The sequence below is a fragment of the Mustela erminea genome, chromosome 3 (genome assembly GCF_009829155.1).
Source record: "Mustela erminea isolate mMusErm1 chromosome 3, mMusErm1.Pri, whole genome shotgun sequence".
NCBI lineage: Eukaryota > Metazoa > Chordata > Mammalia > Carnivora > Mustelidae > Mustela > Mustela erminea.
In genome coordinates this window covers 65,528,011-65,671,197 of record NC_045616.1, presented here as the reverse complement: position 1 = coordinate 65,671,197, position 143,187 = coordinate 65,528,011, and the positions used below count along the sequence as shown (strand labels likewise).

Sequence of the window (143,187 nt, the reverse complement as noted above, 5' to 3'; positions counted from 1 at the left end):
CTGGACGAGCAGGGCGATCCCCAGGGCTGCCCAACGCCGGCCAATTCTCACGAGCGTTCTGCCCAAACCGATCCCGGTTTGGGCAGAACGCTCGTGAGAATTGGCCGGAAAACGCCCGGCGAAGTCACCTCGGGCGCCGCACGTCTGCAGGGCCGCACCCCGGGGCCTGGACGGGCATTGTGAGTGCCTGCACCCGAACCCCGCCAAGAGGCACTCCGTGAGACGGACTAGTGGCGAGGACAATGCTTGCGGATCCTTCGGCCTGCTGGGGATCCCGTCCCTGGCAGCTATACCATGGGTCCGGGTCCCATCACAGAAGCCCGGGCTCGAACGCTTCGCATCGCTTCCCCAGCCTTCTGCTTCCGGGGTCCTGTTCCTCGTGGCCTCCATATCGGGAACCCTGAGTCCCGCAGCCACGCATCGGCCAACGACGCAGGCGCCAACGGCGCCTCCCGGCTCTTCGGACACCCCTCGGAGTGAGATAAACCTGCGTGCCCAAAATGATGGTCATCCCCATTCTTGGGCGCCCCATCTTCCCGAAAGACGGAGGTCGCACGCCCGGCAGCCATCGTTCCCTCAACTCTGCTCCCGGAACGCTACACTGCGGCGGCGCCCCCGCGTGGGCCGGTCTTTTCCAGTGCGATTTCCTTGCGGCCGCAACATGCCCTGGCGATAAAGGGCCCTGGGCCCTGGAGAGCAGGGCGATCCCCAGGGCTGCCCAACGCCGGCCAATTCTCACGAGCGTTCTGCCCAAACCGATCCCGGTTTGGGCAGAACGCTCGTGAGAATTGGCCGGAAAACGCCCGGCGAAGTCACCTCGGGCGCCGCACGTCTGCAGGGACGCCCCCCCGGGGCCTGGCTGGGCATTGTAAGTTCCCGCTCCCGCACCCCGCCAAGTGGCACTCCGTGAGACGGACTGCGGCGAGGACAACGCCTGCGGATACTCGGCCTGCGGGGGTCTCCGTCCCTGGCGCTATACCATGGGTCCGGGCACATAACGAAGCCCGGGCTCGAACGCTCGCTCGCTTCGCCAGCTTTCTGCTTCCGGGGTCCTGTTCCTCGTGTCCTCCATATCGGGTAACCCTGAGTCCTGCAGCCACGCATCTCCCAACCACGCAGGCGCCAACGGCGCCTCCCGGCGCTTCGGACAAGCCTCGGAGTGAGAGAAACCTGCGTGCCCAAAATGAGGTCATCCCCATCCTTGGGCAACCCATCTTTCCGAAAGACGGAGGCGCACGCCCTGGCCGCCATCCGTCCTTCAACTCTGCTCCAGGAACGCTCCACTGTGCCAGCACCCCCGGATGGGCCGCTTCTTTTCCGTGCGATTTCCTGGTGGCCGCAACATGCCCTGGCGAGAAAGGGCCCTGGGCCCTGGAGAGCAGGGCGATCCCCAGGGCTGCCCAACGCCGGCCAATTCTCACGAGCGTTCTGCCCAAACCGATCCCGGTTTGGGCAGAACGCTCGTGAGAATTGGCCGGAAAACGCCCGGCGAAGTCACCTCGGGCGCCGCACGTCTGCAGGGACGCCCCCCCGGGGCCTGGCTGGGCATTGTGAGTGCCCGCTCCCGCACCGCGCCAAGTGGCACTCCGTGAGACGGACTGCGGCGAGGACAACGCCTGCGGATACTCGGCCTGCGGGGGTCCTCGTCCCTGGCGCTATACCATGGGTCCGGGCCCATCACGAAGCCCGGGCTCGAACGCTCGCTCGCTTCCCCAGCCTTCTGCTTCCGGGGTCCTGTTCCTCGTGGCCTCCATATCGGAACCCTGAGTCCCGCAGCCACGCATCTCCCAACCACGCAGGCGCCAACGGCGCCTCCCGGCGCTTCGGACAACCCTCGGAGTGAGAGAAACCTGCGTGCCCAAAATGAGGTCATCCCCATCCTTGGGCGCCCCATCTTTCCCGAAAGACGGAGGCGCACGCCCGGCCGCCATCCGTCCTTCAACTCTGCTCCCGGAACGCTCCACTGCGCCGGCGCACCCCGGGTGGGCCGCGTCTTTTCCGTGCGATTTCCGGGCGGCCGCAACATGCCCTGGGCGAGAAAGGGCCCTGGGCCCTGGAGAGCAGGGCGGTCCGCAGGGCTGCCCAACGCCGGCCAATTCTCACGAGCGTTCTGCCCAAACCGATCCCGGTTTGGGCAGAACGCTCGTGAGAATTGGCCGGAAAACGCCCGGCGAAGTCACCTTCGGGCGCCGCACGTCTGCAGGGCCGCCCCCCGGGGCCTGGCTGGGCATTGTAGTGCCCGCGCCCGCACCCGCCAAGAGGCACTCCGTGAGACGGACTAGTGGCGAGGACAACGCCTGCGGATCTCGGCCTGCGGGGGTCCCGTCCCTGGCGCTATACCATGGGTCCGGGCCCATCACGAAGCCCGGGCTCGAACGCTCGCTCGCTTCCCCAGCCTTCTGCTTCCGGGGTCCTGTTCCTCGTGGCCTCCATATCGGGAACCCTGAGTCCCGCAGCCACGCATCTCCCAACCACGCAGGCGCCAACGGCGCCTCCCGGCGCTTCGGACAACCCTCGGAGTGAGAGAAACCTGCGTGCCCAAAATGAGGTCATCCCCATCCTTGGGCGCCCCATCTTCCCGAAAGACGGAGGCGCACGCCCAGGCCGCCATCCGTCCTTCAACTCTGCTCCAGGAACGCTCCACTGCGCCGGCGCACCCGGGTGGGCCGCATCTTTTCCGTGCCATTTCCTGGGGGCTGCAACATGCCCTGGGCAAGAAAGGGCCCTGGGCCATGGAGAGCAGGGCGGTCCGCAGGGCTGCCCAACTCCGGCCAATTCTCACGAGTGTTCTGCCCAAACCAATCCCGGTTTGGGCAGAACGCTCGTGAGAATTGGCCGGAAAACGCCCGGCGACGTCACATCGGGCACCGCACGTCTGCAGGGAAGCCCCCCCGGGACCTGGCCAGGCATTGTGAGTTCCCGCACCCCAACCCCACCAAACGGCACTCCGCGAGACAGACTGTGGCGAGGCCAATGCCTGCGGATCCTCGGCCTGCGGGGGTCCCATCCCTGGCCCTCTACCATGGGGCTGGGCCCATCACGAAGCCCGGGCTCGAACGCTCGCCTGCTACAACAGCCTTCTGCTTCCGGGGCCCTGTCCCTCGTGGCTTCCATATCGGGCACCCTTAAACCCGCAACCACGCATCTCCCAACCACGCAGGCGCCAATGGCGCCTTCCGGCACTTCTGAGAACCCTCGGAGTGAGGTAAACCTGCGTGCCCAAAATGGGGTCATCACCATCCTTGGGCGCCCCATCTTCCCGACAGACGGAGGCGCAGGTTCGCCCGACACCCGTCTTTCAACTCTGCTCCGGGAATGCTCTACTTCACCGGTGCCGCCGGGTGGGCCGCGTCTCCTCCGTGCGATTTAAGGGCAGCAGCAACATGCCCTGGGCGAGAAACGACCCTGGGCCGTTAAGAGCAGGGTACTCCACAGGGCCGCCAAACGCTGGCCAAATCTCCCGAGCCTTCTGCCCAAACCAATCCCCGTTTGGGCAGAACGCTCCTGAGAATTGGCCCAAAAACACCCGGCGAAGTCTCTTCGGGTGCCACACGTCTGCGTGGCCGCCCTTCCCAGGGCGGGCCGGGAATTGTGAGTGCCCCCACCAGAACCACGCCAAGAGGCACAGGGCAAGACGGACTGCGGCGAGGCCAACGCCTGTGGAACCTCGACCAGCAGGGGTCCCATTCCTGGCGCTCTACCATGGGTCCGGGCCCATCACGAAGCCCGGGCTCGAACGCTCGCTCGCTTCCCAGCCTTCTGCTTCCGGGGTCCTGTTCCTCGTGGCCTCCATATCGGGAACCCTGAGTCCCGCAGCCACGCATCTCCCAACCACGCAGGCGCCAACGGCGCCTTCCGGCGCTTCGGACAACCCTCGGAGTGAGATAAACCTGCGTGCCCAAAATGAGGTCATCCCCATCCTTGGGCGCCCCATCTTCCCGAAAGACGGAGGCGCACGCCCGGCCGCAATCCGTCCTTCAACTCTGCTCCAGGAACGCTCCACTGCGCCGGCCCCCGGGTGGGCCGCGTCTTTTCCGTGCGATTTCCGGTGGCCGCAACATGCCCTGGGCGAGAAAGGGCCCTGGGCCATGGAGAGCAGGGCGGTCCGCAGGGCTGCCCAACGCCGGCCAATTCTCACGAGCGTTCTGCCCAAACCGATCCCGGTTTGGCAGAAGGCTCGTGAGAATTGGCCAGAAAACGCCCGCCGATATCATTCAGGCGCCGCACGTCTGCTGGGCCGCCACCCCACCCTCCCGGGCCTTGAAGGTCATTGTGAGTGCCCGCACCTGATCTCCGCCAAGAGGCACTCCGCGGGATGGACTGCAGGGAGGCCAATGCCTGCGGATCCTCTGACTGCGGGGGTCCCTGCCCTGGCTCTATACTATATGCCCGGGCGATCACAAAGCCCGGGCTCGATCGCTCGCCTGCCTCCGCAGTCTTCTGCTTCCGGGTCCTGTCCCTCGTGGCCCCAATATCGGGAACCCTTAGTCCCGCAACCACGCATCTCCCAACCACGCAGGCACGAACCGAGCCTTCCGGCGCATCGGACAACCCACGGAGTGAGATATACCAGCGTGCCCAAAATGAGGACATCCCCATCCTTGGGCGCCCTACCTTCCCGAAAGACGGAGGCGGACGCCCGACCGAAAGCCGCCCTTCAACTCTGCTCCGGGAAAGCTCCACTGTGCCGGCGCCACCGGGTGGGCCGCGTCATTTTCCGTGCGATTTCCGGGCGGCCGCAACATGCCCTGGGCGAGAAAGGGCCCTGGGCCATGGAGAGCAGGGCGGTCCGCAGGGCTGCCCAACTGCCGGCCCATTCTCACGAGCGTTCTGCCCAAACCGATCCCGGTTTGGGCAGAACGCTCGTGAGAATTGGCCAGAAAACGCCCGGCGAAGTCACCTTCGGGCGCCGCACGTCTGCAGGGCCGCCCCCCGGGGCCTGGCTGGGCATTGTGAGTGCCGCGACCTACCCCGCCAAGAGGCACTCCGTGAGACGGACTGCGGCGAGGACAACGTCTGCGGATCCTCGGCCTGCGGGGGTCCCGTCCCTGGCGCTATACCATGTGTCCGGGCCAATCACGAAGCCCGGGCTTGAACGCTCGCTCACTTCCCAGCTTTCTGCTTCCGGGGTCCTGTTCCTCGTGGCCTCCATATCGGGAACCCTGAGTCCCGGCAGCCACGCATCTCCCAACCACGCAGGCGCCAACGGCGCCTTCCGGCGCTTCGGACAACCCTCGCAGTGAGATAAACGTGCGTGCCCAAAATGAGGTCATCCCCATCCTTGTGCGCCCCATTTTCCCGAAAGACGTGGTCGCACGCCCGGCCGCCATCCTTCCTTCAACTCTGCTCCCAGAACGCTCCTCTGCGTCGGCGCACCTGGGTGGGCCGCGTATTTTCCGTGCGATTTCCCGGCGGCCGCAACATGCCCTGGGCGAGAAAGGGCCCTGGGCCATGGAGAGCAGGGCGGTCCGCAGGGCTGCCCAACGCCGGCCAATTCTCACGAGCGTTCTGCCCAAAACGATCCCGGTTTCGGCAGAACGCTCGTGAGAATTGGCCGGAAAACGCCCGGCGCAGTCACCTCGGGCGACGCACGTCTGCAGGGCCGCCCCCCGGGGCCTGGCTGGGCATTGTGAGTGGCCGCGCCAGAACCACGCCAAGAGGCACAGGGCAAGACGGACTGCGGCGAGGTCAACGCCTGTGGAACCTCGACCAGCAGGGGTCCCATTCCTGGCGCTCTACCATGGGGCCGAGCCCATCACGAAGCCCGGGCTCGAACGCTCGCCTGCTTCCCAGCCTTCTGCTTCCAGGTTCTTATCCCTCGTGGCCTCCATATCGGGAACCCTTAGTCGCGCAGCCACGCATCTCCCTACCACGCAGGCGCGAACGGCGCCTTCCGGCGCTTCGGACAACCCTCGGAGTGAGATATACCTGCGTGCCCAAAATGAGGACATCCCCATCCTTGGGCGCCCCATCTTCCCGAAAGACGTAGGCGGACGCCCGGCCGCAACCCGTCCTTCAACTCTGCTCCGGGAACGCTCCACTGCGCCGGCGCCCCCGGGTGCGCCGCGTTTTTTCCGTGCCATTTCCGGGCTGCAGCAACATGCCCTGGGTGATAAAAGCCCTGGGCCATGGAGAGCAGGGCGATCCCCAGGGCTGCCCAACGCCGGCCAATTCTCACGAGCGTTCTGCCCAAACCGATCCCGGTTTGGGCAGAACGCTCGTGAGAATTGGCCGCAAAACGCCCGGCGATGTCACTTCGGGCGCCGCACGTCTGCTGGTTCGCCGCCCCCCCGGGGCCTGGCTGGGCATTTTGAGTGCCCGCTGCCCGCACCCCACCAAGGGGCACTATGCGAGACGGACAGTGGCGAAGACCACTTCTGCGGATTCTCGGCCTGCGGGGGTCTCCTCCCTGGCTCGATACCATGGGTCCGGGCCCATCACGAAGCCCAGGCTCGAACGCTCGCTCGCTTCCCAAGCCTTCCTACTTCCGGGGTCTTGTTCCTCGTGGCCTCCATATCAGGAACCCTGAGTTCCGCAGCCAGGCATCTCCCAACCAATCAGGCGCCAAAGGCACCTCCCGGCGCTTCGGACAACCCTCGGAGTGAGAGAAACCTGCGTGCCCAAAATGAGGTCATCCCCATCCTTGGGCGCCCCATATTCCCGAAAGACGGAGGCGCACGCCCGGGCGCCATCCGTCCTTCAACTCTGCTCCAGGAACGCTCCACTTCGACGGCGCCCCTGTGTGGGCCGCATCAATTCCGTGCGATTTCCGGGCGGCCGCAACATGCCCTGGCGATAAAGGGCCCTGGGCCCTGGAGAGCAGGGCGATCCGCAGGGCTGCCCAACGCCGGCCAATTCTCACGAGCGTTCTGCCCAAACCGATCCCGGTTTGGGCAGAACGCTCGTGAGAATTGGCCGGAAAACGCCCGGCGAAGTCACCTCGGGCGCCGCACGTCTGCAGGGACGCCCCCCCGGGCCTGGCTGGGCATTGTGAGTGCCCGCTCCCGCACCCGCCAAGAGGCACTCCGTGAGACGGACTGCGGCGAGGACAACGCCTGCGGATACTCGGCCTGCGGGGGTCCTCGTCCCTGGCGCTATACCATGGGTCCGGGCACATAACGAAGCCCGGGCTCGAACGCTCGCTCGCTTCCCCAGCCTTCTGCTTCCGGGGTCCTGTCCCGGTGGCCTCCATATCGGAAACCCTGAGTCCCGGCAGCCACGCATCTCCCAACCACGCAGGCGCCAACGGCGCCTTCCTGGCGCTTCGGACAACCCTCGCAGTGAGATAAACGTGCGTGCCCAAAATGAGGTCATCCCATCCTTGTGCGCCCCATTTTCCCGAAAGACGGAGGTCGCACGCCCGGCCGCCATCCTTCCTTCAACTCTGCTCCCAGAACGCTCCTCTGCGTCGGCGCACCTGGGTGGGCCGCGTATTTTCCGTGCGATTTCCCGGCGGCCGCAACATGCCCTGGGCGAGAAAGGGCCCTGGGCCATGGAGAGCAGGGCGGTCCGCAGGGCTGCCCAACGCCGGCCAATTCTCACGAGCGTTCTGCCCAAAACGATCCCGGTTTCGGCAGAACGCTCGTGAGAATTGGCCGGAAAACGCCCGGCGCAGTCACCTCGGGCGCCGCACGTCTGCAGGGCCGCCCCCCCGGGGCCTGGCTGGGCATTGTGAGTGCCGCGCCCGCACCCCGCCAAGAGGCACTCCGGGAGAAGGACATGTGGCGAGGACAACGCCTGCGGATCCTCGGCCTGCGGGGGTCCCGTCCCTGGCACTATACCATGGGTCCGGGCCCATCACGAAGCCCGGGCTCGAACGCTCGCTCGCTTCCCCAGCCTTCTGCTTCCGGGGTCCTGTTCCTCGTGGCCTCCATATCGGGAACCCTGAGTCCCGCAGCCACGCATCTCCCAACCACGCAGGCGCCAACGGCGCCTCCCGGCGCTTCGGACAACCCTCGGAGTGAGAGAAACCTGCGTGCCCAAAATGAGGTCATCCCCATCCTTGGGCGCCCCATCTTCCCGAAAGACGGAGGCGCACGCCCGGCCGCCATCTGTCCTTCAACTCTGCTCCCGGAACGCTCCATCTGCGCCGGCGCCCCCGGTGGGCCGCGTCTTTTCCGTGCGATTTCCGGGCGGCCGCAACATGCCCTGGGCGAGAAAGGGCCCTGGGCCCTGGAGAGCAGGGCGGATCCGCAGGGCTGCCCAACGCCGGCCAATTCTCACGAGCGTTCTGCCCAAAACGATCCCGGTTTGGGCAGAACGCTCGTGAGAATTGGCCGGAAAACGCCCGGCGATGTCACTTCGGGCGCCGCACGTCTGCTGGTCCGCCCCCCCGGGGACCTGGCTGGGCATTGTGAGTGCCCGTGCCCGCACCCCACCAAGAGGCACTATGCGAGACGGACAGTGGCGAAGGACAACTTCTGCGGATTCTCGGCCTGCGGGGGTCCCCTCCCTGGCTCGATACCATGGGTCCGGGCCCATCACGAAGCCCAGGCTCGAACGCTCGCTCGCTTCCCCAGCCTTCTGATTCCGGGGTCCTTGTTCCTCGTGGCCTCCATATCAGGAACCCTGAGTCCCGCAGCCACGCATCTCCCAACCACGCAGGCGCCAAAGGCACCTCCCGGCGCTTCGGACAACCCTCGGAGTGAGAGAAACCTGCGTGCCCAAAATGAGGTCATCCCCATCCTTGGGCGCCCCATCTTCCCGAAAGACGGAGGCGCACGCCCTGGCCGCCATCCTGTCCTTCAACTCTGCTCCGGAACGCTCCACTGCGCCGGCACCCCCGGATGGGCCGCTTCTTTTCCGTGCCATTTCCTGGGGGCCGCAACATGCCCTGGGCGATAAAGGGCCCTGGGCCCTGGAGAGCAGGGCGGATCCCCAGGGCTGCCCAACGCCGGCCAATTCTCACGAGCGTTCTGCCCAAACCGATCCCGGTTTGGGCAGAACGCTCGTGAGAATTGGCCGGAAAACGCCCGGCGAAGTCACCTCGGGCGCCGCACGTCTGCAGGGACGCCCCCCCGGGGCCTGGATGGGCATTGTGAGTGCCCGCTCCCGCACCCGCACCAAGAGGCACTCCGTGAGACGGACTGCGGCGAGGACAACTTCCTGCGGATACTCGGCCTGCGGGGGTCCCTGTCCCTGGCTCTATACCATGGGTCCGGGCACATAACGAAGCCCGGGCTCGAACGCTCGCTCGCTTCGCCAGCTTTCTGCTTCCGGGGTCCTGTTCCTCGTGTCCTCCATATCGGGTACCCTGAGTCCTGCAGCCACGCATCTCCCAACCACGCAGGCGCCAACGGCGCCTCCCGGCGCTTTCGGACAAGCCTCGGAGTGAGATAAACCTGCGTGCCCAAATGAGGTCATCCACATACTTGGGCGCCCGATCTTCCCGAAAGACGGAGGCGCACGCCAGGCCGCCATCCGTACCTTCAAACTCTGTCCCGGAACGCTCCACTGCACCGGCGCCCCAGGTGGACCGCATCTTCCCGTGTGATTTCAGGGCGATCCGCAACATGCCCTGGGCGAGAAAGTGCCCTGGCCCTGGAGAGCATGGCGGTTCGCAGGGCTGCCCATCGCCGGACAATTCTCATGAGTGTTCTGCCCAATCCGATCCCTGTTGGAAGAACGCTCGTGAGAATTGGCCGGAAAAAGCCCAGCGAACTGACTTCGGGCGCCACACATCTGCATGGCCCCACCCACGGGCCTGGCCCAGCATCTCGTACGCTCACGCACGAACCATGCCAGGAAGCCCTCCACAAGGAAGGCTGTGGTAAGGCCAATGCCTGCTGATCCTTGCCCTGCAGAAGTCCCCTAATTGGCGATGTCCCATGGTGCCGGGTCCGCAACAAGGCCCGGGCTCAAACCCTCGTCTGCTTCCCCAGCCTTCTGCTTCTGGGGTCCTGTCCCTTGTGGCCTCCATATAGGAAACCCTGAATCCCTCGGCCTCGCATTTCCTTTCCACCCCGGTGCCAATGGTGCCTTTTGGCCCTTCAAACAACCCTTGGAGCGAGATAAACCTGTGTGCCCTCACTGAAGTCAGCCCAATCCTTGGGCGCCCCATCTGCCCTAAAAGTCGGAGGTGCACACCAGCTGCCACCGGCCATCAACACTTCTTCGGGAACACTCTCTTGCTCCAGGGACCCCGGTGGGCCGCATCGTTTCTGAGCGTTACCCGGGCTGCTGCCCCATACCCCGGCGAGAAAGGGCCCTGAGCCATGGAGCAGGGTGGTCCGCAGGGCTGCCCAACACCGGACAAATCTCAAGAGTGTTCTGCCCAAACCGAGCCTGGTTTGGGCAGAATGCTTGTGAGAATTGGCCAGAAACACCCGGTGAACTCGCTTCTGGTGCCGCAGGTCTGCACAGCTGCCCCCACGGGCCTGGCCCGGCATCGCGTACGCTCGCACACGAACCACGCCAGGAAGCCCTCCGTGAGGCAGGGTTGGGCAAGGCCGACGCCTCCTGCTCTTTGGACTGCGGGCATCCCCTCCTTGGCGCTGTCCCATTGGGCCGGGCCTGCCCCAAGACCAGGGCTCGAAATTTCGCCTCCTTCCCTGCCTTACGTTTCCGGGGTCCTGTCCCTTGGGGCCTCCATATAGGGAAATCTGAATCACGCGGCCATGCCTCCCCCTCCAACCCCAGCGCAAAGGGTGCCTCCCGGCGCTTCGGACAACCCTCGCAGTGAGAGAAACCTGAGTGCCCAAAATGAGGTCATCTCCATCTTTGGGCGCCCCATCTTCCCGAAAGACGGAGGCGCACGGCCCGGCCGACATCTGTCCATCAACTCTGCTCCCGGAACGCTCCACTGCGCCGGCGCCCCCGGGCTGGGCCGTGTCTTTTCCGTGCCATTTCCGGGCGGCCGCAACATGCCCTGGGCGAGAAAGGGCCCTGGGCCCTGGACAGCAGGGCGATCCCCAGGGCTGCCCAACGCCGGCCAATTCTCACGAGCGTTCTGCCCAAACTGATCCCGGTTTGGGCAGAACGCTCGTGAGAATTGGCCGCAAAACGCCCGGCGATGTCACTTCGGGCGCCGCACGTCTGCTGGTTCGCCGACCCCCCCGGGACCTGGCTGGGCATTTTGAGTGCCCGTGCCCGCACCCCACCAAGGGGCACTATGCGAGACGGACAGTGGCGAAGACAACTTCTGCGGATTCTCGGCCTGCGGGGGTCCCCTCCCTGGCTCGATACCATGGGTCCGGGCCCATCACGAAGCCCAGGCTCGAACGCTACGCTCGCTCCCCAAGCCTTCCTCTTCCGGGGTCTTGTTCCTCGTGGCCTCCATATCAGGAACCCTGAGTTCCGCAGCCAGGCATCTCCCAACCAATCAGGCGCCAAAGGCACCTCCCGGCGCTTCGGACAACCCTCGGAGTGAGAGAAACCTGCGTGCCCCAAATGAGGTCATCCCCATCCTTGAGCAACCCAACTTTCCGAAAGACGGAGGCGCACGCCCTGGCGCCATCCGTCCTTCAACTCTGCTCCAGGAACGCTCCACTGTGCCAGCACCCCCGGATGGGCCCCTTCTTTTCCGTGCGATTTCCTGGTGGCCGCAACATGCCCTGGCGATAAAGGGCCCTGGGCCCTGGAGAGCAGGGCGATCCCCAGGGCTGCCCAACGCCGGCCAATTCTCACGAGCGTTCTGCCCAAACCGATCCCTGTTTGGGCAGAACGCTCGTGAGAATTGGCTGGAAAATGCCCGGCGAACTTGCTTCAGGCGCCGCACATCTGCAAGGCCACCCTCCTGGACCTGGCTCGGCATCGTGGGTGCTCGCGCCCCAACCCCGCCACGAAGCCCTCCGCAGGTCAGGATGTGGCGAGGCGGACAAATGCTGATCCTCGGCCTGTGGGGGTCCCCTTCCTGGCGCTGTCCAATGGGGCCCGGACTGACACAAAGCCCGGGCTTGAACGTTCGCCTACTTCCCCATGCTTCCGCTTCCGTGGTCCTGTCCCACGAGGCCTCCATATCGGGAACCCTCAGTGCCACGGTCACGCACCTCCCTACCACCCCAGCGCTAACAGTGCCTTTTGGAACTTCGGACAACCCTCGGAGAGAGATAAACCTGCGTGCCTAGACTGAGGTAGCCCCATCCATGGGTGCCCCATCCACCCAAAAAGTCGGAGGCACATGCCCAGCTACACACGTCCTTCAACTCTGCTCTGGGAACGCTCCACTGTCGGCCAGCGCCCCCTGGGTGGGCCGCTCTATTTTCGTGCGATTTCCTGGCTAGGCCGCAACATGCCCTGGGCGAGAAAGGACCCTGGGCCTCTGGAGAGCAGGGCGGTCCGCAGAGCTGCCCAACGCCGGGCAATTCTCACGATCGTTCTGCCCTAACCGATCCCGGTTTGGGCAGAACGCTCGTGAGAATTGTCCGGAAAACGCTCCGGCGCAGTCACCTCGGTCGCCGCCACGTCTAGCAGGGCCGCCCCCCGGGGCCTGGCTGGGCATTGTAAGTTCCCGCTCCCGCACCCGCACAAGTGGCACTCCGTGAGACGGACTGCGGCGAGGACAATGCCTGCGGATACTCGGCCTGCGGGGGTCCCGTCCCTGGCGCTATACCATGGGTCCGGGCACATAACGAAGCCCGGGCTGGAACGCTCGCTCGCTTCCCAGCTTTCTGCTTCCGGAGGTCCTGTTCCTCGTGTACTCCATATCGGGAACCCTGAGTCCCTGCAGCCACGCATCTCCCAACCACGCAGGCGCCAACGGCGCCTTCCGGCGCTTCGGACAACCCTCGCAGTGAGATAAACGTGCGTGCCCAAAATGAGGTCATCCCCATCCTTGTGCGCCCCATTTTCCCGAAAGACGTGGTCGCACGCCCGGCCGCCATCCTTCCTTCAACTCTGCTCCCAGATCGATCCTCTGCGTCGGCGCACCTGGGTGGGCCGCGTATTTTCCGTGCGATTTCCCGGCGGCCGCAACATGCCCTGGGCGAGAAAGGGCCCTGGGCCATGGAGAGCAGGGCGGTCCGCAGGGCTGCCCAACGCCGGCCAATTCTCACGAGCGTTCTGCCCAAACCGATCCCGGTTTCGGCAGAACGCTCGTGAGAATTGGCCGGAAAACGCCCGGCGCAGTCACCTCGGGCGACGCACGTCTGCAGGGCCGCCCCCCGGGGCCTGGCTGGGCATTGTGAGTGGCCGCGCCCACACCCGCCAAGAGGCACTCCTGGAGACGGAGTAGTGGCGGGGACAAATCCTGCGCATTCTTGGCCTGCGGGGGTCCCGTCCCTGCGCTATACCATGGGTCTGGGCCCATCACAGGAGCCTGGGATTCGAAAGCTCGCTCGCTTCCCCAGCCTTTTACTTCCGGGGTCCTGTTCCTCGAGGCCTCCATATCGGGAACCCTGAGTCCCGCAGCCACGCATCTCCGAACAACGCAGGCGCCAACGGCGCCTCCCGGCGCTTCGGACAACCCTCGCAGTGAGAGAAACCTGAGTGCCCAAAATGAGGTCATCTCCATCTTTGGGCGCCCCATCTTCCCGAAGACGGAGGCGCACGCCCGGCCGACATCTGTCCATCAACTCTGCTCCCGGAACGCTCCACTGCGCCGGCGCCCCCGGTGGGCCGTGTCTTTTCCGTGCGATTTCCGGGCGGCCGCAACATGCCCTGGGCGAGAAAGGGCCCTGGGCCCTGGACAGCAGGGCGATCCCCAGGGCTGCCCAACGCCGGCCAATTCTCACGAGCGTTCTGCCCAAACCGATCCCGGTTTGGGCAGAACGCTCGTGAGAATTGGCCGCAAAACGCCCGGCGATGTCACTTCGGGCGCCGCACGTCTGCTGGTTCGCCGCCCCCCCGGGACCTGGCTGGGCATTTTGAGTGCCCGTGCCCGCACCCCACCAAGGGGCACTATGCGAGACGGACAGTGGCGAAGACAACTTCTGCGGATTCTCGGCCTGCGGGGGTCCCCTCCCTGGCTCGATACCATGGGTCCGGGCCCATCACGAAGCCCAGGCTCGAACGCTCGCTCGCTTCCCAAGCCTTCCTCTTCCGGGGTCTTGTTCCTCGTGGCCTCCATATCAGGAAACCTGAGTTCCGCAGCCAGGCATCTCCCAACCAATCAGGCGCCAAAGGCACCTCCCGGCGCTTCGGACAACCCTCGGAGTGAGAGAAACCTGCGTGCCCAAAATGAGGTCATCCCCATCCTTGAGCAACCCAACTTTCCGAAAGACGGAGGCGCACGCCCTGGCGCCATCCGTCCTTCAACTCTGCTCCAGGAACGCTCCACTGTGCCAGGCCCCCGAGTGGGCCGCGTCGTTTCCGCGCATTTTCCGGGAGGCCGCCCCATGCCCCGGGCGAGAAAGGGCCCTGGGCCACGGAGAGCAGGGTGGTCCACACGTCTGCCCAACGCCGGCCAATTCTCACGAGCGTTCTGCCCAAACCAATCCCGGTTTGGGCAGAACGCTCGTGAGAATTGGCCGGAAAACGCCCGCCGAAGTCATTCAGGCGCCGCACGTCTGCTGGACCGCGCCCCCCACCTCCCGGGCCTTGAAGGGCTTTGTGAGTGCCCGCACCTGATCTCTGCCAAGAGGCTCTCCGCGAGACGGACTGCGGCGAGGCCAATGCCTGCGGATCCTCTGCCTGCGGGGGTCCCTGCCCTGGCTCTATATTATAGGCCCAGGCCATCACGAAGCCCGGGCTCGAACGCTCGCCTGCTTCCCCAGCCTTCTGCTTCCAGGGTCCTGTCCTTCGTGGCCTGCATATCGGGAACCCTGAGTCTAGCCGTCACCCATCTCCCAACCACCCAGGCGCCAACGGCGCCTTCTGGCGCATCGGAGAACCCTCGGAGTGAGATAAACCTGCGTGCCCAAAATGGGATCATCCCCATCCTTGGGCGCCCCATCTTCCCGACAGACGGAGGCTCTGGTTCGCCCGACACCCGTCTTTCAACTCTGCTCCGGGAATGCTCCATGGCACCGGTGCCCCCAGGTTGGCCGCGTCTCCTCCGTGCGATTTAAGGGCGGCAGCAACATGCCCTGGGCGAGAAAGGGCCCTGGGCCATTGAGAGCAGGGTGGTCCACAGGGCCGCCGAACGCTGGCCAAATCTCCCGAACCTTCTGCCCAAACCAATCCTGGTTTGGGCAGAACGTTCGGGAGAATTGGCCAGAAAACGCCCAGCGAACTTGCTTTGGGTGCCGCTCGTCTGCACGGCCGCCCCCCCAGGCCTGGCCCTGCATCGCGAGTACTCGTGCCTGAACCCTGCCTAGAAGCCCTCCACGAGGCAGGGTGCGGCATGCCAACGCCTGATGATCCTCGGCCAGCGGGGGTCCCGTCCTTGGTGCTATACCATGGGGCCGGGCTCATCACGAAGCCCGGGATTCAACGCTCGCTAGCTTCCCCAGCCTTCTGCTTCCGGGGTCCTGTCCAGGTGGCCTCCATATCGAAAACCCTGAGTCCCGGCGCCACGCATCTCCCAACCACGCAGGCGCCAACGGCGCCTTCCGGCGCTTCGGACAACCCTCGCAGTGAGATAAACGTGCGTGCCCAAAATGAGGTCATCCCCATCCTTGTGCGCCCCATTTTCCCGAAAGACGTGGTCGCACGCCCGGCCGCCATCCTTCCTTCAACTCTGCTCCCAGAACGCTCCTCTGCGTCGGCGCACCTGGGTGGGCCGCGTATTTTCCGTGCGATTTCCCGGCGGCCGCAACATGCCCTGGGCGAGAAAGGGCCCTGGGCCATGGAGAGCAGGGCGGTCCGCAGGGCTGCCCAACGCCGGCCAATTCTCACGAGCGTTCTGCCCAAAACGATCCCGGTTTCGGCAGAACGCTCGTGAGAATTGGCCGGAAAACGCCCGGCGCAGTCACCTCGGGCGACGCACGTCTGCAGGGCCGCCCCCGGGGCCTGGCTGGGCATTGTGAGTGGCCGCGCCCACACCCCGCCAAGAGGCACTCCGGGAGACGGAGATGTGGCGGGGACAAATCCTGCGCATTCTTGGCCTGCGGGGGTCCCGTCCCTGCGCTATACCATGGGTCTGGGCCCATCACAGGAGCCTGGGATTCGAAAGCTCGCTCGCTTCCCCAGCCTTTTACTTCCGGGGTCCTGTTCCTCGAGGCCTCCATATCGGGAACCCTGAGTCCCGCAGCCACGCATCTCCGAACAACGCAGGCGCCAACGGCGCCTCCCGGCGCTTCGGACAACCCTCGCAGTGAGAGAAACCTGAGTGCCCAAAATGAGGTCATCTCCATCTTTGGGCGCCCCATCTTCCCGAAAGACGGAGGCGCACGCCCGGCCGACATCTGTCCATCAACTCTGCTCCCGGAACGCTCCACTGCGCCGGCGCCCCCGGGTGGGCCGTGTCTTTTCCGTGCGATTTCCGGGCGGCCGCAACATGCCCTGGGCGAGAAAGGGCCCTGGGCCCTGGACAGCAGGGCGATCCCCAGGGCTGCCCAACGCCGGCCAATTCTCACGAGCGTTCTGCCCAAACCGATCCCGGTTTGGGCAGAACGCTCGTGAGAATTGGCCGCAAAACGCCCGGCGATGTCACTTCGGGCGCCGCACGTCTGCTGGTTCGCCGCCCCCCCGGGACCTGGCTGGGCATTTTGAGTGCCCGTGCCCGCACCCCACCAAGGGGCACTATGCGAGACGGACAGTGGCGAAGACAACTTCTGCGGATTCTCGGCCTGCGGGGGTCCCCTCCCTGGCTCGATACCATGGGTCCGGGCCCATCACGAAGCCCAGGCTCGAACGCTCGCTCGCTTCCCAAGCCTTCCTAATTCCGGGGTCTTGTTCCTCGTGGCCTCCATATCAGGAACCCTGAGTTCCGCAGCCAGGCATCTCCCAACCAATCAGGCGCCAAAGGCACCTCCCGGCGCTTCGGACAACCCTCGGAGTGAGAGAAACCTGCGTGCCCAAATGAGGTCATCCCCATCCTTGGGCAACCCAACTTTCCCGAAAGACGGAGGCGCACGCCCTGGCGCCATCCGTCCTTCAACTCTGCTCCAGGAACGCTCCACTGTGCCAGCACCCCCGGATGGGCCCTTCTTTTCCGTGCGATTTCCTGGTGGCCGCAACATGCCCTGGCGATAAAGGGCCCTGGGCCCTGGAGAGCAGGGCGATCCCCAGGGCTGCCCAACGCCGGCCAATTCTCACGAGCGTTCTGCCCAAACCGATCCCGGTTTGGGCAGAACGCTCGTGAGAATTGGCCGGAAAACGCCCGGCGAAGTCACCTCGGGCGCCGCACGTCTGCAGGGGCCGCCCCCCGGGGCCTGGCTTGGCATTGTGAGTGGCCGCGCCCACACTCCCGCCAAGAGGCACTCTGGGAGACGGACTGCGGCGAGGCCAACGCCTGATGATCCTCGGCCAGCGGGGGTCCCGTCCTTGGTGCTATACCATGGGGCCGGGCTCATCACGAAGCCCGGGATTCAACGCTCGCTCGCTATCCCCAGCCTTCTGCTTCCGGGGTCCTGTCCCAGGTGGCCTCCATATCGAAAATCCCTGAGTCCCGGCGCCACGCATCTCCCAACCACGCAGGCGCCAACGGCGCCTTCCGGCGCTTCGGACAACCCTCGCAGTGAGATAAACGTGCGTGCCCAAAATGAGGTCATCCCCATCCTTGTGCGCCCCATTTTCCCGAAAGACGTGGTCGCACGCCCGGCCGCCATCCTTCCTTCAACTCTGCTCCCAGACGCTCCTCTGCGTCGGCGCACCTGGGTGGGCCGCGTATTTTCCGTGCGATTTCCCGGCGGCCGCAACATGCCCTGGGCGAGAAAGGGCCCTGGGCCATGGAGAGCAGGGCGGTCCGCAGGGCTGCCCAACGCCGGCCAATTCTCACGAGCGTTCTGCCCAAAACGATCCCGGTTTCGGCAGAACGCTCGTGAGAATTGGCCGGAAAACGCCCGGCGCAGTCACCTCGGGCGACGCACGTCTGCAGGGCCGCCCCCCGGGGCCTGGCTGGGCATTGTGAGTGGCCGCGCCCACACTCCGCCAAGAGGCACTCCTGGGAGACGGAGTGTGGCGGGGACAATCCTGCGCATTCTTGGCCTGCGGGGGTCCCGTCCCTGCGCTATACCATGGGTCTGGGCCCATCACGGAGCCCTGGGTTCGAAAGCTCGCTCGCTTCCCCAGCCTTTTACTTCCGGGGTCCTGTTCCTCGAGGCCTCCATATCGGGAACCCTGAGTCCCGCAGCCACGCATCTCCGAACAACGCAGGCGCCAACGGCGCCTCCCGGCGCTTCGGACAACCCTCGCAGTGAGAGAAACCTGAGTGCCCAAAATGAGGTCATCTCCATCTTTGGGCGCCCCATCTTCCCGAAAGACGGAGGCGCACGCCCTGGCGCCATCCGTCCTTCAACTCTGCTCCCGGAACGCTCCACTGTGACGGAGCTCCCATGTGGGCTGTGTCCGGGCAGCCGCCCCATGCTCCAGGCGAGAAAGGGCCCTGGGCCACGGAGAGCAGCGCGGTCCGCAGGGCTGCCCAACACGGGCCAATTCTCACGAGCGATATACCCAAACTGATCCCATTTTGGACAGAACGCTAGAGAGAATTAGGCGGAAAACGCTCGGCGAACTCGCTTTGGGCATCGCACGTCCGCAGGCCTCCCCCCCACCCTGGGCCTGGCCCGGCATTGCGAGAGCCTGCCCCCGAACCCCGCCAAGGAGCCCTCCGCGAGGCCGGTTGTGAAGAGGCTGACGCCTCCTGATCCCCGGCCTGTGGGGGTCCCATCCCTGGCACTGTACCATGGGGCCGGGCCCGCCACGAAGCCCGAGCTCGAACCCTCGCCTGCTTCCCCAGCCTACTGCTTCCGGGGTCCTGTCCTTCGTGCCCTCCATATCGGGAACCCTGAGTCCCGCAGCCACGCATCTCCGAACAACGCAGGCGCCAACGGCGCCTCCCGGCGCTTCGGACAACCCTCGCAGTGAGAGAAACCTGAGTGCCCAAAATGAGGTCATCTCCATCTTGGCGCCCCATCTTCCCGAAAGACGGAGGCGCACGGCCCGGCCGACATCTGTCCATCAACTCTGCTCCCGGAACGCTCCACTGCGCCGCGCCCCCGGCTGGGCCGTGTCTTTTCCGTGCCATTTCCGGGCGGCCGCAACATGCCCTGGGCGAGAAAGGGCCCTGGGCCCTGGACAGCAGGGCGATCCCCAGGGCTGCCCAACGCCGGCCAATTCTCACGAGCGTTCTGCCCAAACTGATCCCGGTTTGGGCAGAACGCTCGTGAGAATTGGCCGCAAAACGCCCGGCGATGTCACTTCGGGCGCCGCACGTCTGCTGGTTCGCCGACCCCCCCGGGACCTGGCTGGCATTTTGAGTGCCCGTGCCCGCACCCACCAGGAAGCTCTATGTGAGGCAGGCTGCGGTAAGGCCGACGCCTCCTGCTAATCCTAGGCCTGCGGGGGTCCCCTCCCTGGCGCTGTCCCATGGGGCCGGGCCCGCCACGAAGCCCGGACTCGAAATTTCACCTGCTTCCCAGCCTTCCACTTCCAGAGTCCTGTCCCTCGGTACCTCCATCTGGGGAACCCTGAGTCCCGTGGCCACGCCTCCCCCTCCCACCCCAGCGCCAACAGTGCCTTTCGGCGTTTCGGACAAGCCACGGAGCGAGACAAACCTGCATGCCCCAACTGCGGTCAGCCCCATCCTTGGGAGCCCCATGCACCCGAAAGACGGAGGTGTAGGCCCAGCCACCACCCATCCTTCAACTCTGCTCCGGGAACGCTCCCCTGCACCGGGGACCCCGGGTGGTCCACGTCGTTTCTAAGCATTTTCTGGGCAGCCACCCCATGGCCCGGGAGACAAAGGGCCCTGGGCCACGGAGAGCAGGGCAGTCCACAACGCTGCCCAACACCGGCCAATTCTCACGAGTGTTCTGCCCAAACCAGTCCAGGTTTGGGCAGAACGCTCGTGAGAACTGGCCGGAACACGCCCAGCGAACACGCTCGGGCGCCGCACATCTGCAGGGCCGCACCCCCAGGCCTGGCCTGGCATCGGGAGCACTCGCGCCTGAAACCCGCCAGAAACCCCTCCACAAGGCAGGCTGATACAAGGCCAACACCTCCTGCTCCTCGGCTTCCGGGGGTACCCTCCCTGGCGCTGTCTCATGGGGCCCGGCCAGATCCAAAGCCTGGGCTCGAACCCTTGCCTGCTTCCCCAGCCTTCCATTTCTGGGGTCCTGTCCCTCGGGGCCTTCATCTGGGGAACCCTGAGTCCTGCGCCATGCCTTCCCCTCCCACCCCGGTGCCAACGGTGCCTTTCGGCGCTTTGGACAAGCCTCGGAGCGAGAGAAACATTCGTGCCCCCTCTGAGGTCCACCCCATCCTTGGGCGCCCCAGCTGCCCAAAAATTCGGAAGTGCACGCCTGGCCACCACCCGTACCTCAACTCTGCTCCAGGAATGCTCCCCTGCGCTGGCCCCTGGGTGGGCCGCGTGGTCTCGGCGCGTTTTCCGGGCAGCCGCCCAAAGCCCTGGGCAAGAAAGGGCCCTGGGCCACGGGGAGCAGGGCGGTCCGCAGGGCTGCCCAACACCGACCAATTCTCACGAGCATTCTGCCCAAACCAATCCCAGTCCCCTCTCTGGCACTGTCCTATGGGGCCGGGCCCACCCCGAGGCCCGGGCTACAACCCTTTCTGCTACCCCAGCCTTCCGCTTCCGGGGTCCTGTCCCTAGTGCCTCCATCTGTGGTACCCTGAGTCCCGCGCCACGCCTCCCCCTCCCACCCCGGTGCTAACGGTGTCTTTTGGCACTTCGGACAAGCCTCGGAGCAAGAGAAACCTGCGTGCCCCCACTGAGGTTAGCCCCATCCTTGGGCACCCTTATCACCTGAATAGACAGAGTCGCTCGGCCGGCTGCCACCCGTCCCTCAACTCTGCTCCAGGAATGTTCTCCTACCCCTGCATATTGGCCTTTTTTCCTTGTGGATGCCACCTGCCCTGAAATTTAAGTGACCTTGGCCACTGGCGTCACGTTGGTCCTCAGGGCCCCTCAATTCCGGCCAATTCCCACGAGCGTCCTCTCCATGTTGATCCCGAGTTGGAGCAGAACCAGCCTGGTCTCTCTTGTAAACCACCTCTACCCTCGTTGTTTTCCCTGCCCACAAACCCAGATTCTGCCTCACTGCAGGATCCATTTCCTGAAGTCAACCCCAAAGGGAGCCCTCTCGGCACTGGCAGATGGTGCAGCCATTCCCCATGTCCATCACCCTAAACCTAAGTCGTGTTTTCAAGCTTCCTTCGACAGGGGCGTGTCTCGCAAACTCTCTGGCTTGGGAAACCTGAAGTCACACCGTAGGAGTCCGCCAGCCACCTAGCAGGTCACCAGTCTGTTTGGAGATGCACAGGGCCATCAGAGCCAGTGAAAAATGCTGTGTCCCCATGAGTCCTCACCCACGTTCTGCTGCCCCCCGGAGCATGATGCTCCACCTGACCACCATCCTCATCTTGGCTCCTCGAGGATCCAACCTCCAGATCAGCAGTTCGGATATGCAACACCCCTACCTCAGCTCTCTTCAGGGACCCCTGTCAGCTCTAGGCAGACCTGGAACACCCCTGCTTGCCAAAAACTCTGGGTTCCCCTTCCCCTCTCCTTCTTCTCGATGGACATCGGCCCAAGGCTTCCTTGACAAAGGGGGAAGGCTACCTCTTGACTGCTTCACACTTCCTTTCCTCTTCTTCCTTGTTTCTCTCCACTTACTTTTGTACAAGGGCAAACTGCAAGGAACATATCCATGGAACATGGACATGCTCTGACATCTGAAACTTCCTGGCAGCTCTCTGAGGGTGCCTTATGCAAACAGAATCTAGTGGATCGTAACACAGTATGTTTGCTAATGATCATCAAGACAACGAGAGCGAAAATCACTCCATTTTTACCTCCATCTTCATGAAGTAGAACACAGTCTTCTTTCCTTCCTTCACTTCCATTCCAATTCCAATGTGGGGCAACGGGTCACAGTGCTGACTGAGTAGGGGTCTGATTCCAGCAATTCTTACCACCATTCCTGAGCATGGGGAAACAGAGGCTTCAGCTCAACACTCTGTCCAGGAACAACAAGCAGCCGCACCTCATGTTTCCTGCAGCCCCTCACCACTGCTCTCAGAACCAGCAGGCTGCACAGTCAGCTATTCTGGTATGTTGGCCACGGCAGCTCGCCACTGACCCCGCTGGGGGCAAGCAGCATTGCACCCTACCATGCTCCTGGGAACCACAACTCACCACGCCGTCCAGTGGCATGAATCGGTACTGCCGAGCATACCACAGATGCCTAAGGCAGCTCCGAAAAGCCTCTGTAGGTTTAAAACCCCATTGACTCTGTTCCTGCAGATGGGGACTTCGAGGCCAACCCGACCAATCCATAGGCCACCAAAGCGGAACCGGTGAGGTCGACGCCTCCTGCTCCTCGGCCGGCAGGGGTCCCCTCCCTGGTGCTGTCCCATAGGGCCAGGCCCGTCCTGAGGCCCGGGCTCGAAACCTTGCCTGCTTCCCCAGCCTTCCGCTTCCGGGGTCCTGTCCCTCGGGGCCTCCATCTGGGGAACCCTGAGTCCCGCACCACGCCCCCCCCTCCCACCCGGCGCCAACGGTGCCTTTCGGCACTTCGGACAAGTCTGGGAGCAAGAGAAACCTTCGTGCCCCCACTGAGGTGAGCCCCATCCTTGGCCACCCCATTGGCTTGTAAAGTCCTTGTTGGATGCTTGGCCACAACCCCTGCCTCTATTGTGATCCTTAAAAGCTCCTCTACACCATCGTCTTGGTGTGTTATTCTGGTGTACGCCACCTGCCCCGAGTTTGAAAGGAACTCGGCCACCAGAGATAGGGCCGTCCTCAGGGCCGCTCAACTCTTGCCAATTATCACAAGCATTCTCTCCTAGTTGATCCAGATTTTGGAGCGGATGTAACCTGGTCTTTCTTGTAAACCACCCCCACCCTCATTGGTCACCCTGGGCAGAAACCCAGATTCTGCTGTACTGCAGGACCCATTTCCTGAAGTCAATCCTGATGGGAGCCCTCTCGGTGCTGGCAGATTGGAGCAGCCATTCCCCAAAGCCATAACCCTAACCCTATGTTCCGTTCTCAATCTTCCTTCAACAGGGGCCTGTCCCACAATCTTTCTGGCTTGGGAACCCTGAATTCACACTGTAGGAGTCCACCTGCCACCTCATAGGTAACCAGTCTGTTTGGAGCTGCACGGGGCCATCAGAGCCAGTGAAATATTGTGTGTCCCCATGAGTACTCCCCAACGTTTTGCTGCCCCCCGGAGCATGATGTGCCACCTGACCACCATCCTCAACTCAGCTCCTCGGGAATCCAACTTACAGATCAACAGTTCCAGCATGCCACACCCCTACCTCAGCTCTCCTCAGGGACCCCTGTCATCTCTAGGCAGACCTGGAACCCCCTGCTTGTGGAAAAGCTCTGGGATCCCCTCTCCTTCTTCTCGATGGACATCAGCCCAAGGCTTCCTTGACGAAGGGGGAAGGCTACCTCTTCTGCCTTATTTCTCTCCACTTACCTTTGTACCTGGGCAAACTGAAAGGAACATATCCATGAAACATGGACATGCTCTGACATCTGAATCTTCCTGGCAGCTTTCTGAGGGCTCCTTATGCAAACAGAATCTAGTGTTTCATAACACAGTGTGTTTGCAAATGATCATCAAGAGAACAAGAGAGCGAAAATCACTCCATTTTTACCTCCCTCTTCATAAAGTAGAACATGGTCTTCTTCTTTCCTTCCTTCACTTCAATTCCAATTCATTTCCATGCAGTGTTTGTTCCTTTGCTTCAGGGGTAGGATTTCCTTGCCTGCACAGAACACCCAGAGCTCATCACAACGAGTGCCCTCCCTAAGAGCCATTACCCATTGAATCCTTCCCCTCCACACCCCTGCTCTCTAGCTGCCCTCGGTTGGTGTTCTATGTTTGAGTCTCTTTCCTCATTGACCTATCTTTCTCCCCTCACTATGTTTTCTTTCTGAAATTTCACAGAGGTCAAATTATAGGCTATGGGTCATTTCTTACTGATATGGCTTAGCCAAATCCACTCTAAATCCATCCACATCCTTGCAAATGATAAGATTTCATTCTTTCTGAACCTGGATTCTATTCCATTGAGAATATGTGACAGATTAGATATCTACATTCATATATATACATATATAGATAGAAAGATAGATAGATAGATCGTTCATCAGCGAATGGACATTGGGACTCCCTCCATCGATTCGCTATGGTTGAAAATGCTGGTGTCCATATCACGGTGCTTGTACCCCATTGAATGTGCATTTCTGTGCCCTTGAGGGAAATACCTAGGAGGGCAGTTGTTGTATCCTAGGGTTGTTCAGCTTTTAGCATTTGGAGGAACCACCATGCTCTTTCCCAGAGTGGCTGCAAAAACCCGCAAGCCCACCGACAGTTCAGGAAGGTTCCACTGGAAGCAGAACATTCCCTGCCAGCAATTTTCTAAGGAGGAAACAGAAAACCTGGGGGATAACGTGACTCGGACAGCGGCTGGCAAGCAGACCCAGAAATTCACCCCAGAGTTCCTGATGTCATGCCCTGGGAAGCCATCAGAATGCTTCTATCCGGTGGAATTCCCAAAGACTCGCCTTTTGACTTCACCACCCATGAAACTGCAGAGAAAGGATGCCATGGCCAACTCTCTAGAGTGTCCACCGAGTGAAACTAGAAAGTCAAGCTTCCCTTTTCAATCGTCCAAGGCTCCTTGGAATCCTTTTGAACGTTCCCTCTGCCCTCCTCAGAACTCTTTGGATAAAAAAGACAGATCCATTAGGATCCATCCCCTTGGACAAAGGAGAAGCCATACTCCAAGCCTCTCTCTGACCACAAACAGACACCTCACTCTAGATGCTGGCCATTCCACCACAGGCTAGGACTCATGGAATCAACACTTCATCCTTCAATGAAGGAACACTTCCTAGGTCCAAAACACACACTAAGTCCATCTCATCTTCCTTTTCAAATCCAAGGGATTGCCTAGGAAAGAGATTTTCCAAATACCTCTGTGAGCCAGAAACAGGCAGAGAAAATGAGATCCCCTGCCAGGTGCTCCCTGCAAGGAAACTCAGGAACCCTAGCACCCACACTCCATGGCTGACAGCTGCGTTCGTGTGACTTTTTGGCTCCACTGGAGATGAGAGAAAAACCAGTACGTTTGGGGTGAAAGAGAAGTTTTACCTCTCATGCTGGCATGGATGTGCCACTGTGCCCCACAGGCCTGCTGTTCTCTCTGAATGCTGACGTCCTGGGACAAGCTGCATGACAGATTCAGAAGCTGATTTCCAAACTTCAGGTCTCGTGGAGCCAGAGCGAAGATGGGTTGTCAGGTGCAGATAAGAAGGCTCCTCCCACCTAAAGCCTACACACCTGCTCCGATTCCTGGGTGAAGGAGAGACACATGCTTGTTTCTTAAGTGGTCATTCACTTCCTTCTCAAGCTGGCCAATGCCCTTGCCCTTTTTGGAGAAGCAAATAGACTCTTCCAAACAGAAACTCAACTCCTCGGTTCCAAAGGCACCATGAGTTGAGTTGGGTTTCTCCGGGAATGAAAGTTTTGTTCCCCCACCAGGAGGACAATCCTGAACCATCCTAACAGCACATTCCCATCCAACCTGGGGCAACAGGGCCCAGTGCTGACTGAATGGGGGCCTTGCTCCAGCAATTCTTACCACCACTCTTGAGCCTGGGGAAACAGAGTCTTCAGCTCTGTCCTGGAAAAATAAGCTGCAGTGCCTCAGGTTTCTGGGTCTCTCACCCAGCACCTCACCACTGCTCTCAAAGCCAGCGGGGCTGCACAGACTCTTCTTCTGGTGTGTTTGCCACAGCAGCTCACCGCTGCCTCCAGTGTGGCAAGCAGCATTGCACCATACCATGCTCTTGCTCACCACAGCTCACCACGCCCTCCAGTGGCATGAATCTGCACTGCCGAGCCTTCCAAAACAATGCAGCTCCCAAACCCTCCACAGCTCTAAAGCCACACTGACACTGTCCCTCCAGATTGGGACATCTAGGCCAACCCCACCAGTCCACAGGCCACCCAAGTGGAAATGGTGCGGAATACCCTCAGAGCGAGAGAAACCTTAGTACCTCCACTGAGGTCAGCCCAAACTATCCACGCCCCAGCAGCACGAAAAGTGGGAGGCAGATGCCCAGCCACAACCCCTCCCTCAACTCTGCTCCGGGAAATTTCCTATGTGCCAGGTGGGCGACGTCGTCTCGGCGTGTTTTCCAGGTGGCCACAACATGCCCCAAGCGTAAAAGGGCCCTCGGCCACGGGGGACAGGTCAGTCACAGGGCTGCCCAACGCCGGCCAATTCTCAAGAGCATTCTGCCAAATCCATCCCGATTTGGGGAGAACGCTCATGAGAATTGGCTGGAAAACGTCCAGCAATCTCGCTTCAGGCGCCCACCTCCTGGGCCTGGCCAGGGATCGAGAGGGGTCGTGGCTGAACCCCACCAGAAAGCCCTCTGGGAGTCAGGCTCCAGCGAGGCCAACGCCTCCTGCTCCTCAGCCTCTGGGGGTCCCCTCCCTGGCACTGGCCGATGGGGCCCAGCCCGCCCAGAGGCCCAGGCATGAACCCTCGCCTACTGTGTCAGCCTTCTGTTTCCAGGGTCCTGTCCCTTGGGGCCTATCATTGGGGAACCCTGAGTCCCGCGCCACGAGTCCCCCTACCACTCTGGCACATAGGGTGCCTTTCCGAGCAGGGGAAAATCCTCAGAGCAAGAATAACCTTTGTGCCCACTCTGAGGCCAGCCCCATCCTTGGGCATCCCAGCACCCCAAAAAGTTGGAGGCAGACGGCCAGCCACAACCCCTCCCTCAACTCTGCCCCAGGAAAGCTCCCCTATGCCAGGGCACCCGGCTGGGCTGCATCATTTCGGCGCATTTTCCGGCCGTCCATGACATGCCCCAAGAGAGAAAGGGCCCTTGGTCACGGGGCACAGGGCAGTCTGCAGGGCTTTCCAATGCTGGCCAATTCTCCTGAGCGTGTCCCACACGTGTCCCGCACGTGTCCCACACGTGTCCAAGGAGAATCACTGTAATGACCTGGAATGCAGGCCTGACCTCTCCCCACACACAACTCCTAAAATTATCTTGCCATGAAGCACTCACCTTATCCAAAGAAGGGTCATAATTTAAAATGTTTGTATAATACTAGCTAAATGAAAAGGAGATAGAACAAAAGACTGAGAGACAGAGCAGGAAAAAACGAGTGGCAAATGAAGTACACTCACCAGAAATATCTCTCCATGGAACAGACGCAAAATGGGACCAAATATAAAATCACAAATTTAAACATTTCCGGAAGGACTTACTCCAGAAAACAAGAACGGAATGAGGACAAGCAAGAGCTCATGGTAAGGCTAGTAAGAAAGTAAGACATGAAAGATGAGCTGGCAGAGAAGAGATGAGCTGAGAAGAGAATTGGAATGAGTCACTGTAGGGAATGTTGAGGCCCAGCATGGGCAACGGGGGGCAAATAAAATGAAATTATTATTCGTGGCAGAGGTCAGTCATGTAAATTTATACCTAGGCTCAGCCTTATGAACTCTGGCTTGCTTTATTTGGATCCCAGCATGGCTGGTCTATGTCTTCTGTCTTTTGTCCTTTAGTGCAGTTTCATACTACTGTATCCTATTGGCTGACTGCTGGCCTAGTTCCTCTTCAGTTTTGATAGCGGGTATCTTCTGCTTCTGTTTTGCTTCCCTCTCTCTGCAGCTTGTCTCATCTCATCATTCAGCAAATATTTTCTGAGTACCTGCCATGGGACCGCCAGGTACTTGGCCAGGCACCGGGGACTTGGCAGTAAACAATTTAGACATTTCCCTGCTATCATGGTCCTTACAGTCTGATAAGGCACACGAATCCCCAAAACAAATAAATACACATTCGTGCAGTGAAGAGGGTGCTCATAAAGGAAAACTTAATTTCATTTTAAAGAGAGAAGGTGCTAAGTTACCAGTGCTTCTCAGTTTAAAGGGAATAAGCGCATCACCTAGCGGTGGACCTTCTTCATTCTGGAAAAATCTCCTGAGAAGCCTCACTCAACTATAAACCAAAAGGCCGAAAGACACCCTCTTCCTGGGAGAAGGTGTCACAGGAACTTGGCTGTGTTGTAATAGCCAGTCCACTTAAACCGTTGGAATGCAGAGCCCTGAGGGCTCCGGGAAGAGGGTGAGCAAACACGCATGAAGACCAAGGAGACATTCTCTCCTGCCACTAAAGAGAGCTCTGCCAGGAGTAACTGCTCAAAGGATTTGTAAAAACTACCCTCTTGTTTACTGGAGAGTTGACATGTGAAATAGATTTTAAAAAAACAACTAAAAAAATTAAGCGGATGTTCAAAACTTTCCTCATACATTTAAATAGAAAGGACTTGCATTTATGGCATGTTATAAATATTGACATTTTAAAATAAAGCCTATGTCATTTTTAAGGATGCCTAATGGGATAGAAATACATTAGCGTTCCGACATTCACTGCTAGACATTTGTACTTGACCTTCAAATTCTGCAGCCCAAGTGTAATATTGTGCTACTTGGGTTAAACTATAACCAGGTCAGCAAGAATTTCTAAACTACAGAGCCTGGGCAGTCGGCTAACATTGGGAAGGTCACAGGCCTGGGGCCTCTACCTGTCCTCCTCATTTCAATCCATCCCTGGGGTGCTGCTAATTAGCATAAAGTTCTGCAGAGGAAATGGGGGCCTGGGAACTCAGGCGAGTGCAGCTGCAGGCTGACTTTCAAGGGATTAGGGGTATTTAAGACGTGGGTTGTCAACAAGATTTTTGAGGTACTATCCCTCACCCTCATAGGACTCAGGGGATCAGTTTCCCTGCAGGGAGGGCACCATTGGCTCATCACATCCCCTCACAGGCCAGTCAGCAGCCATGGATGGGACAAAGCTGTCCAGTGGTCCGGTGCCTATTGAGTGCTGGAGAACCCGCACTCAGCAATGTCGCGGTGCTGACTCCACTCAGGTCAAGGTCATCACTCACGCTCATGGGACAGGGCAGCTGTATAAATGGCTTTGTGCCTATTTGTTAATAATGTTTAATAAGCGTCTGTATATCCAGTAGAATTGATCTGAGATATTTGAGACATTTGCTTTCCCCCCGTTAGCGAGACCATGTGGGAGTCACTAGGCTTCAGTTAATGCAGACATCTTTGGTAGCTATGGAAAACAATCTAGGCAGTGGGATATGACTAATTTGGTTTAGCTTAGTTCATGACATGACCATCATCTACTTTTTTTTAATTAGCCAGCTTTTTAAAAAAAAATGGTAATACACTTTACGTATTTTTATTGTAAATTTCCTCTCCATAGGATTTTTTTTAAAAAAAACATTTTATTTATTTATTGGTCAGAGAAAGAGAGTACAAGCAGTGAGAGTGGTAGGTAGAGGGAAAAGAAAGCTCCCTGCTGAGCAAGGAGTCTGATGCGGGGCTCGATCCCAGGACCCCGGAAAGTGACCTGAGCAGAAGGCAGAGGCTCAAGTGACCATGCCACCGAGGTGCTCCCTTCCCCAGAAAATTTTATCCTGATGTAATATTTTTATGCAAAAGCATTTCTTATTAATCACCTTATTATACTTCTTTGAGATGCATATATCTTGCTTGCAAGAAAATATGCACATACGTAACTTTTTTAGTTTCCTATAACCATAGGTATTAAAATGATTTTTGATTGGATTATCAGTACAGTTATTATTAGCACTAATTGATCAGATATGAAATATTAGAAGTATTGGTAACCATTCAATGCAAAAGCAAACTATTACTAGAAATAATAGCTCTACCTTGAACCTGACAGAGTTTGGGGGAGGGGTTTGTGCTGTAAAAAAGTGTGGGAGGGGGTTCCAGAGGGAAAGAATTTGAAGTATATATAAAAAGGTCCCATTGTAGCCCAGAGGATCATGGACTGGGGAAGGTGGTAACACTATGGGGTAAGGCGAGCTCAGAGCCATCAGGGACCCTCCTGCTTGGATCCCTCTCAGCATTATCCTTGTCCAGGTTAACTGAGCATAACCAGAGAAAATAGTACAGGGTCAAGAGCTTAGGGCAGAATAAGCCAACTACAGCCTACGGAAAAAATTTGGTTGCCTCCTATTCTTGTGTAACTCATGAAGTAAGCATAATTTTTATACTTTAAGTGATTGAAAAAAATTTAAAGAAGAATACTTTGTGACACGTGAAAATTGTATGACATTCAAGTTTCAGTGTCCATATGCCAAGTTTTATACAAACGGAGCCAAACTCATTTGTTTAAGTATTGTCTGTGTCTAAGGCTGCTTTCTTGCTCTGACAGCGGGCCTGAGAGGGTTGTAATAGAGTTCAAATGTCCTGCAGGCCAAAATCACTTATTATCTAGCCCTTTACAGAATATATTTACCAACTATATTTTAAACCTTGGGAGGGCAGCAGAATAAGACACTCCAAAATGTGCCGATTTGGCAGTTATTTTGAGCTGTGGGCACTTGAAAACCAGCAAACATAGAGAGAGGTTTTCTCTGAACTCCTCTTGTCTGCCTGAAGTTGGGTTCTCCAAAAGGATCTCAACTGTCATAAGTGCTCTCCCTGGGGGGTCTCATCAACCAGGGAAGATCAACTCTTAACCACAGGAGAGCAGGCTGGAAACTGACACAGAAGTTGATATCACATCTAGACTTTGTCAGAAAATATTATACCTCCCTCGGATCTTCAAGGACCCATTCATCTTTCCTAAAAATCACTTACTCTCCTGAAGAGGTCACCATCCTTCACGTTGTTTCCCTATTTAGATGATATGTTAAGCCTGAATTCTAGGCCACGGTGTAGAGTTACTCATTTTCCCATGGGTATCTCCCAGGTATACGAGGTTATCCATGTTAGTAAGTTTCTGTTTCTCTCTGGTTAATTTGTCTCGTACTGAAAGATTTCAGTCAAGAATTCAGAAAGGTAGAGGGAAAATTCTATCCTCTCCTACACCTTGGAGATGGATGGAAGTGGTTCTGACTTGGGCCTTTGGCATAAAGTCTGGGAACCCTCCAGGAAGAGTTTGCCATAAAGGAAGAGAGCCTGGAATGGTGGCATGGGTCCAGTATCAGGGCAAAGTCACGGTAAAAGGAAAACTGGCTTTGGCACAGCAGGAGGCTACGACTGGAAGCTGCCTGATTAGGCCTAGAAACCATTAGGTTTTGGGAGTTAAGACTTCAAGAGAAAATTAAAGAATGATAAGCCAGGGACCGGAGCCAGGGGCATGAGAGGTGGAGCACACTTGGCCTAGGATTGCTTTCACTTGAAAAGCCATGCTGGCCAGGCAGGGATTAGACCCATCAGTGGTGCCACTACCGCCAAGGACAGGGCTCACTGGGCTTTGGGCCACCTGCCGAAACAGTCATATGGAAAGTGAGTTGGGGAGCAAAACTGCCTCGGGTTGCTGGGCACAGCTGAGGGCCCTTCAGTTTGAGGACACTGATCTATGTAGACAGTGGTTGACCCTGTGGTCCTGTCTTACCAGCAGCATGCGGCCACCACGGTACAGGCTGAGAAAGGGAAGCAAAGGCAGCATTGCCAGATGTGGGGACGAAAAGACACAGCCTTGGAATTTAGGGAATCAGAGAGAATGCCACCACATGCATAGGCTGGGGAGTCTGCGCTATGCAAGGAAGACGTGAAAAGAGGGGAAGAGTGTGGACTGCAGCAAGCCAAGGGTCCGGGGGGAGTGAAGGATGGTGCAGCTACAGTGGTGGGTGGGGCACGTGGCAGGAAGGAGATGCTCCAGCTCCTTACGCTTTTGCAGGATGATGTTTCAGATCATCACAGGTCAAGCGTGAGCTGCAAGGAGGCATCAGCAGAGGTGGACAGGAGCAGAAGGTCTGGATGTCGCCTGGGTCATCGCTGTGAGAATGAAGGCACCTGGGATTAAGTAAGGCAGGATTTGAAATGGAAGAGACCTGAGCCCCACAGCCCGAACCTGAGCTGGGCGGTGAGAGGTCTGGGAGGTCCAGGATCACAGCAACAAGAAGGGCAGAGGGTGGCAGAGTGGTGTAAAAGACAAAGGGTGGGGGAGGTGGGGTCTCACAGGGATCACTAATTACACTTGTGGCAAGTGCCCTGAAGGAAACATACCAGGGACTTTGAAAATCACCAGGCAGTGTGTGAATGGGGGAGGGGGGTGGTTGATTCAGATCCAGGGGCTCTCCGGGGAAATAACTTTCAATTTGAGAATTAAAAAAGGAAGGGGAGTTTGTTAGCTTGACCCCTGGGGACTCAAGACTGACATGGAAAAAGAGCCAAAGCCACCTCCCATCAGCAGTGAAAAAAGCTACTGTGGGCAGAGCTTCAGGCTCCTATAGGAGAAGAGACAAGTATGGTGCTTCCTGGCAGGCTGAGGTCCGAGCTGCTCACCCCCTCTTTGCATGTGTAAAATGGGGAACAACAATAGTCATGCCCAGGGCTTTTATGCAGTGCAAGTGAGTAAGAGGAGTGCCTTGTCGTTGTCGCTCTAAACACAGAGCGTGCTTTATGTAGGAGTTAGCAATTATTATTATTGAGAGAAATTATTTCTTCTGGAATGGCATCCAAGCACAAATTACAGCAGGTTTTTCTGTACTCATTTAATCCCTTCAATAACCCTGTGAGATAGGTTCACATGAAAAAAACCCCGCAGAGCAGTTTTCTTTTCCTTCTTTCTGAATCAACACCGCCTTCAGCCCCAGCTTTACCTGCATTCTGGGGCTACAACAAGGGGCCTTTTGTTAAAATCTGGGGCATTTTGGAGGTGGCTTCCTGCCAAACTGCCTTTTAAATGATCAGATGCCGAGCTCTCAGGTGTTCAGATTCTTACGGCTTCAGTTTCTAGGCCAGCAGCTGCTATGGGAGAAGCCAAGTGTTCAAGTGTGTGTCCGTGAGGGGACCACCTGGGAAGACGGTCCCTGCCTGCGGGGCCCCTGCTGGGTGCCAGGGTCCCCACGGAGAGCACCTTGGCCGTCAGATGGCCCCTCCCAGCGGTCTGGTTGGACTCTGCTGAGAGTCACCTCCAGTGTCTCAGAGAAGTGTCCCCATAGGATCATAAACAGCTAAGATCCCCGTATGGATAATGGCAAAGGGACTCCCCCCTGTCCCCTGTACATCACCACAAGCTGTTGGAATGAGGCAGGAAGGACAGCCAGCCTTTTCTTCTTTCTTTCATCTCCTCCTTTGTTTTCAGATTTACTTCACTGGCTGTATTTTTGGAGCACTGTAATCTGAACTGACTCCCTTTTGGAATCATCAGTGGCAAGCCGGAAGTGGAGGGCTAAAACTAAGGGGCTAGTGAGGGAGTGGAAATGGGCATGTAGAACCCTGGACCCTGGCTACTGGGAAATTGTGCTGGAGTGAAGCTGGAAGTGGCTCAGACCATTGCAAGTGAGCAAGAGAAGTCATAGTGCCTCAGTTTCCTCTTGCACAGCATTCCAACCTCCCCCCTCATCCATCCCTTTACCTTCCCCATGGTTGGGTCAGATCAGCCTTGCTCAAGACTGTGGGCCAGGAAGGAGGCACAAATGGAAGACAAGGTGACCAGCTGCAAATACATTGATTGGTGGCCCACCATGTGCCAGAAATTTATTCTTCAAGACATTCTTGGCGGTAGGTCTGCTTATTCCCATTTTATAGATGAGGATACTGAGGCGCAGAAAATTTGCTTACCTGCCCAAGGTCACACCGCTACTAGGTGGCAAAGCCAGGATCTCAACTGCTATCCATTTATGCCGTTTTTACATACTGGGTAGAAATGCTTTGTTCTTTGCAACTCAGTCATGCGCTGATGGCAGCAAAGCAAGCCTCCAGGAGACTGATGTTTCCAGTAAACTCTTGCTGTCTCTGCACTGGTGTCTCCTCGAGCCACCTGCCACCACTGTTGAACTGCCCTCTCTCTCTCTCTGGCAAGGTGGAGGCCTCTGCCAAGACCACGGCAAATCCTCACTCACTCTCTCTGAAACAACTCCCCACATTCCTAGCCCTGGTTCCGGTTCGCTGCACACAAGCCAAGTAGTTATCACTGGTGCGAAATCAGCAGGATCGTTCCAGGCGATCAAATGATTCTGCACAACACCCGTCTTGCGCTGGGGGTCAGCTAAGGGGCCCGGTACAAACCCTCCACTCAAGCTTGCCAAGTCAGCCAATCCCACCCATCCTATCTCTAATGCCTGGGTGGAGTCCAACACTGGGGACGTGGAGCAGGAAAATGTCGTAGGACACTCTGCCTCTCCCCACCACCACGGCCTTCACGGGGGGGAGGCAGCTGGATGGCACCCACCTAGGTTCAGAGCTGGGAAATGAGGGCCCATGATCAAGCACTCAAGAGCAAATTCCCGCACCCCAGCCTCAGCAGAGTCCCAGGAAACATCAGGAATTGGAAAGAGGGATGCATGCTTCTGGGCGCTGAAGTTACTTTGAGGCAGAACCAGAGAGAGACCAAATAAGGAAAGAGAAACGAGAAGGTGGCACACTTGGTTACTTAATTGTCTTGCCCTAGTCTTGTGAATCCTGAAAGGGTTAACACTGAGCTCTACAGGCCAATCCATACCACTGGCCCCCAGGCACTTCTCAGCGTGGCAGAGCTCCCAGTGTCACTGTAGCCTGTCCGCTGGTAGGGAGGATCCATGCTCCTTAGGGCCCTGCTCTGGGAACAGAGCAGCAGAAGCCCCTGCAGCAGCAGAAACTCATCCCTCCTAGCCACAATGGCCACTTACTGTCTCCTGCCCCCTGGAAATGTCAGAAATCCCTGCATCCCAGAGCACCCGCCTGCCCACTGCTTTGTGCCTGCTGGGAGCCCTCCGCGGCACCGATCGCTACAATGCGGGCATAGCCACGTCTACATGTAAACTCTTCCCAATGGGGGGCCTGGGCTTCTTGATTCTGTAGCAACCAGACCTGCCAGAGTACAGGAACGTATTCTTCCCAGAACTCCCTAACGCCAGGCCCTGATGTCCCATTGCCTACTCACCTTCTCGAGTTGGATGGAGAGAGAGACATCTCAAAGTTATCGTGCCCCAAAGCTTCCCTCTCAGTCTTGTCCTGCCTTCCTTCTCCCCCATTCTGAGCAGTGCCAGAACCATCCTTCCAGTTCCTCAGGCCAAAAACCTTCACGTCCAAACCCATATCCTGTCCAAGGACTCTCTCTCCGAGATATACATAGAGTCCCACTGCTTTCTTGCCTCTGAACGCAAGCCACAGCCATTTCTCCCCAGGGTTACTGTAATAGCCTCCTGAGTGTCTCGCTCCCACCCTTCCCCCTCCTCAGACTATTCTCACCTGGAAGCCACTGCTGCCTTAAAAAGTGTAAGTCAGGCCACATCACACTCAGCTAAAACAACAACAACAAAACAACCTTCCAACGTCTCCTTATCTCCACTCAGAGTACTTACAACGGCTCATGAAGCTCTAGGTAATCTGGTACATGTGGCCCCACACACCCCTTTCCTCTCTGACCTCCTCTCCTTATTTACCATCCCCTTGCTCACCCAGTCATCCCGGCCTCTTGTTCGTCCTTGAATAGCCATCCCTGCTTCTGCCTCAGGGCCTTCGCACCTTTGCGCTTGCTATTTCCTTGGTCTGAAGGGCCCTTCCCTTCCTCCCCAAAGTATCACTATGGTTCTACCATAAGCTCACCCGCTCTTTGACAGTCTCCCCCTTCAGGAGGTGGGGCGTAATTTCCCTCCCCTTGACTTCGTGACCCAAGTCTAAGGAAGAGAATCAAGTAGAGGGTTGGGATATGGGACTTCAGGGACTGCATCCTCGAAGGCTCTGCCTCTCCCCGCTCAGGTGCTCTCTCTTGGATCATTCACTCGAGGGCAAGTCAGCTTCCGCATCATGAGGACAATCAGGAAAGAGAGGCCTCCTATCCCGAGTCGCTGGAGGGAGCCACCAGGGAGGCAGGCCCTCCTGCTCCAGGCAGGCCTTCAGGGTCTGTGGCCCCAGCCATCAGCTGGACGGTGGCCTCATGAGAGATCCCAAGCCGGAACCACCTGGCTAAGCTGCTCTGAAATTCCTGACCCTCAGAAACTGCAAGAGATAATAAATCTTTGTTGCTTTAAGCTTCTAAGTTTGGGGGTCCTTTGTTATGCAATCACAGATAATCAATAAGCCTGCTTCCTCATCCCCTTCAAGCTTTTGCTGCGGTGTCCCGTTCACAGAAAAGCCTTCCTTTTTTCTTTTGTTTTCATTTATTTATTTATTTTTATTAAAGATTTTTATATACTTGACAGAGATCACAAGTAGGCAGAGAGACAGGAAGAGAGAGAGGAGGAAGCAGGCTCCCTGCTGGGCAGAGAGCCTGATGCGGGACTCGATCCCAGGACCTGGGATCATGACCTGAGCCGGTGGCAGACAGAGCTTCACTGACTGAGCTACCCAGGTGACCCAAGATTCATACATTTTTAAAACCTTGTTCTGATGCTGTAAAGGATTCTGTCTGGTCTTATCTTTTTTTCATGACCACACAGGCTGGAAAAGGCCACTGGGTTTTAGAGAGGGAGGAGGTCGCCCAGCCTCTCTCCTCAAAATAGGTCTGCCCCCAAGTTGAGCACCTTGAAGGCTGGTGGTTTTGTCTTTCATATTTGTCTGATGATCAATTTCCAAGGATTTTAGTTTAGTCAAACAGGCTCCACTAGACAAACAGTCCAAGCAGCTGATATCCCGAGCTGAGGCTAATCTGTCCTTAGTGTCTGCACATTTAAGGCCGTCATGTGTGGCCAGCCTGCAGTCATGTGGCCCCAAAGGGCAGCTGTGTCCACAGGCCCCTTGCAGGTCCCACTGCACTCCGTATCAGAGATCGAGTTTCAGATACGGGAGAAGGAAAGCATGAGGGCCCAGAGGAGATGGAAAGCTCTTGAACGAGAAAGGCCTTGTAGGGAGAACACGTTCTGCATTCAGGGCCTGTGTTCTTAGAAAGTTCCATGTCAGCGGCTGTTGTGCAATCACCACTCTTGCTTATCTGCTTGTTAGCTATGCGTCCTTCCAGGTCTCATATCTACCCTGGGATATACTGACACTTTGACCAGGAGAGCCCCACCCCAGACCTAGATGGCCGCAGTGTCCTTGGGATACTGCGTCTATATTGTCATAATGACTAAAAAGCCACATACCAGGGCACCTGGGTGGTTCAGTCAGTTAAGGGTCTGACTCTTGGTTTCGGCTCAGGTCACAATCTCAGGGAGCCCTATATGGTACCTGCTTAAGATTCTCTCCTGCTCCTTCTGGCCCTCCGCTGCTCTCACACACTTCCTCACTCTCTCTCTCTTAAGAAAAAAAAAAGCCACATAATAAAAAGGCATTTCTGAGTTTCATGGCATTGTGTGTCCTCTGCGTGACAGGTGTATCTAGGAGGAACAGTCAGTACATCTGGTTCGGGCCCAGGCTCCACGTTAATCAGCTGGGGAGGTCGATTTTTGCCTTTGGGCCTTGGTTTCCTCAACTGAAAACGGACTGGTTTTTAGCCCCCCATTCTCTTCTGGCTGCAGCCTTCTCTGACTTGCTGGGAACCCACACTAAAGTACCACAGGCTGTAGGTAAAATAGGGAAACACAGAGCCAGGGACATCAGTATTATTCATGATAGTAATAATCGGTGATATTTAGTTAGGGCAGAGATTCTCACTCTGCCTATGAAAAGGGCCATATCTGGCTACTGGGGCGAGGGCCCCCAGCAAATTGCAACGCTGGAACTTGTCCAGTATGCCTCCCTCCTGAAGCCTCAGATCACCCACACAGCCATCCAGCGCTCAGAACCCAGGGAACCACCCTTCCCTCTTTGCCTCACTATCACCCTTGGTAATTGGCTAAGCCCAGCTCATGCTTCACCTTCAGTGAGACCTACAGAACAACTTGCTGTATTAGGTATGCAAAGCATTCACACCTTTAAAAAGCCCAAAGCAATTGGCATGGGGTTGTGACCCAGTTTAAGGCAAAGCTGACGGGGTGGGGAAGCCGGGAGAAGTGGCGGGGATGGGTAAGTCCCCAAGGCTTCACCACACAACTATACTTGGGCTGAGCCCTTGACTCACCTTCCACAGTGCCTTCACCTCTGGGGTGGAAACTGGCATAGTTGGGTTCCGTGTCACGTGTCCCAAGGCAGGTTACAAATAGTACCCGGATTGGCAAACCCATCCTGAAACTCCTGGTTCAGTTCAGGGAAAGTTACCATTTTAATTGCTGCCGACCATTAACAATTAAGAGCAGGAAGAGGGGTTCTATGGCAAAGAGCAGACGTGTGAGTGCAGAAAGGACAGAGCTGACCTGCCAAGGGCCTGCTTCAGTCTTGGAGCGAGGACCTCACGCCTGAATGGCTCAGGTATGGAGGACCTTGTCTCACATTCTAAATAGAGCACACGTTTCAGTGACCCGGTGTCTCCTTAACGCCGTCGCGGATGGGGAGCTGGCAGCGAGGGACTCACCCCAGTGACCGCAGTCAGGGTCTCCGGAGCGGCAGGAGGGCCGCCTGCAGCTAGGTAGACAGGTCCCAGACCAGAGCGCGGCCTCAGGAACGTGAGGCCCCATCCTGCCTGGGCCACCGCCACATCGGAAAGGGGGCCAGGCGCTTCCCCCGCCCCAGCTCTGGGCCCTGAGCACCCAAAGGAGCCGGTTCCTTTCCTGCTGCCTGGATCTCGGGCCGCGCGGCGCGCAGTTCGGGCGGCCCAGAGCAGAACCTCAGCCGGCCACCCCCTACCCCGCACGGCTGCGGACCAGGGAAGTGGCGGGGGCGCCCATTTCCCCCGGATTCCTAGCGTACACGGTCACGGGCGAAGCGGTCGTATCTGCCGGCCTTGGGCTCCGAGGCCGCCCCTCGTTGCCCACGGCCGCGCCCCTGACCCCGCAAGTCAGCGCCCGGTGGCAGCCAGCTCCCGCCTGTCTGCCCTGCCCCGCGGTGCCCCCGCCGCCGCGCCCTCTCTGGCACCGCCTCCTTCTGTAAATACAGTGGCGGCCCGCCCTCCGCGCCCGGACGCGCAGGTGGGAGCGTGCGGTGCGGGCCGCCACACAGAGGCCGCGCCCCGCCGGGTGCCCACAGCCCGCGCTGTCCGGCCGAGCGCCGACCCCGAGGCCGGCGCCGGGCTTCCGGGACGCGAGCTGGCGCACGCACCGAGCCCGCGGGACGAAGCCTCAGGTGAGCGCTCCGGTCCCCGCACTTCTCCGCACTCCCGTGCGGGCTCGGGCGCGGCGCTTTTGCGGCCAAGGCTTGGTGTTGCGAGCAGCGCCGGTGCTGAGGATCCGGAGCTGAGTCTGCGGGGGTGGGAGCCGCAAGCCCGGCCGCCAGGGGCTGTTGTTGCCCTTGGGCTCCCTGACACCCACGAAAGGATTTCCCATAAAAGACTTTGGGTTGGCTTTACCTTGATCTCCAAACGCGGCAGAACCTGAGGCGTGGTGAGATGCTGGCGATTGGGAAATGTCCTTTGGCAAACAGTGGTGGAGAGGCAGATTTGGCTTCGGGGAAATTAAATGTAGGGTGGTATTTGGAAAAGGTTTAATTTTCTGTTAGTGTAGATGTTTTTGTGTCCGTTCGTGAATGTATGTAGGAGACAGACAGACTTGACTACCCACCTGCTATTATGGATGAGGGATTAGTACATACGGCAGGTGTTTAGTCCACTTGTCCATGGATACAGATCCCGTTTCTGGCTTCTTTTTACTCTACTAGTATTTGGGGAATTCGCCTTAAGACATCTAAAGCCTTGTGACTCACTTAAGAGTGGAAGGTACCAGGAATTCAGTGAATTCCTGACAAGACTTTGTAACAGAGAATCACCCTTATCTCTGGAACCAGCAAAAGAGATGACATGATTCAGATCTCTGTTTTTTACACTGCAATATTTTCTTTGTCTCAGAATATTCCATCTTCATGAATATAATTTGTCCAGGTTTAAAATGGAAGCTTATTTCCCTCCTACATTTCCTTCTTTTTCCAACTTCCTTCTGATTAGATCGCACTTTTTCCTGGAAAAGTACTTCCTAGTACAAGACCAGCTATTGGTTTTCTTTACTTAAACTGACCCTCCTTGGATGTGACTTGGGTTTGTCAGGACGGCCTTGGTTACAGCCTCAATTCTGAGCTCCTTCATGTGATCACAGATACATATGGACAAAACATTTTAAGTTTTCTTTCTTTGAGCCACTAAAAATGGTCTTCACACTTGGGTTGTCTTTTCTACTGCCCCAACTTGAAGTGTCCTGGTAAAATACCCCACTAGTGAGAGTAAGACAAGATAACTAAGATAATAAAGTCAATTTGCATACAGTAGACAGTTATTAACAACTGATTTAGGTCCACTTAATACTCGATGATATCAGCTCAGGGCTTGGGTGATCTTGGGGGAGGTGCTTTCCCACTTGATCTCACTTACACTCTCCGTTCAAAGTCAAGATTTGTTGCTGTTGTGTGCTTTGTAACTGGTGATTTTATCAGCTGCTTATTTTTAACTAAGCCTAAACCTTCTTGTGAAAGTGAAAGGCACCTTGGAGGAGGGTGCGTGACAGACCGCCTGCACACCTGGGAGGAAGGCTTTGCCTAACCTGTTCCAGACTCCCCTGGGTTACCCCAGCCCAGTCAGCTGGACCCGGGAGTTCCAGTGCCCATGTGAGAACTGAAGAATCACATTTTTACAGAGTTAACTTGAAATCCCCCAAAGTCACTGTGTTCCTGAACTGCCTTCCCCTTGAGTGGAAACGGCTGAATTGCGCCTCCTGCAGGTGTCCTAGCCTTAGAAGAAAGCAGGAGAATGGAAGGTTGCCGCAGTCTAAAATAGGAAATGGAAAGTTAGTTACTGAACGAAAATGTATGGACTCGGAAATGCTCAGAGCAGCTGTGATGAAAAGTGGGATGTCTGTAAATCAGAAATAATTCCTGTAGTTCTTCCTTTACCCACCACTGTTTTGGGGTTTGTTTTGCTTTGTGTTGTTTTGCCGGGGAAGTAAGTTTGTAAGACTCATAACAGGAAAAGCCACACCCAGTTACTTCTCTTGTATGGGTTTTGTTTTTTAAAAGATACTCTTAGGTGCATGGTAATTGCATTTCCTCTTCTCTACTATCTTCATAAAATTACACATTCAGGAGTTTCTGAATGCCAGTGCTTCTGACTCATAAACCAGCTCATTGTTCCACAGTGTATCACTTGCACCAAGTTCTATTCCCTATGATTTCATCCTAGAGTGATTTCTGAAATGGTCAGGGCGGGTCCGGGACACCTGTGCCCACTTTAATTTGATGTTCGCTTGTATTTTCAGAGCTGTTGAAACCATTGGAGGGAAGGAAATCCATCCTGCCTGGTTCAGGGGAAAGGGGCTTCTTCCGGCCATGTCTCCTGTAGCTGCTGCTGACTCAGATGGGGACCGGCGAGACAGGCGTGTCAGCAAGCTCATTTTCTTCCTTTTCGTCTTTGGTGCCATCCTGCTATGTGTGGGAGTCCTGCTCTCCATCTTCGGGTTCCAGGCCTGCGAGTACAAAATCTTCCCAGACTGCAGCCTGGTGCTGAAGGTCGCTGGGCCTGCCTGTGCCGCAGTCGGGCTCGGGGCTGTGATCCTGGCCCGCTCAAGGGCACGACTTCAGCTCCGGGAGGGGCACCTGCGGGGCCGGCAGGTGGACCCCGACCGGGCCTTCATCTGTGGAGAGAGCCGCCAGTTTGCCCAGTGCCTCATCTTTGGGTTTCTGTTCTTGACGAGTGGCATGCTCGTCAGCATACTGGGCATCTGGGTCCCCGGGTGTGGCTCAGACTGGGCACAGGAACCGCTGAACGAGACAGACACGGCTGACACGGAGCCCCAGATCTGTGGATTCCTGTCCCTGCAGATCATGGGGCCCTTGATTGTACTCATGGGACTGTGTTTCTTTGTGGTGGCCCATGTTAAGAGAAACAACTTGAATGAGGGCCAGGATGCCTCTGAAAGTGAAGACAGACAGACGCAGAGCATGGAGCCTGTCCAGGTCACTGTAGGTATGTGGTTGTCATTCCTGGGCACACTCACACTGCAGTGGCTTTGGCTTCAGGGTTATCTTTGGGCCTGGCCTAGATTCCCTTTTCGCTCTTACACACACATGCACATACGCATGTGTGCACACACGCACACACACATGCACATGGAGCTGCTGCTTGCTAAGCCCTGTAAGAATCCTTGTGCACATCATCTCCTCCCAGAAATTCCTTGTGATTGAGCATAAGCTTTGGGATAATAATCATGATCTTGACTGAGGTCACAGAGCAAATTAAGAGGAAGGTGAGAGAAATTGCTAGCACAGCCTGGGAGCCTTCTGTCATGTTAGAGACCAGCCAAGTGACATTGAAAGCTAGGGCACTGTGTTGAACACGTAGATTCTCATTCCTGGCTGTCACTGGCTGGCTGTCCGTCGTAAGTCCTTAACCCCTTCTAGGCTCCAGTTTATGTATCTATAAAATGAGCACTGCATTGCTAAGATCCCTTCCAGCACTAACAATTCTAGGATTCTGTTTGCCCCAAGTCCCTCGATCTTCTGTGTTTTGAGGGGGCTTTCCACACCGTTTCTCACATCGTTCTCCACTTTCTGTAACTTTATCCTTGGCTTCAGGGTGGAGGCAAAGTTTGGAAATAGTGACCCAGACAGCGATGAAATGTGATCGCACCTGTCACTTCTCTCCCCCATTACATGTCGAGAGATGACTTTTGGGTTCTCTGGGTTCTGTGGAAGAGATGGATGACGATTTCCTGGGGTCAGGCCCCCTAGAGCCTAACATCAGTAGCTGGGGCCTCAGTTTCACACAACCACAGAGAAACCCCACTGGTGCTTGTTTTTGAAAATCACTTTTTTCCCCCCAGTCTGCTCCTTTTGAAAAGGTAAAGCTGAAGCCATAGCCATGACATCTAAAAGGCTAGACATAGAGCATTATGGGGCAGAAACACCTGAGGGAAGAGAGTCGGGGAATGAGAGGTTTCTCCTGGTTGGGGTTGTCTGCCAGAAGGAGCACTACTCTCTGGGGGAGGTCCCTGTACTGCCAGTCCCGCCCTCAGTGAGCAAGGGCAGAGGGGTTTACACACCGATCCTGGAACCGCAGTTGAAACTCCCATGCTACTATTTGTGTGGTTATATATTTGCGGTGACCACACCGATACTAGTTATACAGTAATAAGAGCTAGCACAGATACAGGGCTCATTCCAGGGCCAGATACCCATGCAATGCCCTACAAGGGCCTACTCTGTCCAAGTTGTTCACACCTGCGACAACCCAATGAGATTCTCTTAGTATCTCCATGTGAGGGTGAAGAAACTGAGGCACAGGGAGAGCACAGACTAGCAAGGGCAGAGCCAGGCCTCAAACCCAGGCAGGGGCACGCATCGACTCCAGTCCCCACAGAGCCCCGGGAGGGCCTTGGGCAGGTGGCTGTAACTCTGTTCCTGCTGGTTTCATCCTTCCCCAAGTGCTGTGGGTTAGCTGTTACCTGACAAAAGGGCTTGCCCTGTGTTATAGGTGTGTTCAGTCCTTTTGCGGAACACAGTGGGGACAAGTAAGTATACTTTTTTGACGCTTATAGTGTTCCACATAGTTGGGAACATTTCAACGTGTGTCCTTCGGGTGTCCTATCAGGGGACCTCTGGGGCCCAGCCTCCCTCCTGATGGCTGGAATTAGGTGGCAGCAGAAAGCAGGGCAGTTGGTGTTGGGACATAGTGACTCCCGGGTTGGGGAGGAGGGTGCTCATCCTGACGTTGGGACTCTATCCTCCATCCTAAAATCTCTTCCGCTTAACCCTTTAAGTTCCATCGAACCTGTGAAAGTATGGCAGCCTAACTCCTTATTGTTCTTTCCTTTGATATTATGGGATAGGGTTGAAATTTTCAGGAAACGTGCCTTTTAGCCTAATTGATAAGAATTGAGACATTGTCTATCAACGGTCAGTTCTGCCTTACGAGGGATTGGGATCATGAGAGGCAGTTCTTGGTGAAGTCCCAGAATTCAGTTGTTCCTAGATTGGAAGCCCCTCTTCCCCAGACGTGTGCTGTCACCACCCTGGGCCCACCCGGTACAGGATCCTGGACACCCAGGCAGGAATATGAGATAGCTCTCCCTTGAGAGATGTCTGCTGTCAACTCAGAGGACATCGAGTCCTTCAGGATATAGTGAATGGGCAACTGAGGGGGGATGGGACTGCTTTTAGGGAGAACAGGTCGCAAGGCTTGGGAACTGATGGGCAGAGGCTTGGACAAGCCTCCCAGACAGGTGGTAACCCTGAGCACTTCCTTGTTTGCATTGGACAGGTGACTGGCCTGCTCTGGAGGCTTATTCCCAGCTCCTTTGTTCTACACTGTAATTAAAGTAAACAGTCAACCTTACTTCCTCTAACCTACCCAGACCTGTGAAAAAAATTAAACAAGAAGCCCAAGATAACCAGTAGACGTTATCAAGTTTAGGTGAGCAATGTCTGTCTTAAACCTTCACTGCCATGCGCTTGCAGGAGAGAAAGGGTTAACACATCTTCATGGGAGCCACTGAGGCAGCCAGGAGAGGGGCTGCCAGCTGGAGGGTTTCCTCCCACATGTGCACATGCAAATCCAAGCCCCTGGCTGGCTGTGGCTTATGCAGAAAGCACCTTCATGGGTCCCTTACCAGCACTGTTGTAACCACCAGGCTTGACGTCCTCCTGCCTGTACCTCTGAGGCAGGTACAGTTACGTCTGGCCTGCAAGTCCCTAGTGTGACAGTTGAGGCCTGTGGGGGTTAAATCACTCACTCAGGGCCACACTGAGTTGGTCATTGACAGATGGCTGCTTACCTAGCCGAGGGTCACACACCCGCTCATGCCCGCTGCCAGGACACATGGCCTGCCTCACTGCTGTGACTTAAAGTCCTCTCCTTCATTCTCCCTGCCTTGTCCTTTGGCGCTGCCAGTTCCTCAGAGGCTACCCTCAAACTGCTATGGAGTGGGGTGCTGCCACAAGTCTAGAATGTTCTAGGAAGCTCATGTGGTGTGTTTGGTATTGGAATTGGAGTCCAAATGAGAGCTTGTATCTGGTGTCTCTTTCTCCTCCCCAAAATGTGGGCTGTGTTCTGGAGAGAACAGCAGCAACAGAAATGCAAAAAGGAAAAGGGGAAAAAAAAAAAAAAAAAGCTTATTTTGGAGTGTGACTTCCTTTTGTAAAGCTTGAGTGAAATGTTGGGAGAGAAAAGCCTCTAGAAGAGCATATACCACAGGTACCACGGTAACAGAGACATCTGCTGTCCCCTCACCTGTCCTTTGCTCAGAGGCTGAAACTCCATGTAAGGAACAGGCACTTTATCGAACTGCTAATGGTCGGCGATTCAGAATTTCAAGTTGCGAAGGAGAGAAGCTGTGCAGCAGGAGGCATCCCAAGAAAGAAAACGCTTCCCAAGAAAGCAAGTGCTTGAGCTCAGACTGTAGGAAAATATTGGCGCACTGTTTGAAAAAACTGTGGTATGATATACGTAACATAAAACTTAACATTTTAAGCATTTTTAAGCAGAGAGTGACATTAAGTACATTTGCCGTGTTCTGCAACCATCACTGCTCTCAAGTTCTAGGAGTTTTTCATCATCAAAGAGAAACTGCCCCCATTAAACACTCACTCGAATCCCCCCTCCTGCCTCGCCCCAGCCCCTGGCAACCTCCATGCTCCCTCTCTGTGAATTTGATAGGCCCACTTTTAAATTCTGGAGTTAGCATAGGTGGTTTGACCTTTTGTATTCATGGGCAAGATACGTCATTAATTTATTTTACTCCTGCTAATGGGCTTGCATTTATTACTCATCTGTCTTCGATGAAATATTGTGTTTCCTTAGGTGACGCCGTGATAATATTCCCACCCCCGCCACCACCTTACTTTCCCGAGTCTTCAGCTTCTACAGTAACTCCGAGTCCTGGGGCTAATGGTTTGCTTCCCAGCGAAAATCCACCTTCGTATTACAGTATTTTTAACTATGGGTAAGGCTTTGCATTTGAACGTCAAGGGTAGGCGTGTTTAACTTTCTCAGGCCTGTTCCTGACCTCAGGCCAAATTAGCTTTAAGGCTGTGGTACGGGAATAAACGTGAGCATGAGTATCTTTTTTGCCGACATGATGTCAGAACTATTGCCTTAACGTTAAGAGGACCTTTCAGAAACGCTGGGTGGCACGTACATTAAAAATTACAAAAGTGGTTAGATAGGAAGCCTCCTCCAGGCCTCTTCACTAGGCCCACTGGCAGGGATGATCCACCAAATGTTTAACCCATTATTAGCCAGACTGAGCACCGGAGCAGGACTTGGGAGGGCCCCTGCTCTGTTAGGCTTTGCCACTTTAGATCAGGGGAGACCTGGCCGTCCTAGGGGACCTCCAGCAGGTGCAGAGGGTTTCAGTATCTCATGGAGGTACTTGGGTGACCCCGACCCGACCAAGCTGGGCTTCTGCTCTCAATCTGAAGTTGACGGGGTGGTGGGCCAGAGATCCAGAGATGGATTTAGGAATTGCCCTGCCTGGAGGAAGGGGAGATAAGGTCCTGGACATTTGTGTAATTCTGTTAGTGAATTTTTGATTCTTTTCTCCAATGATGAGCTTGCCTGAGCCCTAAATAAATGTCTGTTAACTTAAAACAAACTCTTATGTGCTGCTACTGTGATTTCTGAGTGCCACAGCCTGGCTTTGCTCACATTCTCTCGTGTAATTCTCCTGGGTAGCTGAGAAGGCACTCATCGTTTTACAGATGAGGAGACCAAGGCTCAGTGAGGTGAGATAACTCAGGATCACACAGCTGGAAAGCAGCAGAGTGGCAATTCAGAGGCAGGTCTGCCCTTTGCTAGAGCGCACGCCGGGAACCAGTATGCTTTCTTGCCTCCCTTCACGTTTTTGGATTATGATTTAATTTTCTCTTTGTGTAAGTTTGTTTCCCTTATGTGAGCTGTCTCCAAAGACAGAAAGGTAGAGAATAGTAACTCTGCATGCGTGTATGCTTTCTGGACAGCAATGACACGTTCTTACCTCGTCATGTCTTCTCGTTGACAACGGAAACAGCAATGGGGTGAGACTCTCTTAATGTGACAGTTGGCTCTAAAGAAGGAAGGGAATCAAGGCATATCTGTAAGAAACAGAATAGGGAAGAAATTACTCCTTAGTAATTTCTAAATACTCCTAAACACATGTAATCCAACATTTGAAAAGAACCTCATATTTATGATGTGTTACTGTCCCCTCTCTTCCCTTTCTGTTCTCCCTCCTTTTTAGAAGGACTTCAACTCCTGAGGGCCAAGACACGGCCCCCGAGAGAGATCGTGAATCTATATACACCATTTCTGGGACTGCTGTGTCCTCTGAGATCTCAATCACTCCACATCTCTTCTCTGAACTGCCTCCCAGATATGAAGAAAAAGAAATGGTGGTAACCGCAATGTCATCTCCATCTTCTGAGCCTTCCCCACCATGAACTGTGGACTCCGGTTCCATTTTCTGTAAATCGATCACTATTTTATTTAATTTGTTTTTTAATAAAAAAAAAAAATGCGACGGCACCGGCTCTGTTCTGACTCCCCTGGCATTGCAGCATCCACATCAGTAGCGAATGTTCTGGATCAAGCGTGCTCTGGACCACAGGAGACATCATGTGCCTCCAGCCCACCCTTAGTCGGTTCTCTCACTGAGACCTGCTACATTCGAAGTGGTGGGTGAAGAAACAAAGGCTCTGAGAGGCTACTTAACTTATTCCAGGTCACAGCGCTTCTAAATGGTGAGGCTGAGTTTTGAACCCATGCAGGGTTCTGGAAGTCATTATCCTGTGCTGCTCAAAGGCTGACCAGAGGCCGTTGTTCGTGGTTAACCAGGTTCTGTTTCCAGTGTTACCTGTTTTTGGGCAGAGAAACAAGATTACTCTCATTTCTTTATTATTTCTTCTTCCTCTTCTTTTCTTCCCTCTCCCTCTCTTCCTTCTTCCTCCTCTCATGTTCCCCTTTCTTTCTTTCATTTTGTAAGAAAGCAACTAGGCCTTTTACACTGGGGCATTTTCAGCTCACTCATATCTGGAAGCCTCCTTACAGTGAAGTGACAATTTCAGAAAAGAGATTTCTTGGGCTCCTGGGATAACTCAGTTCCCCTGGAGAGGTCCGGGAAGGTAATGCCTTTCTGCTACAACGTGCGGGTCCGACTGCGTGGCCCACCGACTTTTAGTCTTACGAGACTACTGATGAACCAAAGAGTTGGGCAGCACGGTAAGTATTTAATTCTAGATAGAAACCAGAAATAACCACTAAGTGTTAGCAGTTCTACCTGTGAGAAACTGACTTTGAGAAAATGAAAATCTATAGTAACAGCATGGTTGATAACACAATTTGATGTAGCAAAAATGTGCACATTTTATGCCTTTACATAAGCCATAGCCCCTATAAAAATCTGTATTACCCAGCAGTTAATTGTCTAAAAGCAGAACTTAAGGGCGTTAATGCTCCACTAGTTTCACCAAAGTCATGACTGATTTCATGGGAATTGCCACCACCATAAATCATGGGAAACAGTCTGTACCAACAGCACTGCTCTCTCTCTCTGAATTGGACATTTATTGAATTGAACTGCTCTTAAAATTCTGCTGCTTTTTTTCCTGGAAAGTTAATTATTCACATTTTAAAATTAGAACAAAGGGTGGATTATTACCATTTACTCTTACTTTTATTTGTTTAAAATGATAAGCTGACATTTCTAGGTAGACTGACTTAGTTTTAAACACATAGGATTTCTCCTCAATAACCAAGATCTTTCAATGGCTCAGAGCTGGGGTTGTAACTGAGTATTTTATCTTTGTATGCTAATAAAATTAAAGTGCAGTTAGAGGGCTCCTGGGTGGCTCAGTTGGTTAAGCGGCTGCCTTCAGCTCAGGTCATGATCCCAGGGTCCTGGGATGGAGCCCCGCATCGGGCTCCTTGCTCAGCAGAAATCCTGTTTCTCTCTCTCCCACTGCCTGCCACTCTGCCTACGTGTGCATTCTGTCTCTATCTCTTTGTCAGATAAACATATTAAAAATCCTAAAAAGAAATAAATAAATAAAATCCAGTTACAAAGTCTCAGGTCTAAGTTTGACCTTCTGGTTAGGGAAGCCTATTCAACCTCTGTCAGTCTCCACAGTGCTCAGCAAGATGGAGCCTGGAGAACCTGGGTCATTGTGAGAGGTCCCCGAGGGTGAGGAAGTCTACTGCCAGACTGAAGTCACAAATGGCAGAGCTGGGACAAATCATTTGGCCATGGAAGATGCATCCTATGCCTGTCAAGGTTCTGGCAAATGTTGACAGCTTCCGAAAACCCACCCATTGGACAGTCACTCAATTTTTTGTTCATACGTGTTAACATTTATTTTTATTTATTTATTTATTTATTTTTAAGATTTTTATTTACTTTATGACAGAGAGACAGCAAGAGAGGGAACACAGGCAGGGGTAGAGGGAGAGAGAGAAGCAGGCTTTCCTTTGAGCAGGGAGCCTGATGCGGGTCTCCATCCCAGGACCTTGGGATCATGACCTGAGCTGAAGGCAGATGCCCCACAACTGAGCCACCCAGGCACCCAAACATTTTTTTTAATTGAAGCAAAATTTATGTAACATAAAACGAACCATTTCAAGGTGAACAATTCAGTGGCATTGGGTACATTCATAACATTGTATGACCACTTCCTCTGATTCCAAAATATTTTCATTCCCCCAAAAGAAAACCCATTAAACATTAATTCTCGATTGCCTCCCTCCCCTTACCCCTTGGCAACCACCAATCTGTTCTGTCTCTGTAGATTTACCTTTTCCGGGTATTTCATAGTGTTTTTTGAAATTCATCCACATCACAAAATGTATCAATACTTCATTGCTTTTTAGAGCGGAGGGATACTGCATTGTATGGATAAGCCATAGTTTACTCATCGACCCATTGGTGGATATCTGGGTTGTGGCCACTTTTTGCTATTACGAGAAGTGCAGCTACAGACATTCGTTGACAAGCATCCATTAGAGCGCCTGTTCTAATTCTTTTAGTTATATATGTAGGAATGGAATTGCTGGACCGTATGCTAATTTTAAGTTTTTGAGGAAATGAAAACTGTTGCCCACAGAGGTCGTACCTTTTTCCACTCCCCCTGGCTGTGTATGAGAGTTCCAATGCACTATCATCACCATCACCATCACCGCCATCACCGTCACCACCACCACCAGGATCTCCATCATCATTATTACTATAGCAATCCTAGTTAGCATAAAATGGTGTCTCATTCCGGTTTTCATTTCCATTTCTCTAGTGACTAAGCATATTGGATATCTTCCCACATGTGTTACTTGGTTTTTGGAGACCGAAACATTCTCATCAGTGGCATAGAAAATCTTGTGCCTGAGTCCCTTCCTATGGTATTGGGATGCATGATACCCACCTTGTGGAGAACCGTGAGGAGCTCTGTGAGGTCAGGTGGGACGACCCATGCCAGACACACTGTGTGGCCACACTGCCTCCATGCCACGACAACCTGTTCTTGTGAATTCTTTGTCCTCTCCTGGGGTCAGTTAAGTGGACTAACCCAATCAACCAATTCTACTGAAATGAAAGCTAATGTTGGACCAGGCAAAGTCCCTTTGTTCTTTCTTTAGTTTACAAGCTTAGGAGGAACACAACAGGCCAAGGGAAGCATGTTTCCAGAGTATGATAGCTGAGGAAGAAGCAAGTATGTGGTCATCCAGTTTCCACCTGAGAGGTGGCAGTAGGGTAGGGAGAGGCCTGTGGGACATCCTGCTGTGATGTGTCTGTTGGCCTTTGATATGGTTGCTTTGCAGAGGAATGAGGTCAGGCAGGTGGTGGGTGGCCCTGGAAGGGAGACACCATTCCAGGGCAAGTCATAGGAAAGGAATGAGTCTAAAGATAGGAAGTGAACCTCAGAAGGTGGCCTCAGGTGGGCAGAAGACAGACAGTAGTCTGGAGGGATCTATGAGGTCCCACAATGATAAGAACCAGAATTAACTGTTGAAAAAGTTAATATCCCTAGTTCCATTGCAGACTGGGCCAATAAATCCACATCTCCAGGAGGGTGGTGCTTCTCATCTGGGAACCTGGGAAACACTGCCTGTTGGGACAATAGAAATGGCAGAGGCCACACCATGTTGGCTGATTTATCTGGGATTATGAGCCCCATGTGACTTCTAGGACTTCACACAACCCAGCCCATGCTAAGGGTCCTAAAAGGAAAGAATGTGGGTTTGCCGTCAGCACCCCAGTGTGGATGCGGGCTTCTCACAGTCTTGTCAGTTGAGCCTTCCTGGCGACTCCATCAGGGATGCTTGAGACAACCCCAGAGGCATGGGGAAACCAATTCAGAGGCCCTTGCCTCTTTCATATGGGGAGTCCTTCCGAATTTCCAGACTGGGGGACTTTGGACTCATGTATTCGGGAAGGCATGTTTCTTTGTGTTGGGAGCAGTCAGGACTGCTGGGAGCATCAGTGATGTTTGTCCTGACAAGGTGGAGCAGAAGAAAACATTCTTCGGGTTGAAATGGAAAATGCTTGAAAATGTCCAAATGGGAAATAGTATGAGACTAGTATGAGACTTCCTTCCTCTCAGTGCCTCTCAGCCTCCAATGGTTCAGTTAGGAGAGCTCCCCCAGTCAGAGGGGTGGGCTAGGCTCCTCCTGCTACCGCCCTGGATGTAGGAAAACCTGATCCTTGCCCTTCTGGTGTAGGAACTTCTCCAAAGGAGAGAGAAGTTGGGAAGCACACTGCAGGGGTGGTAGGTGGGCCATAGGGGTGAGGCATCCTCTGACCCTTGGTGGGGAACCAGGCATGGTCTGTCTACATGCCACAAGCCCTCCTGGGATGTGGCATACCTTGGATTCTTGGAGTTGGCTGCCACCAACCCGAGTGCCCCAACAGGAGCAAAGGAGAGGCTTGGATGCAGCTTTCCCAGGTGAAAAAGTCTTTGTGGGGAAGGGGGCAGATTTCAGCTGGGTGACACATGTGATTGTTTGAAAAGGATACCTGTCCCTCACCTCACTTGGGGGAGTGCCCCTGTCTGCTGCGGGGTGGGGGTAGGGGGGCTGAGATGGGGTCAGTGCTAGAAGTTCACTGCTCCATCTGCTTTCTGGAAGCTGCTTGGGCCTGAAGGGGCTAGAAGGTGGGTAAGGTAGGTTGGTGGGGGTAGATGAGCCACCACATTCTTGCGTGCTCAACCACTCGAAGGGCACTTATTTAAAGGCCTGTAGGCACTCACTCACCTCCTGGATTCTCATCCTCAGGCTCTCAAGCTTTCCTCCCACTTCGTGGTGCTCAGGCAGTAAAGTTGCTAGGAGCTGAACGCCCTCCCACTGCTGCTCTCTCTGGGGAACCTGCAGTGCTGGAGTTGAAGCCCAGCTCCAACAGGTGACAGGCTCTGTCTCCTCCCTGCCACTCTGTGAGAAGTGACAAGTTACTACAGGCCCCATGGGTGCTGTCTGGCAGAGCCTGATGGCTTTCACCAGACCTGTGTCCTTCATGGCTGTGCACTGCAAAGGGCTCATAATGCCCAGTTAGATGTGACCACAGGCAGGTCACTGCTCCGTTCCCATGCTGGGCTGTTTCTGGGGTGCACTTCAGCTCTGGAAAGGAGCTCAAACTGGAGTCTGTAAGTCTAAAACAGTCTCTTTTTTTCCATAGTAGGCCGCTGACTTTGGGATTCTTTTTCCGTTTGAATCATAATTCAATATTACTACTAATAAAATTAGTGAGAAAAGGAAAAGAGTTTTGAAGTTTTTTTAAATCCTTAAGATATATTTCATTAAGCCCAAATGTAAACTTAAAGTAGAAAATTCGAAGTCACTTAAATAATTATTTTTCTTTGTATTACTAATGTGACATACAATTAGGGTCATTTATCCCCATTTATATTTAATATTAAGGTTAATTTTGCTTTTAAATTAAATTTTTTTAAAGATTTACTATTTGACAGAGAGACTGAGAGTGAGAGCATGAGCAAGGGGAGGGGCAGAGGGAGAGGCAGAGAGAGAATCCCAAACAGGCTCCCCACTGAGTGTGGAGCCCGACATGGGGCTTAATCCCACAACCCTGAGATCATGACCTGAGCCAAAGAAATCAAGAGTTGGATCCCAACCCACTGAGCCACCCAGGTGCCTCAATTTAACTTTATTTTTGAACACATAAAACATATGCTATATTGGGGCACCTGGGTGGCTCAGTTGGTTGGACTGCCTTCGGCTCAGGTCATGATCCTGGAGTCCCGGGATCGAGTCCCGCATCGGGCTCCCAGCTCCATGGGGCGTCTGCTTCTCCCTCTGACCTTCTCCTTGCTCATGCTCTCTCTCACTGTCTCTCTCTCAAGTAAATAAATAAAATCTTTAAAAAATATGCTATATTAAGAAGTGTACATAAAGGGTGGTTCCATCTTTACTCCTCTCCCCTGTCCCACCTACCCCTCTAAGTCATCATTCCTCTTATTAGTTTCAGTTGTATCCCCCTGGTGTTTCCTTTTTGATTCTTATATTTTATAATGTACTTTTCTATATAATGTATAGTATATACATTACATATAATGTATATATAATGTATTTTATATATGAACACTAATATGCATTGCAACATATATACTGATACATGGGATACAACACTGCTAATTTTATAGGCCTGTGTTTATGTACCCAGGCGCACACACAAATACATGCTACTCTGCTCCTTGCTTTTTTCATCTAATACTATCTACTGACAATGACTCCATAGGTAGAGACTGTTCTCATTTTTTGGTATAGCTACATAGTACCCCATAGTGTGACTATACCATGTGCTCAGTCCTTCCTCTAATTATGGATCTTTAGGTGTGTTTCTAATCTTTTAATATTATAAATAATACCCCAGTGAATACCCTTGTGGTTCTGTTGTTTTTGATTAGACAAGGTCTAGGTTCAGAGCAAGCTCTGCGTGACACGGCCACTTTAACAGGGAAACATGGGTGTGATTGGGAGAGATGATGCCAACTGTTCCTCAGAGGGCGGGGTGGGGGGTGCCTCTCACGCTCTAACTGGCAAAAGACACATGTGCCTATTTCCTTACCACTTCAACAACAGAGGTGTTACCCAAATCCAACTTCTGGATTTTTGCCCGTCTGATAAGAGAGATCCTAGCCTAGGGCAGTTTTCATTTATATTTTTTTAATGAGTGAACTGGGATTCTTTTCAAATATTAGGAGCCTTTTGAATCTTTTTTTCAGTGAACTGTTTATATATTTTGCACATTATTTCCTCAGTTGTCATCTAATTAAAAACACAAATCAACTCCAATCTCTGTGGAGGCAAGCAAAGTCACTTTTCACTCTTACCTTGAGGAGAGATGTCAAACGCAAACTCAGACCGTCTGGGGCGGGGGGGTTCCCCAGAACACCGTACTTCGCTCCCTCCTTCCCAGACTCACTCTAAACCAGGAGGTGTTGGTGAGTCCTTACATTTTAACTTTTTTTCCACAGGCCTTATTGAATTGACTGCAGTATTTTGGCATCAGTGCGCTGTCTTATTATTTTTCCAAAATCATGGTCAGTCAGCTGGCTTTGTTAGAACAGGGTGTTAATGAAATAAAGGTGCCAGTATTGATACCCATACGTGCTGCTGGCTCGGCACTGAGAAAAGCTGTTCCCCTGCCAGAAGAGGGGCCGTCCAGCTGCCTTCCATTCAGACAGAAGCCTCCAAAGAGTGCTCTGTGGGGAAGGAAGGGGCAATAGCGTCATCTCCAAACATAGTTCACCCGGGGGTGGGGTGGACATTCCAAGTCCCGATTCTTTGGAGGCCTGGAGTAGGTTTCTGCCTGGGAATTTCACTGTGAGGTCAGCAGCCGGTTGAGAAGACACATGTGTCAAACAGAAAAGCATGCGGGGCCCTGTGCAGTGTCATTTTCAAGCTGGCTGCCTCAGCTGGAGGCACAGGGAGCAGAGGAGAGGGTTGGCAAGTGATGCCAGCTGCTGGCAGGAGACCTCAGTTCCTCTCCTCAAGGACTGCACAGGGCTGCACAGCATGACGCCTGGCTTCCTGCAGAGCGAGGGATCTCAGAGAAAGACAGGAGGAAGCTGCAGTGCTTTTCAGGATCTAGTCTTGAGGGCAAACATCATCACTTCTGCCCCATTCTGTCTGCTAGAAGCAAGCCACTAGGGCCGGCCCACACTCAAGGAGAGAGGCATCAACTTCTACCTTTTGAACAAAGGAGTCTCAAAGAATTGTGGACATATTTTTAAATCATCACAGTCCTTGAGACCAGGAGCCTTTTCTCCTCTAACTGGAGGGCTGCCTGACCCCTGGGCTGCAAGACATGTCTTTCTTTCTTGGTAGACCCAGTGGGAAGTCAGGAAATGCAGCCTCCTTCCAGGTGAAGAGCTTCCCCCCTGACGAGGTGACTTTCATCACATCTGCTTCCCTTTGGCCTCCTTTTATTTATTTTTTTTTAATTAAAGATTTTTATTTATTTATTTGACAGGCAGAGATCACAAGTAGGCAGCGAGGCAGGCAGAGTGAGAGAAGGGGAAGCAGGCTTCCCGCTGAGCAGAGAGCCCGATGCAGGGCTCGATCTCAGGACCCTGGGATCATGACCTGAGCCGAAGGCAGAGACTTTAACCCACTGAGCCACCCAGGCACCCCTCCTTTGACCTCCTTTAACAATGGAATTGGGTATGGATTTGGATTTCTGGATCTCACCAAGAGGTTCTTTCTATCTCATTGGGTCTGAGGAGCTGGTGAATCTGGACTTCTACAATTAACTCAGGTCAAGGTAGCCCTCTGACAGTGAGCCAGGAAGACAGAGCAAGGGGCTGGCTTTTTAGCACTGTGCTTTTCTGCCCCTTAGCAGTCCTGCCAGCAGGTCGGACAACATCGCTGGGTGTGTCAGGACACTCAGCACTGCACCTCGAAGAGGGAGTGCACCATAGATCCTCAATGGAAGGATGGTAGATGGCTGAGTGACCGAATTCATCAATGAATGAAACACAACTGCACTGACTTTGATGCTGCTTTGTCAAAAGCTAATATTCCCAGCATTACCTAAGACAAAATTCTTGCCCCCAAATATCAAACGTCACTCTTATAAAGCTTCTTGTCCTACCTACCAGCTCACAGAAAACACAGGAGATGAAGGAATGTATTACACAGTATCTTCAGAAAATAAGTACTTGAACCCAGAATTTGGGGGATTCAGAAGATGACTTGGGGTGACTCTTGAAAGAATCTACGACAAGGGGGAAACAGGCAGAGAGACTGTTCTAAATCAAAGGCTGCCAAACCATGACCTGCAAGTCAGTTGTCTATTTTTGTAAATAAAATTTTACTAGAACGCTGTCATGCTTATTAGCTTACGTATCATGGGTGGCTGCTTTTGTGCTATGATGACATAGCTGAGTGAGTGCAACAGAAACAGTATGTCCTGCAAACTACAGTATTTACTATCCTGCTCTTTCAGAAAAAGTTTGCTGACCTCTGTTCTTAATTAAGAGACTGGTGACTCTTCTCCTTCATCAATGACAGAGTAAATGGTACTGGCTAGCCATTCAGCCATACACCATTAGTACCCTGGATAAAACATTAAATAATTGTTTACAGACATGAAAAAATTGGCGGCACAGGGCTGGACTTTTTGAGAGAAAGGAAACAAACAAGGTGAGCCTACAGTCACCCAGGCTTTCGACTAGAGGCATCTGCATCTTCCAACCCAGGCAGGGGGACCCAAACAGAATACAGAGGTCTCACAGAGCTGACAAGACAGGTGATTCGAGTTGGGGCAGCTGGAATTTCCACAGCAGAATATTTCTGAGGAAGAAATTAACCAGAGAAAGAGTTCCAGGCCGTGGGATTCCCTCTGAGTCTTTGGCTAAATACTAAGTTCTACATGTATGGGGGAGATGTCACAAACTTGAAAGAAAGGCTACCATGTTGCTGTAAACATAAGAGCTGTTTCGAGCTCATGCAGAGATGGGAGATGCTTGAGTTCTTGATCAACCAGTGTAGAAAGCCTTACTGAATCCCAAGGGCTTGGAGTAGGTAACACTTCAGGATTAGGGCTAACTAGCTACTCTAGATCTGCCTCAGTAAAGCTTAAAAGTAAGTCTTCAAACTATCAGGTTAATCCACATACAAATTCTTCCTGTGAAATCAAAACTTAACAATTTTCAAAGAAAACAACAAGGATAGACCCCATTGACTTTTTAGTCCAAGTTTACCAAGAAATTTAATCATGAGTGGATTTTGAGTTTTGTAAAATGCTTTTTTTCTGAATCTTTTTCTTTTTCTACATCATACTTTTTGGTAAATGACTATTTCCCTTCTAAGGTCAGAGACAAGGAAGGAAGTTTTCTTTCACCATTCCTAGTCCACATTCTGCGGTGGTCATAACCAGTGCCAAAAGGCAAGGAAAAAAAGAGTATACACATCAGAAAGGTAGAAATAAACGTGGTTGTGAACATAGAAAATCCTCAGGATTTGATGGAAAAGTTACTAAAATCAAAAAGGGACATCAAGTAGAGACAAAGAACACAAGGTCAATGTATAGTAATCAATTGTATGTCTGTATTTCAGCACAAACAACTGGGAAAGGAAATATTATTCACAAGGTCAAAAAATTAATGTTTCTGATAAATGTGTGTGTGTGTGTGTATATATATATATATGTGTGTGTGTGTGTGTGTGTGTATGTGTACACACATACACACACATACTGGGTACTGAAAATTACCAAACACTGTTGAAATTAAATAAGCTTCAAGTGAATGGACAGATTTTTCCATGTTCATGCATTGAAAGAATCAATATTTTTAAAATGTCAGTTTTCCCCACAGATCTGTAGATTCAAACCATCCCAATCACCACCTCCACAGGCATTTTAAAAAATAAAAATTGGGAAGCTTATTACAAAATTTATATGAAACTGTAAAGGACCAGAAGATTCAAAATAATTTTGGAAAAGAACAGTTTGAAGGACTTACACACTGATCTCAAGAGCAACTATAACATCTTGGTAATCATTGTGGTATTGGCATAGGATACGCAATGGACCAGAATAGAGTCCAGAAGTAGACCCATGTATCTCTGTTCGATTTATTTTTTAAGGTAATCCAGTGGGGAAAAAAATAGTCTTTTCAACAAATAGTGCAAGGAAAACTGGCTACATGTTTGAAAAAAAATCTAAACAACAGTTTCATACTCTCTATAGAAAAATGAACTCTAAAGGGATTATAGGTCTACATGTTAAAGCTAAAACTGCAACACTTCTAGGAAAAAACATAGAAGAAAACCTTTCTAAACTTGGGGAGACAACGATTTTTAGACAAAACACAAAAAATCACCAATCCTGGGGCACCTGAGTGGCTCAGTGGGTTAAAACCTCTGCCTTCGGCTCAGGTCATGATCCCAGGGTCCTGGGATTGAGCCCTGCATTGGGCTCTCTGCTCAGTGGGGAGCCTCCTTCTCCCTCTCTCTCTGCCTGCCTCCCTGCCTACCTGTGATCTCTGCCTGTCAAATAAATAAATAGAATCTTTTTAAAAAAATGTACCAATCTTAAAAGAAAATATTGATAAATTGGGTTTTATCAAAATTAAAAACTTCTCCTCAAAAATACCATTAAGAAAATGAAAAGTCAAGGCATTGGAAGAAATTATTTATAATGCATAAACCTGGTAAAAGATTCATAGGTGCAAGTCAACAACAAGTAATAACCCAATTTTTAAAAGGGCAAACAGCTGAAAAGATAGATCACAAAAAGAATATACAGTGGACCTTTAAACAACATGGGGGCTGAGCTGCCAACCTTCTGATCCTCTGTGCAGTCAAAAATCTGCATATAATTTTTGACTCCCCCAAAACTTAACTCTAATAGTTTATTGTTGACTGGAAGTCTTAAACAATAGCATTAACAGTCAGTTCACACATATTTTGTATCTTGTATTATGTACATAATACATAACATTATGTATTATGTATTTTGTATGTATTATGTACCGTATTCTTATAATACAGTAAGCTAGAGAAAAAATGTTAGGGAAAGCATGAGGAAGAGAAAATGCATTTACAGTACTGTGAAAAGTCTGCATATAAGTCTGCATGATTCCAATGCACATTGTCAAGGGCCACCTATATACTATATAGATGTGCAATAAACCCATGAAAAGACATACAACTTCTCTAGTTATCTGGGACATACAGATTAAGACCGCACTGAGATACCACTACATCCCCAGTAAAATGGCAAAAAGCAAAAAGGTTTTTAATATTAAGCACTGGTGAGGCTGTGGAGAGATTAGAGCTCTCACACATTCCTGGAAAGAGTGTGAAATGTTATGAACACTTTGGGAAACAGTTTGGCAGCTTCTTATAAAGTTAAACATACATTAACTCTATGATCCAGCAACTCTACTTCTAGATTTTTACCCCAGAGAACTGAAAACATGTGTCCAAAAAACGACTTGTACAAGAATGTTCATAGCAGCGTTAATCCCAAGAGCTTCCAACTAAATGTAACCCAGATGTTCATCAGTGGGTGAATGGATAAACAAACCAGTATATTCACACCATGGAATATTACTCTGCAACAAAAAGGAACAAGTGACTCGTACATAAACATGAGTCTCAAAAATATATGCTGATCAAAAGAAATCAGACAGAAAAGAATACAAGCTATATTGCTAGATTTCTGAAGATCTTCACCAGGTAAAGCTATTCTACAGTGATAAAAATCATATCAGTGGTTGCCTGGGACGGGGGTGAAGAGATGATTGGTTGGAAAGGTGGCATGAGAGAACATATTCTATATTTTGATTGGAGTGATTGCTGTAAAGGTGCATATATATAGATATTTCAAAACTCAAACTATACATTTAAAATGGATGCATTAAAATTATGTTGATTTTGTATGAGTAAACAAATTTTTTTAAGATTTTATTTTTTTTTTCACAGTGAGAGAGAGAGAGTGAGAGCACATGTAGAGGTAGTAGGCAGAGGGAGAAATAGGCTCCCCACTGAGCAGGGAGCTCGATGTGAGGCTCGATCCCAGGACCCTGGAATTGTGACCTGAGCCGAAGGCAGCTGCTTATAATGACTGATCCACCCAGGCACCCCAGTAAACAAAATTTTTTAAATAGACCCCAAAGAGGAGCACCTGGGTGGCTCAGTCAGTTAAACATCTGGTAAAGTCATGATCCCAGAGTCCTCCAATCAAGGGACCGCATCAGGCTCCCTGTTCAGCTGGGAACCTGCTTCTCCCTCTGCCCTGCTTGTGCTCTCTTGCTCTCTCTCTCTCAAATAAATAAACAAAATATGTAAAATAAAATAAAATAAATGGACCCAAAGGAAACTCAGGTGAATCCTGATTTGGTGAAAACAAAGCTATAAAAGTTTCTTAGGATGACTGGAAATTTTTGAATAGAGCATGGCTCTTAGATAATATTGTAGAATGATTATTAATCTCCTTAGGTGTAATAATGCTTTTGTGGTTAGAGAGAAGCATGTCCATATTCTTAGATGTGTGCTTAAGTATTTAGGATTCAAATATCATGATGTCTACAACTTACTTTCCAATGATTCAAAAAAAAATGTACCACTTCCTCACACCATACACAAAAATAAATTTAAATGCATTAAAGACCCAAATATAAGACCCGACACCATAAAACCCCTAAAAGGAAACACAGGCCATAATCCCTTGGATAGCCCCCTAAGCAACATATTTATGGACATGTCTCCTCAGGCAAGGGAAACAAAAGTGAGCTATTAGGGGCGCCTGGGTGGCTCAGTGGGTTAAAGCCTCTGCCTTCAGCTCAGGCCATGATCCCAGGGTCCTGGGATAGAGTTCCGCATCAGGCTCTCTGCTCAGTGGGGAGCCTATTTCTCCCTCTGCCTACTCCCCACTACTTGTGATCTCTCTCTCTCTCTCTCTCTCTCTCTGTTAAATAAATAAATAAATCTTTAAAAAAAATAGGGGGAAAAAAGTGAGCTATTAGGACCACACCAAAATAAAAAATTTCTGCACAGTGAAAGAAGTCACCAACAAAATGAAAAGGCAATCTACAGAACGGGAGAAGATATTTTGCAGATAATGTATCTGATATGGCATTAATGTCCAAATACATAAAGAACTTACACAACTCAAAATACAACCCCAAAAAACCCAAACAATCCAATTAAAAAATGGGCAGAGGACCCAAATAGACATCTTTCCAAAGAAGACATTCAGATGGCCAACAGATGCAGGAAAAGATGCTCAATGTCACTCATCACGAGGGAAATGCAAATCAAAATCATAATGAGGTCATGCCTCACACCAGGCAGAATAGCTAGTATCAAAAAGACAAGAACTAACAAGCATTGTTGAGGATGTGAAGAAAAAGGAACCCTCATGCACTGATAGTGAGAATATAAATTGACACAGCCACTCTGAAAAACTGTATGGAGATTCTGCCAAAAATTAGAAATAGAATTACCATATGATTTAGGCATTCTTCTACTGGATATTTGCCCAAAGAAAATGAAAACATTAATTTGAAAAGATATATACACCCCGACGTTTATTGCAGCATTATTTATAATAGCCAAGTTATAGAAGTAACCCAAGTGTCCATCAATGGAGGAATGGATAATAAAGATGTAGCAAATATACACTGGAATATTACTCAGTGATAAAAGAGAATGAGGGGCTCCTGGGTGGCTCAGTGGGTTAAGCCTCTGCCTTCGGCTCCGGTCATAATCCCAGGGTCCTGGGACTGAGCCCCGAATCCGGCTCTCTGCTCAGCGGGGAGCCTGCTTCCTCCTCTCTCTCTGCCTACCTCTCTGCCTACTTGTGATCTCTGTCAGATAAATAAATAAAATCTTTAAAAAAAAATAAGGCAGAATGAAATCTTGTCATTTGCAACATGAATGGATTTAGAGGGCATCATGCTAAGTGAAAGCAGTCAGACAGAAAAAGGCAAATACCATATGATTTCACTTATACGTGGACCCCAAATAAAACAAAAACAAAAAAACAGGAACAGAGTAATAAATACAAAGAGCAAAATGGTGGTTGCCAGAAGGGAGGTGGTGGGGGGATGGGTGAAACAGGTAATGGGGATTAAGAGGTACAAACTTCTGGTTATAAAATAAGTAAGTCACAGAGATGAAAAGTACAGCAGAGGGAACAGTGTCAGTAATATTGTAGTAAGGTTGTATGGGGACAGATGGCGACTATCCTTACCATGGTGATCACTGAGTAATAAGCAGAATTGTTAAAAACACATGCACACAGATACAGAGAGATGAAACAAGGCTGGCAGATATTCATAGTTGTTGGAGAAGATGGAGGATTATAGCTTTTCACTGTACTTTCAACTTTCCTGACTTTTCAACATTTCCCACCAAAATCCCATAATAATAATAATGATGATGATGACAATAATTGGGGGGAAAAAAGCTCAAGTTAAGGTGTAATGGCTCACTCTCAAATCCGCACATTCTTCTTAGAACAAGACACTTAAGAAGACATGATTTTCTTGGAGTTCTTCTAAGTGCTTGTGAACAGAATCCCAGCAACAAGGCGCGTTGAGAAGTCCGGGTTGCCACTGCGGGCTTCTGGCTTCCGTGGCCACGTGGGTGCAGGGACAGGCTCCAAACATGCGTCAGGAGCACTGGGGCTGGGGCCACCCCGCCAATGTCCCCAGTAGGAGGGAGGTGAATGGTTAACTAGCTACCCCCATGCCCCCCACCACGGTTGAACCTTCTCTGAGCCTGCACAGGGCGCTTCCCAGCTGAGTTCTGTGGGCCAATCCCAAAGCCTCAGAGCCAAGGCCCAGGAAGCAACAAGGCCCAGGTGGCCCTATTTGCTAAATGGTGAAAACCAGGTAAAAAACAGGAGCACCTTATAGGAGGCTACACATATCTTACAAAAGGTTACATTTGTGCATGAAAATGCCTCCCTTCAGACCCCAGGCTCAGTGATAAACTGAGACACTGCCCAGGGCTTTGGTAAGGGAGGTCCTGGAGATGAGGAGGGAAGGTAAGCAATCCGGAAGCCAGGAGCCCGTCCTCAGGAAAGCAGCAGACCTTTCACAAGTAGGGGGAGGAGCCAGTGAGGGGAGGAGATCAGAGTCTCAGGGGAAGAAAGAGGGAGAGAGAGGAAGTCTGCACCTTCACAGGTGAGGGCAATTAGTGAAGGATGCAGGTGCGTGGTCCCTCCCTGAAATTAAGCACTCTGTAGAAAGTTCACTGGATCAGTCTGCACTGTTGGTTTGAGGGTCAGGGCCAGAGTAATTTTCCTTGGGTGGGAGGCAGGGATGGAGGGGTAAGGGGGGGGGCACAGCTTAGGGACTGCACAGGAGTGTGGAATGGAGGCACAGCGTGTTAATGATTTTTGAAGAAATCCGGTGCAATAGTGTAATGGCTGTGAAGGAAGGAGAGGGTCTGAGTGTCTGCAGACCTGAGTGGGGAGGCTAGGACAGGGAGACGGGAAAGTTAAGTCAGGGGATAAGATCATAACCCATGTGGAAAGAGGCTTAGCAAGAAGAGACTTTCCTGAGACGAAGGGGAAGCAAGGGAGTGGGGGGAATACCAGTAACACCCAGCTAGTTTCTCCACTATGCACGGTACTTGCACGGCTTTAAAACCAAGCCACTACAGTTAATTATACTGTAGTGCTTATTTGAAAGTTACTAAGAGTAAATCTTGAAAGTTCCCATCAGGGAACAAAAATGTGTAACTATGTATGGTGATGGATACGAAGTACATTTATTGTGGCGATCCTTTTGCAAATGTTGAATCATTATGTTGTATGCCTGAAACTCATACAATGCTGTACGTCAATTATACCTCAATAAAAACAAAAGAACAGAAAACCTAAACCTCATATTATGTGTGGCTATAGATCCTGGTGTACTCCTAATCCCAGTTAATTCAAGAAGAAAGTCAGAAGGAAGAGGCGAGAATAGAGAGAGACATGGGGAGTCTAAGATGATGAATAAAATCAAGCCTCAAAGTGATTGAAAGACATAGAAAAAGTAGCAAAATAGAGAAAGATACAAAGGAAGATCCTGTGAAAACTCACCAGAGAAATGGATAGTTAGGTCACCCAGGCATGCAAACCCCTCCGTGGCAAAGCAGACTGGTAGTGTTCCTCTGGGTGAATTGCTGACTTTCATAGGATAATAACCTCCTTTAGGGTCTATTCAGTTTCTTGCTGTTGCTTCCTTGCGTGGCTAGGGAAAAGTCACAGGGCTTGTAGCCATTAGAGCCAACACGTGTCCTTTGGTCCTGTTCACCTGCTTTAACAACACTTCTTTTTTTTTTTTTTTTAACAACACTTCTATCTTTTTTTTTGTCTCTAAACATTTTATTCATATTTATTTTATTTATTGAAATATTTTTACAGTCCCATTTCCATTACAGATTGTAAATTCCTTGTAGAAAAGACCTGTAACAACACTTCTATCTTGATTGGGATCCCTTCTCATTGGGAAGAGACTGGTCTAGCAGGTAGATCAAATTTTATTTTATAAACATTAATTGACCACCTTTGTGCAGCACCATCACAGTACCCATACTTATGTAAATCTGAATAAAAGAGGCTCTATCCCTGGGGCAAATGGTTCTGGAGGGAGGCTGTGAGTGCGCTGTGGTAGCAAGCCAGCTCTCTGGGGGTGCAGCTGACAGGGTCAAAGGCAGATGACACAGCCATGGAGATTTGGTTTGGGGGCTCAGAGGTGGTCATGACCTGGAGGGGTGCTTCAGAGGAGGCATCGGACTGGGCTTCTCCTGTCCGAAGATGGTGCTGACTTAAGGTTAAAATGGCCAGCCAAGAGCTCTTGTGGTTCCTGTCACCACGTAAGGTTAGGAAATCCCTGTGGTGGCTGCTGTAAGTAATACCTAGTGATGTTGCTCTCTTGGGGCTGTCATAGGACTTCCTTACAGAAATAAACAAATAAGAGAAATAATATTGCCCTCTAGGGCACCTACCAAAAAATCCATTCAACACATATTGAACAGAACAGAGATAAGCACATTTACAGTGGGAGACAGACTGCTTCTCAGGAACGTCAGAAAACACAGCATGTCTCCCAAGGAATGGGTGCCTTTTACATGGTGGTCCCGTTTTTGGAATGTCCTTCCTTGCACCCTCTAGCTACCAAAATGCTACCCCCTTCGGAGGCTCTGTTGAAATGCTCCCTCCTCATGTGTCTTTCTTCCCTTATCTTCTAAGTCAAAATCAATCACTGCTTTCTCTACGTTTTAGATGTAGATTACTACTTTGTTGTAGTTTATATTTTATTCTATCTTAGAGTTTTTGGTGACACTACTACAATATACATTCCTTAACCAGGTGAAAACCAGGTGAGGGGGCCCCTGGCTGGCTCAGTGGCTAAGCGTCCAACTGTTGGTTTTGGCTCAGGTAGTGATCTCAGGGTCCTGTGATCAAGCTTGGAGTGGGGCTCTGCACACAGCACAAGTCTGCTTGAGATTCTCTCTCTCTCCCTCTCCTTCCCCTTCTGCCCCTCCCCTTGCTCACATGCTCTTTCTCTCAAATGTATTAAAAAATAAAATCTTTTTTAAAAAACAGATCTTATTCCATACTCTATGCATATCATGGGTGGCCAATAAATGCTATTAAATGAAAGTCTCAGTGAATGAATGAATGCTTATGCATCGAGAAGTCTGGAAGCCAATACCAGTATAGCACATTACTAAAAAGAAGGCACTCTTTCTAGCACAAAAAAATCACAATCACACAAATGACTCATAGATTTCAATCAATCATCCACAAATGTTCCTTTCCCCAGGAGAAGTCTGTTCCTGGTTGGGACCTCCAGATACAGACTGGAATGGGAGATACTTATCCATGCAATACATGAGGGAAGTACTTTCAGGAGAAAAGGAGAGAGGAGGGCAAGGTTGTGGGAATGCTAAGCAAGGATGTGTCCTCAGCTGGAGACCAGCGTCAGCCTGACTGGCCTTATGTCCCCATGTCAGCTTGGCTTTTGGGGATTGGCTGGGGGTCCTCTTGGTGTTGGGCGTAATCCTCTGGGATAGAAGGCTCCCCCTGGCGAAGGGCAAGTCTCTGGACTGGGATCAGCTGTAAGCCATTAGCAGCGACATTCACAGTAGCTCCGGGGTGTCAAAGTAAGATGTCAGAAGAGGGTGAGAATTGGGACATGTTGTCATAGCTCCCTTTGGGAAAAACAATCTGCCACCTCAGCTTTGGCTGATTAAGAGCTTCATGAGCTCCAAGAGGAGAGGTGGGAGTCCATTAAGAGTCACTCTGGGATTTCCCAACTTAGAGATTTCTGAATGCGCTGGATATTACTCACTTCTTTTTAATTTGGAAGATAAGCATCATGATTTGGAGAGAATAAGCTTTAATACAGAAGAGAAGAGTCTGCTGTGGCCCTTTCCTTGGCAATGAAACCATAAGCAGCAGCAACAGCAAACAGAAGCATCTGGAAAAAGTCTCCACAAGGATCTGCAATTAGCCACGGTGGTTTTTAAGGAAGAGGCTACTGAAAGTCAGCTTTCCTAAAATATAATCAATGTCCTCTACTTGCTCGTAGTTTCTACTTGTAAATTTCGCTTACATGTGATCAATACGGCAGCTCTTCAACTCTCCTTGCCATCTTTCTAGACCATGGTGCTTCTATTTCAGGCAACGGCCTCCATCTCCCAGTTTCTGAGAACCTGATTGCACACAGGTCCTAAGTCCCTTCCGGGTGGGATGAACAACTTGTCCCCAGTTGGTTCAGGACTTTTCCTGTGTGCGCACTGAAAGTCTTGCCTCCTGGGAATCCCCTCGGTCTGGAGCAAACCAGCATGGTTAGGCACCCTTCCCCATGTCTGGGAGAGGCTGCCCTTAGAGCAGATACCCACCGCAGGAGGAGGAGGGCTGGGTCAGCTGGTGTCCACGCTATCTTTCGGGAGCGTGGGGTAGCTTCTCTGAGGAGAACTTATGAGTTAGACCAGCAATGATCAACCTCTCTAGTTAAAACTATAACTCAATGAATTACTCATTAAAAGGGTAGGGATCAACATATTATAAATACATGTGTGGCAGTTTGACGTAGTAGAAAGAGCGGTGAAGTTGGAGTCAAAATACCTGGCTTCTGCCGCTGATGGCAATGAAACCTCAGAGCCAAAGAATTAATCTTTCTAGCCTTGGTTTCTCCAAGTGTAAAGTGAAGGAACTACACCACAGCTTGCTTCCTCTTTTACCTTTTGTGTTTGAACTTTGTTCTAAAGGGTAGAGTGACTCCTACTCCTTGAGACATGGTTTGCTGTCATCCTGATTACTAGTTTTCCCCTCAGCTCTCTGTTCCCTCTCCCCCTTCCCTTCCCCTCCCTATTCCCTCCATTCCTAATTCCCCTTTCCCTGCTTTCTCCATTCCCAGCACTAATCTTTTTTTCTCCCAAGAGGCGACCATATCAATGTGAACAATATTTTTCATTCAATAGGGCGTAGTTTTGTGAGTTTTGTTCTGTATACGGGTGTTTTAAAAAGATTTTATTTATTTGAGATAGAGCACAAGCAGGGAGGATGGGGCAGAGGAAGAGGGAGAAGCAGGTGCTCCTCTTAGCAGGGAGGCCAACCTGGGGCTCAATCCCAGGACCCCGGGATCATGACCCGACCCAATGGCAAGATGCTTAACCGACTGAGCCACCCAGGGGGCGCTTGTGTATGGATTTTTAATTTTCATACGTTACATTGTGCTATAGACTTCATTTTACTCCTAGCACTTTTTTACTCAGCTCCATTTAAGAAATATCTTCAGGATGTTGGATATTGGTCTCCAAGGGTCCTTCCACCGCGACATTTTATTAACATTGTTTCATATTGCAGAATGTTCTGTTTTCTGGCATTCCAGCTAACTGGAATCAAATTATTGATGGGCTCTCTAGAGCAACAGAGGGGAGAAGAAAGTATATTTAGTTGCCCCCCAAATTGTTCAACCTTGGCTTGCATGAAGGGGACCACATGAATTAATTCATAGAGCACATTCCTGGGGAATACATGAAGTGTGGGACGGCTGAAGCAGTTATGAGCATTCCTTTGGGCCTCTCACTCTGAATGGTGAATTTTCCCAGTACCTTGCAGATCTGCAGCCCCAGGAACTCTCACAGGGTGGGGTGTGAGAGGAGGAGGCTCGTCTCCCACAGAAAGCTGGTGGACATATGGCAGCTGCTTAGGACCTCAACCGGAGATCAGCCTCGAAGAGAGCTCATAACTGCAAGCTCGGACTCATCTTCCCAGGGCTGCACAGGCCCCCAGCTAGCAACCCGTCCTGAGCACTCCTGTGGTTCTTGGTGGCTTTGAGCAGAGCGGTGTCTCCCAGGCTAAGCCACTCTCTTGGTGGCATTGAGGCCAAAGGAGCCATGTGGTGCCTGGGAACAGGCTGCGGGTGGGAAGCAGCTGCAGGGAGCAGCCTCTCAAGTCACTGCCTGCCTCCGCGTGGGAGAACGAGCTCCATTTCAGGCAGCAGCAACTCACACTGGGTGGCCTCTGCCTTCCCTCCCACATCAGTGCGCTGAGAACGATCCAGAAGGCTGAGCAGCACGCAGCTCCCCCTCAGAGGAAGCAGACCTGGCTGTCGGGCCACCCCTCTCTCCCCGTTTCTGGCTCAACAAGGGCTTTGTCTCCATTCAGGCTTCTTAGGAAGCTCTGGCAAGACCCCTCGCAGCTCAGCTGCTGGGGTCTGTGAAGTCAGGGGGCGACAAGGTGTGCAGGGGTGTTTCGTGTCTCTCCATGTGACACACTCGCTCCCCTAAACTTTACACACAGACGCATCTTGCCTCTAACCCAGACCTTAACTCCTTCTGCTCCTTGGAGGGGGCAGAACAAGCCACAAGAGCATTAAAAAACAAAAACGAACAAACATAAAACAGACATTCAGAGATCACAAAGGCCCGCTGTCTCCAGCACCTTTCTCCCCTTCTCAGCCGATCTGACATCGGTATGTCATTTCCTCTTGGTGTTTTTTAAGCTGCCCAGAGGAGATCGACGCAGTCATAGAATTACATACGCACTCTACCTACGTGCCTCCCTCTGCCGGGGTAAGGCTTAAACTGACCCTAGGAATCTGAGAAGGTCCACCTTCAGGCCTAGTAGCAGCTAAGCCCACACACTCAGGCCATGGTTTTGGGGCCTCCGGATATGTAGAGTCTGGGGCTCCAACCTTGCTAGGGACCCAGTTCCTCAAGTACCCAAGGGGAAAACTCAAAGAAATGCAGCAAGCGTGATCGAAGAATCACACACCCGACAGCCACGCAGCCTACTAGGCTATGATCTCACTGGGTCCTCGTACCCTTCTGAAGGAGGTACTGCTGTTTGCTTCTTATATAAATGAGCAAACTGGGATGCCTGGGTGGCTCAGTAGGTTAAGCCTCTGCCTTTGGCTCAGGTCATGATCCCAGGGTCCTGGGATCGAGTCCCGCATCGGGCTCTCTGCTCAGCAGGGATCCTGCTTCCACCTCTCTCTCTCTCTGCCTGCCTCTCTGCCTACTTGTGATCTTTCTATCAAATAAATGAATAAAATCTTAAAATAAATAAATAAATGAGCAAACTGACTTCAGAGGATCTACACAGCTGGCCCAGCGACACACCAGTGATTAGTGGAGCCAGGATCTGGTTACAGAGGAACCTCCAGAGCCCGTGCTCTCAACCACCGCCCATGTATGGGCGTCCACACACATACACGATGATGTGTACATGTGCCTTTGGTTTATACACTGGAATCATTTTAGTGATAATCACAGAATCACAGACTGCTGGACGTGGAAGTCAACTTAGAGATAGCCTGATTTACACACACACACACAATGGAAAGGAAGGAAGGAAGGAAGGAGAGAGAGAAAGAAACAATCTGGGAACTTGTTTTAGAGAAATAGTTCTCAATTGAGTAGTATCAGAATCACCTGGTTTAAAACACAGATCTAGGGAACCACAACCCCTGAGTGCCTTCTTAAGTAGGCCTGGGGTGAGACCTCCAATATGCATTCCTGACAAGGTCCCAGATGATGCCGATGCCGATGGTCCTGTGCCCACACTGTGAGAACCACTGCATTGGACAGTTTGGACACCTAGGGGACCATAAGACCCACTGCAATTATTACTTAAACATACTTAGCAGTGCTAATGAAGCCTTACATCCCCTGCTATATCATTCTTATTTCAGTCACTTGTTCTTAAATACCTCTCTCTGACTCCCAGCAGCAGAACCAGAAATAGTCAGGATTTTTTTTAAAACGCCCTCCCCTCTCCCACCCTCCCCCACCCCACCCACCCAGGAATGCCATACTCCTTATGAACCTGAACCTGGGAATGTGGTATCATTCCTGTGTTTGTATTATGTTATGGCACAGGTGACCTAAAAAAAGGTGAGTGTAATTGAATCACATGGGGCCTTACAAGCCCACAACTTCCTCTGGTGGTATACACAAGTCCATAAATTCCTAAATTCAGAAAGGAGCTACAGCAGGCGGGAGGCAGGCCTCCCCCATTCAGCAGATCCTCAGGCCAGCAGCTGGGCCCTTGGGGGCCCCACCTTCCTGCCTGGTGAAAAAGTCAGTGCCTGTCACCTACATTCCAGCCCCATCAAGGGAGCATTCAGTTCAGTCAGAAAAAGCAGTGTGAAAGTTGTCTGAGAAACCATCCTAGGAACGGTCTGCCCCAGCGACCCTCAGCCGACGCTGCCTGGCTGAGGAACATAGAGCGATACCTCGTCAGCAGGTGCGCGCCCTTCACGGAAGAGCAGTTTAAAAACAGTTGAGGAAAGCAGATCGTCTTCCCACACTGCTGGTCTGTCAGATAACATACTTGCCTGTTGCTGGGATTAATCATCCGTAAAACTGAGGTACCGTTCCTCACGTGGGTTTAGGAAGCACCCGCAACAGGATGGGATAAATGTACAGAATCCACAGGGCAACTGTCCCACCCTCCAAATATTCTTATTCTTCTTGTAACAAAGTAAAATACATGGGGATGGTTTTGATTTTCTGCACGACCACCATACAGCTATGATCCAACCACTGTGTCTTTTTATTGTAAAAGAGGAATAGAACTACCTGCTGTCCCAGCTATAATTCGAGTAAATAAAACAGGTCAGCAGTAGAGAATTCTTCAAACTGATATTCCTCCCAAATACTCACCTCCCACTGATTTGTAGACACCTGACATTTAAGTGCAGTTTCATCTATCAAGGGTGAGGTTCCAGGCATTGGATCTCTCTCTCTCTCTCTCTCTCTCTCTCTCTCACACACACACACACACACACACAGGCTCCCACAAAGCAATTTCCTTCCCACCCACAGTGTGTTCAATCAGATGTTTTGTTAACAAATGCGTGACCATGCTTAGTTTCACTTCCCACAATAGTTCTCTGATAACCTCTGAGAGCTGTTTTTGTGGTTTTAGCATCACTTTTCATTGATTTCTTCGAACTATGATCATTTCAAAATTATAATTTTTAACTGAGAATGTGGGTTGGTGGTTAAAAACAGGAAGTATGATGGGTAAGTCTGACAAACCGTAAAAATGTGAAAGGAAGTCCAGGAAAATTTAGAACTTGATATCATTGATGACTGTGACAGTATTGCCCCTGTGAGTCCCCTGGAGAACTTGCCTGTAAAGAAGGATGAGGTTATTAACGAAACATAACTGAATGAGTATCCAAATGCAGTTGGTCTAAAATCTTGAAACACACTTGGACGTCCACGTGGACAAAAGCTCAAGGAGGATCGTAGACTAGACAGTCAAAAAGTCAGTATCTCTCTGTGGCAGATTGTATTTCCAGAGGATGGCAATATTATTTCCCATCCCATAGGCTCTTCTGCACTGTGACCTCAACCCTCTCCCCATAGAGAAGAGCCTAATTCGGTTTGTTTTGTGTCTGTGTTGGCTTAATAGTCTGCTTGAGCAATGGAATGAAATAGGAATGATATTCCGGGGCTTCCAAAGTTAGGTCATAAGATCCTTGCACCTTCCCCCTGAGACACATGGAATGCTCACTCTTAGAACACTCCCTCTTGAAAGCCAGGCAGCAAGAAGGGAGAAATCACATGGATCACATACACTCTTTTATATAAATTATATATGTAGGTTACATTCCGAGAAGAAAATACTTGCATCTTCTTCAATCGTATGTGGATTTTAAATTTTAATAGATATTACCAAATTGCTCTCCTCCCCCCTCAAGAAGCTGTACCAAGTCATGTACTCACTAGTCAATTTAAAGATTTCATTTATTTATTTGTTTGAGAGAGAAAGAGCACAGCAGGGGGAGGGGCAGAGGAAGAGGCAGAGAGAGAGTCTCAAGCAGACTCCACCAGTGGGGAGCCTGGCTCAGGTCTCAATCTCATGACCCTCAGATCATGACCTGATTTGAAATTAAGAGTTGAGCGCTTAACCTACTGAGCCACCTAGGCATACCTCACCAGTCAGTTTAAAGAGGTCTCTTTTCTGACACTCTTGCCACAACAGTGCATTATCAAATTTTTAAAATTGTTTACCCTGGATTCTTATTCAGATTAAGGATATTATTATTGTGGCAAAAAATGAGTTTAATCCTTGATCTCTGTTTGCTATCTTGAAATATCATGTTTCAGAAATTCCCAGCTGTAATTGCCCCCAAGCAGTCATTTTTGCGAGAATATTAAAAATAAACTGTATGGATTTGGGAAGGATGACATGAGCCACTAGGCAAAAAGAGAGTTAAAGACTAATAAAGATTAATGTGATTTCAAATCCATAAAATGTGTAAGCTTGTTGTAAGGGGGCAAAAAACTCTGAAAGTATCTATACAAATTGTTAAGAAGCAAAGTCCATTGTAATTAGAAACTTCAATCAAACCAGCAAATAAAACATTGCCTGGAATTTCCTGCAAGGTCAGTGTCAAGACTGCTTTGGAAGGAGGTGGCTCTGTTCCCTAGATGTGGCTGGGAAAAGTTTAGGTTGAAAGAGTCAGCCTCATGGAAAAGAGAGTGCTCTTATCAAAAGATACATAACAGGGTCATGAATCTGGGTTAATTTCTCAAATAACGGATCTGCTAAATGACCTGTTCAGCAACCTTGTTGCTTATTCAAAGCACTTAGTTTTAGTTGACTAGTTTTCATTTGTCATTGGACCTGTGTCTTTTTTTTTTTTATGGTGGATAATCTTTTTAATGTACTGCTGGATTCTTTTTTTTATTTTATTTTTAATTTTTTCAATTTATTTATTTTCAGAAAAACAGTATTCATTATTTTTTCACCACACCCAGTACTCCATGCAATCCGTGCCCTCTATAATACCCACCACCTGGTACCCTAACCTCCCACCCCCCCGCCACTTCAAACCCCTCAGATTGTTTTTCAGAGTCCATAGTCTCTCGTGATTCACCTCCCCTTCCAATTTACCCCAACTCCCTTCTCCTCTCTAACACCCCTTGTCCTCCATGCTATTTGTTATGCTCCACAAATAAGTGAAACCATATGATAATTGACTCTCTCTGCTTGACTTATTTCACTCAGCATAATCTCTTCCAGTCCCGTCCATGTTGCTACAAAAGTTGGGTATTCATCCTTTCTGGAGGCATAATACTCCATAGTGTATATGGACCACATCTTCCTTATCCATTCGTCCGTTGAAGGGCATCTTGGTTCTTTCCATAGTTTGGCGACCATGGCCATTGCTGCTATAAACATTGGGGTACAGATGGCCCTTCTTTTCAAGACATCTGTATCCTTGGGGTAAATACCCAGGAGTGCAATAGCAGGGTCATAGGGAAGCTCTATTTTTAATTTCTTGAGGAATCTCCACACTGTTCTCCAAAGAGGCTGCACCAACTTTTATTCCCACCAACAGTGTAAGAGGGTTCCCCTTTCTCCACATCCTCTCCAACACATGTTGTTTCCTGTTTTGTTAATTTTGGCCATTCTAACTGGTGTAAGGTAATATCTCAATGTGGTTTTAATTTGAATCTCCCTGAGGGCTAGTGATGATGAACATTTTTTCATGTGTCTGATAGCCATTTGTATGTCTTGATTGGAGAAGTGTCTGTTCATATCTTCTGCCCGTTTTTTGATATGTTTGCCTGTTTCATGTGTGTTGAGTCTGAGGAGTTCATTATAGATCCTGGATATCAACCTTTTGTCTGTACTGTCATTTGCAAATATCTTCTCCCATTCCGTGGGTTGCCTTTTTGTTTTTTTGACTGTTTCCTTTGCTGTGCAGAAGCTTTTGATTTTGATGAAGTCCCAAAAGTTTATTTTCGCTTTTGTTTCCTTTGCCTTTGGAGACATATCTTGAAAGAAGTTGCTGTGACTGATATCGAAGAGATTATTGGACCTGTGTCTTAAAGAAAGTCATTTTGTCTCTGATTCATTTAGTCCCATGTCTGCTGCAAATGGAGACAGAGGGAGGGGCAGAGCACATGGAGCCCAGAGGGGACAGCTTCGGTTTATAATGTTGTCTGTGAGGACATGCCCAGGTGGTCACATAACAATGGACACAGAAATCTGCAAAAGGATGGGGGTCCTGAAATGTCTCCAGCAGCCATTGCCTTCATTGAGAACACCACCCCCAAATAAATTGCCTCTGCATTTTCTTAAATGGAAGTCGTTGAGAGAGAGAGCACAAGCAGGGGGAGCAGTAGGCTGAGGGAGAGGGAGAAACAGGCTCCCCGCTGAGCAGAGAGCCCAATGTGGGGCTCGACCCCAGGACCCTGAGATCATGACCTGAGTGGAAGACAGAGGCTTGACCTACTGAGCCACCCAGGTGCCCCATCAAGGATATTCCTTAAGTTGTCCTCCAACTACCCCCTCAAGGACCTACAGCCATTTGCCCTTATTTCTTGGGAATTGATATACCTTGACTCCGAACAGACACTCATTTCTAGGGACCCAAAATGCCACTGTGGTCCAAAAGTGGTGAGGGGGCTTTTGATGGTCAGGTGATACATGGAGTTTTGTCTTGTTTAAAAGACAAAGGTGCCAATAGGGTCTATAAGTCTACATGAGTCTAATCCACGTTTATTTTGCTAGTTCTTGAATGCAAAATATGTGGCAACTGGCAAACCCCCAACTGGCTCTCTAACCTATGGAGTGAGGAAGTGCCAAGTAGAAGTTCTTCCTTATTATGAAAGAAATACAAAAGTAATGCCACTTTCTTGGGGGAATGGCAGAAATAAATGTCACCATCTAAGACAAAGGTGCAGGAGCAGAGGTGATGATACCTCTCACATCCCTGTTGAACTCACCTATTTGGCCTGTAAAGAAGGCAGATGAATCTTGAAGAATGATTGTGCATAAATTTAATCCAGTGGTGACTCAATTGTAGCTGGTGTTCTAGGTGGAGATCTTAGCCGGAGCAAATCATCGTAGCTGCTGACACGAGGTATGCAGTGATCATTCTGGCAGATGACGGTTTTTTTCTACATCAATTTGTAAGAACCAATTCTTTCTCTACTCTCTGCAAAATTTTTATCAGTGTGAATGAACTGTCTCGAATGGCTTATAGTCTCTGTGATCAGGTAAGTCTCCTCTTTCAATTTTTAAATTTAATTTTGTTATAGTGACATCATGTACAAGAAAAACATCCAGTTTCCCCTTGCGGTTGTTGTTCAAGAATATTTAGCATTCAAACTCAGAAAGTATTTGTTGACTAAGTCAACTTTGTGAACCCTTTATCTTTACGGTGAGTAATTGACTCATTCATTTTATATAAAATTTGACCCTTTCTTACTGTAGGATATTTCTTCAATGAATAAAAATAATAATAATTCATAGAGCAGTCAACAGTACAACATTTACTTTTGGACTGAAGTGTTTCTGATCAAGAATTAACTAAGCGGGGTGCCTGGGTGGCTCAGTTAAGCCTCTGCCTTTGGCTTGGGTCATGATCTCAGGGTCCTGGGATTGAGCCCCGCATCGGGCTCTCTGCTTGGCAGGGAGCCTGCTTCCCCCTCTCTCTCTCTCTGCCTGCCTCTCTGCCTACTTGTGATCTCTGTCAAATAAATAAATAAAATCTTAAAAAAAAAAAAAGAATATCCTTGAGGCAGTGTTGCAGAGTTCTTTTTCAGGGGGAGGAAACCTAGTTTCCTCTTCTGTTACAGAGCTCCAGGTCTCTGAGCAGCTTAAGTATGAAAACTTGCTAAGAAGCCTTGAATCTCCGTGATGATAACACAAGTCAGGATTTTGGACTCCAGGTCTGGATTTTTTCCTGTTCTATAAATCTTGTAACATTTTTGTAGGATGCTCATACATTTCATTCCTAGAGACACTAGGAATTGTGGTTATTTGCCATAACCACAGATACTTACAGGTCAAAATATTCTGGTAATCCTTTATTCCTATTGCCCATTACAATAAATGCACTCATCTTGTCTCTGCTTATTAAGTGCTTTCAACTTGGCCTCTACTAGTCTGAAATTTGCACATCATCCCCATTAAAATCAAGGAGCCTACCTCACTGGTAAAATCTCTTGACCTCATACCTGGCCTATAGAAGATAGCCATCAGAAAGCTTTTCAAGGTAGCTAGTGTTCTTCACACTGGGGTATTTGTCAATGTGTTAGTGAAGGAATCAAGAGGTGAGAAATAGGTGGGCCAATCAGTCATGAAAAATTCACTCCCAAATCTCTCTCTCTTCATGTCTTTGAGTTCCTCTGTTTTACCATAGAAACTCTGGTATCTCAGTCTCATTGAATATAGACCACTAGAGAGTCCAAGTTTCAGTCAACCCATCATGTATACCTTTAAAACTACTTTCAGTTGTACAAATTAACACATTAAATCCAAAATATCTGGTAAGTATATTTCCATTAAGGTGGGGCCCAGATTTCTGATTAGAAAATGCCACTTGGTGAGTGCTGACATTAGAGGATCTTGGGCCAAGAAACTCTGGGAAGACTCCATAAGACCCAAAAGGATGGATTCGGAGGACATCCAAGGTTGTGAGCACATGAAGTGGTGGTGAGAGTGGTGTGGTTTGAGAGAGCATGGAAACTCCATCTGCCCGCCCCTGAGTTACATCCTTTTCTAATAAATTGGTGATCTCGTAGACGAAACCCAAAAACCTACAGGGAGGAAGCACTATCTTGCTGGTGCTGGTCATTTAAAAAAAATTAACATATATGATATTAGTTTCATGTGAACAACATAATGATCTAATATTTATCCATCACAATACATAGTTACAGGATTTTTCTTTCTTTTTTTTTTTGTCATGAGATCTTTTAAGATTTACTCTCTCGGCAACTTGCAAATATATAATATGGTATTTCTGGTATTTCTGAAGGGGCCAGTGAGGCTGGTCTGGGTGTGTTGGGGGGAATCCCCTGGAGATTTGAACTGTTACTGCCAAGATGATGAATTCTCCTGGAGTGACAATGACAGTAAGAACAAGCAAAATATGACATAGTAATTTCTTTCTCCTTGCTCATACCTTGCAATCTCTCTCCAGTGCCACTGGTACCAGAGCCGAACATTGAGACACCTGGCAAAGGAAAAATGTACGTAGTAGAGTCTTAGCAAAAGCAAAATATCTAAGGATGGTTTGCAGCTTAATTATCAGCATCATTTTCTTTTTGTTTTTCATACTAAAATAATTTTATTGTTTTAAAAATTTCTCTCCATGCTGACATACATTAATGGTTGAAATAATATGTAATCTACTAAATTTGAAATGTAATACTTATACTACATAATTCTAGAAGTTATCTATGTGTGGAAATGATGTATGTATAAGAATTTTATTAAACACATCATTAGTTAAATAAGATCTAAACAATAAAGAGAGAAATCAAAATGACTTTAGAGGGAAAAGCAGAGTCAGATGTTCTTTTGTGCTTGTGGGTGTCCAGGGCCCAGCTGCTGTGAGGTTGCCATGGTCAAACCTGAACATGAACCCAGGACTTGGAGCTCAACATAGTTTTCGTGATTGACTATAACCTGGTTGTTGAAAGGATGAAATGATGCCATGTATACTGAATACCTAGAATCATGCTTGGTCCATCATAAGTGTTCAATAATCCTTAACACTTTTGGGGGATTCGGGTAACTTAGTTGGTTGAGGTTCTGACTTGTGATTTCAGCTCAGGTGGAGCTCAGCTCTCATGGGTCCTGGGATCGAGTCTCAAGTCAGGCTCCGTGCTCAGCGGGGAGTCGGCCTGGGACTTTCTCCTTCTGCACCTCGCCCCCCTCATGTACACTCTCTTTTTTTCTCTCTCTCTCAAATAAATAATTCTAAAAAAAAAATCCTTAACACTTTTTTATATCAATTGAGATAAATACATAGAGTTTTTTCCCCCTCCTTCATTCTGATGATGTGATGTATTAATTTTTAAATGTTGAACCATCCTTGTATTCCAAGAATAAATCCCTGTTTGTCATAGCATATAATTCTTTTAATATGCTATTGAATCTGGTTTGTTAGGCTTTTTTAAATTGCTATTTATCATACATACAGAGTTTGAAATTTTTGGAATGAGAGGCTAAATCAAGGTGACCTTGAAAATTTACTAGAGAATTTCCTGAATTGTCTGCTCTGAAAGTCATTCCAGTTTTGCTTTTATGGGGTATTTTCATAAATGTGATCTCTCAGCTCAGCTCTCTGAGTGTTCCCAGTCATTCTCTCAACTGCAAGAGGATGTAGCTAAAGACATATGAGAAACATAAACTGAGTAGATTGAGAAGAATTTTGAGAGCCTAGCTTTTTCTAAATTCCAGGGTCTATTTCAGCAGTCAGCTCAGGGATTAAGAGCATGAAAAGAATGTCAGGCTAGCTGAGCAAAATTTTGTGTGTGTTATTTTTTTTTAATCTTTATTTTTTATTTTTTTATAAACATATAATGTATTTTTATCCCCATGGGTACAGGTCTGCGAATCGCCAGGTTTACACACTTCACAGCACTCACCATAGCACTACCCTCCCCAATGTCCATAACCCCACCCCTCTCTTCCAACCCTCCTCCCCCCAGCAACCCTCAGTTTGTTTTGTGAGATTAAGAGTCACTTATGGTTTGTCTATCTGAGCAAAATTTTAATGATTAAAGAGAAAAGCTGGCTTCCCTAGATCTTTGGTCCAGCTCAGTGGGGAAAAGGGCAGACCACTCCTACTACAGCACCACTCCACACTGGCTGCTCAGGGACACACTTGGGAAGATACCCAAGAGGGTCACCTGCTTGCTTTCCCATCTTGAAATGAAGTTAGAGGCTACAAGGCCTTATCTTATAGCAGGGGGGGAGGCATTTTTGGTGGGGAACAAAGTCCCCACCAAAATTCTCCCCCAACAAAGTTTCCCAGGAGCACTTGTAGTAAGGTTTACAAAGATTCTGATGAGAAAAGCCACTTGGGGCTCTTAGATGTCCTTGGAAATTTTGGTTCTGCTGGTCTGAGTAAGGAACTCAGATTTTGCCTTTTAAACAAGTAGCCCTGGTGATTTTTATCATCGGGAAAGTTTGGGAAGCCCTGCCTAGGGCAAGAGGGAAACTGTTTTCCTGGATCTTCTGCTCAACATTGGCAAAGAAAGATAATATAATATTTAACCACCGAAGAAAGACATCTGTTTGGTTAAGACCTGTGCAGGAAAGGAAAAAAGGGCTACAGTTACTATTCTGCAGAAAAAGGAACCCATGGGGCTGCTTTGCAATTCTGTAGTTATGAATGCCAGATAATGTCATTGAAGGCGAAGCTTTCTTCCCTCAGTTAGCTTGGGTTTGGCTGCAAAAACACATCAGCCTTGAAAACATAGCTGCTGACTTCACCTTGGAGACCGAGGGCTGTGCTGCCACCATGGAGGGAGGGTGTGAAACAAGTGTTCCCTAGATGCCAGCTCATACCTGATGCTTTTTTGACCTTTGCCAGTGATGTGGTTAGTTTCCTAGGGTGTCCTTCCTCACCCACAGCTGGAGCTTTTCCCCACATCTGAAAGCAAAAGGCACACGGGCTGGTCAGAAGACAGCTGTGCCTCAGAGCTCAGTGAGAGGCGTGGGAGGTTAAGTGTCATCCCAGCTCAAGATCCTGATGTGGGAAGGACGCACACAGAGTCATGAAATGCGTGTCTGTTTACCTGCATGAGCTGACTCAGCAGGAAAAGTGGATGAGATGTCTGAGCATGTAATGGGTACATCAAGGGCCCCAGGCCCACCAGAGGCCCTGGAGGTAGTTCGGCCATCTCTATAGTCCTGGTTTTGGTAAAGGCCTTGGAAGAGTGCTTTTTAGCATCTAGGAAAGCACCTCCCAGCATATGAGTACAGGCTCAAGTAGTTTTTGAATGAGTGAATGAATGTGAATGAGAGAGAGCTTGTCACTGAATCGTAAAAGAGAAACCTCCAATTGTTGACAGTGTATGAGAAAACTTCAAGCTTCATTTCTCAGACCTTTATTCTTTGAAACAAAGTTCAGGCTTCTGCGTGTTATACTCTGTTAACCACAGAGGCCCAAAGTTCTTCCATAACTGATCGGAGCCTGGGATTGCTCTTCTCAGCTCTGAGGAGCCCTCACATTCCCTTTCCCCTCCAGGAAGCGGGGTGATCACGGGCAGACGATGGAGCAAGGCAGCAGTCGCTTGGAGGACTTCCCTCTCAATGTGTTTTCCGTCACTCCCTACACACCCAGCACCGCTGACATCCAGGTGTCCGATGACGACAAGGCGGGGGCCACCTTGCTCTTCTCAGGCATCTTCTTGGGACTGGTGGGGATCACGTTCACCGTCATGGGCTGGATCAAATACCAAGGTGTCTCCCACTTTGAATGGACCCAGCTCCTTGGACCTATCCTGTTGTCAGTCGGGGTGACATTCATCCTGATTGCCGTGTGCAAGTTCAAAATGCTCTCCTGCCAGGCATGCAAGGAAAGTGAGGAAAGGGTCCTGGACTCGGAGCAGACGGCAGGAGGACAATCATTTGTTTTCACTGGTATCAACCAACCCATCACCTTCCATGGGGCCACTGTGGTACAGTATATCCCTCCTCCTTATGGTTCTCAAGAACCCCTGGGGATGAACACCACCTACCTGCAGCCAGTGGTGAACCCCTGTGGTCTCATACCACCTGGAGGGGTGGTGACCGCCACGCCAAGCCCTCCTCAGTACTACACCATCTATCCTTCAGAGAACGCTGCTTTTGTTGGTGACCCAGAATACCCTTCCTTTGTGGCCGGTGGAAATGACAGGTATGTTGTGTGGAGTGGGGATACACCTCTTCCAACTGTCACAGTTGTGGCCCATGGCTTTGTTGGTGTGTAAGGAAAGGGCTGGGAGAAGGCAAGCTTCTGTGTGGTGTGTTGCCAAAACGGTGGCGCTGGTTCCAAGAGAGGCGGTGTGGACTGTAATGGGTCTGTGTTTTCCGCTCCCATTTTAGATCCAGCCCTGATGCTGACCAGCTAGAAGAGACACAGCTGGGAGATGAGGTGTCTGCCTGCTTCTCTCCTCCCCCCTATGAGGAAATATACTCCCTCCCTCACTAGACTATGATGCCAAAGGAACAGCATTCAAGTCATTGTTGCTGACAAATGAGGTGTCAGGTGTTGTGGCAGCGCAACCAGCCTGACAGATACCAATCGAGGGGGGGTGGAGTGGGAGTGGGGCAGGAGGGGAAACAGGAAGGAAAACATCTGAGATGGGTAAAAATTAGGTGGGGGTGGAGGAAATTTCCTCCTGGTACAGCTGGATATTCCCTGCATATGGACATGGGCAGAAATTTCACTTGGTCCACAACCCACCCCTTTCCTACAGGAAGGCCCTGGTGTCTCAATTTTAATTCCAACAGCCAAAGGGAAAATCACTGCTATTGTGACACTGGGAGTTTCCACGGCAGTGAGAAGGGGGGTGGGCAGGGAGCAGGGAAGAGAAAATAGGCTTCACTGGAGATTTTCTAGCACCTGTTCTCAGCCCCCCAAGAGGGTTTGCAGATTCCCAAACAACATGGTTGCCATCCGGTGTCCCTTGAGGACTCTGGGTATCGTAAAGTCTGCAAAATTTTTTTAGTGGAATAAAATAAAATAATATCTCCATTTAAAAAAGGGATTAGATAGGGGCACCTGGGTGGCTTAGTGGGTTAAGCCTCTGCCTTCGGCTCAGGTCATGATCCCAAGGTCCTGAGATCAAGCCCTGCATCAGGCTCTCTGCTCAGCAAGAAGCCTGCTTCCTCCTCTCTTTCTCTGCCTGCCTCTCTGCCTACTTGTGATCTGTCAAATAAATAAATAAAAATTTAAAAAAAATAAAAAGGGATTAGATAGCTGGCTACAAAATAAACTAAAAACCATACAAAATAAATATGATGGGACAACGGTGTCAATAAATCCTTAAGTTATCACTGGGTCACAGTGACTCTTTGGCAAGGCTAAAACCTGGTTTGCCCATCAGGCTGGGATCTGTGTTGGAAAAGAGTTAATTGGGCCCAGTGACCAACAGAACATGGGGACCTCTCTAAGCACCTATCTATGAGTTCTGCTGAATTAGACAAAATAGAGCCTCATGTCAGTACCTGGAAAATCATGAATCATGGAAACAACCCTTATGGTCAAGACAGCTTGACTTCTTTATAAAAGAAGTTGGTGCTCTTAATCTTCCTGAATCTGAACTATATAATAAACAACCACAAGAGATCAAAGATTTAAGAAGAGACAGTTACAACTGTCAGGTTTTAAAAGAAAATATTTTCTTTATTTTCCTGTCACTTGAGATAAGGGACACTCATCCCAAAGGAAGACAGGATTTAGCAATACCTTAACATTTTGGTACTATGTGTATATAAGGAGTGATTTTAATTAATTTTTATCAAAAACATCTAGTTTTCCAAAGATATGATTAAAATATACTTGATACATTATTGTTGTGATTTGTATTTTATCTTAGGAATAGAACCTTTCTATATGAGAATTCATTTTGATGTGTGATGATAGAAGGGGATGGAAAAAGAGGATTCCGTTTACAGAAGCAATATTCACGAAATGCTGGATTCCTAGCTCAGGGCCATTGGTTCTGGGGAGGAAGTGTGGGGACAGGGACACAGCCATGCATCAGCAACAGCATACCCACTGGCCATGATACCCTGCATGCCTGCCTCCCTGACCCCCTTTCCCTGCTCATCCTCACTCAGCCCACAGCTTTAGATTCCTGGATTTGGGTTATAATGAGCATCAAGGAAAGCTCAAACAGTAAAAAGATGTGTCCACGTGTGGCAGCTGGGCAGGCAGGACTGCCGATTTCTCCCAGGCATTCTGGAAGTCCCACATGCAGGGAAGTGGCCTTGGGGAGTCTTTATCTCCAGGCAGAATGATTCAGCACCAACTGTTCCTAAGAGAGAAAAAGGGCAAACATAGAAATAACTGATGCCTCCCAAATGGACTCAGAGCTTCAGGAGCTCAGGGTGGGTGGCAGGCCTGCAATGGTCGGGGGCAGGAATGGGGGGATGGGAATGTGTTCATTCATTCAACATTTATTGAGTATCTCCTCTGTGGCCAAACATGGGCAATCAAGTGGAGATATAGAAGTGAAACACTCAACCACCAGAGAGCACAGCTTCTTCTCTGCCCTCATAGATCTTCTTGTCTGGAGGGCAGGGGGTGGAGAGATCTGAGCAGTTACTCTCCAACATCCAGAAAGGGTCCTGTAGCTTCAAGAGGGATTTGGACTCTTCAGGAGGGTCATGGGGTCCTGCTTGAAGAAATGTAGTCAAGGCCCTCAACTTGCATAACTCCAGGGAGCGCTGTTCACACTGGATAGCCATGGGACCAGTGTATCTTGACGTCTGAGGACTGTGCTGGGAGCTGCAGGAACAGCTGCAGGAACAGCTGCTGAAACCCAGTCAAAGAGAAGGAGGAAGATGGCTGGCAACCCCTCAGTGTCAGGGGGCATCTTGCAGGCTGTGGAAACTGACGGTCCCACTGCAGCCGCACTCAAACAGAGATGCCTTCTGCTACCCGACAATCCACCCCCTTGCTCTCTGGCTTCTGGACAACATGCTCTCTGTCTTTATTTGGGATAGCGGGCACCAGCATGATGGTAAGCTCACTGCATGGTTTTTGGATCCCAACCCCAGGTCCTTCCTTGGTCTCTTTGACCAGCAAGGACATATTCCTGACAGGTTTCCAGTTTGTCAGCCAGAAGTCTGCCTTTTAGCATTCTTTCTTGCAGTATAGAGGACTGCATCCCTGGGACAGTGGGTTAAAGTCTGTCTGGTCCTGGCTATGTTATCCACCCTGAGATTATCAGTGGGGGAAATGGCCCTGGTTTCGGGCACATGCTCAAAGGTTCAGTGCCCAGGCCAGAACCCAAGGGGTCAGCCTCGTTGAACCTTTTAGGTTGTGTCTGGAGAGCAACCGGAAAGCTACTGAACAGCCTAAATGGGAAGGGAGCTGTGATCTGAGTGAACACTTGCTGGTTTGGCCAAGACCCAGAGTCATCTGGGGGTAATAGTGACCTTGCTGGCAAAGCTCAGACCCAAGAGACCAGGGCACCAGGGAACACCCTTCCCCACCCTTGCCTTTAGTGGGGCACATGTTCTGGCTATTTATATAGAATTCAGAAGAAAAGTAAAAGGTCTTGTTAATCAAAAGAGACAGGCTCCTTAAGAATGTAATATTGTCTGGAAACATCTCCCAGGAGCCGACTAGGGCTGGGTCTTTTGGCTGGAGAGATGGATGATAGCTGACCATCCTGACAGGGTAGGACAGGAATTATTGAGGCCTGTGAGGTGAGGCCCGGCCACCAAGGGGAAGATACCTTTGCAAAGCTCTTAGGATGTCTTCTTTCTGCCCTTGGGCCCACAGAGGGACAGATTCCCTGTGCAGTGTGGGTCTGGGTTCACTCCCTCCTGCAGAACCCTGGGAGGTGTCTAGCACAGGTGGGGCACTCCCCAGACACCTCGGTCCTTCTTCCTTTGCTCCCCTATGCCAGGCATGAATCTCAGCTTCACTTGCCCTCAGTGGCTCTCAACTACAAAATCTGCCCTTTCAGAGCTCTCCCCACTTATTTGGCAGAGGGTGGGGGTACAGCATAAAAATAAAACCTCTTGTTTGTGAAGAACTGGCTGTGGGTATCTGTTTTCAGCTTCCGACCTTTGGGGTGCCTCACTGGTTTTGTTGACTGTTGGATCCCTGGAGCAGAGCTGGCTAAAGCCCCATGTCCCCCTGGTGGCTGGTGTTGCTCCCCCAAACAGAAGATCCTCATAGGAACGGAGGTGTAGACTTCTTACCGACAAAGAGAGTTTCCTGCCTGGTTCTCAGTAGTGGCCGTCCTTGTCAAGGTCACCAGGGCGCTATCTGCAACTCATACCATTTGGCCCACGCAGGCTCCTCCACACAGCCAGCACCTGGCTCCTGTCGAACAACAAATGTGAAATAAAGAAATTATCTATCAAATAGATAATTCAGGAGCACTCTAGAGCAACTAGCTGTTCTGGTGTTTTCCTCATTATGAAAATTTTCGAACGAATACAAGAGTAGAGAAAACAGTACATCAAACCCTGTGTGGCCACCACCAACCTCAACTCATGGCCCATCCTATTTCATTTAGACCCCATCCACAATCCCCCAACTGCATTTTTATTTTTTTCCAGGGTTTTTCATCTTTTTATTTTATTTTTTTAAGATTTTATTTATTTTTTTGACAGACAGAGATTACAAGTAGGCAGAGAGGCAGGCAGAGAGAGAGGAGGAAGCAGGCTCCCCACTGAGCAGATAGCCCGACGTGGGGGGAGATCCCAGGACCCTGGAATCATGACCTGAGCCAAAGACAGAGGCTTAACCCACTGAGCCACCCAGGCACCCTATTTTATTTTTTTTTTAACAGTTTCCTTTTTCTTTTTTTGAATGGAGGTATAATTGACGTCCAACATTTTGTTAGTTTCAGGAGTACCACATAATGATTGATATTTGTAGCACCCAACTGGATTTTTTAAAAAGGTAATCATGTCATCCTAAAATATTTCATTGTATATCTTTAAAAGGTAAAGCTAACAGGGTAATGGGTAGTAAGGAGGGCACGTGTGGTGATGAGCACTGGGAGTTATACACAACTAATGAACCATCGAGCACTACATCAGAAACTAATTATGTACTATACGCTGGCTAACCAGACATAATAAAAAAAGAAAGAAAGAAAAAAGGTAAAGGCTCAAAAAAAAAAAAATCACACCATTATTATGTCTAAAAAATTTACACTTAATGTCATCAAATATCTAGTTAGTGTTTAACTTATCCCACTTTATTTTTAGCTCTTCATTTTGCTCGAATCAGGATCAAATGAGATTAGCTTTTGTTAAATGCATCCTAAATTTCTAGTTATGCTATACCATCTTTTGGGAGGCAGACAGTTGGCAAATTATTCATGGTAGCCTATTCATATTTATTAAATTTCACTTTCCAGACAAAAATGTTTTTCAGGATTCTTCACTTTGTTTCTCCTCCTCTGTCAGTTCCCTGAAACTCTAGGACTTCTCTGGAATTAGAAACTTGTTTTTCCTGATTTTAGCACATTACTAGAAATGATCCTAAACATGGGCCTAGAAAAAATAAATACATGAAAACAAAAAGAGATCTTCAAGTGAATGTTTAATTGAGAAATATCTGTTGCAGAATAGTGTCAGGTGTATCTCAAAACTCTGACAACCTTTAGCATTTCTGACTTGGTAAGAAAAAAAAGTTCTTACCTCTAGAAATCATAAAAACTCCTTTGAACATTTCAGAAGTGAGAACAGAGTCTCTTTTAAGAATTAGGCAGGGGCTCTGGGTGGCTCAGTTGGTTAAGCCTCCAACTCCTGATTTTGGTTCAGGTCGTGAGCTCAGGGTCCTGGGATGGAGCCCCACGTTGGGCTCCACTCTCAGCAGGAAGTCTCCTTGAGGTTCTCTCTCTCTCTCCCTCTGCCCCTCCCCTTGCTTGCTCTCTCTCTCTCTCTAAAATAAGTAACTACAGCTTTACAATAAATAAGTAAGTAAATGATGGGCAAATGAACATTAAAATATTACCTGGTACAATCGAATTCACAGAGATTGATTGGGGACCTCTCACCAATGAGTTCCCTATTCTCCTCAAACTAAAAATGAATGTATTTTCTTTTTCTTTTTTTTTTTTTAATTTTTTTTATTTATTTGACAGACAGAGATCACAAGTAGGCAGAGAGGCAGGCAGACAGAAAGGAGGAAGCAGGCTCCCCACCAAGCAGAAAGCCCGATGCGGGGCTTGATCCCAGGACCCTGGGATCACGACCTGAGCTGAAGTCAGAGGCTTTAACCCACTGAGCCATCCAGGCACCCCTAAAAATGAATGTATTTTCTGGACATGCCTACAACTTCTCCTTTGAAGGTGGTTAGTATAAATGTGTGTGTGTGCGTATGTGTTCACTTATACTCTCTTATAGAATGTGATTTATGGATTTCTTGCCCATTTACTACCTGTAAATCATCAAGAGTTTTATGTCCCAAGCAGTCAGCAGTTGGTTATAAAATCAACAGAGAGCTGTACTAAATAAACCTTTCCTGGATTGCTCTTAAGAATTGATGACAAATCAGAAAGTGAAGACAACTCCATGGGAATGATTCTCACCTGCCTCTGGGATACCTCAAAGGTCTCAGATACAGGAATTTTATTTGTCGTGAGCTTTTAAGAAGATTAATAACCAGATGAACTGGGAAGGAAATCAGTTTTCTAGGTGCCAGAAGATTTCTCTGAAAGAAAGAATTTGTCCTCTAGCACAAAACTTACACTTGTGTAAATCATAGACACAACTATGTGTGCTGGGGTCTGATGATACACAAGGGGCTGAAAATGAAGCTTATGTAAGAAGTCAGTGATCTTCCTGTTAGAATCCTCACATTTATTAGCTTAAAGAAATAAATTTTAAAAAGGAATGTGTGTGTTTACACTTTTTTAATATATATGTTTCTCGATAAATATATAAGAACTGAGAATGGTCATTTCTGATGCTAGCGTGGGAGACTCATTTTTCACTTTAGTCCATGCTAATTAATGAATTTTTTTTTACCATGTTCATTTACAACCTGTTCAAAAAATTATTTTTAGAATAGAGGAAGAAGAGGGGTGCCTGGGTGGCTCAGTCGTTAAGCGGCTGCCTTCAGCTTGGGTCATGATCCTGGAGTCCTGGGACTGAGCTCTGCATTGGGCTCTCTACTCAGCGGGAAGCCTGCTTCTCCCTCTCCCACTCCCCTTGCTTGTGTTCCCTCTCTTGCTGTTTCTCTGTCAAATAAATAAATAAAATCTTAATTTAAAAAAAAAAAGAAGGAATAGAAAAAGAAGAGAAGGAGATGATCTCTCTCCATGTTTTTACTGTTAACATCATCTTCTTCAGTCCCGAGGTAATAATGTTCATTGTCACCGCTGCTTATATATCCCACAGATAAACACACAAGACACAAAGATGCAAATTCAGTGTGTATACAGATGTGTGGACACAAGTACCTTGTAATATGAACCACACTTTTACATGGACACACACACATAAGGGCTCGGGGGACAGAACCGAGTATTCACTGTCCATCACTCACCATGTGTGTGAAAGAGTTTTCACACATCCATGTTGTCACTGAAGTCCTCTGTGGGCTCCTGTTCAATGTTAGGTAAACACAGACCAATGTCAACATAGCCGCAGCACAGAGTCATGAGTCAGATTCCACAGGTTCTTTCTTTGATCATTTTCTCAACTCAGCCTCCACCGTCACACCTTGAAAACCTGCTCACCCCAGCAGCCATTCATTTACCTTTGTACCTTCGGAGGTGAAACAGAGAGCAACCTAAGTTCCCTGATTCCTCATTGGAAGGAGCTACAGGACTAACAGCACCATTTTTCTCCTCTTTCCTCTCTGGATGGGCCTGCAAGGACATCAGTGCCTGCAGCAGCCACCCTCAGCCCTTTCCCTCCCGGTCCCTGCCTCCCCACTCCCCAGCTTCCTTCTGGGCTTCTGAGGCTGGCCTGATCCCACTTCAGCCAGGAAGGATGCTCTGATCCCTCAACAGTCTGAACAGGAGCCAGAAAAACATGTTTGGAATTTTTCAGAGGGCAAATAGACTATGAAGGGAAAACAAAAGCTCTGTCTGCAAAGCTCCAAAGAGAACAGGTTTAGACTAGGGTGTGTCTGCATCTCATTTGGCCCCTCGGAGGCCACAGGTACTCACCCTCGGGGGTCACCTTTCTGGTCCGGGTGCTCCGCTGACGCCCAGACGGACCTCCCAGCTTCCTCTGTGGTTCTCAAAGGCCTATGGCAGGAGGCACCCCATGGCTACTTAGACTTGTGTATTCAGCTGACATCTTTTCAAACCTGAACAAAGTGAGTCTGTCACTTCAAGAGAAGCAACTGACAGCATTTGTGGCCCACAGTAACATTCAACCTTTCAAGGGAAAATGAGAATTTCTCAAAAACTTCTATCGTCATGAGCTTGACAACTTCTTAAAAATGTGATTTAAAAAAAATATTATATAACAAGATGTGCCAACATTCAAAAGGACCGTATAACACAGTGAACAAATATTTTCCACGTGAGTACTAGATGATGTTTCAAAATCATGCCCCTGTACAACATGCGTTCAACATGCTAGATGGACCAATGGGTTTTCATGTACTAGAGTACTAAATATTCATTGATATGATTTCAGATTCCACACTGCAACTAGCCTTTAAGAAACTTCCATGTGAGTTTTGATGTAGTATCGAAGAATAATACCTACAATTATCTGAAAATCTTTTTTAAAACTTCTATATTTTCCAACTTATACATCTGTGTGAAACCAGATTCTCTTCATATAATTCAACCAAAACAACACATTGCAACAGATTCAATGGGGAAGCAGATATGAGAATCTGGCTGTGTTCTTGGATATTTTTCAAAAAATTAAAAATTAGAAAGAAATACCACTCTTCTAACCTTTTTTTCCATATAGGAAATAATATGGTATTTAATATGTAAAGGGTATATAATTGTAATTTTTATTTGTTTTTTCCTTTCTCTATTTTTTTAAAGTTACTTTGTTTATTTAAGTCATCTCCACACACAACATAGGCCTTGAACTCACAATTCTAAGATGAAGCAAGAGTTGCATGCTCTTCCAACTGAGCCAGCCAGGTGCCCCTGAAATTTTTATTTTATTTTATTTTTTAAAAGATTTTACTTATTTATTTGAGAGAGACAGAGAAGGAGCAGGGGGCGGGGCACAGGGAGAGGGAGAAGCAGACTCCCTGCTGGGATCATGACCTGAGTCAAAGGCAGACACTTAACCAACTGAGCCATCCAATTGCAAGGACATCAGTGCCTGCAGCAGTAATTTTTATTTTATGTAATTTTTATTTTTATGTTTTAACTTTTTTTTTTATGTTTTAACTTTTTTGAAGATCTTAGTGCTTTCTAAAATTTTTTCAGCATGGCAGTTATGGCAGCTCCCAACTGTAATTTTTATTTTTATTTTTATTTTTTATGTTTTAACTTTTTAACTTATTTTTATTTTTATGTTTTAACTTTTTTGAAGATCTTAGTGCTTTCTAAAATTTTTTCAGCATTATTGAGGTATAACAGACAAGTAAAATGGTAAGATTTTAAACTGTACAATGTGATGATTTAATATAAATAAGGTAATTTTTTTAATGCTTAAACAAATAAATATTTAATCTTTTTTTGGTTTTAATTTCTAATATGGTAAGTACTAATAGATGTCCCATAAACAAAAATTCTTTGGTTCCTCAATATATTTCAAGGGTATAAGTGATTTCCAAGAGATAAACTGTTGAGAACAGCTGGTCTATATGATTAGGGACAGATAAGAAGCAGGGGCAATGATACTACCTAAAATACCATGTTTTCTAGCCTCCTTTGCCGCTAAGTTTGAGCCTGTAATGAAGTTCTGTCCAACAGGATGTAAGCAGAAATTTGGGGACGAGACTTCCAGAAAGACTCCCTGGAAAATAGATAGCTAGGGGAATTCCTTTTTTAACTTCTTGCTTTTCCTCATTCTGAAAGACTACAACTTGTATATAGTCACAGAACACCTAGAAGCCAGCTCAGATAGCAAGGCGACCCTAAGAATAGAAGCTACTTATAAAGATGGAGGAGAAAGACAGAAAATGTTGAGTCCTCAATGACTGTGATGCTGGTTGTATACTCTAGACTTCTTTTAAACGGAAGAGAAGAAAAGTTTTGAATCTTGTTTAAGCCACCATTATTTTGACTTTTCTGTTACATGTAGGGAAAGCAAATTATTTCTTTAAGTGTGAGAGTGTGCTAAGATTAGCCACAAAGGGCCCATCTTTATATGGATTATATAACTATTTATGTGTTTTTAAGACTGGGTTTCACTCCCATACCAACCATTGTATCAAGGTATGATATTGAGAAAACATTTCTCAGGGTTAGCATTACAGGCACTCAGAAATTCATTCAAGTCTTTATCAGCAAACATTCAGGAGGCTCATGCTATTGGCAGACAGAGAGCCAAGCATTGGGTCTATGTACACTCAGAGCCCTCGGGGTCCATGGAGGGAGCCACCTCACCCCAGGAACTAACGCGGCCCTCACGGCTCTGCTGTGGGCCCCACAGTGAGATAACCAACTATTCTCAGTGTAGAGAGAGAAGTGGACAGCTTGTCCCTTAATTGGTATTTCTGGGGCAGGCCTTAAAATTCTCTTGAGCAAATTTCATTGTCACCCGCACTCACTGAACCAGAATGGCCCAAATAAACAAAGAGGCTTGCCCTCCCCTCTCCTTAACGCTGATGGGTTGACAGATCGCATTCCCATGACCAGCCACGTCAGTTACTGCGGGCTGTCTCATGCTACACCATCACTCCGGTAACCAGCCTGATCTGAACGTACAGCTGCAGAAGGTCAACCTTGTCCATGGGATCACCTGTTGCTAAAATCTTTTAAGCAAATGTAACTTCTTGTGGAACCCTAGAGCAGTCTCCTCCCTCCTGTTCTACAGTCTATAACCATTTTCTGGGAGCATCACAGGTGAGGACGGGATGAAGGAGAAATGTACAAAGGACTTGCTCATGAAGGTTGGCGCATTCCAGAAGGGGGGGCATCTCCAGAGTAACCAGGTTTCCCTCAGGCTCCTTGGGTTCAGGGTGGACTCAGGCTAGACCTGACCACTGCACAGCCTGTTAGGGACCAGACATGGTGACACTGTTGATCAAGAACTATAACGTCTGCAGAGTTGTGATTAGTAAGACATGCTGCCCTGACAGGGAAAGCAGAGTCAAATACAATCCTGGGTGGGATGCCACTTATTAGCTAGGTGACTTCAGGCAAGTTGCTTCACCTTGCTGAGTGCAAGAAATAGTTACATATGGTTCCTCAAATAATGCTGTTCACTCTAGCATTGGGGGTATAGGCCAAAATATGCTAACATCATTAGAGAAATTATTTTTCCATTAATTTTACGCTATCATGATCCATCAGTTGGAATTAGATTTGTTTTCATGTCACTAAAAACCCCGAATAACAGCAACTCAAACAGGAGAAGTTTATTTCTCTCTTCCATATAAAAGCCCAGATGTAGATAGGACAGGGCTTATCCCTACCATTGGTGGTTCGGAAGCCGATCTTCCCACTGTTTTTATTCGTTACCTTGCTTTCTTCTTCAAAGTCATCTCATGGTCCCAAGTGACTGTGGAAGCTTGGCATTATGTCCCCATTATAGAAGGCAGAAGGAAAAGAAAAGAAAAAGAAATGAAAAAAGGACAAACCTCACATCTGATTAGATTCTCCTAAAGAAAGCCTTCCTGGAAGCTCCATGTTCTACTTCCACTTCTGCCTCACCAACCAGAGTTTGGTCCTGTGGCTTCACCAAGCTCAAGGCATTCTGGAAAACAGGGTTGTTTTTGTTCCTGCTGTTCTACTGCAAAGGGAAGAGAGTAGAATGGATGCTGGGTAGCAGCTAGCGGCCTCTTCCATACTTGGTCCTTCCTCTCTCACTCAGGCTAGAGTCAACGATCCACTCAAGAATGTGGAACTTTGCAGAAAATATTTGTTTTCCCTCTGCTGAACCAAAAATACTAACTTTGAAATGCCAAGTCTAAATACACATGCCAGATGTAAGGTTTTAGCCCAAGAAGCTTGCCTTGTAATTTTAGAACAACAGATGCACTCATCAGCGGGAAGCATCAATGAGTTACAGAGCATCTAACTCATAAAACAGGCAAGTTTTGGACTGTACCATGACACCAAGAACTTGCTGTGTCACATACTTGTCTCATTTCTCTAGGTTTTTGTGGGATTTTCCATGTCCTCCATCTTCACATGTGAAGGACATTAGTTGTTAGGGAAACAGTGACATTAAATTCACATGGCAGGATTTAATGATACTGACATATTCAAAACAAAGTACATTCATTCCAGAAGCTGGGATTTAATGATTTGAATTGCTCAGAGTTTAACTGGTTCTCTGAGTTCAGGGTGGGGAGAGAGGGGGGAGAGTATAGGAAGCCAGACACCTTTGGGAGTTGCCATAACTTCTTTGGGGCATCAGAGCTATATTTAGTGCAATTAAGTTGCTAATTCAGTAAAAACTACTACAGTTCCCTTGTGGTCTGACAGAGTAAAATGCAGCTGCTAACCGTGGCTGATTTATAACCTAGGCATCAGGGGAAACAAGCCAGATTCTTCTGAGGGCCTAAATCACTCAGCCAGGAGATCAAAACAGCATGCTTCCCCTGGGTAGAGTGACAGACCGGCAGCTTCCAAAACCCAGCTTGACAAACTCCCCATTTTCAGCAGGATTAGACCCCTGCCTCTCCCTCATCCTTCAGAAGGATGCAGGAAGTATAAGAGAGCCTTCAAAGGCTCAGAGGTCAGTACCTACACTCTCTTCAACCTCAGGGAAACTGACTCAAGAGGCAGAGAAGTATGTATTTAATCTGTGATCTCCCCTACTAGCAAGTTCAGGTCATTGAAGATGACATATGTGTATGGGCAGGGCCAATTTGACAGGCTAAGACATTGTATACCACACATCCCCCAGTGGACACCATTCACAGCATAGTCTAATTCAGTGGTTCTCAAACATGGCCACATATTAGAGCTACCTGAACAGCTTGAAAAATCCCAGAGCCAACACTGCATCTCAGACCAATTAAATCAGAATCTCTAGAGGAGGGAACAAGATGTCAACAATATTTAAAGTCACCCAAGTGATTCCAATGTGCAATCAAGTTTAAGAAAACCAATGGTCTGACTCACGTATACTTTGATGTGAATGGTGTCCCCTGCAGCTATACTGGGGATAACCTGCCCAGACTTATGCCATAGCCTTGAGTGTTTGGGTTGAGGCCCCTTCCCTATCAGACCCAGATACCATTAGAAGCAGAGGACTGGTTTTCCATGAGCCTCTACACAGAGCTTTTTCGTTTATGTTGTCTGAGAATCTTTTTCTTTTCATTTTCCTCTTTGACTTTTCAATTCCTACGCAAAGACTTAGAGGCTAGAGTCTATGGGTGAAATCAGCCCTGGGGATGTAGCCTCCTCCTTGGGAACCTCTTTCTAGAGCTGGGGCCTTAGGTCAGACGGCCCCACTGACCCCTCTCTGCCACCCAAAGGCCCCATGTCTGGCACAAGGGAAACACTCAGCAGTGCTTCAGAGAACATGTGTATAGGGGAATAATGCGGGGACAAACCACGCGAGAAGGTGGCTCTGGGCGCTGAGAAGTAGAGTATGTCCTAACAGATGAAGTGCTAAATAGCTGTAAATCTGGCTGAGCCCTCTCCGGGCCTCCATCTCCACTCAGCCTTGTGAAAGGGGCCTCCTACACTGTCCTGCTGGATCAGCAGGCACTCTGGGACCTCGGTGGCCCTCGAGCTCACCCGCAGTCACCAGGTCTTGGGACCACATGCAAAGAGCGGAACAGTCAAGGGCTGACTCCCATAGTCCCAGGATTTGGCTTCTTACTGGCTGAGTAACTTTGAGTATTTCTATGAAAATTGCCATACTTCTGTCCCCTTTATCTGTTGAGTGGAACAGTCTGGGCCTCTTGTGTTGCTTAGCATATGCCTGGAGCCACCATAGGAGCTTTGTAAAGTAAGGCAATGGTATTCTCTCACAGGCTCCAGTCCAAGATTTCATTGCCTTCACCAGGGAAAACGGGCGGAGGGAACCTGGTCACACCCACCCCCGGCTGGGGGCCATGTCTCCAGACCATGGGGTGTGTTTCATGGATCTAGTGATAACCAAACTCTTTGAGTAGAATACAGTAAACTCTGAGGTCCTGGCTCCATCTTTTTCTTTAAAGACATGGAGTAGTGTTTTTAAAAGTAGGTTCTGGAGTCAGAATGACTTCATTGTCTCATTTCATCACTCTGTTAAGACCTTTGGTGAGATCTTGCCTTCCCTTAGTCTCGGTTTCCATATCTGTGAGATGGAAGCAACACTAGAATTCAGGTCAAATACACGGCTTATTGAGAGAACCAAATGATATAATGTCTGGAACATAATTAGCACCTGATAAAAATGACTGATTTACTGGGAAGTCTTATTTGCAACCCCTGCCCCCATGAGCTAGGCCTATGGCCCTTTTCTGGCCCCATGGCTTCCCACAGCAGTTCATGCCCACCTCAGGCCTGCTTGGCTTCAAGTACTCCCAGAGAGCTCCATTATCCAGGAGTTCTCCTTCCAAAGGGTCCGCACCTGATAGAAAGTCCTCACGTAGAAGAGAGTTCTGGCTTCCTAGGACAATCATCACTCAAGAAAATCTTCCCACAGTGGATCACTTATGTCCACAGGCCCCCATTAAATCACCTCTCCGTTCCTATTGCTCCTGTTGGCAGACCAAGTCCTGTTTCAACAGGGCTGATAGCTTTATTCCAAGATGCTCGTGCCTTTGAAAATGGACACTTTCCCCCAAGTGTGCTACCCCACAGCCTGCCAGCCTGCTCCCTGCAAACACGGGGGCAGGGGTGCCTGCCCAAACTGGCAACTGCTAAGTCTAATAATAACTTGCACCCTGTGTGATGAACTATTTTGTGTTTCTTCATGGTCGGAGTTCCACCCACATCAACTTGACATCACTGTTTCCATAGTAAATAATAATCTTCAAATGGAATACAGTGGGAGCTGAAAGCCCCACAAAATGCAGCCAAATGAGACAAACATGTTCCTTCCACAATGGATACAATGACGTGGTAGGGCCACAAGCCTATGTATTTATGTTCCAGATGACTTCCATATCTCAACCCCTGGTTCTTCCATTCAACCAGGAATGGGAGGACTTGCAACTATGAAAACAATACACCACAACCTCACAGACCCTCTGGGAGCATATATTTATGTAGAGAGACATGACTCATCCGTTAACTGTTAAGACTTATTCTTGCGATCCCATATCCGGAGCATGTGTTAATCCTCAATGTTTCAAAGGAGGTATTTGGACTTGAGTTCTCTGAAGCATTTAAAGCAGACCCTGGGGTCCTGCTTTCATTCACTCACCGTCTAGAGCCCTTGCTTAGCTGGGGATAAGTTCTTTTCACAGCTTAGGTGTTGAATGCAAGCTCCTTAAGGGCAGGGCCCAGTCTTGTAACAGATACCTCGATTTCCCAGAACCCAGGACACAGAAGAAGGTGTTTAAATTTACTTATGGACAGGACAGAGTGCTGTCCAAGGGAAAAGAGAACCCTTTTGACAGGTAACATCTGAATACATTTAAGGGCACTTTTGTTTCTGGATATTGTATAAAGACATTAACTCACCCTTACCTTCTTGTCTCATAGTGTGGTCCATGGATTGGCAGCATGACATTACCTTGAGGTTGTTAGAAATGAAGACTCTTAGGCCCAGACCTCCTGAGTCAGAACCCTCATTTATTTATTTATTTATTTGGTCAGAGAGAGTGAGCACAGGCAGACAGAGTGGCAGGCAGAGGCAGAGGGAGAAGCAGGCTTCCTGCTGAGCAATGAGCCCGATGCGGGACTCAATCCCAGGACGCTGGGATCATGACCTAAGCCAAAGGCAGCCGCTTAACCAACTGAGCCACCCAGCCATCCCCAGAACCCTCATTTAAACAAGATCTTCTGATCATTCACATACATATTCAATTTTGAGAAGCCCTTGTGGGTCTACACCACCTTCATGGTGATGGTTGAGAGGGCTGTTCATGTAAGGGTCTGGGTATGTGGAAGGCAGGTGAGAGAGAAGCTAATAATAACATTTATTGAGTTCAAAAAGAGCCTCAGAGGTAGGTACTATCATTTCACCAGCTAGCAAGATGTGGAGACAGAATCAAACCTATAGAGTGCATGTTCATAAACCATTATGTTATATCCACTAGGAATTAAAGATATCTTCTTATTCCAGTAATACCTTGGATGAATTCCAGCTTACAGTCAGGTAGTAGCTTCCTACGTGAAGCATTAATATATTGATAGGACTTAGGGCAGCCTGTATTCCATACCTTACATGAGTAACAAATGCTTATTGTAGAAGAATTAGAAAATACAGATAAGCAAAAAGAAGTAAAAACTACCCAATAATGACAGCATAGTTAAGATTTTAATAAATAATCTTCCATATGTCATTATTTTATTATTTATGACTACCTATATGCAGATGTATATATTCATACTTTTTAAAAGATTTATGTATTTATTTGAGAGAGAAAGAGAGAACAGCAGGGGAAGGGCCAGAGGGAGACAGAGACAAGCAAACTCCCCACTGACCAGGGAGCTCAATGTGGGGCTCGATCCTAGAACCCTGAGATCATGACCCAAGCTGAAATTGAACTGGATGCTTAACTGACTGCACCCCCCAGGCGCCCCTATTCATACATGTTTTTAACAAAAAAGGAATCATGGTATCCATACTAATTTGTGACTTTCTCTATTTTACAATACCTTTAGCGGGCACCTGGGTCGCTCAGCTGGTTAAACATCTGCTTTCAGCTCAAGTCATGATCCCAGATCATGGGATCAGCCTGCATCAGGTTCCCTGCTCAGTGGGGAGCCTGCTTCTCCCTCTGCCTGCAGCAACCCCTGCTTGTGCGATCACTCACTGTGTCTCTGTGAAATAAATAAATACAATCTTTTAAAAAATAAATAATATAAAATACCTTTAGAAGTTTAGGTCTCTCCATCTCTCATAGTCTCCCCTTCTCTGCACATGTTTTTAATTCCCACCCATTCTTGAAGGATTAGCTCAAGACTCACTCCCTCCACGAAGCCTCCCCTGACCACCTAGAACCATGGGCAGCAGTGACGCTTAGCTGATGCTGCCAGCCTGGTCATTTCTGCCTCTGTGTAAGTGTAACCCTCATTCCCAAGAGTCTGAACAATATTCACAGGACACTGACCTCCAGCTTCTGCTCATGGAAATTCTGCAGCCGCAACAAGTTCCTTCCTACAGGCTCAAGGGCTCTCTTGAATGTCTCACACAAGTGTCCCAACTGTCCTCTTTTGTAACCCAGTGTGTCTGTCCTCCCCATGCTGGCTGTCCCTGCTCCCTGCATTAACTGGTTCACTGAGTTCACCTACCCTCTCCTGGCCACAGTGGACAGTCAGCTCCTGGCTGGATTGGATTAGAATTAACAAACCAAATTGCCAATATTGTTTTTGACCTACCTCCCTGGCATTTACAGAGGTTCACCCACACACTCCTATTCTTACACTGAATGTGACCACCTCTGTTGAGCTCTGGCAGCTGTTTCAAGTACCTAGGGCAGACTCTTCCCAACTGCCTTATATTCCACCCTTACGGCACAAAGCAGAGCAAGGCTCATCTTGGCTTCCAAGTTTCTGGGGGACCAGATCTTTCACTGAACCTGGTCTTTTTTTCAGGCGACAGTACCTTCTGCTGTAGAGGCTGCCCCAGGGCCTTTGGGTGAGCTGCACTGGGCAATGCTCAGAACGGTCCCAAGTCACTCACTGCAAACCTATTAGCCTGGCCTGGCTTGGGCACCACGAGGGTGGAGCCTGTCCACGGTCAATGTCTGAGAGGTGCAGGGTGCCCTGCTTCCCTGCCTGCTAGGCATCACCATCTCCCCCATGAAGCTACTGCCCTGTGGTCTCTCTCATGTCCAAACACCCAGGAGAGATCCTGGATGTCAGCTTGCACCTTTGCTCTGGGGTCCTTATTGTAATTAGCCTCCTCTTTCTCCCCACCCGCTGGGTAAGCGACCTTGAGATCCCACTGACCAGCTCAGCCTGTCTTTGAATTCTAGCTCCAATACTTGCTAGCTTGCGTCAGTTTCTCTGGCCTCTCAGTGTCTTGTTTCTCTTATCTGTTGAAAGGAGGTAATAAGAGCGCCTGCTTCACTGGGCAGTTCTGAGAGTTAAACAGAATCACCCATGAGAGAGGCTTAGAGCTGCGCCCAGAACATGGTGAGCACCTGAACCTAGCACTCAGTCTGTGCCTGATACACTGCGGTGGGTGGTTAAGGCTACCTTTGGGAACTGGAGGCAGCTGTCCTGTGTTAATTACAGAGAACGTGCCCTGCAGTGAGGGAGAGTGAACACGTGGAGGCAGGTGGGAGTCTGCATCCCAGGGGTGCTGCACCCCGGGCTCCTGGCCCCTGGTCACACCTGTCACACCAGACCTCTCATCTCCAGGGGATATTTTTGTCCAGTACCAACAAACACCTAACCACCTGCAGGGGGCTTCTGGGAGCTTCCAACTAGAGCAGTGCGAATTTTGGAACCTTGGAAAAAAGCATCCTCTTTCCATAAAGCAGTCATTTAAGCCCCAAGAACCTGGAAACCAAGTGAAAAACATCATAAACACCACGATCTGACAGCTTCAAAAGTAGATTATTCAGTTCCAAATATATACAAAGACTCTAGATTGATGTATAACTTCTGAAGTTCTATGCAAATTTCAGGCCTAAAAACAAGTGGGGTCTCTGCAGGGAGAAATGCCCCAAACCGTCAGCATTCCTGGGAGCTGTCAGCACTGGGCGAGCACTCATTTCTGGGAGCAGACCGGGGCTCTGGAGACGCATATGTCAGGGCTCACTGGCACTTTCGAACCTTCAACACCGAAACCCACGAGAAAACACCTCCCCGCTTCCACCCCCAGCAGCTTTGCTTTCATCGTGGCCACCCCTTTCTGTGTACCACCATGGTTTTCATATTTAGTGTCATCATGACACATATTCCCTTTATATTTAACCCTGTTTTCATGGGAGAGATGTATCTAGGCAACCCCACAGTGGCTTTGGTCAGTAGTTAGCATTCTCATAACTGCTCCTGTTCTCAGTGAGGATTTCTCCTAAATATGGAAAACTTTTGAAATGTCTGCCCTATGGGCATACAGCAGACATGCATTTTCACAGGACCCGCTATGTAATTTGCATGACTGCAAAATGGAAGTGTGGGGCTCCTTCTTCAAAAATTTACCAAGAGTTTTAAGATGGTGATGGCAGAGCATTAAACCAAGGGCAGGGCTCTGGGTGACCGTATGGGTTGCCTACCAGTATCATCAGCCCGGCATTTGAGGCCACAATAGCCAATTCAAGGAATGACACTTTCCTTTATTTCTCCAAAACAAAATTTAGCATCAAAAAGATTAGGGTGTTCCCTCCCCCAATCCTGGGAGCCTACTAGAAATGTGGGCTTATGTCGTGCTACCCAATGGCAGGGGTGGGAAGGGAGGCCATGTCCTTGGGTCCCGGTGGTTTCCCTCTTTACTGTTGCTCCTTCGGCTACATGAAGCCACAGCTGACCCCAGCTCCTCACCATAGGTCTTCCAGGCATGCCTGGCAGCTCAGAGAGGGACTTACACAGACTTGGCAACCACTAGCTACCCTGATCTCTGCCTTCCTGTGTTCCTTGACCCTCCTACCCCTTGCAAGTCTGGTTTGGTTCAAACCCTTTCTCAGGATCTGGCTGCTTCCACCCAGCCAAGGCATGGCCCTTTGCCCTCTCCTCTGAGATGCTTCCAGATTAATGCCCCTCAGAGGGCCTTCAGGAATACACTGCTGCCGTCTTTTCTGAGGTGAGAAGAGGGAAAGCAGACGTTTACCTCAGTGAGGAAAGCTTTTTGTATTCTCACCCCTGTGGGCTTCACCAAGGTTTTTGTGAGACGTGGGCCTCCCATCTTCTGGGTCTTCCAGTGTCTTTCACCCTTTGCATCTGTAAGGGACTGAGGAAGCCCCGTGGGAGAGGAGGAGGGGTGAACAGGGGGAGTAGATGCAGTGCGATGAGGGGGGGGAACTTACTGAATTTTGAGTCTGTTGCTTCTGTTGCTATGACCTTAATTCCCCCATCTGTAGGCTGGGTGGTAGCACCTGCCTCCCGGGATGGTTGGGATGAGGAAATCAGAGGGAACATGTACCAAGCCCTTTGCCACTATTAGCCCTCTCTCCTCACTTCCCCTCCCCTCCTCTTCTAACTTCAAAGCCACTCCAAGCCAGAAGAAATCAAGGAGTTTTGCAGATTTGGACAACTATCTCAAAGTGTTCATAATTGACTGTTGAATGAAAAGGCAGGGAATAAACTAGCCTGCTAGATTCCATTTATGCAACTTTGCACACATATCCATTTGCACCAGAAATGTTTGGAAAGATATTCATCAAAATGGCAATAGTGGTTTTCTTTGAGTGCTAGGATATCAGGTGATTATTACCTTTTATGAACACTTTTATGAACCGTTTTAATTTTTTGCAATGAATATGTCTTTTTAAAAAATCTTTAAAGTGTCATAACACACAACTATGTACGATAAAAGTGGTTAGTTTAGAAGATTTCTAAAGGTGAATGCATAACATTGTCTACATGAGGACCCAGGGCAAAGATATGAGAGTAAAATGTAAGCTCTAAAAATAGCTGCCTTCAGTATAACCTTGTACAGCCTCTTTAAGAATCATTTGGCAATACCAAGCAGTTCTGAAAATCGATATCCTCTGTGACCCAGTAATTCCACTTCTTGTTATGTACTCTGAAGAATCTCTCATGCATGAGCACAAAGAGATACTGAAAGGGTGTCAGCCACAGCCCTGGAAACTAGAAATGACACAAACATCCATTGTCTGAGTCTGTTTTGGCTGCTATAACAAAATTACCTTAAACTTGGTGGGTTACCAGCAACAAATATTTGTTTCTTACAGCCTGAAAGCCAGGAAGTCCAAGATCATGGGATCAGCAGATTCAGCATCTGGCGAGGGGAGACATTTCACATTTTAGTGTCTAGAACTAGTCACACGTCCCTGCAAGGAGTTCTTTCAAATGAGAATAGAGCTAAATGTATCTTTATGTTGCAATTATTCTTTAAAAGGGGTCATATGTAGCTTTGTCTAAACATGGGAAATCAGATTCTCCACATGTTTCAAATCATTTTTAAAAATGGGCTAAAAAAAATCTTGTAATGATTTCTGGGAGGGTTCAGTAAGCTCATTGTTATGCAAAGAAATTGCATTCAGAAGCAGGAAACTACTTTGTCTAAGAAATCATTTCACTATCCCAGACAGTGGCAATGAGCATTTCTGAAACTCATAGTTCCCTGTACGGAACTGAAACACTGTGGGAAATAGATAGTTAACCCCACACTTCTCCTTTCTCTTAAGCATATTTCACTGTTAATCCCTGCTACTACCAAAGAGTAGAAGCCCCTCTGGGCCTGCACATCTATTTTTGCCTCCACATAACTACAGATTCACTCTTGGTTTGTTTTTTACTGTTCATTTTTATATGTTTAATTGTCATTACAATTTTCTGCAAATATCTGCAAGGCATCTTGCCCTGCAGTTGCTAAAAGGCCTTGTCTATTTAAAGAACCCAAATCTCACCTTATGAGCAGACAGAGGGCCCTCCCTAGCTAGAAAAGCAGTGCTCCTCAGAATCTGGGCACCCTTCAGGAAACATAGTACCAGGCCAGCAGGGGACCTTGCCTGCAGCATTTGTGTTTTAAGGAAGTATCAGGATACTCTTACTGGGGGAGGCACCAATGAGATAACCTGGGGGGTGAGCCCCCCTGCCTCCCTCCAGAACTTGTGTTCACATTTCAGGCCCTGTGAATTCCGGTTCTGTCTGTGGAGCCATCATTTTCCAGTCACCCTGTGGCAAAATCAGAGCTCCTCTCTACCTCTTCTCTCTTCCCCAGGCCTCAAGGGGAAGATGATCCTGCTTTCTTGGAATCTGCCCTTCCCTGGCCCTTGTCCGGGCTCTCCTCCTTGCATCTGCCTCTTTGCACTTGCTGCCTGGCTCCAGCTTCTCCCACACCCTGAGTCCTCTCCCTCTGCCCTACTGGGACTCCACCTTCCCTCAAAATTGCAGCAGCACCCCCTACAGGGAAAAGGAGGAAACACAGTGGCGCCTCAGAGCCTTCTCCAATGGATCCAGACATATCCATTTCCCCAACTCTACCCTGCACAGACCCTTAGGCACACTCTGTCATTGTCTGTTACCTGGCAGGAGTGCCTTTGGCTCAAACTTCATTTTCACAAAGAGCTTCAGATTTAGACTTCCGACCATAATCTTCAAATGAGGCTATGCGTAGAGTCTCAGAGACAAACTAACACAGGTTCCCATGTGACTACCGTACGTCTCCTGTTACTGGGCCACATTATCTGTGGGGAACCATATAATGTGTTTTAGGTAAATGATGTAATTATTCTGTAATTATATTTTTCTGTAATTGTAAGATATAATTATCTAGCATTATATTTTGTGTTAAAGTAGTTTAATTGTTCAGTGTGACATTTTTAAATGTTCACAAATGCTATCACTCTGTGGAACATTTCTTTCTCTTTTTCTCTTATCCTCCTTTCTTCCTTCTTTTTGGGTGGGGAATGGCAGGGAAGAGAGTCATTTTTTAACACACAGAATCATTTTTTTGTTTTGTTTTGTTTTGTTTTAATGGCTTGTTTTTCTTTGTTTCTGCCCTGGTATGGCTTTCTCCCCTCCTCCCCCAAAGCATCACTAAGCTCCCCCTGCCAAGACTTCTTCCTGCTTTTTCCAGCGAGCTCACACCAGGTTCCCCCAAAGTCTCACCTCCTCACCTTTTAGCCTTGCTACAGTGCACAGTCTCACCTCCCTGCGCTCAGGGGCACCCCTTGAGTGGGCTTGGAATATATTACCTTGAACCTCTGCACAGTCATGTCTTTCCAACTAAACTGGAAGCAGAGCCTGTGTTTCATGCTCAGTTCTTGGGGCCATGGCTTCCCTCCAGGTGCCCTGAAATACCGTAAGTCCCACAGTGCCCCATAAGCCTTCACTCAGCCTGCTGAGGATGAAGCTCATCGTGCCTGTCTGTGGACTTCCCTTAGGGGATGTCCTTTAAGATGGACATTCTTTTTTGTTGTTGTTGTTTGTTTGTTTGTTTTTTAATAAACATATAATGTATTTTCATCCCCAGGGGTACAGGTCTGTGAATCGCCAGGTTTACACATTTCACAGCACTCATCATAGCACATACCCTCCCCAATGTCCATAACCCCACCAACCTCTCCCGTCCCCCTTCCCCCAGCAACCCTCAGTCTGTTTTTTGAGATTGAGTCTTTTATGGTTTGTCTCCCTCCCGATCCCATCTTCTTTCAATTTTTCTTTTCCTACCCCCCAAACTCCCCACATTGCATCTCAACTTCCTCATATCAGGGAGATTATATGATAGTTGTCTTTCTCCAATTGACTTATTTCACTAATAATACCCTCTAGTTCCATCCACGTCATTGCAAATGGCAAGATTTCATTTCTTTTGATGGCTACATAGTATTCCTTTGTATATATACACCACTTCTTCTTTATCCATTCATCTGTTGATGGACATCTAGGTTCTTTCCATAGTTTGGCTATTGTGGACATTGCTGCTATAAACATTCGGGTGCACGTGCCCCTTCGGAGCACCACGTTTGTATCTTTAGGATATATACCCAGTAGTGCAATCGCTGGGTCATAGGGTAGCTCTATTTTCTTTTTTTTTTAAGATTTTATTTATTTATTTGACAGAGGGAGATCACCAAGCAGGCAGAGAGGCAGGCAGAGAGAGAGGAGGAAGCAGGCTCCCTGCTGAGCAGAGAGCCCGACGCGGGACTCGATCCCAGGACCCCGAGACCATGACCTGAGCCAAAGGCGGTGGCTTAACCCACTGAGCCACCCAGGCGCCCCTCTATTTTCAGTTTTTTGAGGAACCTCCACACTCTTTTCCAGAGTGCTTGCATAGGATGGACATTCTTAACCAGAGGTTAAGAGCACAGGAGTTTCCCTGGAACCCTCCAAAACTGGGCAAAATCTTCTGTGCATGTGCAGTTTTGCTTTGTAAAGAGAACTGCTTTCATCAAAGTCTCAAAGTGCCTATGACCTAAAGCACAGAATGAACTCCTGCCCTGAAGGGCTCTGGTGTACAGCACAGAAATGAAGGAAAGAACTCAATTGCCTCATCTGCAAAATGGGAATGAAGATGCAAGCCTGCATGTGAAGGATGTCCAGGAAATGGCAATTATTAGTACTCCTGATCTAGTCCCAGAAATTCTTCACAGGAAAGAGTGCCCCACCCCAGTGCCTTAGGTCAGAGGTTTCCAAACTTGAGTAATCATCAGAATCACATGGGGAGCTTTAAACAGACAGATTCCTCTCCTCCATTCCAAGCCCAAGGAAAGAATCTCTAGGAGAGAACACAGAGATCGACATCTCTACCCAGCCTCTTCCCTGATAGTTCTGATGGTCAACAGGGTCTGGGAATCATTTCTCCCTTGCTCCCCCAGACTGGCACCCTACCTTCCACTGGACTTCCTCACCCCTGCCTTTACTTGTTCTGAGAAGGACGTGTTCAAGGAAACGGCCAGAGCCTCTGCGAGAACAGCAGGCTGCAAAAGTCTTTCAGAACAAAGAATTAAGTATCTTTATAATTATATCCAGGCCTATATTTAGGCCATGGCTCACATGGCCTCTTGAACTTCAAATAAATATCTATTTTGTTCCTTGTTTAAACAGGTGTAGCAATATCGGGGGATACTAGATTTATCCAGGCAGGAAGGCAGCTCCCACAGCTGTCAGAAAGCACACTGCCCTTTCATTCCTCACAAGAGGAAAAGCTAATTATACTGTCATAGAGCAAAATAAATGTACAATTTCTACCCCTGAGCTCACTGAACCACTCAGGGCAAATTTTTTTCTAAGCTGCTCTCTGGCAGGACTCAGGGCCAGCTGCCTTGGCCCATGCTCAGATGTTTTAGAAGCCACTATAGTGGGCGACTGTGGGTTGGTGAGGCCCCCTGTCCCCAGAATGCCTACACTCTCACTCATACACATGTCCATACACACTCAGTCACACTTCTATCTACATGCACACACGTGCTCTCATGTACTTGCACTCATACACTAATGGGCAAATTCCTCACACACACCCATGTGATATTCACAGACTTCCACACATGCACACGTGTGCACACACACTTTGGCACGCACACACACATAGACACACCCTTCCTCTGATGCCGGAACATACCGCCCAACCATGAGAGTTTGCTCCTGTGGACTTCAAACTTCCAGTTTGCTTTCAAAATCCCTGAAACTTGCCTGCTTTTAGGACTTAAAGTCTCATGTCTGGAACACCCCATCTCCCCTAAAGTCCTGGGCAAATGGAGATATCTGGTCACCCTAAAAAGCATCTTCCCAGGCAGAGACCTAATATGCTTTCACAGCCAAGCAGTGTGCTACGAATGAGGGTCTACCTGCTCTCCTGACAGCCGCCCTCGGGCTCAGACACCAACCATGGTTACTGGCTTCACAGAGCAGATGCACACAGAGAAATCCTCACAGTGACAGCAGGCTCTGGCAAGGGATAAAACCCAACTGGGTAGGGATCCTTCAGTGATCCTGACTGCACGTTAGAGTGGACCTGTACCTTGATGCCCAGGCCCCACCATACACAGTACGGTTTAATTGCCTGGGGCAGTACCTGGCATTGACAGGTTTCTCTAGCTTCTGAGGTTATTTGAATACAGTCAGGCTGAGAGTCACTGAACCCAGACCAAGTGTCCATCAGCCAGGTCATTCGCTGGTGCCCTCCTCACCCCTTGCAAGTATGTGTGGGGCTTATAAAGCTGGTGGCACGGCCAAGGTCATGTCAGGAAAGAGGACTACCCAATCTACTCAATCTCCCCACTCTGGGACTTTGAAAATGGACGTTATCCTGTAAACTGATAGAGCCAAGTCCAGTTTGCACATGAACAATGTCTGATTATGCCCCTGGCTGGAGGTTCAACCCAAACGATATTGGCAACTGAAAGGAGCTTTCCAAGCAGCAGTATTGATGGCAGTTTGCCACCTTCAATGGCAGAAAAAGGCGGTTCTCTGACAGTGTGAGAGTGAGCGTTCCTATAGACAGAACAGCCTGGGGATGAAGAACAGTGGCTTAGAGGGGCAGAAAAAGGGTTGGAGGAGATAACAAGGACTCTGGAATTCGCTAAAGTAGAAGGTGTATCCTTTCTCTCCACCGGGAGGCACTGGTGTGGGAACTACACCAAGCCTCAGTTTTACCAAGTGCATAACAATACCAAGTGCACAAAAAGTTCTTGCTGGTTTATCAGTGACTAAGCACAGGACCTGGCTTAGGGTTGGTGATAAGTTAATGACGGATGACAGCTCTTGAAACAAATGAATGGAAATGCTGTCTTTTTCTTTGTCTTGTACCAGAGTGTTCCCATCAAATCCAGAAGAGAGGATTCTATTCACAAGTCACATAAACAATTAGTTAATGGAGACTACTGATTTCCTGTTGTCATTGTAACAAATGACCATGAACTTAGTGACTTAAAATAATGCAAATTTATTGTCTTAGGGTTCTGGAAGTCAGAAGTCTGAAACGGGGTTCACTGGACTAAAATCAACATGTGGGTGAGTTGCATTTCTTCCAGAGGCTCTGGAGGCTGACCCATTCCTTTCCTTTTCCATCTTCTAGGGGCTTTCAGCATTCTTTTGGCCTCTTTCTCCATCTTCAAAGCCAGCAGTTCAGTATCTTAAATACTTCTCTGACTCTGATGTTCCTACCTCCCCCTTCTACTTATAAAGAAACTTGTGATCTCACTGGGTCCACGGAGGGCCATCTCCCCATCTCAAGGTCATTAACTTAATCTCATCTGCAAAGTCCCTTTTGCTATGCAAGGCAACACATTCACAGGTTCTGGGGAAGAAGAAATAACTTTTGGATGGCCACCATTCGCCTACTACATGGGGACAGCTTTGTCACTTCTTAGCTTTTTACCTTCCAAAAGTTTTCCTCCAGTCTTTGACACCTGCTCCCATTTAGCTGGTAGCAAATGCTGGCAGAAAGCTAAAAACATCACTGAACAAATTAGTATCACCAGAACATTCAAAAACTGCCAGTCAGGAGCTTCCATCATTTCCTCTGGGTGTCTCTGTGCATCTGTTTATTGATGGTTGTGATTTCATAGTACATGCCATAGCACAGGCAGAGTTTTTGCTTGTAAAATGGTTTCTAGCACATTTGAGGAGACTAATCAGTGACATGGTAGCCTGCAGAGATGACCTTGACAAGTCTGAGGACCTGTAACTGGCTGCCAGGACTTGAACTTTACAAGGCCACTCTTCCCCTGAGAGGGGAAACTTTGGCAACTCCTCCTGTGTGTTTTTTTGTATTTCTGCTCCAGGAAGGAAAGGCCTGAATATGCAGCAAGCTCTTATGTTCTTCAGTTGAGTTGAGAACTTAAATCTGGAGTTTGGACAGGAAACTGGAACGCAGTGGGAGGTCTGTAAGGGTGGAGGATGGGGTGTTTCCAGGCTTTCAAAACACAAAACAGGTGGTTTTCAGCGTTGCTGGCTGGCTGGGGAGAGGTGGGGAGGGGAGGGGTGAATACAAAGTAGGCGGGCTTCTGCATGGGTGGGTCTGGGGCCTGCTGCCTGGGCCTGAAAGTAGAGAGTGACAGGTGAGGGCCCGAACTTCCCTGCATGCTGCTCTGGAAAATCCTGGGACTGCCAAGAGGTGCAAAGAGGAAACTCAACTCCGAACTGGGAAATGCTCAAAAGTGAGAGTCCAGCCAAGCTGAGGTCCCTGAAGAAGACCAGGGAGCAGAGTGGCAGGAACTCCTTCCTCTGATGAATCAGCAGTGATGTGGGTGACAAGGAATCCGGAGCTATGAGCCCAGCCAGAGGCAGCATCAGCGAAGTCTGACAGGCTTTAATTATTTTAGGGTAAGAAATCTGCGCTTTGTAAACTTGCCAGATGTCTATGCTTTCGTATATTTTGATTTCTTGTTTGTTTTACTTTTTGTTGTTGTTGATGATGTTGTTCTGGTAAAACTCTAAATAAGAAGAGTGTCACAAAGTCCTTGCCCTTTCCTGGGAAAGCCCAGCAGGAGAATCAAGGAATCCTTATGCAGCTGAGGCCCCTGGTGAGGTAAAACATAAGAATGTGACCAATCTCCACTCCAGCAGGGGCGTCTCTGCTCATGAACCTCCTCGGAAGTCTTTAATTACCTTTTGAACACATTGTGTGAATGAGAGAAATGGTGATTTTAGTGACACATTAAGCATAGGGACGATAAGCACAGACCCTGAAACACACAACCTAGCCATGTCCCATCCTAATCCTCCAGAAGGCTGGATGACAGTGCTTTTTAAAGTAGCTTGGCAGGTCATGCAAAATGCCGCCTGGCTCCCCTAAGGGCCTTAGCTGCCCATTTTCTCTTTACCCTCTCTAGCCCTTATACAAACAATAAATAAATAAAAGTCTACAGTCTTTGCAACAGACCTGCCTGACATCAATTAACACTAACCTCTGGCAAGTGGTAATCCTCACAGAAGCTCCAAGATGTTTTCAACATGAGGCTTTTAATGCGCTCTCTAAAGTAGGAGTATAAGTAAAGTATGCGTATGCTAACGGCCATTTTCCTGACAAGGCGACAGGCTCAAGATACTAAGTGGTGAAACTAGTTAAGTGATCCTGTGAGAAAGGGATAAATCTGTGCACAGAATAAGGTCCAACGGCCCCCATTCCCTGCATGTTCCACAAGACATTTGAAATCTCTCAGTCAAGCATGTAGCAAATGGGTGTCCCAGGACTGGCAATTGACTGATCAGTCCCTGAGCTCACATTCCAAGCTATTGTCTAGAGAACATCTCCACAGTTCACACTTGAGGGGGCAGGGGGAGTGGCAGCAGAGAGAAGGGCTGGGTAATTCATTCAGAAGCTGGAAGCTGAGAAACAGACTTGGTAAGCAAATACTTCAAAGCTCACTTGAGAACCCCCATAAAACACAGACCCTCTGCAGCAACCAGGGAGTGATTTAAATCCACTTGGAATTTCTAGGAGGAAGGAGTAAGACGTATCAACTCTGTTCAGAGCCTCATGAATAATTTCACCTGACACAGGACACTGAACGAGCAGAAACCTGGGACGTACAAAGGACAATAGGTCTCCAACTAATCTTTGTTACTCAAGTCTTATTCCCAAGTGAGGAACCAGGGTGGGTAAGGGAAGCCCCGACAGGAAGTTCACCATGTTTAGACTCATCATCATCATCATCATTATTTGTCTTTGTGAGAGAAATGTTGGATAGGAAACATTTTCTGGCAGCCATCACCTCACTGGCTGCATTAGCTAAGTGAAAGGCGGGGGCACCCACCGATTACCAGAATGTGGACCTCATTTGTGACTCCCTCTGGGCCAGCAGAAAGCCAAAGGGGGACTTCAAATGCAGTAAACACCTAAGCCCTGATCTGCGAAGGTGGTGGCTACAAGTTACTCGCGTGGCCTTAAACCCCAGGCTGCGAAACCCTCACACTCCTCCTCCGTCCACACTGGAGACTGTCCCCACCCTTCAGCGGCTCATCAAGTCATTGTAAGGAAGCAGCCAGCCCTGGCCCTGTGAAAAGTGTGTCCCTGCCATCCTCCCCACAGGCGCGGCATGGGACATCGCCCCATGCCCCATGTGCGGCATCTCCCCTGTCCCCCTGGAAGAGCAGCCCTTCCCTCCCACCCAAGCGCAGCGCATCCACGCAGGACCCAGGTACCCACTGCCGAAGTGGCAGTGCTGGCGGCCCTGGCAGCCACGACCGAGAGGTCGCGCTGCTTTCCCCCCGATGGCCGCAGGGGGGCAGGAAAGAAGGACTAAGAACAGTGGCCGAGGAGCCAGGGGCCCGCGGGTGAGGATGAGGGGAGGCGGGGGCTCGGGTGGCCAGGACCCTGGTGAGCGGGGAGCTCGGAAACCGCCCCTCGGGGAGAGCTCGGCCTGAGACCCCCAGACCCGGCTATACCCCATAGCGGCTCTAGATGCGCCGCTCCTTCCGGCCGCTGCCCGGCCAGCGCGAGGGACGCTCAGGAGCGGGAGAACTGTGCGGGCCGAGGGGCCCAGCAGCCGACAAGAGCCAGGGGCAATCACGGTAGCCTCCGTGGGGCAGGTCCTTGCGTGCCTTCTTTGCCAAGGTCCACATCCGCCCTCCCAGCCTCTGGCATCTGGGCATTACTCTCGGGTTGACGATATCGAGTCCCGGAGGTGGCGTGGGCCGAGGGGACATAATTCTGAACATGACTCAGTTATGCTAATCCTGAGCTCTGTGGTTCAGAGTTGAAATTCAGGAGCCAGCTTTTCACATCTAATTGACTGGTCACCCCTCCTTGTTCCGTTTTTGCCAACCGTAGCTCCTCCACGCTGGTCTTTTATCTCTTAGTATAGTACAGACTTCCACAGATTTCCATCATCCCACCCCAAAACTTTACAGTAAACGGGCTCTCTTCCCTTCATCAAATTGTCTCCACTTCTCCTCTTCCTGCTTCCAAATTTAATTCCTGACACATCTGAACCAAAACTCTCCAAAAGTTATGGCGAGAGAACCCAACATAAACGGAAATGGCCCAGGAAAAGGGGGGAGATGAGGCTATCAAAAATCAAACTGCGTGTGTGTGTGTGTGCGTGTGTGTATGTGTTTTACCTAGTAGACATTAAACTACTTCATACAATGTTTCATCTGCTAGAAAACATTATTCTAAAATGACTTGCACTGATTTGTTTCACTGATATTTATTTTGAAATTTCAGATAACCCTTATATAGACCATGTACAACTTTTATGTTCATTAAAATTACACCTAGGGGGTGGCTGGGTGGTTCATTCGGGTTAAGCAGTTAAGTGGCTGGCTTGGCTGAGGTCAAGATTACAGTGTCCTGGGATGGAGCCCCTTCTCAGGCTCTGCACTCACCAGGAGTAGTCAGCTTGTCCCTACCCATCTCCCTCTGCCCCTCCACCTCCTACTGCTCTCTCTTTTTCTCTCTCTAATAAATAAATAAAATCTTAAAAAACAAACTACACCTGGGTTCAAAAAGATAGTGAGACATTGCTGTTATGACCTTAATAAGCCACTGTATTAGAAAAACCAGAAAGCAGCAAGAGGAGAAACCAATAAAATGCAAGCCAGTGGGATTTACAAAATGGTCCTAAAAACAGTCTTTGTTTCCTCTTCCTTTCCTCATCCTGTTAGCAAATTCTGTTCAAGTGAGGAGAGAGCACTTGGATCAATCCACTGCCTGGTCCTTCTTACTATGAGCCAGGAAACCAGTCTTCTGATTATAGCTTTGTCTTGTTCACCCTGGATGAACACACAGCTGGTCACACTGGGCAGACAGCATGGTACGAGTGTGGCAGCACCACCAAACAGCACGGCCCTTACTCCTGGAAACGCAGTGCTCCCAGGGTGTGGCTCTGTGGGTTGCTCCTTTATGCTAGGACTCCAGGGCCTTTCAGCTCCTCAGCATCTGCTTTTCTACCTTGGCCATGGCCCAGGCTCCTGATTTTTCAGTTTCCTTTCTCCTGGCTTCTTTTCCAGCAGTTTGGCTGATTCATTAACTTCTCCATCAGAGGGTGGTCAGGAGAATAGGGAGCTTGAAACTCCACTCAGCTCTTCTTAATGGTCCTTCGAGTGCTGGGCTTGGTGGGAAAAGAGCCACACTGTTGGCTAAAATGAGATTTTGGGATTATCTGTGGATTTAATCTGGTCTTCTCACATCTACCATTTCCACAAATAATTAGAGATTACTAGATACATTCAGAAGTTGCATTAGCCTTAAAGAATTTGGAGAAAATCTAAATAGGCTTAAATACCATCTTGGAGTCCAGAATGTTAAGCTCTATGCTCCAGATAATTAACATTTTTAAGGCCTTCCCCCACTCCACCCCTAGAACCCTGTGGTTAAAACCACTACTAGGAAGCAATTTACTGAACACATTTTATATATATAATATATAATATATAATATATTTTGCAGGAAGGGTGAGCAGAGTAGAGAAGCAGTAAATGTACTACTGTTGGATAAAGAGAGATTAGGCCAGGCAGCAATGGCATTTTGAAACTTCTCTATCATCAGAACATATATTCTGATGCTGGAAGTTTGAGAGGATTTTTGATATTAACCTATGTGGGAGACAGGCAGGTAGAAGACGATTTGCAGAGCCATGCTCTCTCTGTGGGCACAAGTATGCTGCCCCTCCTCCTGGAAAGCACCCTGGACACAGAGTGTCCATCCAGAGCAGTGGGTGATGCTCACTGAGCCAGCAGGGCCCTTCCTCCATACTCAGAGGGCCCCTTCCAGGGAGCAGCAGTGGAGGCAATGGCCTTCTTTTGATTTTTCAAAAGAAAACCCAGTGGGAGTCCTCCATTAGCAGTGACATGAAAATGGCATTCTATTATTGCAGGGTGGTAGAGAATATGGTAATAATAGTATCTTGTGCTTCTGAGTGTTTAACAGTTTTCAAAGCAATTTTGTATTTGTTCTCTTATTTGATGTTCATAGGAACTGTGAGGTAAGGATGTACGGTAGGATCATCTCCATTTCTTTCTGATGAGGAACTTAGCCACAGTCAGAAAGCCAGTAAAGAGCAAAGTAGAATTAGAATTCAGTCTTTCTGACATGCCTTTCTGATGTACCATTAAAGTTCTGTACTAAGGGTGCATGGGTGGCCTGGTCGGTTAAGCATCTGCCTTTGGCTCAGGTCATGATCTCAGGGTCCTGGGATTGAGCCCCACTTGGGAGAGCGGGGGGGTCTCTGCTCAGCAGGGAGCCTGCTTCCCCCCCCCTCTGCCTGCCTCTCTACCTACTTGTGATCTCTCTCTCTCTGTCAAATAAATAAATAAAATCTTTAATAAATACATTAATAAAATCTTTTAAAAATAAGTAATAAATTTCTGTGGTAAAATATCATAGTTATATGACTGCATTATCACACCTGCTCTATGTTCATTAAATAACCCTATACTCAAGCATGCTCATTTTATACTGATTTAATTAAGCAAATTACACTTGTGAAAAAATTTGTGTCCTTTCTAATACTCTGTCTCCTTTGGAATACCACTATTGAAGCTCTGCCCTTTATTTGTATTTCCTCTCCTTAATAATCAGCAAGGTGTTAAGTTAGTCATGTGGGACAATTTCCCAAAGTCACTTAAATTGACTTAGAAAATGCCACCCAGTGTTCACCTTATCCCGTAGCTCTTCTTTTCCATTACTAGAATCTGAGTGCATAGTAAGATATTCCCCAAACAAATGGGCCAAGATCACAGCTTACCAAGAGCAAACAAAGCAAGCAAAAAACTCTGCCACAAATGAAATGTCTAGTAGCATCACAACTGTAAATTTTATACTTACTGATATTTTTAGAAAGATTGATAAGAAATTCTCTGACATACCCACGTGGTGATAGTCCAATTCATGCTCAAAAGAGCACTTCAGATTTTTCCATCAACACCATTCACATTTTAGAAGACTGACTTTGCAGGGGCCTCCCCAAAGAATTTCCTTAAACCTCTGCCAACCTGCAGGGAGAAGGAGTGGAGATATTACATAAATATCTGCATTGAGTTCTTGGATAGAGTTGCACAATGGCCATATATGGTGAAAGGTAGATTTTCCCTTGTGACTATACTCTTGGAATATGTTAAATGCATATGTCTCCATTTCTGCTCTCAAGAAGCTGGCGTACAGATGTTTAGTATTGGGGTGGTAGAAACACTGCTGTCTACAGTTTACATGATGTCTAATAGGTCTCTAGAATGTGCTTAAAAGGCAATGTTCAGAATTAGGCCTCTAACCTTCTTTGACGTAATTGTCTTTCTTTGGAGTCACATCTTGAAGGAAAGGATGAAGATTTGGAAAGGGCATTAATTTTCTCAACCAGACTTACTATTTTCCTTCTGTGCTTTATAGTAATCCTTTAAACTCAATAAAATTCAGCTAATTATGGATTTCTACCTGAATAATGTTGCCATTTGAGTGGCTGCATGTCACTGTTTCTTTTTTCTGACCCCCTGTCAGGCCAATTCTGCCTGATTTCACTCATGTGCTGCTGCTTTTTATAATCTGAACATTATTTCCACTCAAATGTTTCCAGCTTTGCAGAAAACCTAGGAATCTGAAAGGGGGGGGGAACCTCTCTTAACTATTACTTGGATAATTATCATTTGGAGTTATTCTGATTTTTTTCTGCAAAAAGGATACTATGAGAAGAACATTTGAAAAAAGTGAAAGGTTTTAGTTTGAAAGCTAAAATTTTCTAACATTTTAAACAGAGCTTAGGCAGTCTCTCTGGTAATTAAAATATGATTTCCTCCTCTATTTCCTATGCTCAATAAACTCAACTATTACAATATATTTTGAAAAGTACAACACTGAGTCTAGGGCATTAAACAAAGAAATTAAAAGGCTTTGAGAGGATTTTTAAAGATCCAGTTTCCTAACATGTAAAATGGACCCTGGAAAGACTTTATGGTGTATAATATGTTTTTTCCCTATTTTCTAAATGCAATAATCTCTAACTGCCACTTGATCATTAGAGATTTATATTCACTATAATTTATGTCAACTTATATCTGGGATTCCTTTTTTTTCCCACAACGTTTGGCAGCAAACTGCTGGTGGAAACTAGAATGTTTCACATTAGCAGCCCTCTTAAATTATTTCTGTGAAATAATTTACTGTGGATTACAAATTCTTATATGGCATTTCAAGTTAATGATTAGGCAGAGAGATATATCAAAAATACGATTAGTCACATATGTACCTGACTTGCATGGCTTTAACTCTATGTGTGTTTCACAAGAATTGTTTTTCAAAAAGATACTTCAGGGCTTCTCTTCTATATTTTTCCAAAGAAAGCCAGAAGATTTTTAAAGGAAAAAAAAGAGATATACATGCTCTTATAAACTATCTCCTCTAATTCAATATCTATAAAGTTATTTTCTATTTCGTGATGGCCACTGACAGCACAGGTAGTGCTGTGTGGTCTGAAACTATAAGATCTCACAGTGGTGAAGACTTCTTGCAGCATGCCTTAAAGTCAAGATGTAAAAATCCTGAGAAAACATGAGATTTTTAATGAAAACTGTAATGTCTCTCTTTCACTGCAAGGAATTAGCCATGAAATGGTGTACCCCCAACAGAACACAAAATGAAACAGAACCGGGCACTCCTCGTTCAAATCTCAGAATGATCTACTCCCTAACTCATTTTCATTTTCCTACATAGTTATGGTTAAAGCCTTTAGAGATTTCTTTGTTCAGTTTCCTTTATCACCCAGGGAAGTAAGACTAAGTAAGTGTGGCTGTGAAAGTTGGGTTCCAATTTTATTTGCATAGGAAGGAGCTCCCAGAACATTTCTTTTGTATCTCAGACAGATATTTTTCTCCTTCCTTCCTCGCTTTTCCTCTTTAACAGTCGTTCTCTTAACTCAGCTATTTATGATTCATTTCATGAAAGGCCAGGTTTTCTCTGAGGGTACTATAATGTCTTACAGTGGTTTTAGAGACTAGCAGCAAAAAGGAACTACTACTTTCTTTGGTGTTGTAAAATAAAGTCATGGTTAATAGCCTACAACCTGCAATAAACTATTAAAAAAGGAATTTATGATGGCTGGTTATTATCCTCCTGAAATAATGTTGTTACAAGTCTGCCCTTGTCAGTCATCTGCAGGATCACATACTGGATCTCAAACAAAGGGAGGGTCTGGATCCACACAGGGGCTCATGGCAATTTACCCAAGGATGGGATGGCCTCGCCTGATAGTCCCTTATGCCCTTCGTCACCTTTTCAAAGCAAGAGAATAATAGCCACATGTGTATTTTATCCTGATTGCACTCAAAGGCACCTGTTTGTGAGTCTGGGTTTGAATTGCAATTTCAAAAAATATTTGCATGGCCAGTGACAGCAAATTATGTGGGAGTGCCTTGGGGACACTGGGGCACCAGCAGGCAAGGCTTTCAGAAAGACAACTGGAAGCATCATGCATACCCTGAAAACTGCTTGTCAACTCTTTTCCTTCTTTTTAACATTAATTTAAGTCCTCAGAAGAACTGCTTCTTCCTTTCCTTGCTTTGTAAGCACTTTCCTTCGCTAAAGCTGGGTCTGTCTGGCAAGCTCCTTGTCAGTCCTCTTTGGCATCTGGCAAGGTAGAGAGGAAGAGAGCATCCTATCACGCCGCTGAATGTGGTTGGGGGTGGTGGGGGAAGGAACAGGATTATTCACCAGAGGCTGAATTAGGCTAAGGCTCAGGAACTGGAACAGGTCTGCTCAAGTTGCACAATCACCAAAGGTAGAGGGTCTGGCTCAGAGAGAGAGAGTTAGAGAGAATGAAGAATAACGAGATTGTGTGTGGCTTGGGAAGGATGGGAGATGGTCTAGTGGGTGGATAAGGAGGTCGAAGGGTGGAGAAGGAGGAGGATTAAAGAGGAGACAAAGGCCTGAAAATGGTTTGATTGATTTCTAAGAGTAGAAGATAAAAAATTCCAGGTTCTAAACCCTTATAATGTAAATCATCATTTCCTAAAGAAAGTAATAGAATTTCTCTGGTAAAGTAATAGGTTTCTTTATTTAAAAAAAAAAATTATGTTGTGCCTGAAAATGTGAAAAAATATAAACTCTCCAAGAGTTGGATGGATATTGCTTAATATTAAATGTTAAATAACAGAAAATTGGCTTTAAAATGAGAATAAAAATGAAAAACCAAGAACCATCACTTCCTAGACCTTCATTTAAATAAGCCCACTCAAACATACTGTGCTGTTCATGACTTGTTTCAGAAAGTTATCAGAAGCAACTGTTCAGTATGTTTTGGAAAGCCAACTTGCTTAGTTCTGTGAAGCAATGTCTGGGCTGGTGCCTATGGAAAACAGAATAGCACACACACGATTCTAATCCCGTTATTTTGAAAACTTGGAAAAGCTTTGGTATCATCTGAAATGGCTGATTTTCTTTTGTGTACTTAGAAGAACATTAACAATTTTTTAGGAAAAAATTATGTAGATTTAGAAAATTGAAAACCAAAATCTAGAATTGAAATCATCACTTAACATAAAGCTCTGATTTTTAATTGTCTCAGTATCAGTGACATCCCTTTACCATTCCCTCATAGGATTAAAATTCATCTCCAAAGGAAAATCTAAAATCCATGAAAATAGTGTTATAAAAATTTGGAAATTAAAGACCTCATAGAAATGAATATAATAAAACAATACCTGTCAGCTGCTAAAGTAATGCTGATTTATACACTAGTAACCTGTTTGGCTTTTTGATACAAAATTTCAGAGCAGCCACTATCCACTAGTGTTTATGGAATGATGGCCTGTGTAGCCAGTACTTGCCCTTCACTTAATCACCCAATAAATCCAAAGTTGGAATATTTTCAACAACATTCACCAGGGGTCACCTTTAAGTGACTGGAACCATCAGTGATAGCCTTTTAAAAGACCATCTACTTTTGGTCAAAATGTAACTACAGAAATCATTCCCCTTTGAAGTGCTATGTATTAATTATATCTGCAATCATGCTGTCAAAATAAAGTGTGTTTAAGACAGAAGGAGAGAATTTCTTACTTAACTGTAGAAGAAAAGCACAAAAGATGATGTTCATTTTGTAACGTGCTCTTATTCCATAATTATCTGTAGAGTCAGAGCAAAAGAGACTCAAATGAGTGGCCGTCTGGTCAAAAGACGGAAATTGATATGTTTAGCCATTGAAAACTTATAAGAACTTGTCACCGTATTAGAAAAATACAATCCAATAGAAAATACAGTTTTCTAAAATGTTTTTCTAATTATCACCTTGGCTCTCTGTGGTTCTGCAAATACAAATAAATAGAAAGCTAAGTCCTTCATTTCTTCCCAACTTCCAGCTTAGCTACAAAACTCCTAAATGAAAACACAGTTTTCTGTGTTGTTGAAGTCAGGAGTGATGATGACCAGAGACGTAAGGATTCCAGGAAAGGCTGTGGAGGGGCGCAGAGGACTCTGGGCGCAATTAGGGGGTGTGCTGGAGACTGCTCCTTTGTCTCAAATTGTCTACTTATATTGATCCACTTGCCACACTCTGCTATTTCAGAAGAGTAGAAGGGCTGATGTTGGTTGGATACCACAAGAAATGCTGAACTTGCAATCACCAGCATCACCATTGCTCCCTGGTAGCAAGAAAATGCTGAAGTGAGCAGTTGCTGAATCAAAATATTAGAGCTGGAGGGGACATTAACGTAGTTTCTCTGGATACAGTTTCCAGCTACGTAGGGGCTAAACTGGAAATAGAGTAACTCTTGACTCTCAATCCACAGTTGTTTAATAAGGAAATATCACAAATTGGTTTAGCTAAGGGGTTATAGATTTTAACATATTTTGTAAGATTTACACCTAAATAGTTCATGGTTTTCTAGATCATAAATTAGAGTCCAGCTCCCTAGAGTCCTAAATTAAACACAAAGCACTTGTCTCCCATCTGAGCCACAGAGACCAGTGTTGTCCAAAAGAAATACAATGTGAGCCACACATGCTATTTAAAATTTTCTGGTAGTCACATTGCTTTTTTAAAGAGTGGGAGGGAGAGAAAGAAAGAAAACGAGAGCACTAATGGGGGGGGGCAGAGGGAGAAGGAGAGACAATCTTTTTTTTTTTTAATTTATTTATTTGACAGACAGAGATCACAAGTAGGCAGAGAGGCAGACAGAGAGAGAGGCGGAAGCAGGCTCCCCGCAGAGCAGAAAGCCCAACGTGGGGCTCAATCCCAGGACCCTGGGATCATGACCTGAGCTGAAGGCAGTGGCTTTAACCCACTGAGCCACCCAGGAACCCCGAGAGACAGAATGTTAAGGCTCCACGCAGGCTTGATCTCACAACCCTGAGATTGTGACCTGAGCCAAAATCAAGAGTCAGACACTCAACCAAATAAGCCACCTAGGGAGCCACACTGTAAAAAGTAAAAACTGAAGTTAATTTTCACAATTGTGTATTGGTTATTTATTGCTGTATAACAAGTTACTCCCAAACTTAGCTTGAAACAGACATTTACTATCTTAGAGTTGCTGTGCATCGGTGATTTAGCTGGATCATTTCTGGCTTAGGGTTACTCCTGGGTTGGCAGTCATGCTATTGGCTGGGCTACACTGACTGGGGCCAGAGGGTCTGTTTCCAAAAAGTGTTACTCACATGGCCAGCCTTTGGTGCTGGCTATTGGCCGACATGCCTCAGTTCTTCTCCATGTGAACTCTCATCCTCCAGGGCCTCTCATCTCCATTTGGCAACTTCAGCATGTCCGTTATTGGTGAGAGGGCTCTAAACAGAGGAGAGGGAACAAGCTAACTTAGGGGAGAAAGAGCATCCGAGATAGAAGCTGTGTTTTGTAGATTTTGAAATCTCACCTTAGAAGTTATATTCTATCATTCCTGCTATTTTTCATTTGTTAGCATTGACCTATTATGTCCAGTTTACATTCTTGGGGAGGGAATTACATGTATAGGTTATTGGGAATCATCTTAAAAGTAGTCTACCACAACTCTGTTTTAATTACCACAATATACCTAAAGTTTTATAGCATTATAGAATCAATACAATAATTGTTAATGAGATACCTTGTATTCTTTTTTTTTTCATCTTAAGTCTTCAAAATCTAATAAGTATTTTACACTTACACTATATCTCCATTGGACGAGCCACATTCCAAGCACACGTGGTCACGTGTGGCTTATAGCTATGATAGCAGAGCATGTATCTAGATGTTCTGGAGGCCCCTAAAGACCCAAAGACCCTGATGAAGGAGAGCTTCTCTCCCAGGAACTGAAAAATTGAAGTGACTTACCTGATCCATATCAAGTATTTACCATGTCCAGGCACGGTGCTAAGTATGGGGAACCCTAATTCAGTAAAATCCTTGTGCCTGACCTAAAGGAACTCAGTCGGACAAATAAGAAGCTAAATTCTAAATATGCATCAACCGGGGGTACCTGAGTGGCTCAGTGGGTTAAAGCCTCTACCTTCGGCTCAGGTCATGATCCCAGGGTTATGGGATCAAACCCCCTCATCGGGCTCTCTGCTCAGCAGGGAGCCTGCTTCCCCCACTTTGTCTGTCTGCCTCTCTGCTTACTTGTCATCTCTGTCAAATAAATAAATAAAATCTTTTTAAAAAATAAATATATATGCATCAACCATTCTGGGCCTGCTTCAGGGAACTTTAACCCAAGATGGGTCCTAGAATGAAGAACTCAAGTCTCTCCCCATTCCTTGGGAAGGTAGATGACCCAGAATCTTTTTAGCCCAGCAAAAACCTCCCGATAATGACCACATAGATCATTCACCCCCGGCCCAACTGGGGACTATGTCTCCAGCCCTAAGCTGGAGCCCATATGTTGGCCTGAAATTTGATTTGCCTTGGACATGGAGCAAATTAAATATTTGTTTAACTCAGAACATTGTACTTTCCACTATTCTCCATAAGCAAGACCTGTAAGGGAAGAGAGATCTAGGGGCTAACTTAACTATTTCAGGTTTCTTGGGTGCTTTGGAGGTACATGTCATAGTTGCACCAAACCTCATACACATGCAACTAAATGTATATGGAAGAAAAGTTCTAAATGATCTTACCAGCTATGAATTGATGTAGCAGTAGGGAGCATTATTTTTTTTTAAAGATTTTATTTATTTATTTGACAGAGAGAAATTACAAGTACACTGAGAGGCAGGCAGAGAGAGAGAGAGAAGGAAGCAAGCTCCCTGCTGAGCAGAGAGCCCGATGCGGAACTCGATCCCAGGACCCTGAGATCATGACCTGAGCCAAAGGCAGCGGCTTAACCAACTGAGCCACCCAGGCGCCCAGGAGCATTATTTTTAGTCTAGTCTCTGTTCTAACTCTGATAATGCAAATATCTTTTGCTTTTGCAAAATGTACATATGTATTTGACTTGAATATTCTCTCACAGTTTGTGTCATGAAGTGTATCTGTGTTGTTATAAGCATAACTCTGCACACCCAGGACCTACCAGAGGAGCTTCCCATCTCCCAAAATAGCACTTACATTCTATTTATTAATGGTGATATACCCGGCAGTCCAGTTAAAGAATTCTGGGGTTCATTTGGTTGAAATACAATATACTTTTCATTAGCAGAGGGGGGAAAGCAGTTTTCTGAGTGGCTTTTCTACCAATGTCAATAGTAGTCACTTACTTTCAAGTTAGAGGAAAATCATCCTGCCTCAGTGCAAAGAAATCAGTTTCACTCAGAGGGCGTCTGGAAAAATAATCTTGATACTATCTTTCCCCATTGCTTGCCTTCATAAAAATATTGTTTAGGGGGAAAAAAATGTGTGAAGACAGTTTCAAGTGAAGGACTACACATAAAACGTGTCTTTCTTACACGTATATCTCATTTCCAAGTTTTTATCATATATATATATATATATATATATATATATATATATACTGTTTCATCAAGGTTATTGTACCTGTATCTTTAAAAATATCTTTGTTCCACAATGTGGACACACACACACACATATATACCTGATAACACATCTCATTTCTGTGCTCAATAATGTCATGATTCTAGTTGAGCTGCCATAGGCTAAGGCTCAAACATTCAACCTGGAAAAACAGTCAGGCTGTCTGGAACATAGGAAAACCCCTTAAGCTGTTCTGCTGGAATTTGAAGAGTGAGAGTAAAGCTTCTGTTCTGTGTAAATCTGTCTAAATGTAGTGTTTTACAGTATCAGGCACTACTCTAGGAGCCAAGAACTGACTTGGCCTAAAGGCCCCTGCAAGAAGACAAACCTAACCCTACCCCCAATACCCTGGAGTCAGCTTAGAGAAATAAATGAATTTTAAACATCTCATTGTGAATACAAGTATGCACATCATTTTTTCACATGTAGAGTAGCTTCATCTAAAAGCACAGTTTGTTCCTGTTTTGGAGATTCTAAATAAAAGAAAACAGCGTTTTGATTGGTCTTTGGGAAGGCCAGCATGCTCAAGCATAGCACATGTGATGGGATCCACACCTATTTTTGCTGAGTTTTAGAATGCAAATTTGAGCCCACAGTATGCACTCCAGCAAATATATATATGCCTCTATGTACAGACTGATAGATACCACCCACAAACATAAAATGTGCAGAAGGGCAGTGGCAAAAATACCTCTAATTTTTTTTATAGCTTTGTTTGATATTTATTCTAACCTAACCCACAAAAGAAACGTTTCATCGCTGTAGTAGTGCCAGGCAGTGTGAAGGACCGGGTGTGCGCAGCTCTTTGGAGAAAGAGGGGGACTCCTTTAGCCTTTTCCATCTGAATTTTTATTTGCTTCTTAAAAGTAGAAGCTGAGTTCATCAGCTAAACCGCTAGACTTGAGATTTGCTCTAAAACTGTAACTCACCCCGTTTGGTCGGTCGGCGTAGGAGGTTGCCAGCAATGTCCCCGGGGCTTCCAGTTCCATGGAACGTTCGCGCGACCTGTTTACCCGACCCGCTTTGGCGCGAAATGGGGCTTCCCACCCAGAGAAAGATCTTGTTTGCTGCCCTCTCTCCCAACACCCAGGCCGACCGTGCGGCGCGAATCCCAAGAAACGCGCCCTCAGCGGGGCCCTGAAGCGGGCTGAGCCCGGCGCCTCCCCAGCGGGAGGCGGGAGCAGGCCCTGGCTCGCCGGCTCGGCTGGAAGAACGATCTTGACATTGCGCCCTTCTCGCCGCGACTCGTAGGGCATAAGAGCAACTGCAGCGGGTCCTGACCCGCGCTGGGAGACCGAGACTGCGGGGCGCGGCCTCCCACGCGGTCCTCACAGACCTCGGGGCACTGGTCAGCGTAGCGCTCTCATGGGGTCACAAGGGGTGGTTGGGTGGGGAGCCCCTGGCTCCTGGCTGGAGGCCTTTACGCCCGGGTCTCCCCCACTCAGACCTTCGAGAGACTTTCCAAAAAAGCCCTAAGCGGGAGGACATTCGTGATGACGCGGATTGTCCCCACTGTTCAAGTGGCGCGTCCACGCGGACCCCGTGCAACGTAGCACTAGCTGGCCTCCACGGGGGTCGGAGGGGTTCGGTGGCCGCCCTGGCGGCGACTTGTGGAGCAAAACTAGTATGTTTCGAACCCCTAAATGAATGTATCGTAAAACTCAAGGTTAGGCACCGAGTCCTTCACTGTCCTTCCCTGCTCTCCCTCTTCTCAAGCCCGGGGAGGGGGCGCTAGCAATTCTCAACTCCGAACTGGGCGGGTTAAAGTTCTCCCGCGCTCCCGGAGGCGACCACCCGCCTCGCCGCAGCCCGCCAGGCCCAACCGCTCGCTCCCCGCACCGCGCTCCGGGCGCGCCCTGAAGGCGTAGCCAACGGGTAACGCCGAAACGCCGAGCTGACTCACGCGGCGCGGAAACTCAGACGTATTACGTCATTTTCACACCTCCTTTCTCGGATTGTCTCGCGTATTTTGAGCCCACCGGGGAAACGCGCCCACACCGCCGCTTAAGCAAAAGTGTTACAATTTCGAGGAAGTGTAGATTCGACGGAAATTCTTATATTCCTAAGCATCAGTTGTAGTTTCTTCGTCTAATAATCTCATCTTTTGGCCAAGGTTCTGAAACTGAATATTAAAGATCATAGCTTTTATATGTTGTTGAAACCAGTGTGGTGTAATAAAGTGTAACCAGTATTAAATCTCAAAACCAAAACAATACCCTCAACCAAAGGCTTCTCTTTAGGGCAGCCTGATTAAGCAGCCGGAGAGAGAAGAGGGAGGATTTCGGAATCATCAGAAAGGAGCAGGAAGGTCTCCCTTGCTGTCATCAGAATATTACACGCACCGACTTCTAGAACAAATAAATAAAGCACTGATTGCCTCTAAACCTGAGGCCTCACATGGAAAAAAAAAATGTGATGGCAGTCTGCAGATTCAGAGAACTTCACCATTGCAATGGAAAGGGCCCAGAACTTTGCAATGCAGGCTTTTAAATTTCCTGACTTTCTGGGGAGGAGGCAGCGGGGGGGCAGGTGGGAGAGGTCATCCTTATATGGCAAAGGAACACAACACTTTCCCTCATTTAGAATCTTCCCAACTGTCCTCTGGCCAAGGAAATTATCAGAAACCTATAATTAGAAAAATTTAGAAAGGTACCTACGGTTTTAAGCTGTATTTTGTATTTAATCCTCAACAGGCCGAGGATATTTTAATAAATAATGAAAATAGATATTCAGCAAATAGCATTCTTTCTCTATTTGTTAGCAACGTTGCTCTCATAGGATTTTCCCAAAATCGTAGGGATAGAAGGAAAGAAAAATGTGAGCAAGCGCGCGTTTTGCTGGCCTAGTAAACTTACTGATCTAAAATCTTTGTCTCCATTGCAGTAATGTCTAGAGTCAAAACTGGCTGTGCTTGGCTTGCTAAACTGGGTTTCTGCTGTATAGACTCAGAACCAGGAGTGAGTTTAGCTGATCCCTGTGGGGTGGGTACTAAGTCTAACGCCCCTGCAGAGAACCCAGGTGGCCACAGTGATCAAGTCAGAAGCCCAGAGGTCACCCCAGCCACTTCACTCAGTTACAGGCCTTAACCGGAAAAACATCTAACCTTGAGTTTTTTGTTTTGTTTTGTTTTAAGGCACACCGTTTTCACAAGCCAGATCCTCTCCTCTAGAGCAGCAGGCCCCAGCGCGTGTCCTCTGCTGCGTGGGGAGGGCCTGGCAGCTGGTGGATCTGTCTGGGCCACAGCTGCAGGGTCGGGAGCTCCTCTCAGACTCGGCTTCTTTCAGAAAACTCTTTTCTTGTCGGATGTGGTTTCCCTTTAATTAATCACTCATGCCCGCGTGTCCGCAGCGCAGCTTCCCCACTCTTTCCCCAGTCCCACATATGATCGTATTTGGAAGCGGGAGCACAGGCGGAGCAACTGGGGGCGGCGTGGGTGTGGACTCCGGCGGCTGCAGAGCTGCCAGCTGCCCTGAGAGACCCCAGTTCGTGGTTCTCTGTAAGACAGGCTTTCTGGAAGATCCACAGCCGGCTCCTGGACTTTCTAGCCAGTTGGCCACGCAGTTCGAAGCTTCGGCCTGGGTGGTCCAGGTGTTCCGGGTGGTCTAGACAGACCATATTTGCGTCAGGTTCTCTCCTTTCTCCACCTCCCTCTCTCCCCTCCCCTCGCCTTAGGAGCTGGCATCGTGCTGGCAGGAACCACCTTTTGCCCCCCCCCCCCCAATTACCCACCGCACTCCTTCAAGGATCCCTCCAGGCTTGGCCTGGCTTTCTCGGTACTGTGGTTTACTGGACTTCGCAGGAGAAACTGGCCAAGCTTCTAGAAATTTCGGCCCCTGGAAGTCGTTGGCCGAGGTCTATGCAGTCTCCTCTCCGGAAAGTCCTGGCCCCAAACCCCAACATCAAGGTAGTCTCAGGACTGTGGGCCCTGATGCAACGGGCATACATTGAGTCCGTTTCCCTCGTTGCGTTCATTCTGTTACTTCCAAGCCACAAAGAGAGGCCTCCCAAAACGGGCCCCAGCTTTAAGGGCGCAGCCGGTTGTGGCAAGGACCACCCCGGGGACTCGAGCGTCTCCAAATGCGGCTCCTGCCGCCCCACGCCAAGTGAGGTGGGATGGCATAGTCCCGTTTGTGAGCGGTGGTGGGTCTCAAGAGACCACGTGGGGCTCCGTGTGCAAACTTAGTAGAGTAACGACCGGGCGGTGCGGCTGCCTCGGTACCTCAGGCGGCCCGGGCGCCACGTTCGGGCCCCAGGTCCCGCCAACCCGCGGCGGGGCGCTGCGCGCGTGCTTCGGCCACCGCAGGCGCGCCGCGGGCCTTCTGGGCGCACCACACTTCCGAGGCCGCGGGTGTTGCAGTTGCGGGGAAGACAACCCGCTCCCCTCCCTGCCCGAGCTCCGGGAGGGCTGAGCGCGACAGTGGGGCCCCGTGCGTGGGCTCCGCCCGGGCGGTCGCCTGCCCACCCGCGGCCCGGCTCGGCCGCGTTCCCAGCAGCCGGGAGCGCTTCCCCGCTCGGTCACGGATCCAGGCCGCTGGTCCAGCTGTCAAAACAGGGGGTGTCTCTTTCATTCTGGCTCACAAAGTCCCAAAGGGGAACAGGGGGCCTTAATGCTTGTGTTTGGACACAAGCAATTATCCCTAATTATTCTTTTTCTTTTGAGCCTGCCCGTCCCGCCGGCGAGCTCGCCGCGGAACGGGCCCCGTAATCCTCCCCGGTCGGCGGATCGCAGTGGGTTCTGTGCGGCCCGAAGCTCGGGCGCTTTCATGTCACTGCGGGTTTAGAGCTGATTCAAACTCATTGCGATGGGGGAATTAACCCCAGGGCCCGGGCTTTCAGGGGCCTCTGATAAGAGATTATACGTGTTGATGGCAAGCTTTTCTTGGCAAAATGTTTTCAAAGGGCTTGGAGTTGTTAAATCAAAGCGCCATTGAATTGCTCCGGATCGCCCCCGCCCCCTCCCCCTGCCCTTCCCCCTCTCCATCTCTTTTCCCTTCATCCCTCCGCCCTCCTACGCCGCCCGAGACTGCCCATGGTGAGCCGCCCAGCCTTCCCGGAGTTGCAGGACACTTTTCCTTAGTAAGATTTTCCCTCCGTGCCTCACCAAGTGAGGATTGTTTTTGTAGGTGCTCCTGCTGCTGGGCACGTTGGTACCCCTTTCCCCGCCCTCTCCCTCCCCCACACTTGCTCTGGTAAAGAAAACATATCCCAGATGAAAGACCGTTTTTTTTTCTTTCTTTCTTTCTTTCTTTCTTTCTTTTTTTTCTTTCAAAAGTACATGTGTTTTGTAGAAAACGGAGGTGACAGGGTGGGATAACGAGGAGTAAAGGAAGGTTGGATTTCTTGCCTCCGCCCCACCCCAAAGGTCAGCGCAGTCAGAGGGGTAACCGTGGGGTTAAACAGTGTTTGGGCAGAGTTCAGATGTCCCGTGAATCTCACGGTCCTGCCCTGGGGGCAATCTGGGGCTGCCCAAAGGAAGAAAGCAAGTGTTGGGAGAACTGTGTGGATGTAAATTCTGCACTGTGGAAAGTCTCTTTATTCAGAGAACGGGGCCCAATTATAAATTACAAAGGCTTATTGGGTATTCTGAGGAGCCCAGCTAGGGTGCAGTGGGGAATGCAAAACTTAGGTAGGGACTGTAAAAGTTTTATAGGAGCTAGAGAGACATCTCCCCTTGAAAAAAATAAGATATTAAAAAACAAGTGCCGGATATATAAAGCTGTGTTCCCTGTCCTCTCCTTCCCACCTCCAATATCTTCCATATACCACACTATATTGGTCACTTTCCACAGCTAGACTGCTTGGCCATCGCCATCTTCATCCCGGTCACCTACAGCGCCTCCCAAACCCGTGGACTGGAGTCTTGCCTTCCACCCATTTGGTTGGTTTGACACCCTGCCTGGTTCCTGCCAGGAGCCCTGAGAACAGGATCCTGTTCTTATACCTTGGGCGGTGGTTGGGGCCCTGCTGGGAATAAGCTGGTCACTGGGAGAGCTGACTGCATGACTCTGTCCACACCCCACACTGGATTGGACCCCGTGGCATACCAGCTGCTGCCTAAAGTTCACTAGAATTCTGCATTGCATCAGGCCTCTAGGTTAACAGCTCCCCACCCATGCCTCCCCTTCCTGTTTACTTTTCCTTCCCACTCTAGCTTTGCTAAGACCCCAAGTAGAAGCCTGCCCCTGAGTCTGCCCAAGTTATAACAAAACTTGGTGCCAAGTTGGCACCCATTTGGTCTGCTGGCTTCCTGGAGAATAAACTGGTCCCTTGATTCGTTTTTCTGCTTCTTTCATAGTTAATGAGCTATGAGCCCTGTAGTATGCAAAATTCAGTTATGACTTTTTGATTACACTGCCATAGAATCTTTGGCCCTGTGTGGCTAGTAGCTGGCTAATCTGTAGCTCGCTTTGTCTGTTCTTTTCTTTTCTTTTTTTTCTTTTCTTTCCTTTCTTTCTTTCTCTTAGCTTATATTGTCTAGCTAAGGTACACATGGTTTTTGTCATCTTAATCTACTTCAATGTTAAAATTTTATTTAAATTTTTTATTCTGCTGAGACTCATACTTCCCCTTTTCACTCTGTTGTCTAGTTTTGGTACTGGTTATACTAAACACATTCCATTCGAATCCACAATTATTTATTGAGTAGGGGCGCCTGGCTGGCTCAATTGGTAAAACATGTGATTCTTGATCTCAGGGTTGTGAGTTTCAGCCCCATGTTGAGTGTAGAGGTTATTCACAAAAAATAAAACTTTAAAAATATATCTCTATTGAGTGCTTTCTATGTTTCAGGCACTCTTAACAGTAAACAAAACAGATGAAAAATGGCAAAAATCCCTGCCTTCATGGAGGTCACATTGTAGTGGAGAGACAATTAAAAAGGAAAAAAAAAAACATAAAGAAAGAAAGGAGATAGTATGTTGGAAAGTGAGGTATGGGGGAGGGCCTGTGGAGGTTTGAATGGAGGAAACACATGGCCTGACCTACTTTTTAAAGAATTTCTGGACTGCAGACGGGTAAGGATGATGAAGGAAGACCAGGCAGGAGGCTATTACAGGAGTCCCAGTGACACACAGAAACTCAGAGCTGGGTGGTAGCAGTCTGAGTAATGATAAGAGGTCAGATGTTAGATCTATTTTGAGGTACAGCCAATGGAATTTCTTGATGGACTTTGATGTGAAACATAGGGAGAAAAGAATTTCAGACTACAGGGTTTTAGGGTTGAGCTACCAAATGATGACACTGCTTTCAATTGAGATAGGGAAGACCAGAGTGGAGTAAGTTGGTGGGGGAAGGTCAGAATTTCAGTTTTTGACATGTTAAGTTTGAGGTTTTCACTGGATATCCAAGTGGAGTTGTCTATTAGGCAGTTGAATCTGTGAGTCTGGGGCAGAGGGGAGGCATATGGTCTGGAAATAGACATTTATCAACAGTTGAATATTGATGGCATGTAAAGCCACATGACTAAGTGACAATAGAGAAGGAATAAGTATAGACAGAGAAGAGAAGGGGAGGAAGAGCTGAGCACTAGTGTTGCTCCAATACTGAGAAGTCAAGGAGAATAGGAAGAACCAGCTAAGGAGACTGAGGAAGGAACAGGGATGTAGGAGGTAAATGAGAAAGGGGAGCATCCCAGAAGCGAAGTAAAGAAATGGTATCAAGCAGGAGGGAGTGATAAACTGTGTTTAAATGCTGCAGAGAGATGGAATGCAAATATGCTGAAATTAGTAATTTGGAGGATCCGAGGAGGTCATTTTCAGTGGAGTGGTGCAGATGAAAAACTGATGAAAGTCTGCAATTCAAAGAGCATGGAAGGAAAGGAACTGAAATGAACGTAGGCAATGCTTTTGAGGAATTTTGCCAAAAGATGAGCAGAGAAACTAGGTAGAGCTGATGGGGGAAGTAGGGTCAAAAGAAAGTTTCTTTCAAGATAGAAGGTACAAACCACATGTTTATATGCTAATGGAAATGTCCAGTAGTGAGAGAGAGAGTGGTTGCTGGTGAGATGTCCTTTACTAGCCTTAGGTAAGCAAGAAGAAATAATACCTATTTCTCAGGTGGAGAGATTGACTTTGGATAGACACCAGGCTGGGTTATGAATAGTAAAAGGTAAGAAGAGAGAATATGGACTCAGACTGTGAGGAGGGCAAAGGTAGTGTTAGGAATCTGCAAATTCTCCCCTGACTGCTTCAGTTTTCTCAGTGAAGTGGAAAGCAAGATCATCACTGAGTGGTGGGAAGAGGTGTTGAGAATTTGAGAACAAAGGGTATAAAATGGTCGAATATGAAAATAAGAGATAAGAAATATAGTATGTCTGTCAGGGAACATCAAGGATCCACTTGAGGTTTGTGGTCTTGAATTTAAAATGGCCAGTCAGATTTGCTGTGTCTCCCTTCCGTAGGATCAGAGAAGGTGAAAAGTTGATCTGGGATCATGGTTTTGCCAAGTCCATAGGACTAAGAAGAGAGACATAGAGGAATTTAGGTGGGTAAGATGGAGAGAGAAGAAAGCAGGGTATGAGAGGTTGGGAAAGAGGTGCCCAGATGAATAGAATGGAAGTCCTGTTAGGTCAGAGGGTTTGCTGAATTCAGAGTGCTACAGTGAATGAGATGGAAAGGTAAGAGGGGATAAGAAGGTCTTTATTTCCCCTTCACTTTTGACCCAAGAGTTTAGCTGGGTACAGAATTCTACTTGTCAGCATCTAGCAGGTATTATTCTACTGTCTTCTGGCTTCTGTTGAGAAGTCCCTAACCTAATTGCCATTCTTTTTTTAGATTATCTCTTTTTCTTTCTGGTAGCTTTTAATTTTTTTTCTTTTCTTTTTTTAAAAAATATTTTATTTATTTATTTGACAGAGAGAGACAGCCAGAGAAAGAATACAAGCAGGGGGAGTAGAGAGGGATAAGCAGGCCCCGAATTGATCAGGAAGCCCGATGCGGGGCTCGATCCCAGGACCCTGGAATCATGACCCGAGCCGAAGGCAGACACTCAACAACTGAGCCACCCAGGCAGCCCAATATCTTTTCTAAGTCTTAAGGATTTCTCTTTCATTATGACATGTTTGGGGATGCCTTCATGTTGATTTATACTGTAGCTTCTGAAAAATTAGTGTCTTACATTACTTGTGAAAAATTTTCAGCTGTTATATTTTTTTAAAAACCACCTTTATTGAAATATAATTTGCATACCATAAAATTCACAAATTTAAAGTGTACACTTCAAAGGTTTTAGCATATTCACAGAATTGTGCAACCATCACCATCCATTATCTTTTGAATCTTATTTTTCCTTCATTCATTTTATTCTCATTTTAGAATTTCTTCTAAACATATGTTGGACTTTTGGGGCTTGAATGGGCTGGATCTAACACACTCCTTTCCCACTAAAAGTCAGAATGAAGAGATAGGCAAGGAAACTAAACACATGGAAATAAAAATTACAGCATTTATTAGCAAGGATGTGGCTTAGATCTTTCAGAAATAAACCCTAGACTTGGACTCACCCACATCCTTTCCACAGGTAGCAGTGGATTACCACATGCTCCCCACATGGAACTTGCCCCATAAAATCTGTGGCCAAGAGTTGTAGATGAGAAAGCATGTTCTCTGTGGGCAGGCTGGCTCCCAAGTGGAGGGCAGGAGGCAGGTTCCTGCTCTACCCCAAATTCACCAATAAGATAAGTCACTCTGGCAGAAGGAAGCCACATTGTCACACTGATGGATGTCCCTCCACATGCATGCAAGGCTACCCAGATTATTTGATAAAGCAAACACAATACTGGTACCAAACCCAATAAATAGAAAGAGACAGAAAATCTATATATTTTGAAAATGGAAGAATTTGGGAAACAGAATTGAACATTATATGTTGACTGCAAAAAGAACACATAAAATAGGCATGCCTGGGTGGCTCAGTGGTTTAAGCCTCTGCCTTCTGTCCAGATCATGATCTCAGGGTCCTAGGATCGAGCCCCACATCAGGTTCTCTGCTCTATGGGGAGCCTGCTTCCCCCTCTTTGTCTGCCTGCCTTTCTGCCTACTTGTGATCTCTCTCTCTCTCTGTCAAATAAATAAATTAAATCTTAAAAAAAAAACACCAAAATATATTTATCTAAAAATTCAAGGACATTATAGTTTAGAGAATTATATTAAATATAGTGATATAAATGTATGTTAATAAGAGTCACTAATAAAGAATATGATCAACTTAATAACAGTTCATATAAAAACATTAAAGGACACAGAAGAGAAGGATACATTCTTAGGTCATTATCCAAACTCATGCAAAGATGTATCAGACATGTCCATAGGTACATCCAGAACAGAGCTGTCCTCAGAAACATTAATACCATTTTGGAAATTCTGGCTTATAAAAAGTGATTAAAATTAAATGAATAAATATTTCATCAGTCAAATGACATTTTTGGTAGATGACTATCTAAGAAGAAAAGACAAAGGAACTAATTAGAAACCTCCTTGGAGTAAAGAGTAAAACAGAGGAAATTTCACTTGTCCCAAAATTGATGGTTAGTTTTAACTTGATCCCAGTGAAATAAAACCAACACAATTTTTTTGCAAACTGAAATTTTAATAGAATTTATAAGAAATATAAATGGATAAGAATATCAAAGACTATTTTGAGAAAGAGGAACAAATGGGGCTGTCAGCTCTGAAAATATATTTTAAAACAGTAATAAAATAAGATCCAAATACTAAGTAACACTAAATACAGATATCAATTAGATAGAATAAAATGTCCCAAAATAAATCTTATAGTAAATAAAAATGTAATATGTTATAAAAAGTAATAACCAAAGAACTATAAAATTTAATAAACAGGTTATTATATTTGGGGGAATTTAGGTATGTGTTCCCACCAAACTTTACCCCCTAGTTTTAAGTGAAACCAGAAAATTAAATGAAAAAGAAAGAAAAATCACAGAAAAAGTATAAGAAAAGATAAATATGTCTTAGGTTTTTGAAAGGGTAAACACAGTGCATGCTTTGAAGGAATGGAAGAAATTAGAAAGAAAAATCAACAGATTTAACTCTATAAGAAAGTTTACACTTCAGCATAAATAAAAATAATTAAAATAAGGAGACATGGAAATATTCACTGATAGTGCATGCACGTGTGTTTGCATGCACACACACACCAACCAGAAACAGGCTTAATATATATAATCATATAAAGGGTTCCTCAGATGAAAAACATAATTTGTATATTCATATAGTAGAATTCAATTTGGCCACTAAAATGAATGAGCTGTATCTCACAGTTCATCAAAAAATGGATAAATCTAGCAATATAACACTGAGTTTAAAAGGAGTCATTTGCAGAATGTTAAGTTTAGTATATTATCACTCAAATAAAATATAAAAACTTACAGAGGCGCCTGGGTGGCTCAGTGGGTTAAAGCCTCTGCCTTCAGCTCAGGTCATGATCTCAGGGTCCTGGATTAGAGTCCCACATCAGACTCTGCTCAGCAGGGAGCCTGCTTCCTCCTCTCTCCCTGCCTGCCTCTCTGCCTACTTGTGATTTTTGTCTGTCAAATAAATAAATAAAACCTTTAATATACATATATATATATATATGTGTGTGTGTGTGTATATATATACTTACAGTAGCAACACTGTATGTGTGTGTGTGATGACCAAAGACTCAGAATATTAAAATGTGGAAACAAAAGCTATATAGCAACTGTAAGTGGTTAAATCTCAAATCAAAGAAGGGGTGAGAAGTGGGATCTGAGAAGTTTATAAAGGAGTTCTAAGTATATCTTTTCCTTAAGTCTAAAGTATTCCATAATAAGAAAAGGGGGATTTAGGAATTGCTAAGGGGGGGGGGAACCCTTGAAACTCCAAAATATGTATGTGAAAAACAACATGAACAAACAATTCACAGGACAGGAAATACACACACACAAAGATGTATAGCCCCTTAGTAAGCTAAGAAGACTAAAATGAAATACCAGTCACATTTATTAAATTAAAAAAAATTTTAAAGAAGAAAATTGTCCCACATAGTCCAAAAGGTAGTATGCTGTTTTAAAATATGTGTACAACATACAGAATATTCAAATTTTAGAGTGGATGATATGGTCATCTAGTTCAAGAATTTCATGCAGCATTTGAGATTTTTTTTTTTCACTTGTCATTTCTTTACAGTTAAGACCACACTCATCACCACTCCTGAATCTCAGGAGCAAGTTCCTCTTCTAAAGGACTTCAAACTTTCCTAGAAACAAAGAAGACTCATGAAAGTAGCTAGGGACAGTCTGCCCTAAATGTTTCCCAAATAACCAATGCTTAATCCTTAAATGTCTCTCAAATAAGACTTTTCATTCTCAAATACCCACCAAATCCTCAAAACTTTTCTCAAAACATTTGAGATAATTTATAATCTTGCAAATCAAATCCAGACTCTTGTGGAGCCCTCCTCCCACATATCTGTGAGTGTATACACACACACACACCAGAGTTAACTTGTGGTTTTTGTTTTTAAGGGCCTGTCAGTCAAGACAGAGCTCATCTTCTGTGAAAGAGCTTGCCTCTTCTTTACTGGAACATACCCTAACCCCCCAGCGACTGTCATCAACACTTGGCTTTTTCCATTTGTTTTTAAAGAGAATGGTGGGGGACATCAGAGAAATAGAGATGTTGAAGCAGTGGGAGGCATTTTTATTTTTGTTTTTGTGTTTTCACAAGGGAGTCCTAAATATATTGAATTTCTGGATCATCTCAGCTCCTAACGTTGTTTCTTTGGGATTCCTTTCTTCTGTAAGTTTCTTCACCCTCCCACTCCTCCAAGGTGGCTACAAAGAGAGGCAGCAAGGAAAAGTCACACTTCCTTCAGAATCTAAATATTTGAGTTCATGTGTAAACGGAGACATGTTTGTGTGACAGTTCTCACCAGTTCACGCTGCGTAGTGATTTCAAACCAAAAGAAGGGAAGTTGGCAGTTCACAGGTTCAGAGATGTCTAAAAGAGAATGCCCAGAGCCTATATAGTGATTGAACAGGGAACAAGTCAGGACAATCAAGTGTTAGCAACAAAAGAGTTGGTTCGAGCAAAGCCGAGCTGAAGCTGAGCCAAGAGCTCAAAGCAGGTTATGCTTGGGCAAAACGTTTTCAGTTCAAGTAAGGGCATGGATGGCAGCAATGGAAAAACAGGAGCCAACTTTCCTAGAATCTGTACCACACACCAAATACAATTCTAAGCACTTTCCATGGATTCATTTATTTAGTCATCCTAAAAACCTGTGATGAAGATATCATCACCACTCCCCTTGTCTGGACAAAGAGACCGAGGCTCAGAGAGATTGCTTTACTTGCTGAAGACCACACAGCAAGGAAGCAACAGAGCTGGGCTTTCACTGGGCATTCTATTTAGAAGGTATGTCACTAGCTCCAATGTGCCACAGCACCCACTTGATCAGAATCCAGATGGGAAGATGTAAAAAAGAAGAGAGTTAAGTTGAATGTTCTTGGTTAGTTACTCCCAGGTGTCCTGCAGTCTACACTACAGCTGTAGCTCTTAAGGCTCATACTCTGTGCTCTCAGCTGTAAGGAACTCTGGGGTCACACAGCTGAGGAAAGCTTGTGTTGTGTTCCCCAGGCTCTCATTCTCCGGTGAGATGCAAGGCTCAGATGAACTCAGGGGATATAGTGGTATACTAGCCTCTGAGACCCAACTGTTAAAATATTTAGGAATATTTTTTCATCAACTTTTTATTTTAGAACAGTCGTCAATTTATTTTAAAAATGCAAAGAGAATGCAGAGTTCTCATATACTCTGCATCCATTTTCTCTGTTACTGAGGTCTCATATTCATATGATATATTTGTTAAAATTAATGGATCAATGTTGATACATTATAACCAACTAAAGTCCATACCTTATTCAGATTTCTTTACTTTGTACTTAATGTCCTTTTTTCAAATCCAGGATCCCATCCAGGATACCACATTACATTTTGTGGTCATTTCTACTGAGCTGCCTCTTGACAACAGCTGCTGAGATTTTACTTGGTTTTGATGACATTGACAATTTTGAGGAATACTGATTCAGGTATTTTTTCCACTGAGATTTATGTGAGGTTTTTTTTCATGATTAGAGTGGAGTTTTGCATTTTGTGGAAGAAGACCACAGAGTTAACGTGCCATTTTCATCACCTTATGTCAAGGGTACGTACAATCAACATGTGTTATCACCAATGTTGGTTATCACCAGTGTTGGTTAACACCAACACTGCTGGTGTTGATCTTGAGCACCTTGCCGAGACAGTGTTTGTCAGATTCCCCCACTGTAAAGTTACTCTTTCTCCCCTCTTTCCATTCTGTCCTCATTGAAAAGAGGTCATTATGCACAGTCCACACTTAAAGAGAATATTCAAGAATTCTGTTAGACAGTTGTTGAATCTTTGGTAGCTTAAAATCAGCCTGGATGAGAGTACACCATAGAAATCAGCAAACTCTATAAATCTGGGCTCTTTTTGGAGAGCTGGATTCTAAAGACCTCAATGTGAGGCAGGAATCTATCAAAATCCAGGGGGTGCCTGGGTGGCTCAGTGGATTAGGCCTCTGCCTTCGGCTGGGGTCATGGTCTCAGGGTTCTGGGATCGAGCCCCGCATCGGGCTCTCTGCTCAGCAGGGAGCCTGCTTCCTCCTCTCTCTCTGCCTGCCTGTCTGCCTAGTCGTGATCTCTATCTGTCAAATAAATAAATAAATTCTTTTAAAAAAAAAATCCTAGAGCAGAACATAGGCAGTAACTTCTTCGACACTGGCCACAGCAACTTCTTTCAAGACATGTCTCCAAAGGCAAAGGAAACAAAAGTGAAAATGAACTTTTGGGACTTCATCAAGATCAAAAGCTTCTGCGTAGCAAAGGAAACAATCAACAAAATAAAGAGGCAACCTGCAGAATGGTAGAAGATATTCACAAATGACACTACAGACAAAAAAGGTGATATCCAAGATCTATAAAGAACACTTCAAACTCAACACCCCAAAAAATCAGATAATCACATCAAAAAATGGGCAGAAGACATGAACAGACACTTCTTCGAAGAAGATATATAAATGGCTAACAGACACATGAAAAAGTGTTCATCGTCATTAGCCATCAGGGAGATTCAAGTCAAAACCACCTTACACCAGTTAGAATGGCCAAAATTAACAAGACAGTAAAGAACAAGTGTTGGAGAGGATGTGGAGAAAGGGGAACCCTCTCACACTGTTGGTGGGAATGCAAGTTGGTGCCACTTTGGAAAACAGTGTGGAGATTCCTTAAGTAATTAAAAATAGAGTTACCCTATGACCCTGCAATTGCACTACTGGGTGTTTACCCCAAAGATACAGATGTAGAGAAAAGAAGGGCCAGTGGTACCCCAATGTTCTTAGCAGCAATGGCCACAGTCGCCAAACTGTAGAAAGAGCCAAGATGCCCTTCAGCAGACAAATGGATAAAGAAGATATGGTTCGTATATACAATGGAATATTATGCCTCCATCAGACAGGATGAATACCCAACTTTTATATCAACATGGACAGGACTGGAGGAGATTATGCTGAGTGAAATAAGTCAAGCAGAGAAAGTTAATTATCATATGGTTTCACTTACTTGTGGAGCATAAGGAATAACATGGAGGACATTAGGAGAAGGAAAGGAAAGTGAATTGGAGGAACTCGGAGGGGGAGACAAACCAAGAGAGACTGTGGACTCTGAGAAACAAACTGAGGGTTTTGGAGAGGAGGGGGTGTGGGGTTAAGTGAGCCTGGTGATGGGTATTAAGGAGGGCACGTATTGCATGGAGCACTGGGTGTGGTGCATAAACAATGAATCTTGGAACAGTGCAAAATAAAATAAAGTTTGGCCTATATGTGGCTTGGACTGAACCTCACAAGATGGTAGACAAGGAGGTGGGAAGGCATTTGGAGGAAGGGGCTCACTGGGTGGGAGTGAAGAAGACTCAGAGGCAGGAGGGGTGCTGTGCTTTTAAGACACAGACTGGGACTAAAGAAGTGTGGCACAGGCAGACAGCCACCACAACACGACAAACTGTTACCCAAGTGGTTTTAACATCAACAAGGCTGGGACCCCGATGGACCTGTATTTGTGTTTGCTGTTTCATAGTAGTAATGACTGAGTTAACTGATTATCTCCTTTGTACAAGGTGCCTCCCAAAAATACAACCAGCAAGCATAAACACTGAGATTTACATTTCCACTCTTTAACTTCAAAATGTGTTTCCACCGGCCTTGCTATTCTCTGTTTTGATTACTGCCTCCTTCCCTGAGTATTGGTTTACTCATCAGATCTGTTTCAAGGTGGTGGAATGGTGATTGATGGTGAGTTTCCAGGAGTTGATCAGTGGTGAGATTGAGCTGCCAATTGCTGTTGGACATTCTGTCTCAGTTCTGCTTCTGGAAGTGCGTGAGAGCTGAGACAGCCACCTTGCTCTAGACTCTGGGGGTTTAATTTCAAGTCAGGCAAAGTTTACTGACATTTTATCGTGTAGTCTTCCACACCAAAGTCCTTCTTCTTAATAACTTTATTTTTCCTGTGACTGTATCATTAAGGAAGCAGAAACTATAACACCCTTCAGCTTTGGATCTCCCCTGAACTGTGTCTGTGGTGTCTTTCTGGTCTAACTTGATGCACAACTTCCTTCTTTTTGAAGGTGGTTTTTAAGAAACAGTTTTATAAAAGATCATCACTAGACTCAATCATTAGGGGTTTGGTTAACTTCACAAAACTGCAGGATCTATATGCATTTTGAACAAACATAAAAAACACAACATATTTCATTTTAAAATTCAAACATAAAAATCACTTAGAGTTCATGTGATATTTAAGGCAAATGAAATGTGACTTGGCAGGTTTCCATTTGAGTCATTCAGGGAGTTTAAAGATGTTTTAGGATAAATAGTCTTAAAGAAGTCTTAGAAGGTTAAAATGAGACTTGCTTGGATTAGGGGTGGTGGAATCATAAATTTCAGTTACTATTTTAAACTAAGACTCACTGGATTTATTAAATCTGGGCAATATTTGGGAACTGTTCTTAAATGATGGTAATGCTATTTTTACTTTCTTCTCACATCACTGAGGCTGTTTTTTAACAGTACAACTAGAGGTGAAGTGGTACAAGAGTTACATTCAAGAGAACTTTGTTTTATTTGGTCCATTTCCCTCTCTCCACTGCTGCAACCCTGCCCGCACTCCTAGTCCCAGCTGCCTCTTTTACTCAGGGATCTGGTCTGAGATGATCGGACCCATGACAGACACCTGACCCAATGGAGAGTCAGTTTATGGACCAGCTGAGCCAACCCTCCTCCCAAGAGCATTTGCATTTGGTGACAAAGACTGAGTCAGCCTGTTGATGGATGGTGATGACCCAAAGGTTATAGGGAGTCAGAGCTGGAGTTTGTTCATATGCCAGAAGTCATGAGGTAGTCAACCACAGGAAGCAGCAGAAGCTGCTCTGTGCAGAGGAGAGGGAGAGCAGAGCCATGGCATGACAGAAGGAGGGAGGTGCCTAGTTCTTCATTTCCTGATTTAGACTCCTGTGGCCAGATGACCTTGGTCTTCTAGTACTGAATTCCTGCAAGATTGCTTGTTCAGTTTATTAAGCTTTTTAGGTCGGTTTCTCTCACTTACAACCCAACTGATTCTACCTGAAGATAACTCCATATACCAAATGTCAAGTCCAGCCTACTAAACAGTTCCTACTCCTACAGCACCACACCAAATTACTCAAAGGTCCATGGGACAACACAGGGATGATTATGGGAGATAGGCAAGGTATAGGAAATGGATATATAAGGAGCTTTGCCATCTGTTATGGCTTACAAATGCCCCGCTTTCAGGTTGACATTTCTGATAGCATAGTCTTTTTCACTTGCAACTTCTGTGGGCCAGTGAGTATGTTCTGCCAAGATCAGAGCTCGGCACCCGCAGCATGGTCTCTGCCAAGCCATGAGTGGCATCATTCCAACATGGCTCTCTCCTCTGCTCTTCCTGATAGGTGATGGCGGAACTTTATAGGGACTCTTGAGACAGAGGCTCATTTATTCAAGAAATATTTATTGACAGCCTTCTCTGGTTAGGCACTGTGCCAGGTGCTAGGGATACAGCCAGGAGCTGAACAGTAAAGCTCTTACCTGAGTGGAATTTAATCCTGGTAGGTGTGAGGGGGCACTTGTGACAAACACTAAGAGAAACTTAAATAGGGCAATCTTAGGGTGCCTGGGTGGCTCAGTGGGTTAAGCCTCTGCCTTCGCTCAGGCCATGATCTCAGGATCCTGGGATCAAGTCCCACACTGGGCTCTCTGCTCAGCAGGAGACCTGCTCCCCGATGCCTGCCTGCCTCTCTGCCAACTGGTGATCTCTCTCTCTCTCTCTGTCAAACACATAAATAAGTAAAAATTTTTTTTAAGATTTTATTTATTTATTTATTTGACAGAGAGAAAGATCACAAGTAGGCAGAGAGGCCTACTTTTCCAATGTATTAGTCTTGTCTGGAATACTTTCCCCCCAAGGAGAATATATTGTCCCCCCCAGGACTCCCCATCACACATCTGGACCACTGTAGCCACCTTCTAACTGTGGGGGCCAAGACTCTATTCTGTTCGCTGCTATAGACCAGCATCCAGTATTTGGCATCAGTAGGCACTCAAAGATATTCACTGAATGAATTAATGAAGTTTTCACTTCAGACTTCATTTTACCACCGATATCCCCTCATTCTGCATCCTCTCTTCTGTCAGGATTATGTCCTAAAACAGAGATCCTGTTGCATCATTGAACCAAAATCCTCTGGTGAGTGGTCCCATTGACAAAAGAACAAAATCTCAATACAGCCTTTATGAGACTTCGTAATTTGATCCCAACCTGCCTTGTAGGCTCATCTCCTGAACATTAAGCCTAGCCATGCTGAGACACCATCTCTTGAGACACCATGCACGCCCTCTGCTCCTGTCTTGCTCTCTCTACTGGGATTGCCTATCTGCCAACCTCTTAGCCAAGCTGATAGTTCCCATTCTTCCAGTGTCACCTTCCATGCATGTTCCCATTACTACTTTCTTCAGCTAGTGAAACTCACCATCCCTTCTGAGCTCAACATGCTTTGTTTATATTGCTCCTGTGGTGTATGTCTGTTTCTCCCAAGAGACAGCAAACTCTCTGAGGGTGCAGGGGTCAAATCTTATCCATCTTTGTGTCCCCATTTTTTTTTAAGATGTTCTTTTTAGGGTGCCTGGGTGGCTCAGTTGGTTAAGCAACTAACTTCAATTCAGGTCATGATCCTGGAGTCCTGGGATTGAGTCCCACATCAGGCTCCCAGCTCCATGGGGAGTCTGCTTCTCCCTCTGACCTCCCCTCTCATGCTCGCTCTCTCTCCCCCCTCTCAAATAAATAAATAAAATCTTTAAAAAAATAGATGTCCTTTTTTATTTTTAGAGGAGGGGGAGGAGCAGAGGGAGGGAGAAACTCCAGCAGACTCCACACTGAGCGTGGAACCAGATGCAGGGCTCAATCTCACAACCCTGAGATCACCATGTGAGCCAGACCAAGAGTCAGTCTCTGAACCAGCTGCATCACCCAGACACCCCTGTGTCCCCAGTTCTTAATGATTAATGCTAAAAATCTACGGAGTGCTTACCATGTACTAGATATTTTACACAATTAGCTCTTAATCCTCAAAATAACCATAGGAGAGAAGTCACATTGTGGCTCCTCTGGTAGAGTTGAGGAAACGGACAGAAGCCTGGGGAAGTGAAATGAATTGCCTGGGGCTGCACAGGTAGCAAGTCACCACTCGGCCCAGAGTCCAACACGGGCAACCGACTTCTTAGCTTGCAAGTGCAGCCAAGGCGCAGGCTGTGCCCCAAAGTAGTCCTAGACTGCTGACCAGAATCACCCAAGGAAACCACCCGGATTGCTGCGGGGCCCACAGTGGAACCGCAGCACCAGTGGAGCTCTGGATTTGGGCACAGGCGCTTTTCAAAAGACACTCAGGGTTGAGAACCCAGATGATAAATGTCACCTGGACCATTTGTGAAACGCGTTGATAACCATGTCTCTTTTCCAGAAAATCCTGCTTCACTAGATTGGGGTTGGAGCCTAGCAATCAGTGGTGTAAGGAGCAGCACAGATAATTCTCATCTTAAAGGCAGCTTGGGAAATACTGCTAGAGGTCAGGGTTTCAAGGACATTTCAATAAGTCTTTAAATGTCAATCCATCAATGATGGTATGAAGAATCTGGAAGGTTTCTGGCTCTTTCTCACATGGGTGAGCCTTAAAGCTTCATTGGCACTGCCCCTGAGGGGAACTGGGCTGGAGTGGTTGAGAGCACTGCACGTGCGCACAACTCTAAAACTGTCCACTGGCGTGCCTGACTTCAAAACCCAGTATTTCGAAAGTACGCATTTATCTTGAACACTACTTACTCTAGCCAAAAACCAGAAGAAAGGCCTCATGCCTTCTTAATAAGAGTGAAAGGAGATCCTGTAGACACCAGGCAAGCAGTGCTGGAGGCCAAGGACTCCTCCCTCACCCCTCTCCCTCCCCTTCTGGGGCCTCTTGAACTCATCTGCCAGTGCACGGGCACACATACAGAGTGGCACAGTAGGTAACACAGTGAGACTATGGTCATCGCCTCCATTTCCCTGGACATAGACCTGTAAAGAGCCACATGTAACACAGCCGTGTTGCTTGTTCCTGTCTCCCAAAGAGCCCACTCATG

At 48.3% G+C, this 143,187-nt stretch overlaps 2 protein-coding genes and 1 long non-coding RNA gene across 13 annotated transcripts; 2 read left to right on the top strand and 1 right to left on the bottom strand.

The window, feature by feature from the left end:
* The first annotated feature begins 38,090 nt into the window (after positions 1 to 38,090).
* Positions 38,091 to 47,410, top strand: TMEM171 (transmembrane protein 171). Of its 8 annotated transcripts, none has more exons than XR_004283961.1 (5): positions 38,883 to 39,057; positions 41,172 to 41,878; positions 43,385 to 43,421; positions 44,171 to 44,323; positions 45,155 to 45,173. XR_004283961.1 is itself a non-coding variant. In XM_032335994.1 (5 exons), exons 2-4 carry the CDS (start codon positions 41,242 to 41,244, stop codon positions 44,305 to 44,307), a joined length of 717 nt encoding a protein of 238 aa, XP_032191885.1. In that variant the 5' UTR covers positions 38,883 to 39,057; positions 41,172 to 41,241; the 3' UTR covers positions 44,308 to 44,323; positions 45,155 to 45,240. The 8 variants fall into 8 exon arrangements, 6 of the variants coding, with proteins under 6 accessions (XP_032191881.1, XP_032191885.1, XP_032191883.1 ...); XM_032335994.1 differs by having other exon boundaries at positions 44,265 to 44,323; positions 45,155 to 45,240; XR_004283960.1 differs by lacking the exons at positions 43,385 to 43,421; positions 44,171 to 44,323; positions 45,155 to 45,173 and adding exons at positions 45,710 to 45,851; positions 46,785 to 46,923; positions 47,127 to 47,219 and having other exon boundaries at positions 38,885 to 39,057.
* A 32,867-nt stretch (positions 47,411 to 80,277) lies between these two features.
* Positions 80,278 to 81,877, top strand: TMEM174 (transmembrane protein 174). Its single transcript, XM_032334943.1, has 2 exons — positions 80,278 to 81,009; positions 81,198 to 81,877. The coding sequence occupies exons 1-2, from the start codon at positions 80,384 to 80,386 to the stop codon at positions 81,301 to 81,303; spliced, it is 732 nt and encodes a 243-aa protein (XP_032190834.1). The 5' UTR covers positions 80,278 to 80,383; the 3' UTR covers positions 81,304 to 81,877.
* A 606-nt stretch (positions 81,878 to 82,483) lies between these two features.
* LOC116586257 lies at positions 82,484 to 124,322 on the bottom strand. 4 transcript variants are annotated; one of them, XR_004283957.1, is made up of 9 exons: positions 123,378 to 124,322; positions 120,165 to 120,290; positions 103,162 to 103,323; positions 101,821 to 101,912; positions 92,411 to 92,459; positions 88,970 to 89,112; positions 88,342 to 88,399; positions 85,035 to 85,158; positions 82,484 to 83,134 (listed from the first exon to the last, which is right to left on the bottom strand). It is a non-coding gene; the product is annotated as an uncharacterized LOC116586257 (long non-coding RNA). The 4 variants fall into 4 exon arrangements; XR_004283956.1 differs by having other exon boundaries at positions 82,484 to 85,158; XR_004283959.1 differs by having other exon boundaries at positions 82,484 to 85,158; positions 88,970 to 89,050.
* Between the last annotated feature and the right edge of the window lie 18,865 nt (positions 124,323 to 143,187).

Bases quoted from the DNA above. Each gene is read 5' to 3' on its own strand.
- TMEM171 (XM_032335990.1), top strand. From the start codon at position 41,242: ATGTCTCCTGTAGCTGCTGCTGACTCAGATGGGGACCGGCGAGACAGG. The intron at 41,879-45,709 runs GTATGTGGTTGT...GTGTTTCCTTAG, and splicing joins GCCTGTCCAGGTCACTGTAG to GTGACGCCGTGATAATATTC. The intron at 45,852-47,126 runs GTAAGGCTTTGC...CCTCCTTTTTAG, and splicing joins TACAGTATTTTTAACTATGG to AAGGACTTCAACTCCTGAGG.
- TMEM174 (XM_032334943.1), top strand. From the start codon at position 80,384: ATGGAGCAAGGCAGCAGTCGCTTGGAGGACTTCCCTCTCAATGTGTTT. The intron at 81,010-81,197 runs GTATGTTGTGTG...CTCCCATTTTAG, and splicing joins GTGGCCGGTGGAAATGACAG to ATCCAGCCCTGATGCTGACC.